Source organism: Myxine glutinosa, chromosome 2 (assembly GCF_964187855.1).
Source record: "Myxine glutinosa chromosome 2, kmMyxGlut1.1, whole genome shotgun sequence".
Classification (NCBI taxonomy): domain Eukaryota; kingdom Metazoa; phylum Chordata; class Myxini; order Myxiniformes; family Myxinidae; genus Myxine; species Myxine glutinosa.
Window position 1 is genome coordinate 242,187,150 of NC_136262.1, and position 144,179 is coordinate 242,331,328.

Here is a 144,179-nt window from a genome sequence, read left to right on the forward strand (position 1 = left end):
ACAGAAATTAATAATATTTTGCTCAAATGTATACCGATCAAGAGTTTGCATTTTGTCTTGAAAATCAGGGACCCATTTTAACAAAATTGTTATAACCATTTTGTTTTATTTTAGCATGGTACAAATGAAATGAAGAAGGCATTGGCTTATTTTATTTGAGGGGGTGGGATGTGCAGGCCGCTTCCTTTTTCAGCAAATTAATCCAGGCTGTGGCAATCAAGAATATAATAAAGCTGTTTCAGTCTTGACATAGTTTTTAATTCCATGTACATGTACAAAGTTGCACTGGTCTCTAGTATTTGAATATCATATCCATCAAAAATAATTTGGACCAATTTCGACTTTTTGTTTGAGAAACTTTTGCAGGCCAACAGCAAATGGAATTTCCTCATTGCTCAGGAACAAGCTGCTGAGTTCCAATGCTTGCCGTCCAAGCAGACAGGTGAAGGAAATTTTCCTGTTGCTAGGGATTTTTTTTAGCAAATTAATAAATTAAATTTGAATTCCTTCATCTGCATAATTGCAGTGTTAATCGTAAGGGCTGGCAGGATGGCCTAATGGGTTTGAATCCCGACCCAGCCATAAACTCTCATCCTGGTGTTTCACAGGCAGCGTAAGTCATTGGTGTGTGTGCCGTCCCTCAGATGGATGTTAAACTTGGCGTCTCATCTGCCGGCATTAGTTGGTGGACTTTAACATGCCATGGGGTCCTTTCCGAAGAGTAGGCGAGCGATCGCCGGCACCATTAACAGATTCCAAATTCTTGGCCTGACTTCTGGCGACCCGTCCAGGATTGTAACCCTAGCCAAGAAACTGCTCCAGCAGAACTGATGCTCTGCATAGAACATGATGATGACCCTTCATAAGGTTAAATGCAATGACGTGAAGTGAGGTTGTAATGGGGTTTAAACCAAATATTACAGATCCTTCTGCTTGCCACTCACTAGCAAGTATGGTAAGTTGAGCAAGCAGTGTCCCCTACGTTTCACCCTTGTATTGGAGTCTGTGGTAGGCATGCTGGCACGTGTGCATCACGGAGCACATAGAAGCCGAACGATTGAGCAGGAAGGGTGAGAAGAGAACCTTGTGGAAGCCTCCGAGGTAGCAATGGTGGCAGCTCTGTTTCACTCTTCATCTCCAGTTTCTTCCCATTGAGTAATACGGACCTGCCAGACGAAATGCACAGGTGGTGAGAAAAATGTTAATGCACTGCTCAAAACAAACGTTACGGATAATTCCTGCACAAGTTAAATAACTTTTGTTTGCCGAAACACTAATGTAATGTCACCTCTTTTTCGACATTCGTGGACAAGACACATTTCACGTTCCCATGCAAATATATTGCTCATGACACGAGGAACCCAAGTTCAAATGCCATAATCCGTATGTTACAATGTCTTTGTCTTGAATGGGATTTATGTACAAACTCCACCATAAGCCTTAAATAAATGTAAATAAACAAGATTATAAAATGGACTGCCTCTACAATACCTTACTAGTCCCACCAATGTCTGAGTTACAGACTTGGCATTTAATATGGAATATTTTTTTTGTGGGGGTGAACTTACTTTTCAAGATGTCTTAGAACCAAAAGTTCATTGGAATTATGTTGAAATTATTCTAGATTTTGTTAATGTGACCTTTAAAAGAAACAAAAACCACATTTGACATTTCGAAACAAATAAATTGATCCTTGAAAGTGATGTAAACTGATATCAAACTCAATTCATGGACAGTACTGTGTTAAACTTCTCGACGTTTTCCAGAAGTATCTCTTTATTTTGCACATTAGCCAAAAAATTTTTTAACAAAAACAAAAGTTAAATTACGACTGGGATTACGGACAGTAAAATTACAGTTCAGTACTTCGTGTAACCCCCACGGGCATTCAGGCGAGCACGTACACGTTGAGGTATGCTGTTCACGAGATTTGCCAAGGTTTGGACAGGAATCGCTTGCCATGCAGTGACAATAGCCTGCTGCAATTCACACACAGAGGTCGGCTGCTGGTCCAAGTGGTCGATTTGACGCGTTAATTCTGCCCACAAGTTCTCTATCGGATTCATATCCGGGGACATGGTGGGCCACTCCATATGCTCTACACCACGGTCAGCAAGAAAGTGTTGGATCATTCGAGCACGATGAGGCCGTGAATTGTCATCTTGGAAGACAAAGTTTCCTCGAAAGGCTGCACGAGCAAATGGAAGCAATGTTTCTTCCAGAATGGCCCTGTACTTGAACTGGTTCAGGTTTCCATTCAGAACAACCAGGTGAGTTTTGCCCCCTGCATGAAAAGCAGCCCAAACAGTCACCCCACCACCTCCAGCTTGGACTCTTCGCACTATACAATCTTTGTTGTAGGCTTCATGCACTTGTCTGCGCACTCGGACGCGGCCATCTTGACGATAGACCAGAAATCTAGACTCGTCACTGAAGATCACGTGATTCCAGTGTCCTGGCTGCCATTGTCGGTGCTCTCTGGCCCACTGCAATCGGCGCTGGCGGTGTTGTCTGGTCAGGCGTGGCTTTCTCAGGGGACGCCTGGCACGATAGCCTGCTTGAACCAGTCGTTGGTTGACTAGCCTTCTGGATACAGGCACATTTGTCAGTTGCTGCCACTCAGCCCTAAGCCGTTTAGCTGACTTGGTACGGCCATTGCGGACTAACTAGTGCAGCTGGCGATCATCCCTCCTTGTGGTTCTGCGGGGACGTCCTGGCCTCGGTCATGGAGTAGGGACACCCCTCTGAGCATTTCGTTTCAGGATTTTTGACACCTGACCTTGAGTGATGCCATACTGCCGAGCAATAGCACACTGTTTCATGCCGTAATTTCGTAAAGCCACCACTCCATGACAAACAGCATTGTGAGTTGACGGACCATCTCCAGAAGAAGCGGCAATAACTTCTGGAGACGTGCAGCAGTTGTTTTCCACTAATACAGAACGCAACAACCCTTGTATACCCGACTGTGAAGCCAATCATCAAATGCACCTGTCCGTACATTTAGCCACGCCACCTGTGATATAATCCTGTTGTTGACTTCTTGCTGCGACAGACAATCAGTGACATGGTTCTTTTAACAAATAAATCACCAAAGTGTAAAAGAAACTCACCAGATTGATATACTGAGTTAAGAAAGTAAATCCAAGTCAAGAAAAAAATAATATTCCATATTAAATGCCAAGTCTATAGTTAGGTGACAAGAACAAGCCGATTCCATTTTGGTTCAGGACCGCATACAGATCCGGCCTATCATTGGGATCCAAAACGTAAACTGTTTAGCCTGGCAGAGGTATGCGCTCCACTGAGCACCATTCTAGTTTTATCTGTACCCTTTATCTGTACCCTTTTTAAACATCTTGCAGATCCTATTGTAATCACCCTCTTTATAATGTTTGAGGTCTTGTCTTGTTCAGCTGCTCCTCGTAGTTGGTCTAGCTCGCTCCAGGATAAATCTAGTCACTCTACGTTGAATCTTCTCAATGGCATTTATGTCCTTCTTCAGATGTGTTTCTCAAAACTACACTATTCCAGATGAAGCCTCAGTAACTACCTGCATAGTATTAACACTACCTAATAGCACCATTAGCTGCCTGGCACGGTGCTCTCTGCTTATCCCAATATCTATTATCGCCCCCAAAATTACATCATCATCCATGTAATCTCTTTTCATTGTTATTACCCATCCCCAGCACTTTTATATTTCCTTGTGTTAAACTGCAATGCCAATCTATTAAAGTATCTAGATTTCCCAAATCTGATCAACTCCCTTTCTGCTATCTACCTTACCTACAAGCATTGTCCTCTGCAAATTTGGAAAGCCTACTCTTGACCAGACTGTCTGAATAGTTTTTGTAAATTATGAATAACAAGAAGAATAAGACATTAAATGTCATAGCCCCTGCCATGGTTTTAGTAATTTTGCTGTACGGAGTTAAAGGTCGTCAGTCAGCCATATTTGTTCGGATGACAAAACAAAATCTTCTGCATATTGTTACGGTTTTTAGAACCTTCACTAGTAAATTTTAGTAAATGTATCCCTTATAAATGTCCCCCTGTAGATATCCCCATCAATTGGCTGGTTAAAGATCGCACCCTAATTAGTCCATGAACAACACGTAGCGAACCATAGGCCCTCTTCGTAGTTATCTCATTATTATGTGTTTCAGTTAAGGACCTGTTCCCAGTAGTTGAATCTGTGTTGCATTAATCAAATAAGAGTAGGCCCAAACTTCCCTTCAAAAGCAGTGCAAGTGGTGTTCTAACTCCCCACCAGCTGCCATTGGCCATGCGGTCGGGCCGAGGAAGAAGGGGGAGGAGTCACCAGAACAAGGTGTGGCACGTCAGCTCGTCATCGAAGGTGGAGTCAGCAAGCCCTTACCGGCCAACCAGCACCGCGGTGAGCCAATCGGTAGGCGGGTCATCAGAGCTGGTGGCTTGATTTTGAAGACAGCAATAAAAGCGACTGCAAGGGACTGCTTGGCGAGTCGGTGAGAAGGTACGAGTTGGAAGAGAGTTGGACAAAGAAAGCAGAGAGAGACGAAGCTGCACGGAGCTGTGTGACAAGCTGCTTCAAAAGGCCCGACCGCGTGAAACAAATACGTGTACCTGTCGCTGGCTGCTCGGTTCCAGCCCGGAGCGTGGACCTGGAGCGGACCTCTTTGCTGTGCCCTGCCGAACCTTCCAGCCCTGTTGTCCCACCTGGACCTTCTTCTTCCAGTGAATCCTGCCTGCTAATCCCTTCTTGTCGTGTAAGTCTGTTGTCTGTCCTTTATGTTGTCTGGTGTACAATATAAGACTGTTTTAAGGCTTGCCCTGTGTCTTCTTCTTCTTCTTCTGTATATTGCTTTCGTTTCTCCTTTGGTTTCTTTGGTTTTGTAAATAATAAATGTCTGTTAATTCTTACTCTTTTGGTTTCATTCTTCCCCGATCGCTTTAGTCTTTTCCCGATTGAGTACCTGTGGCATGACTTGGCCAAACGCTTTATAATCGGACTAGCAGAAGTACCCGGCATTGCCGGGCGGGGGAGGGGAGGGGAGGGGGGGCGGGGAGGGGAGGGGAGGGGGGCGGGGGAGGGGAGGGGAGGGGAGGGGGAACGGGGAAGGGGAGGGGAACGGGAGGAGGGGGGGAGGGGAGAAGAGGGGGGGGGGAGAAGAGGGGGGGAGTGGAGAAGAGGAGGGAGGGGAGAAGAGGAGGGAGGGGAGAAGAGGAGGGAGGGGAGAAGAGGGGGGGGAGTGGAGAAGAGGAGGGAGGGGAGAAGAGGGGGGAGGGGAGGGTGATGGGGGAGGGGAGGGTGATGGGGGAGGGGAGGGTGATGGGGGAGGGGAGGGTGATGGGGGAGGGGAGAGGAGAAGAGGTAGGAGGGGAGAAGAGGGAGGAGGAGAGAAGAGGGGGATGGGAGGAGAAGGGGGGAGGGTGATGGGGGAGGGGGGAGGGTGATGGGGGAGGGTGATGGGGGAGGGGAGGGGGGAGGGTAATGGGGGAGGGGGGAGGGTAATGGGGGAGGGGGGAGGGTGATGGGGGGGGAGGGAGAGGAGGGGGAGGGATGGAGTGGGAGGGGGGAGGGGAGGAGAGGGGGGAGGGGGAGGGGGGAGGAGAGGGGGGAGGGGGAGGGGGGGAGGAGAGGGGGGAGGAGGGGGAGGGAGAGGGAGGGGGAGGGGGAGGGAGAGGGGGGAGGAGGGGAAGGGATGGAGTGGGAGGGGAGAAGAGGGGGGGAGGGGAGAAGAGGGGGGGAGGGGAGAAGAGGGGGGAGGAGAGAAGAGGGGGAGGAGAGAAGAGGGGGAGGAGAAGGGGGGAGGGGAGGAGAGAGGGGATGGTGATGGGAGGGGGGAGGGGAGGTGGGGGGAGGGGAGGTAGGTGGGGGGAGGGGAGGTAGGAGGGCGGGAGGTGAGGTAGGAGGGGGGGAGGGGGAGGGGAGAAGAGGGGGGGGGAAGTACCCGGCATTCCGTGTATAAACGTGAGGGGGAGGAGAGGGGAGGGGGAAGAGAGGGGGTGGGGGGAGGGGCGGAAGGGGAGGGGAGGGGGAAGAGGAGGGGAGGGGGAAGAGGAGGGGAGGGGGAAGAGGAGGGGAGGGGGAAGGGGAGGGGAGGGGGAAGAGGAGGGGAGGGGGAAGAGGAGGGGAGGGGGGAGGGGCGGAAGGGGAGGGGAGGGGGAAGAGGAGGGGAGGGGAGAGGGGGCGGGGAGAAGAGGGGGGGGGGAAGTACCCAGCATTGCCGGGCGGGGAAGAGGAGGGGAGGGGAACGGGGGGGGGGGGGAAGTACCCGGCATTCCGTGTATAAACGTGAGGGAGAAGAGGGGGGAGGGGGAGGAGAGGGGGGAGGGCGAGCGAATCGTCGAATCAGCGTGCTGCTCTGCCACCGATTCAGATTCCGTGTATAATATTCCTCGCTGAAGAAAAATATGGATCTAAAGATGAAAGAAAAAAAATCATCAAGGAACATCACGTGATCGCTCTGAGCGATCGATTGCAACTCTGCGTCGTGTCGTGGACGTGGCCAACGTGGCCTCATGCTCCCAGGTGATTGGCTAACTCGAGCTCGAGAGAGCCATCATGCGCTACGTTATGGCAAAAAATATGGATCTAAAGATGAAAGGGAAAAAACCTATGTGGTGTGAATGGCAATATTCCTCGCTGAAATGTGAAAAAACGGAATCGCTTTTCGCTCTGAAATACGTGCGAACGTGTAACTCAGTTAATGGCGGCAAGGAACATCACGTGATCGCTCTGAGCGAATCAGCGCGCTGCTCTGCCAATCCGGTCATAATATGCCTCGCCGAAATGCGCTCAGGTAAAAATATGGTTTAAAAATATTATGAAATAAATTTTTAGGTCACCCATGTTCTTCCCAGGCTCAATGGCCATGTTTGTGCCAAATATCAAGTACGTGAGCCTCTCCGTTTAGGAGTCTACCGGTAACATTACACACACACACACACACACACACACACACACACACACACACACACACAAACTGTGTTTTATATATATAGATTCGTCTTTTGTTAACGGCCTGAGTCGTGGCTCGCTTCGCTTGGCGTGTCCATTACAGTCGCGGCTCGGGCGGGGCTCATTTCCTCGCTTACCGGAAGGCGCTGGTACTTAGGTCATAGGAATAATTGGGCTACTACCCTATTCAGCGCTGACCGGAAGTGGCGAGATAGTTCCAGGACTCGGATGGCCAGCTTAAAAGACGAGGGGATTAAACCCCCCTCGGTAAGGGGAGTGCCGAAACCGAGATCCGTAACAATATGTATACTCATGTATTGTCTTTGTGCCAAGTTTGAACAAAATCGGACCATGCATGTCCGAGAAATGGTTGAGGACGTGTTCAACATCGGGCTTTATACAACTAAAATGGCCGCCAGTCGGCCATCATTGATCGCGAAAAAAATGATTTGCATATGTATACCGTCATGTATTGCCTTTTTTTTCCAAGTATGAACAAAATCGGTCCACACATCTCCGAGATATGGTTACGGACGCACGAACCGACAAGACCAAATCCATAAGCCCACGTTTCAGACCAAGTCCAACGGGGGCTAATAACGGTCTTAATATTGATCTTGGGAACTTTCAACATTCTAGAAATTGTTTTATACCCTTCCCCAGATGTCTGCCTCCTCACAATTCTATCTCGGAGTTCTACGGACAGTTCCTTGGACTTCATGGTAGAGTTTCTGCTCTGGCATGTACTGTCAACTGTTGGACCTTGTATAGAAAAGTGTTTCTTTCTAAATGTCAATCCATTGAATTGGCCAAAAGTGGACTCGGATCAGGTCGTCGAGACATCTCAAGGATGATCGAAGGAGATTGGATACACCTGAGCTCAATTGGGAGTGTCAAAGCAAAGGAGTTGTATACTTATTGACAAGACATTTCAGCTTTTCATTTTCAATTAATTTGTAAATATTTCTGAAAAAAAAATTCCGCTGCCTTTTCGGGTATTATGTGTAGATCAGTGACAAACATTCTCAGTTTAATCCATTTTAAATTAAATAGTGGACAAAAAAAGAAGAAGAAGATCTACTGTAATCTATATACCCCACAAGGGTTGGGTAAATAACATGACCCTTCCTGGCACTAAAGTGGCGTTTTTTGTAGTGGCCTTTTGAAACACACCAATTAAGGTTTTGTTTTGAAAACCACCAATGAAACCCACTTTTACTGCTGTTTATCATGAAACTGAAAGGGAGGAAGACCGGGGTGTGCTCATTTACCAAGCACTGGCACTTGCCAAGCCAGCCGTTCCTTAACGGTTTTGAATGGAGTGCTTGCTCGAATGATTAAACCACTTGGCGATCTCTCCACAAGAAACTTGGTAAATGAACACACACCCAATGTTCTTGAGACCCGACCATAAATCGATTGTAATCTATATACCCCAAAGAGGAATGACCCTTCCTGCTGCTCCCGTAGATAGTACAGCGGATAAGCTCTCATATTTTAACAAATTGTGCATTTTTTGAGAAAAGCATGAAATTTCTAGCATAGTTAGTATATACCATAAGGTTTATTTTCAGATGTGGAGGGAAGTCAGATTTGACCTCTGAGGACCGTGAGAGGTCAAATCCAAAATGGCCACCAGTCCACCGGGTCTAATGTTCAAACGCGCTTAATTTTGGAACCAAACAGTGTAGAAAAACATTATAGGTGTCATTTCCAACTACATTGGGGATGCCCATTCATTTGGTGATACTTTTGAGATAGCCAGAACTCAAGGACATGCATTTAGGTCAAGGTCAAATTACGTTAAATATCTATTTTTTATGACACTGCAGTTGGAACTGCTATTGGAAAAAGTTCATTTGAACTTTTAAAACTTTATTTTTTCATGTACAGGGATAGGTACAGAACATCCAAAGACCAGAAATGATGAAAAAAGTTTACACTGCAAGGAATGATGCAATAACCTCTGAAAAAATAACTGTAGTTCACCAAGTATGTCCACCAAAGCTTACATTAAATCAAGTGCAATGATGAAAATTGGTAATGATCTAAATCTAACAGTCTCCAGAACAGAAGCACAGTGCAGTGCAGTGCACTTGAGTGCAGCTTTGGCACACTTGCAGCATCCAGTGCACCCTTTCTTGCAGCCACAGTGGATCAATTCATGGCACGATTTTGATGCTTCAGGGAGAGTGGTCCAAAGAGGCTGCCACCCAGTTGTCTCCTTTGTCCAGCCCCAGTCAGATGGGTCTGGCATCTCTGGATCCATGACCAATGCCTGGTTCCAACAGTTGGCCTGGTAGCAAGTGCGCTTGATGTGCTGCTTGAGTGCTGCCTGGGTTGGAGGAATGTTCTCTAGAGTTCTTAACTTCTGTGTGAAGAGCTGTTTCCTGGTATCATTCACTTCCATGCTCTCACTGGTTCGGTCGTACATCAGCACCACAAATCGCTCTAGCAGTAACATTGATCCTTCACTGACCTCACTTGGCATGCCTCGGAGTTCATTGAAAGCATCATTCACCTCTAGGAAAGACTTCCAAGTTTCCCAGGCAGTCTTCTTTCCTCTGCCAGCGAATGCAGATGCAGTATCACACCCGGTGAAAGCGTGAAAGACTGGGAGAGTCAGACATTGTGTTGGATTCATTGTGGCAACCATTTCGTGAACAGCTATGTACCGAAAGCTTGACCCGACACCAAAGGCAATCCACAGCTCATCAGGAGCTGTCTTGCTGAATGACGCCACAGCCAGTAGCACCACATCAGTATCAACGGTACGTATGGTCACCTTCTTACACCCCTTTTGCACAGCATCTGTCATATGCAGAAGTAGACGAGTGTCAGCCTCCTCTTGCGAACATGGGGCAAGGTGGGCCAAGTATGACTCAGCAGGAGAGCAGAGGACTTCCCAATCCCCAATTTAGTTGGAAATGAAACCTATAATGTTTTTCTACACTACTTGGTTCCAAAATTAAGCGCGTTTGAACATTAGACTCGGTGGATTGGCGGCCATTTTGAATTTGACCTCTCACGGTCCTCAGAGGTCAAATCTGACCCCTCCACATCCGAAAATAAACCTTATGGTATGCACTGACTATGTTAGAAATTTCATGCTTTTCTCATAAAATGCACAATTGTTGTTGTTATCCGCTGTACTACGAGCAGGTGTACAAAATGAATGAATGAATGATCGTTTTAAGGCCATTTTTCCCCGCTAGAGCGGGGGTTAGCCTTGTGGGCCCCATGAGTGAGCAGGTGTACGAGTAAATTAAAATGTCGGTCGGTTCGGTTGAGTCAGCCGTCGTAATGACATCATAGACGTAATGACGTAGGGTGACGGCCGGACACAAAACTATCGCTACTTTAATATATAGAAGATGATATATTTTAACCTCCAGTAACTTTGCAGTCACTACGAAGGGATTAGTGTTACGATGATATTTACTATAATATTAACATTACGTTGTCATTATTATGAAAATGATATTACTATAAAAAAATCCGAGGCCAATTCCTAACTTCCGTGGTTATTTGTACCGTGCACCGCTTATCATTGATTCATGAACCATACACCGCTTCAATCTATTCACTTTGCAATAATGACAAAGGGATTGCAGCGTTACGATTATATTTACTATAATATTAACATTACGTTGTCATTATTATGAAAATGATATTACTATTAAAAAAACGAGGCCAATTCCTAACTTCCGTGGTTATTTGTACCGTGCACCGCTTATCATTGATTCATTAACCATACACCGCTTCATTCTATTAACTTTGCAATAATGACAAAGGGATTGCAGCGTTACGATTATATTTACTATAATATTAACATTACGTTGTCATTATTATGAAAATGATATTACTATTAAAAAAACGAGGCCAATTCCTAACTTCCGTGGTTATTTGTACCGTGCATCGCTTATCATTGATTCATGAACCATACACCGCTTCAATCTATTCACTTTGCAATAATGACAAAGGGATTGCAGCGTTACGATTATATTTACTATATTATTAGTATTAACGCTATTATTATTATTACGAAAACAACACGACTGTATTAAGAAACCTGGGCTAATTTGTCCGAAGCGGCCTGAAGGTGAGGCATGAAGGCATGAAGTCTAAGGCCTTTACGTACTGCGTAAAGTCAAGGCCTTTACAAGTCAAGTCAAGTCAAGGCCAAGTCTAAGGCCTTTACCTTTACGTTTACGTACTGCGTCGTTGGAAGATCCGTAACGTATATGCTTTTGATATTTGATGATCATTTTAACAGTCGGTTTGTTTGTGTTTCACAATGAATGAAAAAGGTAGAGCATGGCGATTGTGATATATGACAGGTTAGACGATATGTTCGGCCTGAACGACATTGGAATCAAAATGCTGGAGTGTGGAGTCAGCCGTTGTACGCCGTAATGACGGCAGACGTGTTCACATCACCCTGTCCTGTGACCAGATCCTCAGCTCTGATTGGTATACGTTTGAGGGGACATACATACATACATACATACATACATACATACGGGCGGACGGACAAACACTGTTCTAGACTATTTTGCGCTATGCCTATGGGCTACGCCGTAAAAACGCTCCTGTACACCGACCTTGAGGCTCGGTTTGCAAGCCACAGTCTATAATTCCAATGTAAGAGACATAATTACTCTTCTTTTGGGTCTTCAGAGTCTTTTGGGTCTTTAAGAGTCTTCGTGTCTTTTCAGTCTTTTGGCTCTTTAACGGTCTTTTGGGTCTTCTGTGTATTTTGGATGCTTGGGGTATTTTGGGTCCTCAGTGTCTTTTGGGTCTTCAGAGTCCTTGGGCTCTTCTGGGTCCTTATGGTCTTTTGGGTCCTCTGGGTAGTTTGGATCCTTGGGGTTGTTTGGGTCTTTTGGATCCTTGAGGTATTTTGGGTCCTCGGAATCTTTTAGGTCTTTTATCCGGTGGACAGTCTTGTTCAAAGATTTCCCATCAAAACCCCACTCAAATCCATCCTAAAGTGCTACTAAAAGACTTTAAAACCTACCCTTATTTACGGGGACAGACATCACACAAACACATTGTATTTTATGTGGTAGATTCATTACATGAGGCATATTGAAGTTGTATACATTTTGCTTACCTGGCTCGCAGGCCAGCCTTTGGGTCACCAGGTTCCAAAATGTATTCATCTGTAGTGCAGTCAGCAAGTGTGCCAGTCAACTGCATTGTAGCATTGTTCGGCTGTAGGTTCAGTGCAAACAGTGTGACGGCACCAGGAGAATTATCAGAACTACAGACAGAATGGAAAACAAGAGGGAGAATTGCTTTGCAATACATGTCCATTACCAGTCCCTATGAATGTTTTTGTTGTGTTTATTTTTATTTTTGTACACTCAGTCGAGGCTCGTGTAAGAGCTAACATTTAGAACATATAATAAAGGGAGCGGGAGGTGAGAGGGGGAAGCACAACAACAGTAGGGAACAGGGACATCAGGAGATCTGTGGAAGGGAGAGGGCTGGGGCGGGGTACACGGGATAAACAAGGACTTTCAGGAAAGAAAACGGAATTTGAAGGAGGTGGATTAACGGGGGTAGAAAAGATCAAGGTTTTGGGTGGGGGAAGGTATGAGATGGTGGTGAACAGCTGTTTTGAAGGCTGAGAGGACAACAACACAGGCAGGCTTTCTGTCTTCTACCGACTCCTCTCCGGCCTTGCACCCCCAGCTCTCTCTGTGCTCTGTCCCCCAAATATTCCTACAGGTCGCACAAGATCTGCCAGCAACCCTCTGATGGTTAAACTGCCGAAATCTCGGCTCTCCGCTCACCTTCACTCTTTCATTCCTCTTTTCTCCCGCCTCTGGAACAAACTCCCTCACTCCCTTCAATCCCACTCCTCCCTCCAGGTCTTTAAAACAGCTGTTCACCACCATCTCTTATCTTCCCCCATCCAAAACCTTGATCTTTTCTACCCCCGCTAATTCACCCCAGATCCACCTTGTTTGAAATTCCAACTTCTTTCCTGGAAGTCCTGGCAGTGTCCATATGTTTTATACCTCTCCCACTGCCCCCTTCCCACGCCCCCTCCCCCAAAGCCCTCGCCCTCTCTCAGATCTCTCGATGTCTCCATGTCTCTCGGTCCCTGCTCTCAAATGTTGTGTTTGTGTCCTTCCCCCTCTCTCCCCATCTTGTCTACCGCTCCCTATGTTATATGTTTTATGTGTCGGTTTGTCTTTCTGTGTGATTAATGTTCGCTCTTTCACGAGCCTCGATCTTGTATACAAAAAAAAAAAAAAAAAAAAAAAAAAAAAACAACAACAACATGCATTTTAAGGCCATTTTCCCTGCCAGAGCGGGGGTTAGCCTTGCGGTCCCCATGACAATCTTCTCCATTTTGCCCTATTTTCTGCATCTCTCCTTGTTAACCCCCTTGCCTGCATTTCTTCTTCCACCATCTTTAGCCAAGTCTTTCTCGGTCTTCCCCGTCCTCTAGTTCCTTCTACATTCATTTCCATCACTCTTCTCAACCAGTCACTTTCATCCTTCAACACATGACCAAACCATCTCAACCTGTTCCTCTTCACAGCATCAATCACAGGCTCTATTCCCATCATCTTTCGCAATTCATCATTTGTCTTCCTCTCTCTCAACGATACTCCGCACATCCACCGAACCATTCGCATTTCCACCCTTTCCAGCCTTCGTTGCTGCTCTATGTTCATTACCCATGTCTCACTCCCATAAATCATAACACTTCTCACACATGCAGCATACACCTTTCCCTTCAGCTTCAACGACACTCCCCTCCTCATCAGCACGCCACTCAGTTCCCGAAACTTCTTCCATGCACATCTCACTCTAGCAACCGTTGCCGAGTCTGATCCACCTTCGCCATTCAGCATGTCTCCGAGGTAGAAAAATGTTTTCACACCTTCCAGCTTCACGCCGTCTCCAAGATCCAACTCAACATTTCCTCCATCTGCAGCTCCCTCTGTGCACACCTTACATTTGAATGTAGCTGCCACACTGGTTAATGACCCTCTCAGACCACTACATTTTTGATGAACCCACTCGGCGCACATTGTACATTGAATGGAGTTCACTCCAACACCCTTCCTACACACAGCACACGGCCACTTCCCAGTTCTTTCCACCTCACCACATGCTTTACCACTTGTCATCACCTTCGTCTTTCCTATATTCACCTTCAGACCTTTTGATGCCATACATTCTTTGAAGGCCTAGAGGGAGAGTGGAATTGGAGAGTGTGGGAGTTTGTTCCAGAGGCGGGAGAAAAGAGGAATAAAAGAGTGAAGGTGAGCAGAGAGTCTTGATGTTGGCAGTTTCAAGCTTGTTCCAAGCAAAAAGGGCATAACTCCGAGAAAAATTGGTGAAACGTCCTGAAACTCAAACTTATCATAATAAAGCTATATACCAAGTTTCAGTTGAATATGTTAAAAGGGTATGGAAAAGGTGCAGAAAACCAGAGGTGAGATGGACAGACAGGCAGGCAGACAGACGTCGCAAACCTATAGTCCGCTCCAGGAAGAAGACTAATAATATCAGGATCAAAGTTGTTACCCAAGATAATAAAAAATAAATACTGCAATCAAGACCACCTGAAACTACAGTTCTCTCTTCATATCTCAGTGATCATCCATCACTGAAGGAGAAAAGAAACGAAATGAATAGGATACTCGCTTGTACCTTGTGCAGTGTGTATACAAGCGCAGCGTTCCTCCAAATCCTGGTTTCTGCACAATAAGCACAGAGCGGCCCACAAGTCGCTTGTACAGCAGAGACAACCAATAGTCCTGCAGGGCATTAAAAGGACATCCACTGAGCTGGAATATTGGATTATATCACATGCTGTTCGGGATTTCCTTGTGCTTGACTGTCAATGCTTCATATTAACCAGGTGGCCTCATTTCAGCCAGTCTGCTCTCTAATTTACAACATTCATTCTCAAATGTAGAGAATCGCATTTGAACTTGTTTGGTTTCCATTCTCGACCAGATCATAATCCGTTGAATTGGTGCTTCACTGCTCATCAAAAAGTGTGCCGACGATCATGTATATAGGAAACATCAAAAGTTAGGGACTCGACTGCTTGTATCGATTGCTGGAGTATGTTAAGCAAAGTGATCATTTTTTATTTTTTTTGAGAAAGAATCTGCAAGTTATTTGAGGTTTGAGTCCTTCACAGATACAAACCGTCATCCTGGTGTTTTGAGGGCAGGCTGATACATCAATGTGTATGCCATCCTGCGGATGGACATTAAACTGGGCCTCCTGTCTTGGCATTAGTTGGTGGACGCTAAAGATGCCAGTGTCCTTCATGAAGAGTAGGCGAGCTGTCACCTGCAAACTGACCAAGTTCCTAGGAATGTAAGAGCAAACCACCCAGCATAATCCACTACTTGGCCCAATCATCGAGTGGCTGACCAGGTATGAAACATTTGTGGCTGCATTTGCCAATGGCAGATGAGAAATGCAATACCATGCAATGTGATTATTTCAGCATGCACGCACGCACGCACGCACACTAATGCACAATAGACAACTCCAATACCACCAACCTCATCTCACCAATTTGGTTTCAGACCAAGTCACTCAACTTTGGACATGCTGCTTCTACTCACAGCAATGGATGGAGGCCCTCAATGTCAGGCATGAGATCAGAGCCATCTCTCTGGACATATCTCATGCTTTTGATACAATCATCCCACCTTACTCTGCAAACTCTCTGTTTATAGCATCCACGGCCGACTCCACACATAGCTTACTGACTTCCTCTACTCTCGTAGCCAACGTGTGGCGCTCAATGTAATCCTTTCATCTCCTCTCCCTGTCAAGGCTAGAGTGCCCCCAAGACAGCATTCTGGGCCCAATCGTATTCCTGATCTTCATCAATGACCTCTCTTACTCTCTGGAAAATCCTCTTTGGCCATTTGCTGATGACTCGCACCCATCCTTCAGACAGGCAGGGCTGGTCAAACACTTGAAATATGTCTCTCTCTCTGTCTCTTCGAAAGGACCGTTCTAGCACCCCACTCCCTCCCTCCCGCTCGATCTCCATCTACTTTCTTAACAATCCTCTTGAGGAAGTTCCATCATTCAAACACCTGGGTCTCACTATCGGCCATGATCTTTATTGGGCAAACCACATTTCAACGTTGACCTTCGAAGCCAACCACCGGCTGGGCATCCTCCGTCATCCACAGTCCTTCCTTGGCACACCTGAACACCTATCCACCTACAAGGCTTTCATCCGAAGCTTGGAGTGCTGCACTCCCCTCGGGCTGGCTCCCTTTCCTCACATCTTGGTCAGCTTGACGCTATGGATACCAAGGCCTTTAAAATTATTGGAATCTCTCTTGTGATGAAGTTGAGTCCAAGGGACTGTCACACCGCCATCGCGGACAGGTCGGTGGTCTCTCTCTTCTATCGCCTACTTTCTGGTCTTGCACCCTCTGCTCACTGTCCTCCTGCACCCTTCCCCTACACGCTCCCCCTCCCCCTCCCCAGGTTTTTGCAGAGCTCACATGGTCCACCATCGACCCCCTTCTGGTGAAACTACCTAAATCCAGGATCACTTCTAACATACACTTGTTTGTTCCTCTTTTCCGATTTGTGGAATTGACTCCCACATCCTCTTCAATCTCACTTTTCCCATCAGGTCTTCATGACAGATGTTCACCAACATCTCAGACCATTCCCAATCCTAAACCATGATCTTTTCTACACTCAACTGCACCCAAATCTCTCCTCCTCCCAATTTTCCAATTTTTCCCTCCTTGGAGTTTCCTTCTGTATCCATCTTGTCCACCCCATGCATTTTGTCCATCCCATGCATGCATGTTTTGCATCCTGTTTTTTGTCTGTTGCGTCCTGATCAGTTCAGTGTACTTGCTCTTCCATGAGTCTCGCTTATGTATACAAAAAAAAACATTGGCACATTAAAAAAAACATTTTTTACAATGTTGTTCTCCTCCTTTTCCCTTTATAATGGGCATGCCCGTACTATATATAAGCTAGGACGTGCCCGTACGTGGGTGCCCGTTCCTTGCCAAAAAAAAAAAAAAAAAAAAAATTTGTGTAGGGGTGTGTGTGTGTAAACATCCTAGGGCGTGCCCGTACGTGGGTGCAAAAAAACATGCGTGCAAACAACAACAACAAAAAAAAACTTTGAAACCACGTGGCAGTAACGACCACAGAACCCCCCCCCCCTCTATTTACATGAATGGTTTGGTCCATTCGCAACGACCACAGAACCCCCCCCCTCTATTTACATGAAATGGTTTGGTCCAAAGCGAACGGCTTGCGGTGTTTGGTAAAGAAATCGCCATAGCTCGGTAACTACTTGTCCGATTAATTTCAAACCTTGAAAAGGCACATCCTCGGGTCCCCAGCAATATACCTGGCAAGTTTCAAGTATATCGGACCGGTAGTTGTCGAGAAACAGCGGTCACAGACAAACATACACACATACAAACACACATACAAACACACATACAAACACACATACAAACACACATACACACAGAGATTAATGGAATTATAGATAGATAATGGGTGAGGTCCGATGGCACCAAACTCCTGCCCCGTCTTGACCATGATACCCCCCCCCCCCCCCCCCCCCCTCTGTCCTCAGCCAACTCTCCCCTCTGTACTCAGCCAACTCTCCCCACCTCCAACCACACCCACCTTACTTGTTACTCTTCACACAATCCTCCTCCAGCATGGTGTTGGCTTAACAGGCTTGGGATACTAGGATCCTGAGTTTGAATCCCGGTCGATCGTTGAATTAACGCCAGGGGGGTCGACTCGGCCTGGCATCCTTCCGAGATCGGCAAATTGAGCAACACCTCACTGGTAATTGGGGCACTGCATCAGCGGCACAAACACACTTCCAGAGAAATGATGCAACCAGCAGCCACAGGCTGCATACGAAACAGCAACACAATCCTCCCAACTCAAGCACGGTCTACCTCTTTTACTCCTACCTTGCTCCCACAACTTTTCCTCCCATCTTTCTCCCATTACCTTGCTCCTTCCCTCTATCTTTGCCATTCCTTCTTCCTCTGGTGAACCGTACCAGTGCTCTGCTATCTGAGTTTGATTACGGGGTTTGATTCCTGGGTTAGATTGGTCTGGGCGCATAATTTTTCCACACATATAATCGATCGATTTATTTACAATCCTGTTCATCTATCTATAATTCCAGTAATCTCTGTGTGTATGTATGTATGTATGTATGTATGTATGTATGTATGTATGTATGTATGTCTGTGACCGCTGTTTCTCGACAACCACGGGTCCGATATACTTTAAACTTGCCAGGTATATTGCTGGGGACCCGAGGATGTGCCTTTTCAAGGTTTCATATTAATCGGACAAGTAGTTAGCGAGCTATGTCCAAAAAACGATTCAACCAATCAGAGAGCAGCGAGCTATCACGTGTGCCGAACGTGGCGAACAGACTCTGCCTCGGACGGCACATTTGAGAGCGTATTCATTTATTTCACGTTGGCAAACTATGTTGGCGTTAAACTATGTTTTAAAACTAATTAAAACTACTTTGCGACTGTGCACGCTATGGCGATTTCTTTACCAAACTCCGCAAGCCGTTCGCTTTGGACCAAACCATTTCATGTAAATAGAGGGGGGGGATTGTCACCGTACTCGCAAGCCGTTCGCTTTGGACCAAACCATTTCATGTAAATAGAGGGGGGGGGATTGTCACCGTACTCGCAAGCCGTTCGCTTTGGACCAAACCATTTCATGTAAATAGAGGGGGGGGGATATAATTTTAGATATATATATAGTACGGGCATGCCCTAGTCTATCTATAATTCCAGTAATCTCTGTGTGTATGTTTGTATGTTTGTCTGTGACCGCTGTTTCTCGACAACCACGGGTCCGATATACTTGAAACTTGCCAGGTATATTGCTGGGGACCCGAGGATGTGCCTTTTCAAGGTTTCATATTAATCGGACAAGTAGTTACCGAGCTATGTCCAAAAAACGATTCAACCAATCAGAGAGCAGCGAGTTATCACGTGTGCCGAACGTGGCGAACAGACTCTGCCTCGGACGGCACATTTGAGAGCGTATTCATTTATTTCACGTTGGCAAACTATGTTGCCGCTATGTTGGCGTTAAACTATGTTTTAAAACTAATTAAAACTAATTTGCGATTCTTTCGCTTTCCTGCGCGTTTGTGCACGCGATGGCGATTTCTTTACCAAACTCCGCAAGCCGTTCGCTTTGGACCAAACCATTTCATGTAAATAGAGGGGGGGGGATTGTCACCGTACTCGCAAGCCGTTCGCTTTGGACCAAACCATTTCATGTAAATAGAGGGGGGGATTGTCACCGTACTCGCAAGCCGTTCGCTTTGGACCAAACCATTTCATGTAAATAGAGGGGGGGGATATAATTTTAGATATAGATATAGTACGGGCATGCCCTAGTTTATATAATTGTGTTACTACGCTCCCAGTGGTGTCTCTAATAGCGGACATGGATTTGTCCCCGCCATTGGGGGAAGACCCTCTCGTGTTCAGGCCGTTGGTGCTCCTGTGATTGACAGCGAGTGCCCCGCAAGCATTGAAGGAAAGAGAGTGGCAATCATATGTGTGGGAAAATTGCATGCTCAGTCAGGGTTCCCCAGATAGCTCAGATGGCAGAGCACTGGTACGGTTTTACCAAAAGAACTGGGTTCGATTCCTGGTCTGGGCATGTAATTTCCCCTACATATGTCCATTGATTTGCAATGCTGTGCATTTATATAGTTAGTTACAGTGATTAGAGCTCCATACTTTAATCTTACATATATGTGATTCCAGAAGGGAAAAAGAACAGAGTGCAGAGTTGGTCATACTGGCGCTGGAGAACAAATTCACACACCCCCCCCCACCCTCTCCCTGCCCCATACCCTGTAGACCTCCTCAGACCTCAATTTTTTTTGAATGCTGTGAACGAATGTTGGTACATCACGTGTGATGAACATTGTGGTCAAGTTTCATCAAACACGTGTGTAGTTTCAGAGAAGAAAGCAAATACCTATTTTGGGGTGGGTGGGGGGGGGGGGGGGGGGGAGGCGTCAAATCTGAATCTGGAACTACTTTGACCCCATTAGTTCCCGATTTTTTAAAACTCAACTGGACTATGTCCGGCTGAGTTTTTGTCGACACCCAGTGTCCGTCGTCCGTCTGTCTGTCTGTCATCTGTAAACAATTTGACGTCTACGCTCTAAAAGTCACAAATATTGACCAAATTTGATGAAACTTGTTATGCATCATCTTTAAGACATAAACTAGTTTGGGATTGCAGTTGGGCGTTGCACGCCCAAAATTGGGCGCGGCAGGGCGGCCATATTGAAAAATCAATTTTTGTCATATTTTTAGCACATATAAACTATATAGTTTGTGGTTCTATTATGCATATTCTAACCATATTGATATAGACCAGTTGAGTTCAGGTTCCCTGGAACCTCTAGTTTAATACCGTGAACATGAACATTTTTAAAATACCATATGAATCAATCATTTAAACACCTGGCAGTAATTCATTTTAGCTGTTGACCTCGTAAGCATACCGGAAGAGGTTCATTTTCTTTGTCCACCAATGTATAGTGCCCATGACCGACGAAGGCCTGCCGCATCACAACGTCTATCCCCAAACGTGCAGATAGCCCCAGCTTGTCCAACCACCTGATAAGACACAAATGGATAACAGCACAGGAACATCCTTCCATTACTTATGTTTCTACCACGTTTGTTACCATTAACCGGCATCAATCTGCCCATATTTCCATAACAACTGATATAAATGCTTGAATCAGCAACAATTTGCTTGCACTATTAAGCTTATTGCATTACAACAGGTATCGCTGAACATCTGATTCCCACATTACATGACCAATGTCCCAGGTAAAACAGTTGGTCTACGATAGTTTAATCCCGATTCACAATCCCAATCCATTCCCGTGCCCCCATTTTCTTACATGAATCCAGCCACGTACGCGTCGGACAAACCAGCAGCTCCACCACCCCAGGCTGAGCTCGTCTCACCAAGCCATACCTTGCTTCCTGGAGATACCTTTTGAACCACCTGCAGCCGGAACATTAGGCCATCAAGCACATTTTACAAAGCCTCATACTCGTGTATATTTATCGTCATTAATCATAGTTATACAGTAAAATCCCATGAAAACTAACATTAGTCGTTTGGTGGATAATTTAACTTGCAGGCCTGGTTTCTCCCCAAAAAGGACGTGCAAGACATTACAGAGGGATAAAACATTAATACGGTTCCAGGGGGAAGCGGTTTTCGACACAAATATGCAGGGTAGGGAGACAGCTGCTTCCTATATACAAATAACTACGCATTTCCTCATTTGGTCATTTTACCTCACGCTTGCGCTAAACACGCACTATGGAAATAACTATTGTTATAGTACACAATGTTAATCCCAATAAAGCATTTCAAAACGAATATCTGCAGTTTTGCATGAAAAAGGGCAACAGACAAAATATTGATATTTCATTCCTTAAAGTGTAAAATAAATTATTTTTTGTTTATTTAATAAAATATGGACATTATAACACATTTTATCCTACTTTTATAAAAGAAGGTAATTACCTCCGCCACCAAAGGTGGATGGAGATAATGTTTTCACCCCTGTTTGTCTGTGTTTGTTTGTTTGTTTGTGAACAAAACATCTCAAAAAGTTGTCCGGATTCGGAGGAAATTTGACAGAGGTAGTGTGTGTGACAAGGACGAAATGATTAGATTTTAGTGAAGATCCGGAGTCGGATCCGGCTAGTCGACAATTTCGAATCCGGCCAAAAGCAATACAAAGCAGGATATCTCAAAGACTTGTGGACAGATTTGGACGAAACTTGGTGGACCGGTTTGGTGTCTGACAAGGACGATTCGATTTTGGTGAATATCTGAATATGGATTCGGATATGAGAATTATTTAATTTTTAAAGTGATTCTTCACCATTGGGGGAAAGGGCCAAAAACAATACAATGCAGGATATCTTTAAGAGTTGTGGACGGATTTGGGTGAAACTTGGTGGACAGATTGGGTGTGTGACAAGGATGGATCGATTCGATTTTGGTGAAGACCTGAATATGGATTCAGATATAAGAATTATTTAAGTGATTCTTCACCATTGAGTGATATGGCCAACCAGGCGGAGGTATGCTCTCTACTGAGTGCTGTTCTAGTTCTATGTGTGCACATCTTATAACCATAGGAATGAAATGGCTGGGCTATGGCCCCGGGTCAGGTCATGGCAACAACATAACACTTGCGAGAAGGGGTAGAGGACTTACGATTGTTATCTGCACATGGAGGATAGTGCAAGTAGTTTAAACACTGACCAACCTGCCGGAAGGAACGCGTATTAAGAGTGGGGAAGCTATGCCAATTCGGAAAACAAATCCTCTCGCTCCCGAAGGGAGCAGTTATTACGTGTTTCACAAAATTTCGACTTCGACTTCCGCTTCCGGTCTTGCCGGCGAGGTTTCGTTTATTCGCAGCTGTCCACGCTCTCCATCGAAATCGAAGTTAAGTAATTGTTCCCATTTGTATTTTCGTTATAACTGTATTTATTTTATGGTGTGTGTACGTATAGTGTGTCCCGAGGAAGATTTTCGGTGCAAATCTTTCATACCTGTATAGAAAATCGTGTTAATTTGTGTTGTGTCTTTTGACTTGAGGCCTTGTACAGTAACAGTGTCCAACCTTGAGGCTTTGTTTTTCTCTCAGCGGTCCGTCGTTTGTGCTCCAATAACTTTCGTTCTCTGTTTTTCCCAGTCTTTTCACCCCATAGCCTACTTCCTTGTTTAAAATCTCAACTCAAAAAAAAAACAAAAAACATTTCCTTCTCTGTTCTTATTTGTTGTTCTCATTCGTTTATTCGTTCTTATTCGTTCGTTCGTTCTTCGACCACGTGTTTCTCCCCCATTTCCAAGAAGAGTTTTCACTGTTAAACTTTAAAATGTTTAAACTTTCCCCTCAACTTCTGTATTCCGTCGTATATTATAACACCTTTTTCTTCTTCTTCTTTAAAAGGTTGCTTTCGACTTGCTCACCAAATCTATTCATCCCAAAAAAAAATCCATCTCTTACAATGCCTCTTTTCTACATTCCCTAAACTCTCCTGCACTCCATCCTCCCTCCAGCGTCCCTAAACTCGAAGGTCACATTTTATTTATTTTTTGACTCGAAGTATTTTTGACTCGAAGGTCACAAGAAACTCATTTTGCAATAAATGTTCGTTTCCCATTAATCGTACACTTTCTAAAATCCAATCTCACCCCTCCCCTCCAAATCTTCCCCATAACCCCTCCCCTCCAAATCTTCCCCATCACCCCTCCCCTCCAAATCTTCCCCATCACCCATCCCTTTCAAATCTCCCCCCTTGCCCCTTCCCTCCTAAACTCCCCCCCACACCCCTCCCCTCCAAGACTCCCCCTCACCCCTCCCCTCCTAGACTCCCCCCTCACCCCTCCCCTCCAAATCTCCCCCATATCCCATCCCTTTCAAATCCCTCCCCTTGTCCCTTCCCTCCTAAACTCCCCCCTCGCCCCTCCCCTTCAAATCTCCCCACCCTCATTTCTTCTCAATTTCCCCCCTCTCACCCCTCCTCCTCAAAGCGTCCTCCCCGCTTCTTCCCCCTTCCAACTCTCACCTCCATCTCCCCCAACCTTCTGCCTCGCTCTTCCCCCTCCTCAAATAACACCTCATTGTGCCTCACCCAATCACCATCAAACCTTTTGTCCGCCCCATCCTTCCCTTTCTCCGAGCTATTCTGAAATCTCTGACACACCTTCAACAGCTCTCCCTACCTCTTCCACATCTTACCCTACCCCTCCTCCCCCCTGTTCTGTATCCGATGCTCCCCCTTCCTCTTCATTAACGGTATGGACCTCAAACATCCGGGGCCTTTGTTCAAACTTAACTGATCTCTCCATACAGGTTGCTTCTGAGAAACCAGACGTGTTCTGCTTAACAGAAACTTTCCTCCTTCATGTCGTCTCTGATTCCTTAGTATCTCTCCCGGGTTACTCCCTCCTCCGGTATGATAGACCTGAGCCTTGTCCTGGAGGTGGGGTTGCTATCTTTATCAAAAACTCTTCCTCACTCGCCCTGCACTGCACTCTCTCCACCTCACCCACAGGAATACCTCTGGCTACGGCTTCCCCTTCGCTCCCACCTCTTGTTCATATGTGTGTTGTACCGTCCACCAAACAGTGATGACTCCATCTACATCTCGCTGTCTGATAATATGGACCAACTTCTATCTACTCATCCCAACTCTCTCTTCCTCATATGTGGTGATTTCAATTGTCACCATGCCAGTTGGCTTGGTGTGGGTACCTCTCTCACCAGCCATGGCTCCTCAGCAAAGGACTTCTGCGACTCACTGGGACTGACACAATCTGTCAATTTCCCGACCCGGATCTCAGTCAATGGAGCATCTTCTCTTCTGGACTTGGTTATGACTAACTTCCCTGAAAATGTCTGCTGCTCTTCTTCTGCTCCAATCGGCTCATCTGATCATGTGCTTGTTAAAGTGAACATCTCTCTGACCATTCTCAGGGAGCCTGCTCAGCGTTGACGAGTCTGGCATTTCACTCAGGCCAACTGGCACGGTCTTCAAGCAGCCATCAATTATCTGGACTGGTCTCCCATCTCTACCACCTCTGACATCAACTCATCCTGGGAATTCTTCCAAAGTAAATTGCTCTCTCTCATGCACAGATTTATCCCATCTCGTCTTCAGTTGTCATACCCTTCCTCCCGTCCATGGTACACGGAATCTTGTGGTGAGGCTGTTGCCCACAAACAACTTGCCTTCGTCTCCTGGAAAGCAAATCCAACGGAAGGAAATCTCATTTCCTTTCACAAAGCCCGAAACAAGTGTGTGTCCACCCTCAGGAGAGCCAGGAAACAATATCTCTCCGTTCTCAAGACCGAACTCTCTTATCTGTCTCCCTCTTCCAAATCATGGTGGCGTCTGGTCAAATCTGTTTCTGGTGTTTGTTCCCCCTCCATCCCCTCCCTTACCTCAAATGGCTACACAGCTGACTCCGCACGTGAAAAAGCTGAATGCCTCAACTCTGTGTTTGCCTCTAAATCTTGTGTCCCAAACCCATCCCTCTCTGTACCCACCGTACCCAGTCGTACCCAGCTGCTCCTGAACTCCGTGTCCTTTTCTCCTGACAAGGTGGAAAAGTTTATGTCAACCCTCGACTCTGATTCTGCAACTGGACCTGACGGCATCAGCCCACGGGTCCTAAAATCCTGTTCCTCCGCTCTTTCACTCCCTCTCTCTGTTCTCTTCACCCTCTCTTTTGCTCAAGGTCAACTGCCATCTGCTTGGAAATCAGCCAACATCACCGCTTTACACAAAAAAGGTGCAAAAACAGATCCTAGCAACTACAGACGAATCAGCCTTCTCCCAATTATCAGCAAAGTCATGGAATCCATCATTGCTTCGGATATGAAATCTTTCCTCTTCTCCAATGGCTTGATCTCTGTTCGTCAATTTGGTTTCAGACCAGGTCACTCTACTCTGGACATGCTGCTTCTGCTGTCTCAACAATGGATGGAGGTCCTCAATGCCAAACAGGAAATTAGAGCTGTCTCCCTCAACATATCACGTGCCTTCGATACGGTCTGGCACCCCGCTCTGCTCACCAAACTCTCCTCCTTTGGTATCCATGGAAATCTCCACGCATGGCTGGCGGACTTCCTCTCTAGTCGTAGTCAACGTGTGGCCCTGAATGGGTTTCTCTCAACTCCTCTTCCTGTTCAGGCTGGAGTTCCCCAAGGCAGTGTTCTGGGCCCTGTGCTTTTTCTGGTCTTCATCAATGATCTCTCTGACTCTCTTGAAAATCCTCTCTATCTCTTTGCTGATGACTCCACTCTCTGCCGCTCCATTCCTCATCCCTCAGATCGGCAGTCTGCAGCCTACTCACTCTCTGCAGACCTGGACAAAATCACAGACTGGGCAAACAAGTGGAACATGTCTTTCAATCCTGACAAATCTCACACTCTTACGATGTCTCTCCGAAAAGACCGACTGGACAACCCTCCCATCTACTTTCTGAATAATCCTCTCCAAGAAGTTCTGTCACTCAAGCTTTTGGGTCTCACTATCTGCCATGATCTTTCCTGGGAAAACCACATTTCCAAGCTGGCCTCCAAAGCCAGTCGCCGACTGGGCATCCTCCGTCATGCGAAGTCCTTCCTTGGCACACCTGAGCTCCTCACCACATACAAGGCTTTCATCCGCAGCTCAATGGAGTACTGCTCTCCCCTCTGGGCTGGTGCTCCTGCCTCACACCGAGCTCGTCTTCACGCTGTTGAAACCAAAGCGTTCAGAATCATTGGAATCTCCCACGATGACGCTATCTCCGAGGGCCTTTCACTTACTCACCGCAGGCAGGTTGGTAGTCTTTCCGTCTTCTGCCGACTCCTCTCTGGCCTTGCTCTCTCTGGGCTCTGTCCCCCAAATATTCCTACAGGTCGCACCAGATCTGCCTGCAACCCTCTTATGGTTAAACTGCCAAAATCAAGACTCTCTGCTCACCTTCACTCCTTCATTCCTCTTTTCTCCCGCCTCTGGAACAAACTCCCTCACTCTCTTCAATCCCACTCCTCCCTCCAGGTCTTTAAAACGGCTGTTCACCACCATCTCTTATCTTCCCCAATCCAAAACCTTAATCTTTTCTACTCCCGCTAATTTCACCCCAAATCCACTTTTTTGAGGTGTTGACTTCTTTCCTGGAAGTTCTTGGTGTCCTTGCGTTTTATACCTATCCTGCCTCCCTCCAGGCCCTCTCCCTCCCACACATCTCCCGATGTCCCTGCTCTCAAATGTTGTGTTTGTGTGCTTCCTCCCCATCTTGTCGACCGCTCCCCTTTTTATATACTTTGTTTGCTTGTTTGTTTGATTTGTTTGTTTGATAAATGTTAGCTCTTTCACGAGCCTCGACTCTGTATACAAAAAAAAAAATAAAAAAAATAGGCGAATGTGACAATAAATGTTTATTTTAAGGTGGCCGAAGAATTTTGCAAAGTTCTGTATGTGTTTAGATACATGGTTTTGTACTCTGGTTTTGTATTCGTGTGAATAGGAATGGTCAGGGTCGATCGTGCATAAAGCGTTTCCCCCCCACCCCCCTCTTTGTCCTTCGTTTCTCCCATTTATGGAACTATCTTGTTGAGGCTTTTTAATCCCATTCTTCCCACCAATAATTCAGACAACCGGTGCATCACCATCTCCTATCACCCCCAACACCATACCTCCCTGTGATCTTTTCTAACCCATTTACCCTATTTACCACAAACCCTCTTACTCGCAGGTTGTATTTCCTCCCCTCTTCTCCCTCTTTGTTCATTATACGGCCTGTTGCATCTACCTGTGGCCTCACTGTCAGTTCATTGCCTTTTTACCTTCTGTCACCTCGCGCTTACACGATCCTCAATTTTGAACAGATAAAATCCTGTATGCATGTCCTTAACAGGAAATAATCAACATGGTAAGCAGCCAGGTTTGACATTTTGTTTGGTAGAGAGAGTTTAACAATTATTTGCCATTCACCCTCTGTCATCTCACTTTCCACCATCTTGCTTTTCAGCACGTGGAGGAAAAGTCACGTGATCGTGGGTAAGCAGTGCTACAAGGACAAATTACCCCAATTTATTAATCAAATATTACTTTGCCTTTATTAAACAGAAGTGCAGGTCACCCAACCTAAGGTAATTTACTACTCTTCTCTAAAAGAAAAAATAAATTCACAATGGAGATTCCTGAAGGAAATTCGTATTCACTTCCCTTTCAATTAGGAAGACAAGATGTCCTTGCACAGATGATGTATTATTTAAATATTAATCTCATCATCCCCCCAAACTAGATTATTGGATTACATAATAGGCCCTGGTGAATGCACAAGTTTACCTGTGCGACATCTTGAATCTCAGTTGCCAGGCTGTCCAGAATTTCAGGATCAAGGAAGTCGTGCAGCGTGGCAGTGCGTCCATTCACGTAATAGCTAACCATGGGTGACAAGCACAAGAAATGTCTGTTAAAATAAATGAAGTGTCCAACACTCCTTGGAAGTGCTCAAAAAGGTGAGATGAAAGATGGAGGTTTTGGATATTTGTCGACACATGGAGAGCACAGACAAGCTCAACAGTAGAAACTGCCTGTGATGATGCATCTCAGGATGACACTTACTGATGCCAAGTGACAGATTTGACGACACGAGCTGCAGTCTCCAAGAAACTGAAAATACACATGTTGCAGTTCAGAAACACTTTTTCCTATGAATCATTCAAGGAAGTTGTTAGGGTTAGGGTTAGCTTTTCACACAAGATGCCCATTCAAAGTGGCCCTGAGGGTATATGCACATTAACTTGACGTGGTCAGAGTAAAAGGATATACGAGTATTATGAAAACTGCATAAAATATGGCAGAGATCAAAGCATAGGCTGTCTAGATTAGTAACGTAGTTTCCAAAGGTCTGTTTATGGCTCAGTAAGCCGACAACTTACCATTCCCAGAGTGGGCATATTGCTGCTTACCCACCCCTCCCCCCTTTCCCTCCCATGGCAAAAGTAGAAACAAGTTTAACTTCAAAGCCAGCCTACCTAGTGCCACAGATATTCAGATTTGGTGCAAGGCCTATGTAGACTACAGGCAGGCAGATTATCCCTTAGTGAAGGCCATTAATGATTCAGGCAGTTTTTTTTCTTCTTTTTTTTCTTTTTGTAGGAACAATCAAAGTCACATAAGCCTGGTGTTGGCCTAATGGTTAGGGCGCTGGCTCGGGATTCTAGGGTCCTGAGTTTAAATCCTGGTCGGTCGTTTAATTAACACCAGGTGGGGTTGATTCAGCCTGTCATCCTTCCGAGGTCGGCGAAATGAGTACCAGCTTACCGAGATGAATGAGCCATTCGAGTGTCCTGTGTAGGAGTGATGACCCAACCAGGATTGTGCCCAATAGTCAAGAAACTGCTTCGGCAGCCATATGCATTTGAATCATCATCATCAAGTCACATGGTAATTTTCTTGACTTGTTCAATTCCTGGAAGCTTGGATTCTAATCTTTAATGCCACTGCTTTCAGCCAGATTTGAAGCCACAATTTCCGCAATGTAAATTAAACGTCCTCCCAACAAGGCCACTATCGTACTCATTTACTGCAAAAGCTTCGAGCCTGTTTGCACAACCAATAAGTGTTTAAACTATTGCAGAATGTCAGAGGTACAAGGTAGCGAACAACCCCACGAAAACCCTTAACTATCCCACAGACCTAAACAATTCAAAACACCAAAAAGACCCCAACGACTCTTACAGATCATGAGGACCCAGTGGACCCCAAATACCTAAATTAACGCTACTAGCAACGGTACCCGTCCTACAGGTGGGGCTTCAATTGGGAAGCCCAAATGAAAGGGCAAAATATCAGAAATTGAAGGCTTTTTTATTTTAAACGATTCATATAAACATCCGTTGAATCGTATCACACGCAAATCATCAAAATCTAAACAGTACATGGCGCCCATTTTGAAAAAAGATTGAATTCTGCAAAACGGAAGCGGCCGCGACACGTCTTTCTCAGTCGCACGTTTATGTGTGAAGAGTGCGCGCCGAATCTGTAACACGGAAGCGGCCGCTACACCTGTTTCTCAGTCGCTTTGCACACGCTGCCTTGTTGCTTCAGAGCCGCACGTTTATATCGGAAGAGTTTGTCAGAAGTCAATCTACTCTCTCCTGGTACGTAGAATTTCAACAAAAGCCACATCACTGTTCATATCGGTAAATATTATTCCATCGTGTTTGGAAAAACTGAAAAATTGGAAAACTTGGAAAAACAATATAGCCTATTTTACTCCAGGGGGTCCCAGGAATACCCACCCAAAATATCGTTGCGATTGGTTTAGCCGTTTTTGCAGTACCTTCTAACGGACAGACGGACGGACATTTGGTGAATTGTCGTAAGATGATCCAGAATCCTTAAATACCTTAAATACCCAGAATCCTTAAATACCCAAAGACCCTTAAATACCCCAACGACCCAGAGGACCAAAAATACCTGAGTATCCCAAAAGACTCAAATGACGCAGAGGTATAAACTGCACTGAACCTCTATTGGGAGCTTTCTACGAGAGGTCTTGACAGGCCATTACTATGGACCATTACCCAAAAGGGACAGTGTACAATAGTCACATGCTATATCACAGGTTTATGTTGATCCTAGTCTTGGACCACTTCCTACTTTAAAGCTTCACATACAGACTTGACCAAATTGCTACAATAGAAACAAGCAAAATAAGTTGACATATAAACGTTGTTCGGATATTGTACAATCCGATAACAATCGAGGGATCCAATGTTGATATGCGATGTCGTGCTTCACAAGAGATTAGACTGATGAGAAAGCGATTTTTAAAATAAATACACAAACCACCACAAAAGCTTAGAAAGGGACATTGTGAACCAGCATCCTGGAAATTCCTGAACACAAAAGTTTTCTTGTAGTCGTGCAACGATATTAAACGATGCAAGACCAAAGAGCAGCGATTACTTGGTTTATGAGCAGAACGGTGTTCGATTTGTTTTTCACATGGAGAACAGAAACTCAATTTTGGTGCAGGTATTAGGAATGGATGCAAGAGGAGGTGTGGAGCGAAATTGAGAAAAGGAAGGGTAGGATAAATAGAGAGAAAGTGGGAAGAGACGGACATTTTATCATCAATGGAAGGGTAAAGGTTTCCACCTTTTTAATGTACGTAAATGTCCCATTACGCAAGTAAAATCTTGTCCAGTCCGCAAGTTGAACCAAATGAAAGCCCTTTGTGGACGTTTTCACAGATTAACGCAGAATTGCACTGGAATTTACAAAGTCATTTTAGACCTACTGAGGACCATAAAGCTGACACGACCTCGCAACAGCTTTTACTCAACCCCCGGTGCCCATGCCCCTTACTGCTGCAGCAAGCGTAGGCAGCTGCGCCGTGGACGTGTCACGTCGGGGCCGTACACTGAAGCACTACGCAGTCCCTGTGATTCGAGCAGCCGAGCGAGGGCCATGAAATCGTGTCCCAGCTGCGTTCCGCTCACGTTTCGGCCTGTCCTGTGGGGATAGCTGTTTGGTTCTGTCAGAACACACACAGTCATTTGCATGTATAAATAAAATACCAACAATAAATACAATAATTATGATCAGTTTAAATGGGAGCAAGGAAGTAGCATCAATAAGCATCCCAGTTTCATGTTGCATACATGGGTTACAATGACTCGGTGGTGTTCCAATGACCCTTGGATGTTCCAGTTGGCTACAGGCCTGCCCACCACTCTTTCTACAGTTTCATCCTGATGCATTCTGTGTTGTAGCTCCTCTACAAGCCTCGACACTGCATACAAATTTCAGCTTTCTCCAGCTTTGCATTCCTGAGATATGGACAGATGACAATTTGGAATATCATGTTTGTCTCATCTACATACAGTCACGTGAAAAAGTAAGTACACCCCATGTAAAGTTTTGACTTTTTCAACATATTTCAACATACAGCTATTTGATCTTCATTTCAACAATATTGATAAGTAAAGGTGATATAATACAACAAATATCATGAAACATTTACATTCTGTGGTCCATTGTATAATTTTAATAAACATAAATGCAAATTTTGCATGTGGAAAAAGTAAGTACACCCTTGGCTCTAATAGGTGGTATTGCCCCCTTTGGCAGAAACGACCTCAAGTAGGCGTTTCTTATAACTGTCTACCAGTCTCTGACATCGACTGGGAGAAATTTTTGCCCACTCCTCCTTTCAGAATTCTTTCAGCTGTGCGATGTTTGAGGGGTTTCTTGCATGCACAGCTTGTTTCAAATCCACCCACAACATCTCGATGGGATTTAGATCCGGGCTTTGACTTGGCCATTCCAGAACCCTCCATTTCTTTATTTTCAGCCATTCCTTGGTGGATTTACTGGTATGTTTAGGGTCATTGTCATGTTGCAAGGTCCACCTTCGGTTGAGCTTCAACTTTCCGACAGATGGCCTCACATTATCCTCAAGCACCCTCTGGTACAAAGAAGAATTCATAGTGGATTCTATGATGGTGAGCTGCCCAGGCCCTGATGCAGCAAAGCTGCCCCAAACCATAATATTTCCACCACCATGCTTTACAGTTGGTATCAGGTTCTTGTGGTCAAATGCTGTCTTTGATTTTCGCCAAACATGTCTTCTGGTACTGTGGCCAAATAGCTCTACCTTTGACTCATCTGTCAAGAGCACATTGTTCCAGAAGTGGTGGTCTTTATCTAGGTGTTCATTGGCAAACTTTAGTCTTGCCCTGATGTTCTTTCTGGACAGCAAAGGTTTCCTCCTGGCACACCTCCCATGTAGATCAAATTTGTGCAGCCTCTTTCTAATGGTAGACTCGTGCACTTTGACATCAACAGTGGCAAGAGCTACCTGTAGGTCCCGTGATGACATTCTGGGGTTCTTAGAGACTTCTTTCAGCATCTTGCGGTCTGCTCTCGGGCTGAACTTGCTGGGGCGGCCTGGCCTGAACAAGTTGGCAGTTGTTTGGAATCTTCTCCACTTGTAGATTATCTTCCTGACAGTCGAATGATTGATTTCAAATTGTTTGGAGATATTTTTTAAATCCCTTCCCAGACTCGTCGGCATCTATAACCTTCTTTCTGAAGGCCTCAGAGAGCTCTTTTGATCTAGGCATGGTGACGCCGCACACTTCAACAACAAAGAGCAAACCAAACGAAATGTCTGAGGTTTAAATAAGACAGGTTCCTCCAAGATCCTCTCTAATGATGTTCTCATCATTTGCACCTGAGTTGGTGCACCTGATTCTAATTTTAGGTATTTGAAGTAGTGATAAATGTAGGGGTGTACTTGCTTTTTCCACATAAGAAATTTGCATTTATGTTTATTTAAATTATGCAATGGACTACAAAATGTAAATGTTTCATGGTATTTGTTATATTATATCACCTTCATCTATCAATATTGTTGAAATGAAGATCAAATAGCTGTATGTTGAAATATGTTGAAAAAGTCAAAACTTTACATGGGGTGTATTTACTTTTTCACGTGACTGTATATGTGACGTTGCTGTGGAAGAATACCATATTGGCTACGGTATTTCAAACACGTCACACTTGAGTTCTGGAGGAAATTTCACGTTTATACAATATACCATCCTGAATTCGGACAGGATGGAGCAGAGGTCTGGATGCAGAGGAGCTGGATGGACCAGGAGTGTATTTACCGTCAAGTTATCCAGCTTGAGTTCCATTCCCAATCCAACGATGATCTGCCAGATTGGTGCATCGCAGGCAGGGCATTGCATCAATGAGTTTCCCGTCTCTCGGGTGGACCTTAAGCTGGGTGTCCCATCTGCTAACAGCTGGCAGACATTATATCCCACGGTGTCTATTGTCAAAGAGTCGGGGAGTTGTCACGGGCATCCTGACAAACTCCAAATTTCTGTCCTACTTTGTGGAGGCCTGCATCAGTGGCACAGCAATGCCTCAGTATTGATACAAACAGACCAGATTTGTATTAGAACCCCAGCCCAATATGCATTCACTAACGATGATTGGGGAGATATACTCAGAAAGCTGAAACCTCGGTACAAGTTTTTTTTGATATTTTGCAATTCACTGGACAATTATTAACACACCATATGTTGCTTCCCGAGGAAGCAGATATTACTAGAGGTGCTCCTAATTCTTCCGCAGCAAGTGCTCAATATGTCCTCTTTCGACAACCTATATCCAGCCCAAAAGGGCAATTTGGGATATTACTTCACTGATGACAATTTGTTTTTGACCGCTGAAAATGTAATCACCGTGGTGTCAAAAGTGCATAAAAAATGATTTTTTTTTTCTTCACCCCAACTATTTTGTGGTCAAACGAAAGAGCAAATAGAAACAACTGAGCAACAGTGAGACTGTTGGAAAAGCCTAAAAACAAAGCATGAAAGGGCAACCTTTGGAAACGTATCACGATAAAGATTAATGAGAGAGAAAACGTTCAGTTAGGTATTTGTACTTGGGAAGGAAATCGCCATAAAGATGGATGGAGGGTTCATTTGTACCTTTTTTATAGTGAGGTTTGTTACCAGTGGGAATTTGTGCACGTACCATTCCCAAGTTCCCAAGAGAAGTTGTAGCCCTTCGAGGCGGTGTAATGCAGCAGGAGAGCGGCATTGGAGCTGTTCCAGTCTGAGCCTGGGCCGCGGAGGAGGGCATTTAGCCCATAGATTAGATGAAGGCCAGAGCAGGATGCGAAACCATTTAAACTGTCAAGCATGTCAGCTGTAGAGAGAGAGAGAGATAGATATTCAGCAGAGTATGTGGGTTCATTTCCAGCAATAGATAAATACATACAGTATGATGCATACCACCAATACGATGACTAGGGCAGCAAAAAACATTCCTCCAGTCAGTATGCTTTGCTCACGGGTAATTGTGGCATTCTTTACGGTGTGGGTCCTTCTCCTCTTGTACAACACTGGTTCCATCATCTCCTCTTTTTCACGCTGCTTCTGCAACAACCACGTTGGGTAGTGGGGCAGCGTGCACCGTTTCTCATCTGCAAAGAATCAACTTTCACTACGTCTCGTTTGCAGCACACACACAGTCATAATAATAATAACTAGAAAGCATATGAAAATGCAAAGCCCATTTGCGTCTGTTTGTATTCAGACGTCTTCTTCTTCTTCCGTATGCCTCAAATAATGAAAAGTTTTTTTTTAAAAAATTGTAAAATGAAAATAGATGATGCAGCTTTGACCTTTGAGCTCATTTGGCATGCAAATTCGCAAATTTAACCGCATCGACCACCACTTATCACTATCAACCTCCCAATCATTTCCGCACCACCATACCACAGCTGCCTTCCTCTGCAAGAAACAACCCACCTCACACCTTTATTAACCACCACGCTCAACCATCCCTGCATCACACAACCACAGCAAATGGACACGACCCTGCCTCTACCTTTAAAACTGTCGATAACGGCCACGTGGTGTGATGGTGGTGCTGGAGCTGACACCACTTTGTACCACCATCTTCAAACGCCACTAACGAGAAGTATAAAGGTGCGCTAACTTCCCTGTAACTTTGTAAAGACAGCCACGACCCTCTGCTTGCCTTCAATACCCTGTGGGTTCCTAGCGCACGTTTGCGCCACAAACGCGCAGCAAAATATGTCTGCCCCATGTTAAGTAAGGAGCTCTGTGCCGTGGCGAAGCCCAAAAACCACTGAAGACAATATGAGCGCGGAAAACTGGGGGTGAGGACGACGTCAGCAAGAGGCCCGTCTGGGCCAATGAGCGCGCCGCAACAGAGCGGCACATGAACCTTGCCCCCGGCTGCCACGCCTGAAAGTTGCCTTAGTTCTTCATCGCTGATGTTTGTGCCCTTTATGACATCGTTAGAAACATTAACTTACCTGTTTGGAATGATTTTCAATTTTGTTCGACTGCCAGGCGAGTAAAAATATTATTTCACTCCTCTCTGCACATGTTGGGTTGGGAGGAAGTGAGAGCCAAAGTACGGTGAAACGAGAAACTAGTCTTCATATTCATGTTCAAAATACAACATTTGATTTAAATTTGAAGCTCAATGGAATACTGTTCCCCCCTATGGGCCGGTGCTCCTGCCTCACACCGAGCTCGTCTTCACGCTGTTGAAAGCAAAGCTTTCAGAATCATTGGAATCTCCTGCGATGAAGTTAACTCCGAGGGCCTTACACTCACTCACCGCAGGCAGGTTGGTGGTCTTTCTGTCTTCTACCGACTCCTCTCCGGCCTTGCTCCCCCCAGCTCTCTCTCTGTGCTCTGTCCCCCCAATATTCCTTCAGGTCGCACAAGATCTGCCAGCAACCCTCTTATGGTGAAACTGCCAAAGTCTAGGTTCTCTGCTCACCTTCACTCTTTCATTCCCCTTTTCTCCCGCCTCTGGAACAAACTCCCCCACTCCCTTCAATCCCACTCCTCCCTCCAGGTCTTTAAAACAGCTGTTCACCACCATCTCTTATCTTCCCTCATCCAAAACCTTGATCTTTTCTACCCCCGCTAATTCACCCCAGATACACTTTTTTTTTTTTTTTTGAAATTCCAACTTCTTTCCTGGAAGTCCTTGCAGTGTTCATATGTTTTATACCTCTCCCACCTCCCCCCAAGCCCTCCCCCTCCCACATTTCTCCCGATGTCCCTGCTCTCAAATGTTGTGTTTGTGTCCTTCCACCTCTCTCCCCATCTTGTCTACCGCTCCCCTTATTTTTTGTGTTTTATGTGTCGGTTTGACTTTTTGTGTGATTAATGTTAGCTCTTTCACGAGCCTCGATATTGTATACAAAAAACAAACAAAAAAAAAAAACCAGACGAACAGACGGATGGACAATAACCAATTGCGTAACGCCACTTTTCACTTCGCATGTGCGGGGACAAGGAAATTAAATGCAGGAGGCCATTAAGCTGTTCACGCTTGCAGCGGTGTAGTGCATAATTTTGAGATACTGGAGCCCTGAAAAAAGTGTTGGCCATGACGTCATCACCAGATCTTATCTACCATCACATCAAGTTTTAACATGACACTATACTAACCATTGGAGTCCACAGAATGAGTGATAAATGAAATACGCACATTTTACCATCTGAAATAATAAAAGACAAACACACAACACATTCAAGCATTCAATGAACTTGTCTAAGGGGATCAGGAAATGGATGACTGTCTCACAGAAGGTAATCACCTTTCCTCTTCCCAAAATCTGAAGAAACCCAACGACCTCACAAATACCAGCCAATAACCTGTCTACCAACAACATATAAACGTTTAACAGGCGTCATCACAGAAATGATGTACCACCACCTAACACAACAAGGAGGCCTAGAGGCAGAACAGAGGGGATGCAAGAGAGGATGTTACGGAACAATAGAACACTTATTACTAAACAAGGCCATACACGAAAATTCCAACACAAGAACCAAATTATCCACATCATGGATAGACTATTAAAAAAGCTTTTGACAGTGTCCCACATTCATGGATGATAAAGTGCATGCTAATGTACAAGATAAATCCCCAAATAATCAAGCTGATTGAGAAAGCCATGGATCTATACAATACTACACTAATCCTGCAGCAATCAGACGGAAAGATTGAAATACCAGGAGTGAAGATATGACTCGGGATCTTCCAAGGAGACAGCCTTTCTCCTCTCCTGTTTTGCCTGGCCCTGGATCCACTAAGTAACCTCATTAATGAGCAAGCACATGGATACACCCGAACATCCAATAAAATAACCCCCAAAGAAACAAGAAAGGTGACAAATTAACTGTATATGGATGATTTAAAAGTCTTTGCATCGAGCGACGAAAAATTGGCAGAACAACTGAAATTAGTGAAATCGTTCTCCGACGACATCCAAATGGAATTTGGTCTTAAAGTGTGCCAAGTGCACATTCGCGCAAGGTAGACCAACAAAAACGAACAACATAAAAACCGACCTAGATACAACAATACAGAAGCTAGACAACGAAGCATCTTACAAATACCTTGGAGTAGAAGAGGGTTACAAAATTTGTCATATAAATTGTGCAAAACAATTACCAAAGAATACCTGCATAGAACGAGGCTGATCCTGAAAACATATCTCACCCCAAGAAACAAAATCAAAGCCACAAACCAACTAGCAGTATCAATGTTCCAGTGCAGCTGCGGAATAGTAAACTGGCCACAAACGGATATCAAAAAACTAGATATCAAAATAAGGAAATTCACTATCCACAAAATGTTATATAAAAATCAGTGCATCCCAAGAATGTACCTGCCGAGGAAAGAAGGAGGTGGTGCATGATGGAACTCAATCAAGTGCACAGAGCGACGAATGTAGGATTAGCAGATTACGTGAAAAGCTCAACAGACTACTGAATACCACTTGTGTACAAGCATGAACACAGCAAAGCAGAAAAGGTATCAATCACCTTGAATTTTTTTTTCAAAAACAGGTGGGAATAGAAGATGTCAGTCACGCACCAAACATAAACGGCAACAAATACAACCCCAATGATTACAAAACATGACGAAAGAAAAAATACATGATGAAATATCAATATATATGTAGCGATGCTAAGAAGGTCAGCTCGCAGCATTATGACAGGAAATAGTAATCAGGAACAAAAAGGAAAAGCCAGTATAGCTGATTGAGATATTGGTCTAAATAATGCAGAAATCAAGAAAATAACCAAATATCAAGATCTCAAAAATGAAGTGAAAAGATCTTGGAAGCTGAAGAGTGCCGAAACTGTACCAGTAATAATTGGAACTAGCCGAAACCCATGGAACATCCACGGAAGGGAGGATGTGGTGTATGGATAGAGTGTACCATTATGGATGGCATAGGGGAGCGCTCATGGGATCTTCTTCTTCCGTTAAGCTCCAATTTTTTCTCTTTAAGTTAAGTCCAATCAGTCCTCTCTGCTCGAAGTGCTCAGGCCATGCCTTCCCGCTCTCATACTTTTATTTCCGTTCGGTGTAGAAAGAGATTGTCATATCGTTCGTCTGTTTTCAGCTCGTTATCTTTAAGCTTCCTTACGTCTCGCCACCTGCTACACCTCTCTGAGTTACGAGGATTTATGCAACGCACCCCGAGTATCGCAACGTCACTCCATTTAACTTTATTAAAATGACGATAAAGACGTTTCCTTATATATCCTAATTTAAAATGTTCAAGGGAATAAAAAGACCATTTGGTTCACACCACCCATGTTCACACCACTCGACTGTCCAATCAGCGGACGGCTCGCTTCGCCTTCACCCAGCAGACGCCAATACGATGGCGTCGTAAGATGGCGTCGTATCGGCAGTTAATCGGATGCTTTTGGGCCCCAAGTTCGGCTAATTCAGATTTTTCGAGTATGGCTGTACGTGATAAACAGAGTGCGGTTCGTAGATCGTAAATCCATTAGTGCCGTGGGCATCGGGTCACTGGGTGCGGCGTAAAAGGGATAACAAAGTAGAGTCCTTACGCTATTATTATATAGACTATCCGAAACCCGTGGAACATCCACGGAAGGGAGGATGTGGTGTATGGATAGAGTGTACCATTATGGATGGCATAGGGGATTTGCTTGTCCGAGTAAGAGTTAGGAAGAAAGATGAGAATGAAGAGTGCGTATATGAACAACGATCGCCGACACCGGCACAAATGCATGCTCTGGATTGTCCACTCAGTGGACGGCTTGCTTTCGCCTTCGCCTGTCCAATCAGCGGACGTCTTGTTTCGCCTTCGCCCAGCAGACGCCAATACGATGGCGTCGTAAGATGGCGTCATAAGATGGCGTCGTATCGGCAGTTAATCGGATGCTTTTGGGCCCCAACGTCGGCTAATTCAGATTTTTCGAGTATGGCTGTACGTGATAAACAGAGCGCGGTTCGTAGATCGTAAATCCATTAGTGCCATGGGCATCGGGTCACTGGGTGCGGCATAAAAGGGATAACAAAGTCGAGTCCTTACGCTATTATTATATAGATGATAAAGAAGAACCTCACAAATATCCTACAAACTATCCCTGGGAACATAACCACAAACGAACAACAGTTGGAGGCTATACGGGGCTCAGTGACGATCCTCAAAAGATCCTTGGAACAAAACTCTGAGAACAACAAAACTTCACAACTTGGCCCATGGATCACAATCCTTCACCGAAGCAGGGGTGGATACTTCGAGTCCTGGGAGGACTTTGCTACACCTTCTAAAACCTGAATATAGAGATAACAAACAACAACACACACATCTCGTTTTTTCATTTCTGTTCCTTACAATTCTGTCTCTCTTACACACACACACACACACACACACACACACACACACACACACACACACACACACACACACACACACACACACACACACACACACACACACACACACACACACACACCTATCTATGTATTTTAAAAGATAAAGACAACTTATTTTATTTTCTTTACTTTGCACCATGTGGTAAGGGCTGGCAGGATGGCCTAAAAGTACGCACACTCGTTTCGAAGTTGTCTAGTCTGGGCCCACGGATGGACATTGAGCTGGGTATCCAGTCTGCTAGCATTATTTGTTTAGTTGGTTTCTCGGGGTTGATGAAACTTTGGGCCCGGATAAACATCCAAGAGTATTGAAGGAGATGTCAGAGCAGATAAGCATGATGTTAATATACAGTAGATCACATGATGCTCGTCTACTCTGCCAACACAAGTCTGTGTCATTGCTGTATTACCTTTCCTCACATCACGTGTTTGCCATTCTTCACAAAACAGCCACGTCACTGATCCAGCGAGACGTCAATAGGCATCCATAGTTTTCCATGCCTTCATGTCTTTCAGGGTGTAAATACTTTTTTTGTAAACACAACATAATTCACAAAATCTGGATATAAAATGGTTGTAAAGTTCATTTCGCTTCTGGACCTTGTAGTCAGCAAGTCATCCAGGTCTGTGTTTACCTATATTAACTGTATTGTTATAATATCGCTCCCGAGACAAAGTGTCCACCGTGTCGACATATCCAAGCTTTGATCCCTATTATTTGGCCATGAAAGCACACAAAGCACAATAACTCAACTGATCATGAGCATGGGTGTTTATTATTATTTATTTATTTTAACTTGCGGAGGTGAGCCCCGCCCCTGATGAATTGATGTGCTGGAGTGTCTCTCCGGTGCGCTCCGGCTGTACTACGCCCCCTGGCGCTATGGTTGTTTGTCCATGCTCTATCCTTTTTTCAGTGCCGAGAGTCAAGCAAGGAACCATTTTAAAAGCTTTGGTACGACTCAGTTTGGGTTCAAACCACTGACCTCCCCGACTCAGAGTAGTGGTTTAATGATTAAGATTTAGGAACTGTAAATGGTTGAAAATGTGCTTTGAGCTCACCGATAGCAATGCATTTACAAAGAGTAAGAATACGATCGATAGACAACGAAAAAGAGCAAAGGTTCGATAATAAAAGACATCCAAGGCACTGACCATTCGCATGGCGACGTGACGCTGCCTGCCAGACATCCTTGCTGGCAGAAGACTCAAAGATAAGGAAGTCCTGCTCTGTGCCTCCAAATCGCAAGAAGGCCGGAGCCAAGCCACGAGCAAGTGCCACGAGGCGCGGAGTCCTGCACCCAAGAGCCACCAAAATGTCACTGTGAACAGGTGGAGAATCCTGTGCAAGTATTGCAATCGATTAAAGCTGCACATCCCCAGAATAAATAAATAAAGCACAGATACATTCAAAGTATACCACCCCCATGCCAAATAAATAAATAACCCTCCAGCATGGCAAGAGACGGTATTGGAAGGGAGAGGTGTGCAATAATTGATTGATTAATTGCATAATTAAAATCAATAAATAATCATTAAAAAATTTCTTAATCTAATAGCATACCTCAATAATTTCCGATAGCATACCTCAACCACCAGTGCTGTAACTTTTCGGAAATTAATTAAATAAGTCATTAATCGAAGAAAAAAAATAAATCTATTGACTAGTTGACTAATCGATTAATTGATCAATCAATAAATCAAATATATCCTTTACAGCCAAATCACTTGGTCATTGTCGTGTCCGAATATCAGCTTCCTAGCTCAAAAGGTGCCCGAGATAATGCCCAGAGGAGAAAGGAAATAAATAAATACTTAATTAATCGACAATAATTAAGTAATTATTTAATAAATTGATTAAACAAAAAATACTGTTTTTTCCCCCCAAAGCACTTGCTCACTATTGTGCTGAAATTTCAACTTCCTAGCTCAAAGGATGGCTGAGATATATCCCGGACAAACAAACAACCTGAGTGAAAACTGATTACTCCCTTTCAGCGTGCGTCACTGCCGAGCCCCCTTCGGTGCCCAGCGATGACGTCATGCAGCGCCTGTAGATGGAATAGGAAAGGAGCGGTGTACAATACGCACCTTGGCAGTTATTGAAACACGACGGATCTTCCCAACGGTTGGCGCCGCCACTTGTAACAAATATTGCATGCATGCCATCTCATAATTTACTGACGTGACGGGTAAATATCAAGTTTCTCGCACCACTTGCTTTGTTGCAGGGCCTGGACTTGGGGCCTGGAGGTGCAATACACTCATGGCGTGTTCGATAATATCCTGTCGTGATCTTTTCCGAGGAGGAAATGATCAGCATGTACTGCTTTGCTAAATATAAATTAAGGGGCAGGTTGCTGAGAGCCATGACATCGTTGACGTGGTATGAATTACCACGTTGACGTGGTATGAATGACTGCAGTTTGAGATGCTCCCTAAAAATGAACGCAAAATGTGGAGGAAGGGTATTTGAGGAGGGGAAGGAGAGGAAGAGGAGGGGAAGGAGAGGGAGGGGAAGGAGAGGGAGAGGAGGGGAAGGAGAGGGAGAGGCGGGGAAGGAGAGGAGGGGAAGGAGAGGGAGAGGAGGGGAAGGAAAGGGAGAGGAGGGGAAGGAAAGGGAGAGGAGGGGAAGGAGAGGGAGAGGAGGGGAAGGAGAGGGAGAGGAGGGGAAGGAGAGGGAGAGGAGGGGAAGGAGATGAGAGAGAGAGGTGGGGAAGGTGAGGGAGAGGATGGTGAGGGGCGGTGGATATAGTCAGGTTACTTGCATTTTCAAAGTTTGCTTTTATTATTATTTATTTTTTTGTATACAAGATCGAGGCGCGTGAAAGAGCTAACATCAATCACAAAAAAAGACAAACCGACACATAAAACACAAAATAAGGGGAGCATTAGACAAGATGGGGAGAGAGGGGGAAGGAACAAACACAACATTTGAGAGCAGGGACATTGAGAGATCTGTGGGAGGGAGAGGGCTTGGGGGGAGGTGGGAGAGGTATAAAACATATGGACACTACAAGGACTTCCAGGAAAGAAGTTGGAATTTAAAAAAAGTGGATCTGGGGTGAATTAGCGGGGGTAGAAAAGATCAAGGTTTTGGATGGGGGAAGATAAGAGATGGTGGTGAACAGCTGTTTTAAAGACCTGGAGGCAGGAGTGGGATTGAAGGGAGTAGGGGAGTTTGTTCCAGAGGCGGGAGAAAAGAGGAATGAAGGAGTGAAGGTGAGCAGAGAGTCTTGATTTTGGCAGTTTAACCATAAGAGGGTTGCTGGCAGATCTTGTGCGACCTGGAGGAATATTTGGGGGACAGAGCACAGAGAGAGCTGGGGGAGCAAGGCCGGAGAGGAGTCGGTAGAAGACAGAAAGACCACCAACCTGCCTGCGGTGAGTGAGTGAGGGGCCCTTGGAGTTAGCTTCATCACAGGTGATTCCAATGATTCTGAAAGCTTTGGTTTCAACAGCGTGAAGACGAGCTAGATGTGAGGCAGGATCACCAGCCCAGAGGGGAGAGCAGTATTCCCTTGAGCTGCGGATGAAAGCCTTGTATGTGGTGAGGAGCTCAGGTGTGCCAAGGAAGAACTTCGCACGACGGAGGATGCCCAGTCTGCGACTGGCTTTGGAGGCCAGCTTGGAAATGTAGTTTTCCCAAGAAAGATCATGGCAGATAGTGAGACCCAAAGCTTGAGCGACAGAACTTCTTGGAGAGGATTGTTGAGAAAGTAGATGGAAGGGTTGTCCAGTCGGTCTTTTCGGAGAGACATAGTAAGAGTGTGAGATTTGTCAGGATTGAAAGACATGTTTCACTTGTTTGCCCAGTCTGTGATTTTGTCCAGGTCTGCAGAGAGTGAGGAGGCTGCAGACTGCCGATCTGAGGGATGAGGAATGGAGCGGCAGATAGTGGAGTCATCAGCAAAGAGATAGAGAGGATTTTCCAGAGAGTCGGAGAGATCATTGATGAAGACCAGAAATAGCACAGGGCCCAGAACACTGCCTTGGGGAACTCCAGCGAGAACAGGAAGAGGAGATGAGAGAAACCCATTCAGGGCCACACGTTGACTACGACGAGAGAGGAAGTCCGCCAGCCATGCGTGGAGATTTCCATGGATACCATCGGAGGAGAGTTTGGTGACATGTCACCTTTGATGTTACAATGTCAGATGTCACGTTCTGGCCACATCACAACTATGCAATTGCTCACAAACTTCTATTAACTCAGCACAAAGTTAACCGCAACCGCAACCGCAACAACCACAAAAAAAAAATCAAACTTTTTGGAATAAACCGGCCAACCCACGATAAGTTTCGACATCCAGGTACAGCAATTATACAGGTTGTTCTGAAAAGGTATAGGTCAGGTTAGTTCAGGATGCTGATCAGCACATATCGCTGTGTCGGTGGAAATCAGGTACGAACGTAAGAGGTAAGAATTACCGCAGGTACGCGATACCTCCACTGATCGCCAGGGACGAGTCGATGGCCAGTGATAGAAAAGCCGGGTTCACGACTCCCACCGCCTTGTCCGTCTGGATGGACACCTCCACCGGTACTTGGGGCGCACCGTTCAGCGGGTTCAGGGAGACCGCAAACACCAAGGAGAAGATGAGCCACGGCACCGCTGACTCGAGACGTCTTGATTGACAGATTCGTATTGAATAAGACATATTACGGGAAACACGTCCGCCGTGAATTCCGTCGCAGAGAATCCAAGCAGCCGCACACGGAACTAGTAATGGGGAAGGAGCTTTCGCATTGGTTGGGCGGGGTCGTGGCTTTTAAGAAATGGGTCAAAAATGCTGAGGGCGGAGTTTTGGTCCTTCTTGGGTGGAGCCTAATCTTCTTTAGGGCGGAGCTTTGTTCCTTGTTGGGTGGAGCCTAATCATTTTTACAGCAGAGTTTTGGTCCTTGTTGGGTGGGGCCTAATCATTTTTACAGCAGAGTTTTGGTCCTTGTTGGGTGGGGCCTAATCATTTTTACAGTAGAGTTTTGTTCCTTGTTGGGTGGAGCATAATCTTTTTTACAGCAGAGTTTTGGTCCTTGTTGGGTGGGGCCTAATCATTTTTACAGCAGAGTTTTGGTCCTTGTTGGGTGGGGCCTAATCATTTTTACAGCAGAGTTTTGGTCCTTGTTGGGTGGAGCCTAATCATTTTTACAGCAGAGTTTTTGTCCTTGTTGGGTGGAGCCTAATCATTTTTACAGCAGAGTTTTGGTCCTTGTTGGGTGGAACCTAATCATTTTTACAGCAGAGTTTTTGTCCTTGTTGGGTGGAACCTAATCATTTTTACAGCAGAGTTTTGGTCCTTGTTGGGTGGAACCTAATCATTTTTACAGCAGAGTTTTGGTCCTTGTTGGGTGGAGCCTAATCATTTTTACAGCAGAGTTTTGGCCCTTGTTGGGTGGAGACTAATCATTTTTACAGCAGAGTTTTGGTCCTTGTTGGTTGGGTGGAGCATAATCTTTTTTACAGCAGAGTTTTTGTCCTTGTTGGGTGGAACCTAATCATTTTTACAGCAGAGTTTTGGTCCTTGTTGGGTGGAACCTAATCATTTTTACAGCAGAGTTTTTGTCCTTGTTGGGTGGAACCTAATCATTTTTACAGCAGAGTTTTTGTCCTTGTTGGGTGGAACCTAATCATTTTTACAGCAGAGTTTTGGTCCTTGTTGGGTGGAGCCTAATCATTTTTACAGCAGAGTTTTGGTCCTTGTTGGGTGGAGCCTAATCATTTTTACAGCAGAGTTTTGGTCCTTGTTGGGTGGAGCCTAATCATTTTTACAGCAGAGTTTTTGTCCTTGTTGGGTGGAACCTAATCATTTTTACAGCAGAGTTTTGGTCCTTGTTGGGTGGAGCCTAATCATTTTTACAGCAGAGTTTTGGTCCTTGTTGGGTGGAGCCTAATCATTTTTACAGCAGAGTTTTGGTCCTTGTTGGGTGGAGACTAATCATTTTTACAGCAGAGTTTTGGTCCTTGTTGGGTGGAGCCTAATCATTTTTACAGCAGAGTTTTGGTCCTTGTTGGGTGGAGACTAATCATTTTTACAGCAGAGTTTTTGTCCTTGTTGGGTGGAGCCTAATCATTTTTACAGCAGAGTTTTGGTCCTTGTTGGGTGGAGACTAATCATTTTTACAGCAGAGTTTTGGTCCTTGTTGGTTGGGTGGAGCATAATCATTTTTACAGCAGAGTTTTGTTCCTTGTTGGGTGGAGCATAATCATTTTTACAGCAGAGTTTTGTTCCTTGTTGGGTGGAGCCTAATCATTTTTACAGCAGAGTTTTGGTCCTTGTTGGGTGGAGCCTAATCATTTTTACAGCAGAGTTTTGTTCCTTGTTGGGTGGAGCCTAATCATTTTTACAGCAGAGTTTTGGCCCTTGTTGGGTGGAGCCTAATCATTTTTACAGCAGAGTTTTGTTCCTTGTTGGGTGGAGCCTAATCATTTTTACAGCAGAGTTTTGGCCCTTGTTGGGTGGAGCCTAATCATTTTTACAGCAGAGTTTTGTTCCTTGTTGGGTGGAGCCTAATCATTTTTACAGCAGAGTTTTGGTCCTTGTTGGGTGGAGCCTAATCATTTTTACAGCAGAGTTTTGGCCCTTGTTGGGTGGAGCCTAATCATTTTTACAGCAGAGTTTTGGTCCTTGTTGGGTGGAGCCTAATCATTTTTACAGCAGAGTTTTGGCCCTTGTTGGGTGGAACCTAATCATTTTTACAGCAGAGTTTTGGTCCTTGTTGGGTGGAGCCTAATCATTTTTACAGCAGAGTTTTGGTCCTTGTTGGGTGGAGCCTAATCATTTTTACAGCAGAGTTTTTGTCCTTGTTGGGTGGAGCCTAATCATTTTTACAGCAGAGTTTTGGCCCTTGTTGGGTGGAGCATAATCATTTTTACAGCAGAGTTTTGGCCCTTGTTGGGTGGAGCCTAATCATTTTTACAGCAGAGTTTTGGCCCTTGTTGGGTGGAGCATAATCATTTTTACAGCAGAGTTTTTGTCCTTGTTGGGTGGAGCCTAATCATTTTTACAGCAGAGTTTTGGTCCTTGTTGGGTGGAGCCTAATCATTTTTACAGCAGAGTTTTGGTCCTTGTTGGGTGGAGCCTAATCATTTTTACAGCAGAGTTTTGGTCCTTGTTGGGTGGAGCCTAATCATTTTTACAGCAGAGTTTTGGTCCTTGTTGGTTGGGTGGAGCATAATCATTTTTACAGCAGAGTTTTGTTCCTTGTTGGGTGGAGCATAATCATTTTTACAGCAGAGTTTTGTTCCTTGTTGGGTGGAGCCTAATCATTTTTACAGCAGAGTTTTGGTCCTTGTTGGGTGGAGCCTAATCATTTTTACAGCAGAGTTTTGTTCCTTGTTGGGTGGAGCCTAATCATTTTTACAGCAGAGTTTTGGCCCTTGTTGGGTGGAGCCTAATCATTTTTACAGCAGAGTTTTGTTCCTTGTTGGGTGGAGCCTAATCATTTTTACAGCAGAGTTTTGGTCCTTGTTGGGTGGAGCCTAATCATTTTTACAGCAGAGTTTTGTTCCTTGTTGGGTGGAGCCTAATCATTTTTACAGCAGAGTTTTGGCCCTTGTTGGGTGGAGCCTAATCATTTTTACAGCAGAGTTTTGTTCCTTGTTGGGTGGAGCCTAATCATTTTTACAGCAGAGTTTTGGTCCTTGTTGGGTGGAGCCTAATCATTTTTACAGCAGAGTTTTGGTCCTTGTTGGGTGGAACCTAATCATTTTTACAGCAGAGTTTTGGTCCTTGTTGGGTGGAGCCTAATCATTTTTACAGCAGAGTTTTGGTCCTTGTTGGGTGGAGCCTAATCATTTTTACAGCAGAGTTTTTGTCCTTGTTGGGTGGAGCCTAATCATTTTTACAGCAGAGTTTTGGCCCTTGTTGGGTGGAGCATAATCATTTTTACAGCAGAGTTTTGGCCCTTGTTGGGTGGAGCCTAATCATTTTTACAGCAGAGTTTTGGCCCTTGTTGGGTGGAGCATAATCATTTTTACAGCAGAGTTTTTGTCCTTGTTGGGTGGAGCCTAATCATTTTTACAGCAGAGTTTTTGTCCTTGTTGGGTGGAGCCTAATCATTTTTACAGCAGAGTTTTGGCCCTTGTTGGGTGGAACCTAATCATTTTTACAGCAGAGTTTTGGTCCTTGTTGGGTGGAGCCTAATCATTTTTACAGCAGAGTTTTGGTCCTTGTTGGGTGGAGCCTAATCATTTTTACAGCAGAGTTTTGGTCCTTGTTGGGTGGAGCCTAATCATTTTTACAGCAGAGTTTTGGTCCTTGTTGGTTGGGTGGAGCATAATCATTTTTACAGCAGAGTTTTGTTCCTTGTTGGGTGGAGCATAATCATTTTTACAGCAGAGCTTTTGTCCTTGTTGGGTGGAGCCTAATCATTTTTACAGCAGAGTTTTGGCCCTTGTTGGGTGGAGCCTAATCATTTTTACAGCAGAGTTTTGGCCCTTGTTGGGTGGAGCCTAATCATTTTTACAGCAGAGTTTTGGTCCTTGTTGGGTGGAGCCTAATCATTTTTACAGCAGAGTTTTGGCCCTTGTTGGGTGGAGCCTAATCATTTTTACAGCAGAGTTTTGTTCCTTGTTGGGTGGAGCCTAATCATTTTTACAGCAGAGTTTTGGTCCTTGTTGGGTGGAGCATAATCATTTTTACAGCAGAGTTTTGGTCCTTGTTGGGTGGAGCATAATCATTTTTACAGCAGAGTTTTGTTCCTTGTTGGGTGGAGCCTAATCATTTTTACAGCAGAGTTTTGGTCCTTGTTGGGTGGGGCCTAATCATTTTTACAGCAGAGTTTTGTTCCTTGTTGGGTGGAGCCTAATCATTTTTACAGCAGAGTTTTGGTCCTTGTTGGGTGGAGCCTAATCATTTTTACAGCAGAGTTTTGGTCCTTGTTGGGTGGAGCCTAATCATTTTTACAGCAGACTTTTGGTCCTTATTGGGTGGGGCCTAATCATTTTTACAGCAGAGTTTTGGTCCTTGTTGGGTGGAGCCTAATCATTTTTACAGCAGACTTTTGGTCCTTATTGGGTGGGGCCTAATCATTTTTACAGCAGAGTTTTGGTCCTTATTGGGTGGGGCCTAATCATTTTTACAGCAGAGTTTTGGTCCTTGTTGGGTGGAGCATAATCATTTTTACAGCAGAGTTTTGGTCCTTGTTGGGTGGAGCCTAATCATTTTTACAGCAGAGCTTTTGTCCTTGTTGGGTGGAGCCTAATCATTTTTACAGCAGAGTTTTGGCCCTTGTTGGGTGGAGCCTAATCATTTTTACAGCAGAGTTTTGGTCCTTGTTGGGTGGAGCCTAATCATTTTTACAGCAGAGTTTTGGTCCTTGTTGGGTGGAGCCTAATCATTTTTACAGCAGAGCTTTTGTCCTTGTTGGGTGGAGCCTAATCATTTTTACAGCAGAGTTTTGGCCCTTGTTGGGTGGAGCCTAATCATTTTTACAGCAGAGTTTTGGTCCTTGTTGGGTGGAGCCTAATCATTTTTACAGCAGAGTTTTGGTCCTTGTTGGGTGGAGCCTTATCATTTTTACAGCAGAGTTTTGGCCCTTGTTGGGTGGAGCCTAATCATTTTTACAGCAGAGTTTTGGTCCTTGTTGGGTGGAGCCTTATCATTTTTACAGCAGAGTTTTGTTCCTTGTTGGGTGGAGCCTAATCATTTTTACAGCAGAGTTTTGGTCCTTGTTGGGTGGAGCCTAATCATTTTTACAGCAGAGTTTTGGTCCTTGTTGGGTGGAACCTAATCATTTTTACAGCAGAGTTTTGTTCCTTGTTGGGTGGAGCCTAATCATTTTTACAGCAGAGTTTTGGTCCTTGTTGGGTGGAGCCTAATCATTTTTACAGCAGAGTTTTGTTCCTTGTTGGGTGGAGCCTAATCATTTTTACAGCAGAGTTTTGGTCCTTGTTGGGTGGAGCCTAATCATTTTTACAGCAGAGCTTTTGTCCTTGTTGGGTGGAGCCTAATCATTTTTACAGCAGAGTTTTGGCCCTTGTTGGGTGGAGCCTAATCATTTTTACAGCAGAGTTTTGGCCCTTGTTGGGTGGAGCCTAATCATTTTTACAGCAGAGTTTTGGCCCTTGTTGGGTGGAGCCTAATCATTTTTACAGCAGAGCTTTTGTCCTTGTTGGGTGGAGCCTAATCATTTTTACAGCAGAGTTTTGGCCCTTGTTGGGTGGAGCCTTATCATTTTTACAGCAGAGTTTTGGCCCTTGTTGGGTGGAGCCTAATCATTTTTACAGCAGAGTTTTGGCCCTTGTTGGGTGGAGCCTAATCATTTTTACAGCAGAGTTTTGGCCCTTGTTGGGTGGAGCCTTATCATTTTTACAGCAGAGCTTTTGTCCTTGTTGGGTGGAGCCTAATCATTTTTACAGCAGAGTTTTGGCCCTTGTTGGGTGGAGCCTAATCATTTTTACAGCAGAGTTTTGGTCCTTGTTGGGTGGAGCCTAATCATTTTTACAGCAGAGTTTTGGTCCTTGTTGGGTGGAGCCTTATCATTTTTACAGCAGAGTTTTGGCCCTTGTTGGGTGGAGCCTAATCATTTTTACAGCAGAGTTTTTGCCCTTGTTGGGTGGAGCCTAATCATTTTTACAGCAGAGTTTTGGTCCTTGTTGGGTGGAACCTAATCATTTTTACAGCAGAGTTTTGGTCCTTGTTGGGTGGAGCCTAATCATTTTTACAGCAGAGTTTTTGTCCTTGTTGGGTGGAGCCTATCATTTTTACAGCAGAGTTTTGGTCCTTGTTGGGTGGAGCCTTATCATTTTTACAGCAGAGTTTTGGCCCTTGTTGGGTGGAGCCTAATCATTTTTACAGCAGAGTTTTTGTCCTTGTTGGGTGGAGCCTATCATTTTTACAGCAGAGTTTTGGTCCTTGTTGGGTGGAGCCTTATCATTTTTACAGCAGAGTTTTGGCCCTTGTTGGGTGGAGCCTTATCATTTTTACAGCAGAGTTTTGGCCCTTATTGGGTGGGGCCTAATCATTTTTACAGCAGAGTTTTTGTCCTTGTTGGGTGGAGCCTAATCATTTTTACAGCAGAGTTTTGGTCCTTGTTGGGTGGAGCCTAATCATTTTTACAGCAGAGTTTTGGTCCTTGTTGGGTGGAACCTAATCATTTTTACAGCAGAGTTTTGGTCCTTGTTGGTTGGGTGGAGCCTAATCATTTTTACAGCAGAGTTTTGGTCCTTGTTGGGTGGAGCCTAATCATTTTTACAGCAGAGTTTTGGTCCTTGTTGGGTGGAACCTAATCATTTTTACAGCAGAGTTTTGGTCCTTGTTGGTTGGGTGGAGCCTAATCATTTTTACAGCAGAGTTTTGGTCCTTGTTGGGTGGAGCCTAATCATTTTTACAGCAGAGTTTTGGTCCTTGTTGGGTGGAGCCTAATCATTTTTACAGCAGAGTTTTGGTCCTTGTTGGGTGGAGCCTAATCATTTTTACAGCAGAGTTTTGGTCCTTGTTGGGTGGAACCTAATCATTTTTACAGCAGAGTTTTGTTCCTTGTTGGGTGGAACCTAATCATTTTTACAGCAGAGTTTTGGTCCTTGTTGGGTGGAGCCTAATCATTTTTACAGCAGAGTTTTGGTCCTTGTTGGGTGGAGCCTAATCATTTTTACAGCAGAGTTTTGGTCCTTGTTGGGTGGAGCCTAATCATTTTTACAGCAGAGTTTTGGTCCTTGTTGGGTGGAACCTAATCATTTTTACAGCAGAGTTTTGGTCCTTGTTGGGTGGAGCCTAATCATTTTTACAGCAGAGTTTTGGTCCTTGTTGGGTGGAGCCTAATCATTTTTACAGCAGAGTTTTGGTCCTTGTTGGTTGGAGCCTAATCATTTTTACAGCAGAGTTTTGGTCCTTGTTGGGTGGAGCCTAATCATTTTTACAGCAGAGTTTTGGTCCTTGTTGGGTGGGGCCTAATCATTTTTACAGCAGAGTTTTGGTCCTTGTTGGGTGGAGCCTAATCATTTTTACAGCAGAGTTTTGGTCCTTGTTGGGTGGAGCCTAATCATTTTTACAGCAGAGTTTTGGTCCTTGTTGGGTGGAACCTAATCATTTTTACAGCAGAGTTTTGGTCCTTGTTGGGTGGAACCTAATCTTTTTTACAGCAGAGTTTTGGCCCTTGTTGGGTGGAGACTAATCATTTTTACAGCAGAGTTTTGGTCCTTGTTGGGTGGAGCCTAATCATTTTTACAGCAGAGTTTTGGCCCTTGTTGGGTGGAGACTAATCTTTTTTACAGCAGAGTTTTGGCCCTTGTTGGGTGGAGACTAATCATTTTTACAGCAGAGTTTTGGTCCTTGTTGGGTGGAACCTAATCATTTTTACAGCAGAGTTTTGGTCCTTGTTGGGTGGAACCTAATCTTTTTTACAGCAGAGTTTTGGCCCTTGTTGGGTGGAGACTAATCATTTTTCAGCAGAGTTTTGGTCCTTGTTGGGTGGAGCCTAATCATTTTTACAGCAGAGTTTTGGTCCTTGTTGGGTGGAGCCTAATCTTTTTACAGCAGAGTTTTGGCCCTTGTTGGATGGAGCCTAATCATTTTTACAGCAGAGTTTTGGTCCTTGTTGGGTGGAGCCTAATCATTTTTACAGCAGAGTTTTGGTCCTTGTTGGATGGAGCCTAATCATTTTTACAGCAGAGTTTTGGTCCTTGTTGGGTGGAGCCTAATCATTTTTACAGCAGAGTTTTGGTCCTTGTTGGGTGGAGCCTAATCATTTTTACAGCAGAGTTTTGGCCCTTGTTGGGTGGAGCCTAATCATTTTTACAGCAGAGTTTTGGTCCTTGTTGGGTGGAGCCTAATCATTTTTACAGCAGAGTTTTGGCCCTTGTTGGGTGGAACCTAATCATTTTTACAGCAGAGTTTTTGTCCTTGTTGGGTGGAGCCTAATCATTTTTACAGCAGAGTTTTGGTCCTTGTTGGGTGGAGCCTAATCATTTTTACAGCAGAGTTTTGGCCCTTGTTGGGTGGAACCTAATCATTTTTACAGCAGAGTTTTGTTCCTTGTTGGGTGGAGCCTAATCATTTTTACAGCAGAGTTTTGGTCCTTGTTGGGTGGAGCCTAATCATTTTTACAGCAGAGTTTTGGTCCTTGTTGGGTGGGGCCTAATCATTTTTACAGCAGAGTTTTGTTCCTTGTTGGGTGGGGCCTAATCATTTTTACAGCAGAGTTTTGTTCCTTGTTGGGTGGAGCCTAATCATTTTTACAGCAGAGTTTTGGTCCTTGTTGGGTGGAGCCTAATCATTTTTACAGCAGAGTTTTGGTCCTTGTTGGGTGGAGCCTAATCATTTTTACAGCAGAGTTTTGGTCCTTGTTGGGTGGAGCCTAATCATTTTTACAGCAGACTTTTGGTCCTTATTGGGTGGGGCCTAATCATTTTTACAGCAGAGTTTTGGTCCTTGTTGGGTGGAGCCTAATCATTTTTACAGCAGACTTTTGGTCCTTATTGGGTGGGGCCTAATCATTTTTACAGCAGAGTTTTGGTCCTTATTGGGTGGGGCCTAATCATTTTTACAGCAGAGTTTTGGTCCTTGTTGGGTGGAGCCTAATCATTTTTACAGCAGAGTTTTGGTCCTTATTGGGTGGGGCCTAATCATTTTTACAGCAGAGTTTTGGTCCTTATTGGGTGGAGCCTAATCATTTTTACAGCAGAGTTTTGTTCCTTGTTGGGTGGAGCATAATCATTTTTACAGCAGAGTTTTGGTCCTTGTTGGGTGGAGCCTAATCATTTTTACAGCAGAGCTTTTGTCCTTGTTGGGTGGAGCCTAATCATTTTTACAGCAGAGTTTTGGTCCTTGTTGGGTGGAGCCTAATCATTTTTACAGCAGAGCTTTTGTCCTTGTTGGGTGGAGCCTAATCATTTTTACAGCAGAGTTTTGGCCCTTGTTGGGTGGAGCCTAATCATTTTTACAGCAGAGTTTTGGTCCTTGTTGGGTGGAGCCTAATCATTTTTACAGCAGAGTTTTGGTCCTTGTTGGGTGGAGCCTTATCATTTTTACAGCAGAGCTTTTGTCCTTGTTGGGTGGAGCCTAATCATTTTTACAGCAGAGTTTTGGCCCTTGTTGGGTGGAGCCTAATCATTTTTACAGCAGAGTTTTGGTCCTTGTTGGGTGGAGCCTAATCATTTTTACAGCAGAGTTTTGGTGCTTGTTGGGTGGAGCCTTATCATTTTTACAGCAGAGTTTTGGCCCTTGTTGGGTGGAGCCTAATCATTTTTACAGCAGAGTTTTTGCCCTTGTTGGGTGGAGCCTAATCATTTTTACAGCAGAGTTTTGGTCCTTGTTGGGTGGAGCCTAATCATTTTTACAGCAGAGTTTTGGTCCTTGTTGGGTGGAGCCTTATCATTTTTACAGCAGAGTTTTGGCCCTTGTTGGGTGGAGCCTAATCATTTTTACAGCAGAGTTTTGGTCCTTGTTGGGTGGAGCCTAATCATTTTTACAGCAGAGTTTTGGTCCTTGTTGGGTGGAACCTAATCATTTTTACAGCAGAGTTTTGGTCCTTGTTGGGTGGAGCCTAATCATTTTTACAGCAGAGTTTTGGTCCTTGTTGGGTGGAGCCTAATCATTTTTACAGCAGAGTTTTGGCCCTTGTTGGGTGGAGCATAATCATTTTTACAGCAGAGTTTTGGTCCTTGTTGGGTGGAGCCTAATCATTTTTACAGCAGAGTTTTGGCCCTTGTTGGGTGGAGCCTAATCATTTTTACAGCAGAGTTTTGTTCCTTGTTGGGTGGAACCTAATCATTTTTACAGCAGAGTTTTGGTCCTTGTTGGATGGAGCCTAATCATTTTTACAGCAGAGTTTTGGTCCTTGTTGGGTGGAGCCTAATCATTTTTACAGCAGAGTTTTGGTCCTTGTTGGGTGGAGCCTAATCATTTTTACAGCAGAGTTTTGGTCCTTGTTGGGTGGAGCCTAATCATTTTTACAGCAGAGTTTTGGTCCTTGTTGGGTGGAGACTAATCATTTTTACAGCAGAGTTTTGGTCCTTGTTGGGTGGAACCTAATCATTTTTACAGCAGAGTTTTGGCCCTTGTTGGGTGGAGCCTAATCATTTTTACAGCAGAGTTTTGGTCCTTGTTGGGTGGAGCCTAATCATTTTTACAGCAGAGTTTTGGTCCTTGTTGTGTGGAGCCTAATCATTTTTACAGCAGAGTTTTGGTCCTTGTTGGGTGGAGCCTAATCTTTTTACAGCAGAGTTTTGGTCCTTGTTGGGTGGAGCCTAATCATTTTTACAGCAGAGTTTTGGTCCTTGTTGGGTGGAGCCTAATCATTTTTACAGCAGAGTTTTGGTCCTTGTTGGGTGGAGCCTAATCTTTTTACAGCAGAGTTTTTGTCCTTGTTGGGTGGAGCCTAATCATTTTTACAGCAGAGTTTTGGTCCTTGTTGGATGGAGCCTAATCATTTTTACAGCAGAGTTTTGGTCCTTGTTGGGTGGAGCCTAATCATTTTTACAGCAGAGTTTTGGTCCTTGTTGGGTGGAGCCTAATCATTTTTACAGCAGAGTTTTGGTCCTTGTTGGGTGGAGCCTAATCATTTTTACAGCAGAGTTTTGGTCCTTGTTGGGTGGAGCCTAATCATTTTTACAGCAGAGTTTTGGTCCTTGTTGGGTGGAGCCTAATCATTTTTACAGCAGAGTTTTGGTCCTTGTTGGGTGGAGCCTAATCATTTTTACAGCAGAGTTTTGGTCCTTGTTGGGTGGAGCCTAATCATTTTTACAGCAGAGTTTTGGTCCTTGTTGGGTGGAGCCTAATCATTTTTACAGCAGAGTTTTGGCCCTTGTTGGGTGGAGCCTAATCATTTTTACAGCAGAGTTTTGGCCCTTGTTGGGTGGAGCCTAATCATTTTTACAGCAGAGTTTTGGTCCTTGTTGGGTGGAGCCTAATCATTTTTACAGCAGAGTTTTGGTCCTTGTTGGGTGGAACCTAATCATTTTTACAGCAGAGTTTTGGTCCTTGTTGGGTGGAGCCTAATCATTTTTACAGCAGAGTTTTGGTCCTTGTTGGGTGGGGCCTAATCATTTTTACAGCAGAGTTTTTGTCCTTGTTGGATGGAGCCTAATCATTTTTACAGCAGAGTTTTGGTCCTTGTTGGGTGGAGCCTTATCATTTTTACAGCAGAGTTTTGGTCCTTGTTGGGTGGAGCCTTATCATTTTTACAGCAGAGTTTTGGTCCTTGTTGGGTGGAACCTAATCATTTTTACAGCAGAGTTTTGGTCCTTGTTGGGTGGAGCCTAATCATTTTTACAGCAGAGTTTTGGTCCTTGTTGGGTGGAGCCTTATCATTTTTACAGCAGAGTTTTGGTCCTTGTTGGGTGGAGCCTTATCATTTTTACAGCAGAGTTTTGGTCCTTGTTGGGTGGAACCTAATCATTTTTACAGCAGAGTTTTGGTCCTTGTTGGGTGGAGCCTTATCATTTTTACAGCAGAGTTTTGGTCCTTGTTGGGTGGAGCCTAATCATTTTTACAGCAGAGTTTTGGTCCTTGTTGGGTGGAGCCTTATCATTTTTACAGCAGAGTTTTGGTCCTTGTTGGGTGGAGCCTAATCATTTTTACAGCAGAGTTTTGGTCCTTGTTGGGTGGAACCTAATCATTTTTACAGCAGAGTTTTGGTCCTTGTTGGGTGGAACCTAATCATTTTTACAGCAGAGTTTTGTTCCTTGTTGGGTGGAACCTTATCATTTTTACAGCAGAGTTTTGGTCCTTGTTGGGTGGAACCTAATCATTTTTACAGCAGAGTTTTGTTCCTTGTTGGGTGGAGCCTAATCATTTTTACAGCAGAGTTTTGGTCCTTGTTGGGTGGAGCCTAATCATTTTTACAGCAGAGTTTTGGTCCTTGTTGGGTGGAACCTAATCATTTTTACAGCAGAGTTTTGGTCCTTGTTGGGTGGAACCTAATCATTTTTACAGCAGAGTTTTGTTCCTTGTTGGGTGGAGCCTAATCATTTTTACAGCAGAGTTTTGGTCCTTGTTGGGTGGAGCCTAATCATTTTTACAGCAGAGTTTTGGTCCTTGTTGGGTGGAGCCTTATCATTTTTACAGCAGAGTTTTGGTCCTTGTTGGGTGGAACCTTATCATTTTTACAGCAGAGTTTTGTTCCTTGTTGGGTGGAGCCTAATCATTTTTACAGCAGAGTTTTGGCCCTTGTTGGGTGGAGCCTAATCATTTTTACAGCAGAGTTTTGGTCCTTGTTGGGTGGAACCTAATCATTTTTACAGCAGAGTTTTGTTCCTTGTTGGGTGGAGCCTAATCATTTTTACAGCAGAGTTTTGTTCCTTGTTGGGTGGAGCCTAATCATTTTTACAGCAGAGTTTTGGTCCTTGTTGGGTGGAGCCTAATCATTTTTACAGCAGAGTTTTGTTCCTTGTTGGGTGGAGCCTAATCATTTTTACAGCAGAGTTTTGTTCCTTGTTGGGTGGAGCCTAATCATTTTTACAGCAGAGTTTTGGTCCTTGTTGGGTGGAGCCTAATCATTTTTACAGCAGAGTTTTGTTCCTTGTTGGGTGGAACCTAATCATTTTTACAGCAGAGTTTTGGTCCTTGTTGGGTGGAGCCTAATCATTTTTACAGCAGAGTTTTGGTCCTTGTTGGGTGGAGCCTAATCATTTTTACAGCAGAGTTTTGGTCCTTGTTGGGTGGAGCCTTATCATTTTTACAGCAGAGTTTTGGTCCTTGTTGGGTGGAGCCTAATCATTTTTACAGCAGAGTTTTGGTCCTTGTTGGGTGGAGCCTAATCATTTTTACAGCAGAGTTTTGGTCCTTGTTGGGTGGAGCCTTATCATTTTTACAGCAGAGTTTTGGCCCTTGTTGGGTGGAGCCTAATCATTTTTACAGCAGAGTTTTGGTCCTTGTTGGGTGGAGCCTAATCATTTTTACAGCAGAGTTTTGGTCCTTGTTGGGTGGAGCCTTATCATTTTTACAGCAGAGTTTTGGTCCTTGTTGGGTGGAGCCTAATCATTTTTACAGCAGAGTTTTGGTCCTTGTTGGGTGGAACCTAATCATTTTTACAGCAGAGTTTTGGTCCTTGTTGGGTGGAGCCTAATCATTTTTACAGCAGAGTTTTGGTCCTTGTTGGGTGGAGCCTAATCATTTTTACAGCAGAGTTTTGGTCCTTGTTGGGTGGAGCCTAATCATTTTTACAGCAGAGTTTTGTTCCTTGTTGGGTGGAGCCTAATCATTTTTACAGCAGAGTTTTGGTCCTTGTTGGGTGGAGCCTAATCATTTTTACAGCAGAGTTTTGTTCCTTGTTGGGTGGAGCATAATCATTTTTACAGCAGAGTTTTGGTCCTTGTTGGGTGGAGCCTAATCATTTTTACAGCAGAGTTTTGTTCCTTGTTGGGTGGAGCCTAATCATTTTTACAGCAGAGTTTTGGTCCTTGTTGGGTGGAGCCTAATCATTTTTACAGCAGAGTTTTGGTCCTTGTTGGGTGGAACCTAATCATTTTTACAGCAGAGTTTTGGTCCTTGTTGGTTGGGTGGAGCCTAATCATTTTTACAGCAGAGTTTTGTTCCTTGTTGGGTGGAACCTAATCATTTTTACAGCAGAGTTTTGTTCCTTGTTGGGTGGAACCTAATCATTTTTACAGCAGAGTTTTGTTCCTTGTTGGGTGGAACCTAATCATTTTTACAGCAGAGTTTTGGCCCTTGTTGGGTGGAGCCTAATCATTTTTACAGCAGAGTTTTGTTCCTTGTTGGGTGGAGCCTAATCATTTTTACAGCAGAGTTTTGGTCCTTGTTGGGTGGAGCCTAATCATTTTTACAGCAGAGTTTTGGCCCTTGTTGGGTGGAGCCTAATCATTTTTACAGCAGAGTTTTGGCCCTTGTTGGGTGGAGCCTAATCATTTTTACAGCAGAGTTTTGGTCCTTGTTGGGTGGAGCCTAATCATTTTTACAGCAGAGTTTTGGTCCTTGTTGGGTGGAACCTAATCATTTTTACAGCAGAGTTTTGGTCCTTGTTGGTTGGGTGGAGCCTAATCATTTTTACAGCAGAGTTTTGGTCCTTGTTGGGTGGAACCTAATCATTTTTACAGCAGAGTTTTGGTCCTTGTTGGGTGGAGCCTTATCATTTTTACAGCAGAGTTTTGGTCCTTGTTGGGTGGAGCCTAATCATTTTTACAGCAGAGTTTTGGTCCTTGTTGGGTGGAGCCTTATCATTTTTACAGCAGAGTTTTGGTCCTTGTTGGGTGGAGCCTAATCATTTTTACAGCAGAGTTTTGGTCCTTGTTGGGTGGAACCTAATCATTTTTACAGCAGAGTTTTGGTCCTTGTTGGGTGGAGCCTAATCATTTTTACAGCAGAGTTTTGTTCCTTGTTGGGTGGAGCCTAATCATTTTTACAGCAGAGTTTTGGTCCTTGTTGGGTGGAGCCTAATCATTTTTACAGCAGAGTTTTGGTCCTTGTTGGGTGGAGCATAATCATTTTTACAGCAGAGTTTTGTTCCTTGTTGGGTGGAGCCTAATCATTTTTACAGCAGAGTTTTGGCCCTTGTTGGGTGGAGCCTAATCATTTTTACAGCAGAGTTTTGTTCCTTGTTGGGTGGAACCTAATCATTTTTACAGCAGAGTTTTGGCCCTTGTTGGGTGGAGCCTTATCATTTTTACAGCAGAGTTTTGGCCCTTGTTGGGTGGAGCCTAATCATTTTTACAGCAGAGTTTTGTTCCTTGTTGGGTGGAGCCTAATCATTTTTACAGCAGAGTTTTGTTCCTTGTTGGGTGGGGCCTAATCATTTTTACAGCAGAGTTTTGTTCCTTGTTGGGTGGAGCCTAATCATTTTTACAGCAGAGTTTTGGTCCTTGTTGGGTGGAGCCTAATCATTTTTACAGCAGACTTTTGGTCCTTATTGGGTGGGGCCTAATCATTTTTACAGCAGAGTTTTGGTCCTTGTTGGGTGGAGCCTAATCATTTTTACAGCAGACTTTTGGTCCTTATTGGGTGGGGCCTAATCATTTTTACAGCAGAGTTTTGGTCCTTATTGGGTGGGGCCTAATCATTTTTACAGCAGAGTTTTGGTCCTTGTTGGGTGGAGCCTAATCATTTTTACAGCAGAGTTTTGGTCCTTATTGGGTGGGGCCTAATCATTTTTACAGCAGAGTTTTGGTCCTTATTGGGGGGAGCCTAATCATTTTTACAGCAGAGTTTTGTTCCTTGTTGGGTGGAGCCTAATCATTTTTACAGCAGAGTTTTGGTCCTTGTTGGGTGGAGCCTAATCATTTTTACAGCAGAGCTTTTGTCCTTGTTGGGTGGAGCCTAATCATTTTTACAGCAGAGTTTTGGCCCTTGTTGGGTGGAGCCAAATCATTTTTACAGCAGAGTTTTGGTCCTTGTTGGGTGGAGCCTAATCATTTTTACAGCAGAGCTTTTGTCCTTGTTGGGTGGAGCCTAATCATTTTTACAGCAGAGTTTTGGCCCTTGTTGGGTGGAGCCTAATCATTTTTACAGCAGAGTTTTGGTCCTTGTTGGGTGGAGCCTAATCATTTTTACAGCAGAGTTTTGGTCCTTGTTGGGTGGAGCCTTATCATTTTTACAGCAGAGTTTTGGTCCTTGTTGGGTGGAGCCTAATCATTTTTACAGCAGAGTTTTTGCCCTTGTTGGGTGGAGCCTAATCATTTTTACAGCAGAGTTTTGGTCCTTGTTGGGTGGAGCCTAATCATTTTTACAGCAGAGTTTTGGTCCTTGTTGGATGGAGCCTAATCATTTTTACAGCAGAGTTTTGGTCCTTGTTGGGTGGAGCCTAATCATTTTTACAGCAGAGCTTTTGTCCTTGTTGGGTGGAGCCTAATCATTTTTACAGCAGAGTTTTGGCCCTTGTTGGGTGGAGCCTAATCATTTTTACAGCAGAGTTTTGGTCCTTGTTGGGTGGAGCCTAATCATTTTTACAGCAGAGTTTTGGTCCTTGTTGGGTGGAGCCTTATCATTTTTACAGCAGAGCTTTTGTCCTTGTTGGGTGGAGCCTTATCATTTTTACAGCAGAGCTTTTGTCCTTGTTGGGTGGAGCCTAATCATTTTTACAGCAGAGTTTTGGCCCTTGTTGGGTGGAGCCTAATCATTTTTACAGCAGAGTTTTGGTCCTTGTTGGGTGGAGCCTAATCATTTTTACAGCAGAGTTTTGGTCCTTGTTGGGTGGAGCCTTATCATTTTTACAGCAGAGTTTTGGCCCTTGTTGGGTGGAGCCTAATCATTTTTACAGCAGAGTTTTTGCCCTTGTTGGGTGGAGCCTAATCATTTTTACAGCAGAGTTTTGGTCCTTGTTGGGTGGAGCCTAATCATTTTTACAGCAGAGTTTTGGTCCTTGTTGGGTGGAGCCTAATCATTTTTACAGCAGAGTTTTGGTCCTTGTTGGGTGGAGCCTAATCATTTTTACAGCAGAGTTTTGGTCCTTGTTTGGTGGAGCCTTATCATTTTTACAGCAGAGTTTTGGCCCTTGTTGGGTGGAGCCTAATCATTTTTACAGCAGAGTTTTGGTCCTTGTTGGGTGGAACCTAATCATTTTTACAGCAGAGTTTTGGTCCTTGTTGGTTGGGTGGAGCCTAATCATTTTTACAGCAGAGTTTTGGTCCTTGTTGGGTGGAACCTAATCATTTTTACAGCAGAGTTTTGGTCCTTGTTGGGTGGAGACTAATCATTTTTACAGCAGAGTTTTGGTCCTTGTTGGGTGGAGCCTAATCATTTTTACAGCAGAGTTTTTGTCCTTGTTGGGTGGGGCCTAATCATTTTTACAGCAGAGTTTTGGTCCTTGTTGGGTGGAACCTAATCATTTTTACAGCAGAGTTTTGGTCCTTGTTGGGTGGAGACTAATCATTTTTACAGCAGAGTTTTGGTCCTTGTTGGGTGGAGCCTAATCATTTTTACAGCAGAGTTTTGGTCCTTGTTGGGTGGAGCCTAATCATTTTTACAGCAGAGTTTTGGTCCTTGTTGGGTGGAGCCTAATCATTTTTACAGCAGAGTTTTGTTCCTTGTTGGGTGGAACCTAATCTTTTTTACAGCAGAGTTTTGGCCCTTGTTGGGTGGAGACTAATCATTTTTACAGCAGAGTTTTGGTCCTTGTTGGGTGGAACCTAATCATTTTTACAGCAGAGTTTTGGTCCTTGTTGGGTGGAACCTAATCATTTTTACAGCAGAGTTTTGGTCCTTGTTGGGTGGAACCTAATCATTTTTACAGCAGAGTTTTGGTCCTTGTTGGGTGGAACCTAATCATTTTTACAGCAGAGTTTTGGCCCTTGTTGGGTGGAACCTAATCATTTTTACAGCAGAGTTTTGGTCCTTGTTGGGTGGAACCTAATCATTTTTACAGCAGAGTTTTGGTCCTTGTTGGGTGGAACCTAATCATTTTTACAGCAGAGTTTTGTTCCTTGTTGGGTGGAACCTAATCATTTTTACAGCAGAGTTTTTGTCCTTGTTGGGTGGAGCCTAATCATTTTTACAGCAGAGTTTTGTTCCTTGTTGGGTGGAACCTAATCATTTTTACAGCAGAGTTTTGGTCCTTGTTGGGTGGAACCTAATCATTTTTACAGCAGAGTTTTGGTCCTTGTTGGGTGGAACCTAATCTTTTTACAGCAGAGTTTTGGCCCTTGTTGGGTGGAGCCTAATCATTTTTACAGCAGAGTTTTGGCCCTTGTTGGGTGGAACCTAATCATTTTTACAGCAGAGTTTTGGTCCTTGTTGGGTGGAACCTAATCATTTTTACAGCAGAGTTTTGGTCCTTGTTGGATGGAGCCTAATCATTTTTACAGCAGAGTTTTGGTCCTTGTTGGGTGGAGCCTAATCATTTTTACAGCAGAGTTTTGGTCCTTGTTGGGTGGAACCTAATCATTTTTACAGCAGAGTTTTGGTCCTTGTTGGATGGAGCCTAATCATTTTTACAGCAGAGTTTTGGTCCTTGTTGGATGGAGCCTAATCATTTTTACAGCAGAGTTTTGGTCCTTGTTGGATGGAGCCTAATCATTTTTACAGCAGAGTTTTGGCCCTTGTTGGATGGAGCCTAATCATTTTTACAGCAGAGTTTTGGTCCTTGTTGGGTGGAGACTAATCATTTTTACAGCAGAGTTTTGGCCCTTGTTGGGTGGAGCCTAATCATTTTTACAGCAGAGTTTTGTTCCTTGTTGGGTGGAGCCTAATCATTTTTACAGCAGAGTTTTGGTCCTTGTTGGATGGAGCCTAATCATTTTTACAGCAGAGTTTTGGTCCTTGTTGGATGGAGCCTAATCATTTTTACAGCAGAGTTTTGGTCCTTGTTGGGTGGAGACTAATCATTTTTACAGCAGAGTTTTGGTCCTTGTTGGGTGGAGACTAATCATTTTTACAGCAGAGTTTTGGCCCTTGTTGGGTGGAGCCTAATCATTTTTACAGCAGAGTTTTGTTCCTTGTTGGGTGGAGCCTAATCATTTTTACAGCAGAGTTTTGGTCCTTGTTGGATGGAGCCTAATCATTTTTACAGCAGAGTTTTGGTCCTTGTTGGATGGAGCCTAATCATTTTTACAGCAGAGTTTTGGTCCTTGTTGGATGGAGCCTAATCATTTTTACAGCAGAGTTTTGGTCCTTGTTGGATGGAGCCTAATCATTTTTACAGCAGAGTTTTGGTCCTTGTTGGATGGAGCCTAATCATTTTTACAGCAGAGTTTTGGTCCTTGTTGGATGGAGCCTAATCATTTTTACAGCAGAGTTTTGGCCCTTGTTGGATGGAGCCTAATCATTTTTACAGCAGAGTTTTGGTCCTTGTTGGATGGAGCCTAATCATTTTTACAGCAGAGTTTTGGCCCTTGTTGGATGGAGCCTAATCATTTTTACAGCAGAGTTTTGGTCCTTGTTGGGTGGAGACTAATCATTTTTACAGCAGAGTTTTGGCCCTTGTTGGGTGGAGCCTAATCATTTTTACAGCAGAGTTTTGTTCCTTGTTGGGTGGAGCCTAATCATTTTTACAGCAGAGTTTTGGTCCTTGTTGGTTGGAGCCTAATCATTTTTACAGCAGAGTTTTGGTCCTTGTTGGGTGGAGCCTAATCATTTTTACAGCAGAGTTTTGGTCCTTGTTGGGTGGAGCCTAATCATTTTTACAGCAGAGTTTTGGTCCTTGTTGGGTGGAGCATAATCATTTTTACAGCAGAGTTTTGTTCCTTGTTGGGTGGAGCCTAATCATTTTTACAGCAGAGTTTTGGTCCTTGTTGGGTGGGGCCTAATCATTTTTACAGCACAGTTTTGTTCCTTGTTGGGTGGAGCCTAATCATTTTTACAGCAGAGTTTTGGTCCTTGTTGGGTGGAGCCTAATCATTTTTACAGCAGAGTTTTGTTCCTTGTTGGGTGGAGCCTAATCATTTTTACAGCAGAGTTTTGGTCCTTGTTGGGTGGAGCCTAATCATTTTTACAGCAGACTTTTGGTCCTTATTGGGTGGGGCCTAATCATTTTTACAGCAGAGTTTTGGTCCTTGTTGGGTGGAGCCTAATCATTTTTACAGCAGACTTTTGGTCCTTATTGGGTGGGGCCTAATCATTTTTACAGCAGAGTTTTGGTCCTTATTGGGTGGGGCCTAATCATTTTTACAGCAGAGTTTTGGTCCTTGTTGGGTGGAGCCTAATCATTTTTACAGCAGAGTTTTGGTCCTTGTTGGGTGGAGCCTAATCATTTTTACAGCAGAGCTTTTGTCCTTGTTGGGTGGAGCCTAATCATTTTTACAGCAGAGTTTTGGCCCTTGTTGGGTGGAGCCTAATCATTTTTACAGCAGAGTTTTGGTCCTTGTTGGGTGGAGCCTAATCATTTTTACAGCAGAGTTTTGGTCCTTGTTGGGTGGAGCCTAATCATTTTTACAGCAGAGCTTTTGTCCTTGTTGGGTGGAGCCTAATCATTTTTACAGCAGAGTTTTGGCCCTTGTTGGGTGGAGCCTAATCATTTTTACAGCAGAGTTTTGGCCCTTGTTGGGTGGAGCCTAATCATTTTTACAGCAGAGTTTTGGCCCTTGTTGGGTGGAGCCTAATCATTTTTACAGCAGAGCTTTTGTCCTTGTTGGGTGGAGCCTAATCATTTTTACAGCAGAGTTTTGGCCCTTGTTGGGTGGAGCCTTATCATTTTTACAGCAGAGTTTTGGCCCTTGTTGGGTGGAGCCTAATCATTTTTACAGCAGAGTTTTGGCCCTTGTTGGGTGGAGCCTAATCATTTTTACAGCAGAGTTTTGGCCCTTGTTGGGTGGAGCCTTATCATTTTTACAGCAGAGCTTTTGTCCTTGTTGGGTGGAGCCTAATCATTTTTACAGCAGAGTTTTGGCCCTTGTTGGGTGGAGCCTAATCATTTTTACAGCAGAGTTTTGGTCCTTGTTGGGTGGAGCCTAATCATTTTTACAGCAGAGTTTTGGTCCTTGTTGGGTGGAGCCTTATCATTTTTACAGCAGAGTTTTGGCCCTTGTTGGGTGGAGCCTAATCATTTTTACAGCAGAGTTTTTGCCCTTGTTGGGTGGAGCCTAATCATTTTTACAGCAGAGTTTTGGTCCTTGTTGGGTGGAACCTAATCATTTTTACAGCAGAGTTTTGGTCCTTGTTGGGTGGAGCCTAATCATTTTTACAGCAGAGTTTTTGTCCTTGTTGGGTGGAGCCTATCATTTTTACAGCAGAGTTTTGGTCCTTGTTGGGTGGAGCCTTATCATTTTTACAGCAGAGTTTTGGCCCTTGTTGGGTGGAGCCTAATCATTTTTACAGCAGAGTTTTTGTCCTTGTTGGGTGGAGCCTATCATTTTTACAGCAGAGTTTTGGTCCTTGTTGGGTGGAGCCTTATCATTTTTACAGCAGAGTTTTGGCCCTTGTTGGGTGGAGCCTTATCATTTTTACAGCAGAGTTTTGGCCCTTATTGGGTGGGGCCTAATCATTTTTACAGCAGAGTTTTTGTCCTTGTTGGGTGGAGCCTAATCATTTTTACAGCAGAGTTTTGGTCCTTGTTGGGTGGAGCCTAATCATTTTTACAGCAGAGTTTTGGTCCTTGTTGGGTGGAACCTAATCATTTTTACAGCAGAGTTTTGGTCCTTGTTGGTTGGGTGGAGCCTAATCATTTTTACAGCAGAGTTTTGGTCCTTGTTGGGTGGAGCCTAATCATTTTTACAGCAGAGTTTTGGTCCTTGTTGGGTGGAACCTAATCATTTTTACAGCAGAGTTTTGGTCCTTGTTGGTTGGGTGGAGCCTAATCATTTTTACAGCAGAGTTTTGGTCCTTGTTGGGTGGAGCCTAATCATTTTTACAGCAGAGTTTTGGTCCTTGTTGGGTGGAGCCTAATCATTTTTACAGCAGAGTTTTGGTCCTTGTTGGGTGGAGCCTAATCATTTTTACAGCAGAGTTTTGGTCCTTGTTGGGTGGAACCTAATCATTTTTACAGCAGAGTTTTGTTCCTTGTTGGGTGGAACCTAATCATTTTTACAGCAGAGTTTTGGTCCTTGTTGGGTGGAGCCTAATCATTTTTACAGCAGAGTTTTGGTCCTTGTTGGGTGGAACCTAATCATTTTTACAGCAGAGTTTTGGTCCTTGTTGGGTGGAGCCTAATCATTTTTACAGCAGAGTTTTGGTCCTTGTTGGTTGGGTGGAGCCTAATCATTTTTACAGCAGAGTTTTGGTCCTTGTTGGGTGGAGCCTAATCATTTTTACAGCAGAGTTTTGGTCCTTGTTGGGTGGAGCCTAATCATTTTTACAGCAGAGTTTTGGTCCTTGTTGGGTGGGGCCTAATCATTTTTACAGCAGAGTTTTGTTCCTTGTTGGGTGGAGCCTAATCATTTTTACAGCAGAGTTTTGGTCCTTGTTGGGTGGAGCCTAATCATTTTTACAGCAGAGTTTTGGTCCTTGTTGGGTGGGGCCTAATCATTTTTACAGCAGAGTTTTGGTCCTTGTTGGGTGGAGCCTAATCATTTTTACAGCAGAGTTTTGGTCCTTGTTGGGTGGAGCCTAATCATTTTTACAGCAGAGTTTTGGTCCTTGTTGGGTGGAACCTAATCATTTTTACAGCAGAGTTTTGGTCCTTGTTGGGTGGAACCTAATCTTTTTTACAGCAGAGTTTTGGCCCTTGTTGGGTGGAGACTAATCATTTTTACAGCAGAGTTTTGGTCCTTGTTGGGTGGAGCCTAATCATTTTTACAGCAGAGTTTTGGCCCTTGTTGGGTGGAGACTAATCTTTTTTACAGCAGAGTTTTGGCCCTTGTTGGGTGGAGACCAATCATTTTTACAGCAGAGTTTTGGTCCTTGTTGGGTGGAACCTAATCATTTTTACAGCAGAGTTTTGGTCCTTGTTGGGTGGAACCTAATCTTTTTTACAGCAGAGTTTTGGCCCTTGTTGGGTGGAGACTAATCATTTTTCAGCAGAGTTTTGGTCCTTGTTGGGTGGAGCCTAATCATTTTTACAGCAGAGTTTTGGTCCTTGTTGGGTGGAGCCTAATCTTTTTACAGCAGAGTTTTGGCCCTTGTTGGATGGAGCCTAATCATTTTTACAGCAGAGTTTTGGTCCTTGTTGGGTGGAGCCTAATCATTTTTACAGCAGAGTTTTGGTCCTTGTGGGATGGAGCCTAATCATTTTTACAGCAGAGTTTTGGTCCTTGTTGGGTGGAGCCTAATCATTTTTACAGCAGAGTTTTGGTCCTTGTTGGGTGGAGCCTAATCATTTTTACAGCAGAGTTTTGGCCCTTGTTGGGTGGAGCCTAATCATTTTTACAGCAGAGTTTTGGTCCTTGTTGGGTGGAGCCTAATCATTTTTACAGCAGAGTTTTGGCCCTTGTTGGGTGGAGCCTAATCATTTTTACAGCAGAGTTTTGGTCCTTGTTGGGTGGAGCCTAATCATTTTTACAGCAGAGTTTTGGCCCTTGTTGGGTGGAGCCTAATCATTTTTACAGCAGAGTTTTGGTCCTTGTTGGGTGGAGCCTAATCATTTTTACAGCAGAGTTTTGGTCCTTGTTGGGTGGAGCCTAATCATTTTTACAGCAGAGTTTTGGTCCTTGTTGGGTGGAACCTAATCATTTTTACAGCAGAGTTTTTGTCCTTGTTGGGTGGAGCCTAATCATTTTTACAGCAGAGTTTTGGTCCTTGTTGGGTGGAGCCTAATCATTTTTACAGCAGAGTTTTGGCCCTTGTTGGGTGGAACCTAATCATTTTTACAGCAGAGTTTTGTTCCTTGTTGGGTGGAGCCTAATCATTTTTACAGCAGAGTTTTGGTCCTTGTTGGGTGGAGCCTAATCATTTTTACAGCAGAGTTTTGGTCCTTGTTGGGTGGAGCCTAATCATTTTTACAGCAGAGTTTTGGTCCTTGTTGGGTGGAGCCTAATCATTTTTACAGCAGAGTTTTGGTCCTTGTTGGGTGGAGCCTAATCATTTTTACAGCAGACTTTTGGTCCTTATTGGGTGGGGCCTAATCATTTTTACAGCAGAGTTTTGGTCCTTGTTGGGTGGAGCCTAATCATTTTTACAGCAGACTTTTGGTCCTTATTGGGTGGGGCCTAATCATTTTTACAGCAGAGTTTTGGTCCTTATTGGGTGGGGCCTAATCATTTTTACAGCAGAGTTTTGGTCCTTGTTGGGTGGAGCCTAATCATTTTTACAGCAGAGTTTTGGTCCTTATTGGGTGGGGCCTAATCATTTTTACAGCAGAGTTTTGGTCCTTATTGGGTGGAGCCTAATCATTTTTACAGCAGAGTTTTGTTCCTTGTTGGGTGGAGCATAATCATTTTTACAGCAGAGTTTTGGTCCTTGTTGGGTGGAGCCTAATCATTTTTACAGCAGAGCTTTTGTCCTTGTTGGGTGGAGCCTAATCATTTTTACAGCAGAGTTTTGGTCCTTGTTGGGTGGAGCCTAATCATTTTTACAGCAGAGCTTTTGTCCTTGTTGGGTGGAGCCTAATCATTTTTACAGCAGAGTTTTGGCCCTTGTTGGGTGGAGCCTAATCATTTTTACAGCAGAGTTTTGGTCCTTGTTGGGTGGAGCCTAATCATTTTTACAGCAGAGTTTTGGTCCTTGTTGGGTGGAGCCTAATCATTTTTACAGCAGAGTTTTGGTCCTTGTTGGGTGGAGCCTAATCATTTTTACAGCAGACTTTTGGTCCTTATTGGGTGGGGCCTAATCATTTTTACAGCAGAGTTTTGGTCCTTGTTGGGTGGAGCCTAATCATTTTTACAGCAGAGCTTTTGTCCTTGTTGGGTGGAGCCTAATCATTTTTACAGCAGAGTTTTGGCCCTTGTTGGGTGGAGCCTAATCATTTTTACAGCAGAGTTTTGGTCCTTGTTGGGTGGAGCCTAATCATTTTTACAGCAGAGTTTTGGTGCTTGTTGGGTGGAGCCTAATCATTTTTACAGCAGAGTTTTGGTCCTTGTTGGGTGGAGCCTTATCATTTTTACAGCAGAGTTTTGGCCCTTGTTGGGTGGAGCCTAATCATTTTTACAGCAGAGTTTTTGCCCTTGTTGGGTGGAGCCTAATCATTTTTACAGCAGAGTTTTGGTCCTTGTTGGGTGGAGCCTAATCATTTTTACAGCAGAGTTTTGGTCCTTGTTGGGTGGAGCCTTATCATTTTTACAGCAGAGTTTTGGCCCTTGTTGGGTGGAGCCTAATCATTTTTACAGCAGAGTTTTGGTCCTTGTTGGGTGGAGCCTAATCATTTTTACAGCAGAGTTTTGGTCCTTGTTGGGTGGAACCTAATCATTTTTACAGCAGAGTTTTGGTCCTTGTTGGGTGGAGCCTAATCATTTTTACAGCAGAGTTTTGGTCCTTGTTGGGTGGAGCCTAATCATTTTTACAGCAGAGTTTTGGTCCTTGTTGGTTGGGTGGAGCCTAATCATTTTTACAGCAGAGTTTTGGTCCTTGTTGGGTGGAACCTAATCATTTTTACAGCAGAGTTTTGGTCCTTGTTGGGTGGAGACTAATCATTTTTACAGCAGAGTTTTGGTCCTTGTTGGGTGGAGCCTAATCATTTTTACAGCAGAGTTTTTGTCCTTGTTGGGTGGGGCCTAATCATTTTTACAGCAGAGTTTTGGTCCTTGTTGGGTGGAACCTAATCATTTTTACAGCAGAGTTTTGGTCCTTGTTGGGTGGAGACTAATCATTTTTACAGCAGAGTTTTGGTCCTTGTTGGGTGGAGCCTAATCATTTTTACAGCAGAGTTTTGGTCCTTGTTGGGTGGAGCCTAATCATTTTTACAGCAGAATTTTGGTCCTTGTTGGGTGGAGCCTAATCATTTTTACAGCAGAGTTTTGGTCCTTGTTGGGTGGAGCCTAATCATTTTTACAGCAGAGTTTTGGTCCTTGTTGGGTGGAGCCTAATCATTTTTACAGCAGAGTTTTGGTCCTTGTTGGGTGGAGCCTTATCATTTTTACAGCAGAGTTTTGGTCCTTATTGGGTGGGGCCTAATCATTTTTACAGCAGAGTTTTGTTCCTTGTTGGGTGGAACCTAATCATTTTTACAGCAGAGTTTTGGTCCTTGTTGGGTGGGGCCTAATCATTTTTACAGCAGAGTTTTTGCCCTTGTTGGGTGGAACCTAATCATTTTTACAGCAGAGTTTTGGTCCTTGTTGGGTGGAACCTAATCTTTTTTACAGCAGAGTTTTGGCCCTTGTTGGGTGGAGACTAATCATTTTTACAGCAGAGTTTTGGTCCTTGTTGGGTGGAACCTAATCATTTTTACAGCAGAGTTTTGGTCCTTGTTGGGTGGAACCTAATCATTTTTACAGCAGAGTTTTTGTCCTTGTTGGGTGGAACCTAATCATTTTTACAGCAGAGTTTTGGTCCTTGTTGGGTGGAGCCTAATCATTTTTACAGCAGAGTTTTTGTCCTTGTTGGGTGGAGCCTAATCATTTTTACAGCAGAGTTTTGGTCCTTGTTGGGTGGAGCCTAATCATTTTTACAGCAGAGTTTTGGCCCTTGTTGGGTGGAGACTAATCATTTTTCAGCAGAGTTTTGGTCCTTGTTGGGTGGAGCCTAATCATTTTTACAGCAGAGTTTTGGTCCTTGTTGGGTGGAGCCTAATCTTTTTACAGCAGAGTTTTGTTCCTTGTTGGGTGGAGCCTAATCATTTTTACAGCAGAGTTTTGGTCCTTGTTGGGTGGAGCCTAATCATTTTTACAGCAGAGTTTTGGTCCTTGTTGGGTGGAGCCTAATCATTTTTACAGCAGAGTTTTGGCCCTTGTTGGGTGGGGCCTAATCATTTTTACAGCAGAGTTTTGTTCCTTGTTGGGTGGAACCTAATCATTTTTACAGCAGAGTTTTGGTCCTTGTTGGATGGAGCCTAATCATTTTTACAGCAGAGTTTTGGTCCTTGTTGGGTGGAGCCTAATCATTTTTACAGCAGAGTTTTGGTCCTTGTTGGGTGGAGCCTAATCATTTTTACAGCAGAGTTTTGGTCCTTGTTGGGTGGAGCCTAATCATTTTTACAGCAGAGTTTTGGTCCTTGTTGGGTGGAGACTAATCATTTTTACAGCAGAGTTTTGGTCCTTGTTGGGTGGAACCTAATCATTTTTACAGCAGAGTTTTGGCCCTTGTTGGGTGGAGCCTAATCATTTTTACAGCAGAGTTTTGGTCCTTGTTGGGTGGAGCCTAATCATTTTTACAGCAGAGTTTTGGTCCTTGTTGTGTGGAGCCTAATCATTTTTACAGCAGAGTTTTGGTCCTTGTTGGGTGGAGCCTAATCATTTTTACAGCAGAGTTTTGGTCCTTGTTGGGTGGAGCCTAATCATTTTTACAGCAGAGTTTTGGCCCTTGTTGGGTGGAGCCTTATCATTTTTACAGCAGAGTTTTGGTCCTTGTTGGGTGGAGCCTAATCTTTTTACAGCAGAGTTTTGGTCCTTGTTGGGTGGAGCCTAATCATTTTTACAGCAGAGTTTTGGTCCTTGTTGGGTGGAGCCTAATCATTTTTACAGCAGAGTTTTGGTCCTTGTTGGGTGGAGCCTAATCTTTTTACAGCAGAGTTTTTGTCCTTGTTGGGTGGAGCCTAATCATTTTTACAGCAGAGTTTTGGTCCTTGTTGGATGGAGCCTAATCATTTTTACAGCAGAGTTTTGGTCCTTGTTGGGTGGAGCCTAATCATTTTTACAGCAGAGTTTTGGTCCTTGTTGGGTGGAGCCTAATCATTTTTACAGCAGAGTTTTGGTCCTTGTTGGGTGGAGCCTAATCATTTTTACAGCAGAGTTTTGGTCCTTGTTGGGTGGAGCCTAATCATTTTTACAGCAGAGTTTTGGTCCTTGTTGGGTGGAGCCTAATCATTTTTACAGCAGAGTTTTGGCCCTTGTTGGGTGGAGCCTAATCATTTTTACAGCAGAGTTTTGGTCCTTGTTGGGTGGAGCCTAATCATTTTTACAGCAGAGTTTTGGTCCTTGTTGGGTGGAACCTAATCATTTTTACAGCAGAGTTTTGGTCCTTGTTGGGTGGAGCCTAATCATTTTTACAGCAGAGTTTTGGTCCTTGTTGGGTGGGGCCTAATCATTTTTACAGCAGAGTTTTTGTCCTTGTTGGATGGAGCCTAATCATTTTTACAGCAGAGTTTTGGTCCTTGTTGGGTGGAGCCTTATCATTTTTACAGCAGAGTTTTGGTCCTTGTTGGGTGGAACCTAATCATTTTTACAGCAGAGTTTTGGTCCTTGTTGGGTGGAGCCTAATCATTTTTACAGCAGAGTTTTGGTCCTTGTTGGGTGGAGCCTTATCATTTTTACAGCAGAGTTTTGGTCCTTGTTGGGTGGAGCCTTATCATTTTTACAGCAGAGTTTTGGTCCTTGTTGGGTGGAACCTAATCATTTTTACAGCAGAGTTTTGGTCCTTGTTGGGTGGAGCCTAATCATTTTTACAGCAGAGTTTTGGTCCTTGTTGGGTGGAGCCTTATCATTTTTACAGCAGAGTTTTGGTCCTTGTTGGGTGGAGCCTAATCATTTTTACAGCAGAGTTTTTGTCCTTGTTGGGTGGAACCTAATCATTTTTACAGCAGAGTTTTTGTCCTTGTTGGGTGGAACCTAATCATTTTTACAGCAGAGTTTTGGTCCTTGTTGGGTGGAGCCTAATCATTTTTACAGCAGAGTTTTGGTCCTTGTTGGGTGGAGCCTTATCATTTTTACAGCAGAGTTTTGGTCCTTGTTGGGTGGAGCCTAATCATTTTTACAGCAGAGTTTTGGTCCTTGTTGGGTGGAACCTAATCATTTTTACAGCAGAGTTTTGGTCCTTGTTGGGTGGAGCCTAATCATTTTTACAGCAGAGTTTTGGCCCTTGTTGGGTGGAGCCTTATCATTTTTACAGCAGAGTTTTGGTCCTTGTTGGGTGGAGCCTAATCATTTTTACAGCAGAGTTTTGGTCCTTGTTGGGTGGAGCCTTATCATTTTTACAGCAGAGTTTTGGTCCTTGTTGGGTGGAGCCTAATCATTTTTACAGCAGAGTTTTGGTCCTTGTTGGGTGGAACCTAATCATTTTTACAGCAGAGTTTTGGTCCTTGTTGGGTGGAACCTAATCATTTTTACAGCAGAGTTTTGGTCCTTGTTGGGTGGAACCTAATCATTTTTACAGCAGAGTTTTGTTCCTTGTTGGGTGGAGCCTAATCATTTTTACAGCAGAGTTTTGTTCCTTGTTGGGTGGAGCCTAATCATTTTTACAGCAGAGTTTTGGTCCTTGTTGGGTGGAGCCTAATCATTTTTACAGCAGAGTTTTGTTCCTTGTTGGGTGGAACCTAATCATTTTTACAGCAGAGTTTTGGTCCTTGTTGGGTGGAGCCTAATCATTTTTACAGCAGAGTTTTGGTCCTTGTTGGGTGGAGCCTAATCATTTTTACAGCAGAGTTTTGTTCCTTGTTGGGTGGAACCTAATCATTTTTACAGCAGAGTTTTGGTCCTTGTTGGGTGGAGCCTAATCATTTTTACAGCAGAGTTTTGTTCCTTGTTGGGTGGAGCCTAATCATTTTTACAGCAGAGTTTTGGCCCTTGTTGGGTGGAACCTAATCATTTTTACAGCAGAGTTTTGGTCCTTGTTGGGTGGAGCCTAATCATTTTTACAGCAGAGTTTTGGTCCTTGTTGGGTGGAGCCTAATCATTTTTACAGCAGAGTTTTGTTCCTTGTTGGGTGGAACCTAATCATTTTTACAGCAGAGTTTTGGCCCTTGTTGGGTGGAGCCTAATCATTTTTACAGCAGAGTTTTGGTCCTTGTTGGGTGGAGCCTTATCATTTTTACAGCAGAGTTTTGGTCCTTGTTGGGTGGAGCCTAATCATTTTTACAGCAGAGTTTTGGTCCTTGTTGGGTGGAGCCTAATCATTTTTACAGCAGAGTTTTGGCCCTTGTTGGGTGGAGCCTAATCATTTTTACAGCAGAGTTTTGGTCCTTGTTGGGTGGAGCCTAATCATTTTTACAGCAGAGTTTTGGTCCTTGTTGGGTGGAGCCTAATCATTTTTACAGCAGAGTTTTGGCCCTTGTTGGGTGGAACCTAATCATTTTTACAGCAGAGTTTTGGTCCTTGTTGGGTGGAGCCTTATCATTTTTACAGCAGAGTTTTGGTCCTTGTTGGGTGGAGCCTAATCATTTTTACAGCAGAGTTTTGGTCCTTGTTGGGTGGAGCCTAATCATTTTTACAGCAGAGTTTTGGTCCTTGTTGGGTGGAGCCTAATCATTTTTACAGCAGAGTTTTGGTCCTTGTTGGGTGGAGCCTAATCATTTTTACAGCAGAGTTTTGTTCCTTGTTGGGTGGAGCCTAATCATTTTTACAGCAGAGTTTTGGTCCTTGTTGGGTGGAGCCTAATCATTTTTACAGCAGAGTTTTGTTCCTTGTTGGGTGGAGCCTAATCATTTTTACAGCAGAGTTTTGGTCCTTGTTGGGTGGAGCCTAATCATTTTTACAGCAGAGTTTTGGTCCTTGTTGGGTGGAGCCTAATCATTTTTACAGCAGAGTTTTGGTCCTTGTTGGGTGGAGCCTAATCATTTTTACAGCAGAGTTTTGGTCCTTGTTGGGTGGAGCCTAATCATTTTTACAGCAGAGTTTTGGTCCTTGTTGGGTGGAGCCTAATCATTTTTACAGCAGAGTTTTGTTCCTTGTTGGGTGGAGCCTTATCATTTTTACAGCAGAGTTTTGGTCCTTGTTGGGTGGAACCTAATCATTTTTACAGCAGAGTTTTGGTCCTTGTTGGTTGGGTGGAGCCTAATCATTTTTACAGCAGAGTTTTGTTCCTTGTTGGGTGGAACCTAATCATTTTTACAGCAGAGTTTTGTTCCTTGTTGGGTGGAACCTAATCATTTTTACAGCAGAGTTTTGGTCCTTGTTGGTTGGGTGGAACCTAATCATTTTTACAGCAGAGTTTTGGTCCTTGTTGGTTGGGTGGAGCCTAATCATTTTTACAGCAGAGTTTTGGTCCTTGTTGGGTGGAACCTAATCATTTTTACAGCAGAGTTTTGGCCCTTGTTGGGTGGAACCTAATCATTTTTACAGCAGAGTTTTGGTCCTTGTTGGGTGGAGCCTTATCATTTTTACAGCAGAGTTTTGGTCCTTGTTGGGTGGAGCCTAATCATTTTTACAGCAGAGTTTTGGTCCTTGTTGGGTGGAGCCTTATCATTTTTACAGCAGAGTTTTGGCCCTTGTTGGGTGGAGCCTAATCATTTTTACAGCAGAGTTTTGTTCCTTGTTGGGTGGAGCCTAATCATTTTTACAGCAGAGTTTTGGTCCTTGTTGGGTGGAGCCTAATCATTTTTACAGCAGAGTTTTGGTCCTTGTTGGGTGGAGCCTAATCATTTTTACAGCAGAGTTTTGGTCCTTGTTGGGTGGAGCATAATCATTTTTACAGCAGAGTTTTGTTCCTTGTTGGGTGGAGCCTAATCATTTTTACAGCAGAGTTTTGGCCCTTGTTGGGTGGAGCCTAATCATTTTTACAGCAGAGTTTTGTTCCTTGTTGGGTGGAACCTAATCATTTTTACAGCAGAGTTTTGGCCCTTGTTGGGTGGAGCCTTATCATTTTTACAGCAGAGTTTTGGCCCTTGTTGGGTGGAGCCTAATCATTTTTACAGCAGAGTTTTGTTCCTTGTTGGGTGGAGCCTAATCATTTTTACAGCAGAGTTTTGTTCCTTGTTGGGTGGGGCCTAATCATTTTTACAGCAGAGTTTTGTTCCTTGTTGGGTGGAGCCTAATCATTTTTACAGCAGAGTTTTGGTCCTTGTTGGGTGGAGCCTAATCATTTTTACAGCAGAGTTTTGGTCCTTGTTGGGTGGAGCCTAATCATTTTTACAGCAGAGTTTTGGTCCTTGTTGGGTGGAGCCTAATCATTTTTACAGCAGACTTTTGGTCCTTATTGGGTGGGGCCTAATCATTTTTACAGCAGAGTTTTGGTCCTTGTTGGGTGGAGCCTAATCATTTTAACAGCAGACTTTTGGTCCTTATTGGGTGGGGCCTAATCATTTTTACAGCAGAGTTTTGGTCCTTATTGGGTGGGGCCTAATCATTTTTACAGCAGAGTTTTGGTCCTTGTTGGGTGGAGCCTAATCATTTTTACAGCAGAGTTTTGGTCCTTATTGGGTGGGGCCTAATCATTTTTACAGCAGAGTTTTGGTCCTTATTGGGGGGAGCCTAATCATTTTTACAGCAGAGTTTTGTTCCTTGTTGGGTGGAGCCTAATCATTTTTACAGCAGAGTTTTGGTCCTTGTTGGGTGGAGCCTAATCATTTTTACAGCAGAGCTTTTGTCCTTGTTGGGTGGAGCCTAATCATTTTTACAGCAGAGTTTTGGTCCTTGTTGGGTGGAGCCTAATCATTTTTACAGCAGAGCTTTTGTCCTTGTTGGGTGGAGCCTAATCATTTTTACAGCAGAGTTTTGGCCCTTGTTGGGTGGAGCCAAATCATTTTTACAGCAGAGTTTTGGTCCTTGTTGGGTGGAGCCTAATCATTTTTACAGCAGAGTTTTTGCCCTTGTTGGGTGGAGCCTAATCATTTTTACAGCAGAGTTTTGGTCCTTGTTGGGTGGAGCCTAATCATTTTTACAGCAGAGTTTTGGTCCTTGTTGGATGGAGCCTAATCATTTTTACAGCAGAGTTTTGGTCCTTGTTGGGTGGAGCCTAATCATTTTTACAGCAGAGCTTTTGTCCTTGTTGGGTGGAGCCTAATCATTTTTACAGCAGAGTTTTGGCCCTTGTTGGGTGGAGCCTAATCATTTTTACAGCAGAGTTTTGGTCCTTGTTGGGTGGAGCCTAATCATTTTTACAGCAGAGTTTTGGTCCTTGTTGGGTGGAGCCTTATCATTTTTACAGCAGAGCTTTTGTCCTTGTTGGGTGGAGCCTAATCATTTTTACAGCAGAGTTTTGGCCCTTGTTGGGTGGAGCCTAATCATTTTTACAGCAGAGTTTTGGTCCTTGTTGGGTGGAGCCTAATCATTTTTACAGCAGAGTTTTGGTCCTTGTTGGGTGGAGCCTTATCATTTTTACAGCAGAGTTTTGGCCCTTGTTGGGTGGAGCCTAATCATTTTTACAGCAGAGTTTTTGCCCTTGTTGGGTGGAGCCTAATCATTTTTACAGCAGAGTTTTGGTCCTTGTTGGGTGGAGCCTAATCATTTTTACAGCAGAGTTTTGGTCCTTGTTGGGTGGAGCCTAATCATTTTTACAGCAGAGTTTTGGTCCTTGTTGGGTGGAGCCTAATCATTTTTACAGCAGAGTTTTGGCCCTTGTTGGGTGGAGCCTAATCATTTTTACAGCAGAGTTTTGGTCCTTGTTGGGTGGAACCTAATCATTTTTACAGCAGAGTTTTGGTCCTTGTTGGTTGGGTGGAGCCTAATCATTTTTACAGCAGAGTTTTGGTCCTTGTTGGGTGGAACCTAATCATTTTTACAGCAGAGTTTTGGTCCTTGTTGGGTGGAGACTAATCATTTTTACAGCAGAGTTTTGGTCCTTGTTGGGTGGAGCCTAATCATTTTTACAGCAGAGTTTTTGTCCTTGTTGGGTGGGGCCTAATCATTTTTACAGCAGAGTTTTGGTCCTTGTTGGGTGGAGACTAATCATTTTTACAGCAGAGTTTTGGTCCTTGTTGGGTGGAGCCTAATCATTTTTACAGCAGAGTTTTGGTCCTTGTTGGGTGGAGCCTAATCATTTTTACAGCAGAGTTTTGGTCCTTGTTGGGTGGGGCCTAATCATTTTTACAGCAGAGTTTTGGTCCTTGTTGGGTGGAGCCTAATCATTTTTACAGCAGAGTTTTGGTCCTTGTTGGGTGGGGCCTAATCATTTTTACAGCAGAGTTTTGTTCCTTGTTGGGTGGAGCCTAATCATTTTTACAGCAGAGTTTTTGCCCTTGTTGGGTGGAGCCTAATCATTTTTACAGCAGAGTTTTGGTCCTTGTTGGGTGGAGACTAATCATTTTTACAGCAGAGTTTTGGTCCTTGTTGGGTGGAACCTAATCATTTTTACAGCAGAGTTTTGGTCCTTGTTGGGTGGAACCTAATCATTTTTACAGCAGAGTTTTGGTCCTTGTTGGGTGGAACCTAATCATTTTTACAGCAGAGTTTTGGTCCTTGTTGGGTGGAACCTAATCATTTTTACAGCAGAGTTTTGGCCCTTGTTGGGTGGAGACTAATCATTTTTACAGCAGAGTTTTGGTCCTTGTTGGGTGGAACCTAATCATTTTTACAGCAGAGTTTTGTTCCTTGTTGGGTGGAACCTAATCATTTTTACAGCAGAGTTTTTGTCCTTGTTGGGTGGAACCTAATCATTTTTACAGCAGAGTTTTGGTCCTTGTTGGGTGGAACCTAATCATTTTTACAGCAGAGTTTTGGTCCTTGTTGGGTGGAACCTAATCTTTTTACAGCAGAGTTTTGGCCCTTGTTGGGTGGAGCCTAATCATTTTTACAGCAGAGTTTTGGTCCTTGTTGGATGGAGCCTAATCATTTTTACAGCAGAGTTTTGGCCCTTGTTGGATGGAGCCTAATCATTTTTACAGCAGAGTTTTGGTCCTTGTTGGGTGGAGACTAATCATTTTTACAGCAGAGTTTTGGCCCTTATTGGGTGGGGCCTAATCATTTTTACAGCAGAGTTTTGGTCCTTGTTGGATGGAGCCTAATCATTTTTACAGCAGAGTTTTGGTCCTTGTTGGGTGGAGCCTAATCATTTTTACAGCAGAGTTTTGGTCCTTGTTGGGTGGAACCTAATCATTTTTACAGCAGAGTTTTGGTCCTTGTTGGGTGGAGCCTAATCATTTTTACAGCAGAGTTTTGGTCCTTGTTGGATGGAGCCTAATCATTTTTACAGCAGAGTTTTGGTCCTTGTTGGGTGGAGCCTAATCATTTTTACAGCAGAGTTTTGGTCCTTGTTGGGTGGAACCTAATCATTTTTACAGCAGAGTTTTGGCCCTTGTTGGGTGGAGCCTAATCATTTTTACAGCAGAGTTTTGGTCCTTGTTGGGTGGAGCCTAATCATTTTTACAGCAGAGTTTTGGTCCTTGTTGGGTGGAGCCTAATCATTTTTACAGCAGAGTTTTGGTCCTTGTTGGGTGGAGCCTAATCTTTTTACAGCAGAGTTTTTGTCCTTGTTGGGTGGAGCCTAATCATTTTTACAGCAGAGTTTTGGTCCTTGTTGGATGGAGCCTAATCATTTTTACAGCAGAGTTTTGGTCCTTGTTGGGTGGAGCCTAATCATTTTTACAGCAGAGTTTTGGTCCTTGTTGGGTGGAGCCTAATCATTTTTACAGCAGAGTTTTGGTCCTTGTTGGGTGGAGCCTAATCATTTTTACAGCAGAGTTTTGGTCCTTGTTGGGTGGAACCTAATCATTTTTACAGCAGAGTTTTGGTCCTTGTTGGGTGGAGCCTTATCATTTTTACAGCAGAGTTTTGGTCCTTATTGGGTGGAGCCTAATCATTTTTACAGCAGAGTTTTGTTCCTTGTTGGGTGGAGCATAATCATTTTTACAGCAGAGTTTTTGTCCTTGTTGGGTGGAGCCTAATCATTTTTACAGCAGAGTTTTGGTCCTTGTTGGGTGGAACCTAATCATTTTTACAGCAGAGTTTTGGTCCTTGTTGGGTGGAGCCTTATCATTTTTACAGCAGAGTTTTGGTCCTTGTTGGGTGGAGCCTAATCATTTTTACAGCAGAGTTTTGGTCCTTGTTGGGTGGAGCCTAATCATTTTTACAGCAGAGTTTTTGTCCTTGTTGGGTGGAGCCTAATCATTTTTACAGCAGAGTTTTGGTCCTTGTTGGGTGGAGCCTTATCATTTTTACAGCAGAGTTTTGGTCCTTGTTGGGTGGAACCTAATCATTTTTACAGCAGAGTTTTGGTCCTTGTTGGGTGGAGCCTTATCATTTTTACAGCAGAGTTTTGGTCCTTGTTGGGTGGGGCCTAATCATTTTTACAGCAGAGTTTTTGTCCTTGTTGGGTGGAGCCTAATCATTTTTACAGCAGAGTTTTGGCCCTTGTTGGGTGGAGCATAATCATTTTTACAGCAGAGTTTTGGTCCTTGTTGGGTGGAGCCTAATCATTTTTACAGCAGAGTTTTGGTCCTTGTTGGGTGGAGCCTAATCATTTTTACAGCAGAGTTTTGGTCCTTGTTGGGTGGAGCCTAATCATTTTTACAGCAGAGTTTTGGTCCTTGTTGGGTGGAACCTAATCATTTTTACAGCAGAGTTTTGGTCCTTGTTGGGTGGAGCCTAATCATTTTTACAGCAGAGTTTTGGTCCTTGTTGGGTGGAGCCTAATCATTTTTACAGCAGAGTTTTGGTCCTTGTTGGGTGGAGCCTAATCATTTTTACAGCAGAGTTTTGGCCCTTGTTGGGTGGAGCCTAATCATTTTTACAGCAGAGTTTTGTCCTTGTTGGGTGGAGACTAATCATTTTTACAGCAGAGTTTTGGCCCTTGTTGGGTGGAGCCTAATCATTTTTACAGCAGAGTTTTGGTCCTTGTTGGGTGGAGCCTAATCATTTTTACAGCAGAGTTTTGGTCCTTGTTGGGTGGAGCCTAATCATTTTTACAGCAGAGTTTTGGTCCTTGTTGGGTGGAGCCTAATCATTTTTACAGCAGAGTTTTGGTCCTTGTTGGGTGGAGCCTAATCATTTTTACAGCAGAGTTTTGGTCCTTGTTGGGTGGAGCCTAATCATTTTTACAGCAGAGTTTTGGCCCTTGTTGGGTGGAGCCTAATCATTTTTACAGCAGAGTTTTGTCCTTGTTGGGTGGAGACTAATCATTTTTACAGCAGAGTTTTGGCCCTTGTTGGGTGGAGCCTAATCATTTTTACAGCAGAGTTTTGGTCCTTGTTGGGTGGAGCCTAATCATTTTTACAGCAGAGTTTTGGTCCTTGTTGGGTGGAGCCTAATCATTTTTACAGCAGAGTTTTGGTCCTTATTGGGTGGGGCCTAATCATTTTTACAGCAGAGTTTTGGTCCTTGTTGGGTGGAGCCTAATCATTTTTACAGCAGAGTTTTGGTCCTTGTTGGGTGGAGCCTAATCATTTTTACAGCAGAGTTTTGGCCCTTGTTGGGTGGAGCCTAATCATTTTTACAGCAGAGTTTTGGTCCTTGTTGGGTGGAGCCTAATCATTTTTACAGCAGAGTTTTGGTCCTTGTTGGGTGGAGCCTTATCATTTTTACAGCAGAGTTTTGGTCCTTGTTGGGTGGAGCCTAATCATTTTTACAGCAGAGTTTTTGCCCTTGTTGGGTGGAGCCTAATCATTTTTACAGCAGAGTTTTGGTCCTTGTTGGGTGGAGCCTAATCATTTTTACAGCAGAGTTTTGGTCCTTGTTGGATGGAGCCTAATCATTTTTACAGCAGAGTTTTGGTCCTTGTTGGGTGGAGCCTAATCATTTTTACAGCAGAGCTTTTGTCCTTGTTGGGTGGAGCCTAATCATTTTTACAGCAGAGTTTTGTTCCTTGTTGGGTGGAGCCTAATCATTTTTACAGCAGAGTTTTGGCCCTTGTTGGGTGGAGCCTAATCATTTTTACAGCAGAGTTTTGGTCCTTGTTGGGTGGAGCCTAATCATTTTTACAGCAGAGTTTTGGTCCTTGTTGGGTGGAGCCTTATCATTTTTACAGCAGAGCTTTTGTCCTTGTTGGGTGGAGCCTAATCATTTTTACAGCAGAGTTTTGGCCCTTGTTGGGTGGAGCCTAATCATTTTTACAGCAGAGTTTTGGTCCTTGTTGGGTGGAGCCTAATCATTTTTACAGCAGAGTTTTGGTCCTTGTTGGGTGGAGCCTTATCATTTTTACAGCAGAGTTTTGGCCCTTGTTGGGTGGAGCCTAATCATTTTTACAGCAGAGTTTTGGTCCTTGTTGGGTGGAGCCTAATCATTTTTACAGCAGAGTTTTGGTCCTTGTTGGGTGGAACCTAATCATTTTTACAGCAGAGTTTTGGTCCTTGTTGGTTGGGTGGAGCCTAATCATTTTTACAGCAGAGTTTTGGTCCTTGTTGGGTGGAGCCTAATCATTTTTACAGCAGAGTTTTGGTCCTTGTTGGTTGGGTGGAGCCTAATCATTTTTACAGCAGAGTTTTGGTCCTTGTTGGGTGGAACCTAATCATTTTTACAGCAGAGTTTTGGTCCTTGTTGGGTGGAGACTAATCATTTTTACAGCAGAGTTTTGGTCCTTGTTGGGTGGAGCCTAATCATTTTTACAGCAGAGTTTTTGTCCTTGTTGGGTGGGGCCTAATCATTTTTACAGCAGAGTTTTGGTCCTTGTTGGGTGGAGACTAATCATTTTTACAGCAGAGTTTTGGTCCTTGTTGGGTGGAGCCTAATCATTTTTACAGCAGAGTTTTGGTCCTTGTTGGGTGGGGCCTAATCATTTTTACAGCAGAGTTTTGTTCCTTGTTGGGTGGAGCCTAATCATTTTTACAGCAGAGTTTTTGCCCTTGTTGGGTGGAGCCTAATCATTTTTACAGCAGAGTTTTGGTCCTTGTTGGGTGGAGCCTAATCATTTTTACAGCAGAGTTTTGGTCCTTGTTGGGTGGAGCCTAATCATTTTTACAGCAGAGTTTTGGTCCTTGTTGGGTGGAGCCTAATCATTTTTACAGCAGAGTTTTGGTCCTTGTTGGGTGGAGCCTAATCATTTTTACAGCAGAGTTTTGGTCCTTGTTGGGTGGAGCCTAATCATTTTTACAGCAGAGTTTTGGTCCTTGTTGGGTGGAGCCTTATCATTTTTACAGCAGAGTTTTGGTCCTTGTTGGGTGGAGCCTAATCATTTTTACAGCAGAGTTTTTGCCCTTGTTGGGTGGAGCCTAATCATTTTTACAGCAGAGTTTTGGTCCTTGTTGGGTGGAGCCTAATCATTTTTACAGCAGAGTTTTGGTCCTTGTTGGATGGAGCCTAATCATTTTTACAGCAGAGTTTTGGTCCTTGTTGGGTGGAGCCTAATCATTTTTACAGCAGAGCTTTTGTCCTTGTTGGGTGGAGCCTAATCATTTTTACAGCAGAGTTTTGTTCCTTGTTGGGTGGAGCCTAATCATTTTTACAGCAGAGTTTTGGCCCTTGTTGGGTGGAGCCTAATCATTTTTACAGCAGAGTTTTGGTCCTTGTTGGGTGGAGCCTAATCATTTTTACAGCAGAGTTTTGGTCCTTGTTGGGTGGAGCCTTATCATTTTTACAGCAGAGCTTTTGTCCTTGTTGGGTGGAGCCTAATCATTTTTACAGCAGAGTTTTGGCCCTTGTTGGGTGGAGCCTAATCATTTTTACAGCAGAGTTTTGGTCCTTGTTGGGTGGAGCCTAATCATTTTTACAGCAGAGTTTTGGTCCTTGTTGGGTGGAGCCTTATCATTTTTACAGCAGAGTTTTGGCCCTTGTTGGGTGGAGCCTAATCATTTTTACAGCAGAGTTTTGGTCCTTGTTGGGTGGAGCCTAATCATTTTTACAGCAGAGTTTTGGTCCTTGTTGGGTGGAACCTAATCATTTTTACAGCAGAGTTTTGGTCCTTGTTGGTTGGGTGGAGCCTAATCATTTTTACAGCAGAGTTTTGGTCCTTGTTGGGTGGAACCTAATCTTTTTTACAGCAGAGTTTTGGCCCTTGTTGGGTGGAGACTAATCATTTTTACAGCAGAGTTTTGGTCCTTGTTGGGTGGAACCTAATCATTTTTACAGCAGAGTTTTGGTCCTTGTTGGGTGGAACCTAATCATTTTTACAGCAGAGTTTTGGTCCTTGTTGGGTGGAACCTAATCATTTTTACAGCAGAGTTTTGGTCCTTGTTGGGTGGAACCTAATCATTTTTACAGCAGAGTTTTGGCCCTTGTTGGGTGGAGACTAATCATTTTTACAGCAGAGTTTTGGTCCTTGTTGGGTGGAACCTAATCATTTTTACAGCAGAGTTTTGTTCCTTGTTGGGTGGAGCCTAATCATTTTTACAGCAGAGTTTTGGTCCTTGTTGGGTGGAGCCTAATCATTTTTACAGCAGAGTTTTGTTCCTTGTTGGGTGGAGCCTAATCATTTTTACAGCAGAGTTTTTGTCCTTGTTGGGTGGAGCCTAATCTTTTTACAGCAGAGTTTTTGTCCTTGTTGGATGGAACCTAATCATTTTTACAGCAGAGTTTTGGTCCTTGTTGGGTGGAACCTAATCTTTTTACAGCAGAGTTTTGGCCCTTGTTGGGTGGAGCCTAATCATTTTTACAGCAGAGTTTTGGTCCTTGTTGGATGGAGCCTAATCATTTTTACAGCAGAGTTTTGGTCCTTGTTGGATGGAGCCTAATCATTTTTACAGCAGAGTTTTGGCCCTTGTTGGATGGAGCCTAATCATTTTTACAGCAGAGTTTTGGTCCTTGTTGGGTGGAGCCTAATCATTTTTACAGCAGAGTTTTGGCCCTTGTTGGATGGAGCCTAATCATTTTTACAGCAGAGTTTTGGCCCTTGTTGGGTGGAGACTAATCATTTTTACAGCAGAGTTTTGGCCCTTATTGGGTGGGGCCTAATCATTTTTACAGCAGAGTTTTGGTCCTTGTTGGATGGAGCCTAATCATTTTTACAGCAGAGTTTTGGTCCTTGTTGGGTGGAGCCTAATCATTTTTACAGCAGAGTTTTGGTCCTTGTTGGGTGGAACCTAATCATTTTTACAGCAGAGTTTTGGTCCTTGTTGGGTGGAGCCTAATCATTTTTACAGCAGAGTTTTGGTCCTTGTTGGATGGAGCCTAATCATTTTTACAGCAGAGTTTTGGTCCTTGTTGGGTGGAGCCTAATCATTTTTACAGCAGAGTTTTGGTCCTTGTTGGGTGGAACCTAATCATTTTTACAGCAGAGTTTTGGCCCTTGTTGGGTGGAGCCTAATCATTTTTACAGCAGAGTTTTGGTCCTTGTTGGGTGGAGCCTAATCATTTTTACAGCAGAGTTTTGGTCCTTGTTGGGTGGAGCCTAATCATTTTTACAGCAGAGTTTTGGTCCTTGTTGGGTGGAGCCTAATCTTTTTACAGCAGAGTTTTTGTCCTTGTTGGGTGGAGCCTAATCATTTTTACAGCAGAGTTTTGGTCCTTGTTGGATGGAGCCTAATCATTTTTACAGCAGAGTTTTGGTCCTTGTTGGGTGGAGCCTAATCATTTTTACAGCAGAGTTTTGGTCCTTGTTGGGTGGAGCCTAATCATTTTTACAGCAGAGTTTTGGTCCTTGTTGGGTGGAGCCTAATCATTTTTACAGCAGAGTTTTGGTCCTTGTTGGGTGGAACCTAATCATTTTTACAGCAGAGTTTTGGTCCTTGTTGGGTGGAGCCTAATCATTTTTACAGCAGAGTTTTGGTCCTTGTTGGGTGGGGCCTAATCATTTTTACAGCAGAGTTTTTGTCCTTGTTGGATGGAGCCTAATCATTTTTACAGCAGAGTTTTGGTCCTTGTTGGGTGGAACCTAATCATTTTTACAGCAGAGTTTTGGTCCTTGTTGGGTGGAGCCTTATCATTTTTACAGCAGAGTTTTGGTCCTTGTTGGGTGGAGCCTAATCATTTTTACAGCAGAGTTTTGGTCCTTGTTGGGTGGAGCCTAATCATTTTTACAGCAGAGTTTTGGTCCTTGTTGGGTGGAACCTAATCATTTTTACAGCAGAGTTTTGGTCCTTGTTGGGTGGAGCCTAATCATTTTTACAGCAGAGTTTTGGTCCTTGTTGGGTGGAGCCTAATCATTTTTACAGCAGAGTTTTGGTCCTTGTTGGGTGGAGCCTAATCATTTTTACAGCAGAGTTTTGGCCCTTGTTGGGTGGAGCCTAATCATTTTTACAGCAGAGTTTTGTCCTTGTTGGGTGGAGACTAATCATTTTTACAGCAGAGTTTTGGCCCTTGTTGGGTGGAGCCTAATCATTTTTACAGCAGAGTTTTGGTCCTTGTTGGGTGGAGCCTAATCATTTTTACAGCAGAGTTTTGGTCCTTGTTGGGTGGAGCCTAATCATTTTTACAGCAGAGTTTTGGTCCTTGTTGGGTGGAGCCTAATCATTTTTACAGCAGAGTTTTGGTCCTTGTTGGGTGGAGCCTAATCATTTTTACAGCAGAGTTTTGTTCCTTGTTGGGTGGAGCCTAATCATTTTTACAGCAGAGTTTTGGTCCTTGTTGGGTGGAGCCTAATCATTTTTACAGCAGAGTTTTGGTCCTTGTTGGGTGGAGCCTAATCATTTTTACAGCAGAGTTTTGGTCCTTGTTGGGTGGAGCCTAATCATTTTTACAGCAGAGTTTTGTTCCTTGTTGGGTGGAGCCTAATCATTTTTACAGCAGAGTTTTGGTCCTTGTTGGGTGGAACCTAATCTTTTTTACAGCAGAGTTTTGGCCCTTGTTGGGTGGAGCCTAATCATTTTTACAGCAGAGTTTTGGTCCTTGTTGGGTGGAACCTAATCATTTTTACAGCAGAGTTTTGGTCCTTGTTGGGTGGAGCCTAATCATTTTTACAGCAGAGTTTTGGTCCTTGTTGGGTGGGGCCTAATCATTTTTACAGCAGAGTTTTTGTCCTTGTTGGATGGAGCCTAATCATTTTTACAGCAGAGTTTTGGTCCTTGTTGGGTGGAGCCTAATCATTTTTACAGCAGAGTTTTGGTCCTTGTTGGGTGGAGACTAATCATTTTTACAGCAGAGTTTTGGCCCTTGTTGGGTGGAGCCTAATCATTTTTACAGCAGAGTTTTGGTCCTTGTTGGGTGGAGCCTAATCATTTTTACAGCAGAGTTTTGGCCCTTGTTGGGTGGAGCCTAATCATTTTTACAGCAGAGTTTTGGCCCTTGTTGGGTGGAGCCTAATCATTTTTACAGCAGAGTTTTGGCCCTTGTTGGGTGGAGCCTAATCATTTTTACAGCAGAGTTTTGGTCCTTGTTGGGTGGAACCTAATCATTTTTACAGCAGAGTTTTGGTCCTTGTTGGGTGGAGCCTTATCATTTTTACAGCAGAGTTTTGGTCCTTGTTGGGTGGGGCCTAATCATTTTTACAGCAGAGTTTTGGTCCTTGTTGGGTGGGGCCTAATCATTTTTACAGCAGAGTTTTGGTCCTTGTTGGGTGGAGCCTAATATTTTTACAGCAGAGTTTTGGTCCTTGTTGGGTGGAGCCTAATCATTTTTACAGCAGAGTTTTTGTCCTTGTTGGGTGGAGCCTAATCATTTTTCAGCAGAGTTTTGGTCCTTGTTGGGTGGAGCCTAATCTTTTTACAGCAGAGTTTTGGTCCTTGTTGGGTGGAGCCTAATCATTTTTACAGCAGAGTTTTTGTCCTTGTTGGGTGGAGACTAATCATTTTTACAGCAGAGTTTTGGTCCTTGTTGGGTGGAGACTAATCATTTTTACAGCAGAGTTTTGTTCCTTGTTGGGTGGGGCCTGATCTTTTTTAGGGCGGGGTTTTGGTCCCAGTTGGGTGGAGCCCAATCATTTTTACAGCAGAGTTTTGTTCCTTGTTGGGTGGGGCCTGATCTTTTTTAGGGCGGGGTTTTGGTCCCAGTTGGGTGGGGTCTTTGCGAAGTTGATTTCGTCCTATTTACCTTTTGTATCCCATGTTGTGAAAAATTGTATAAACCTTTCTTATAGCTCAAACATTTCTCTTCCACGAACCTTGCTCCTATTAAACAAGTCTCAAACGTTGGGAAGAAATCTCCACCATCTGGGGTGTGTTCTGTTCGTTAGCAGCTCGCTATCGCTTTGCAAGCCAGTCGTTCCGTATCGACCGCTTTGCAAGCCGCTCGCTTTGCCGTTCAGTTGCACGACGTAATTATTACCTTCGCAAAAGCGGAAGGTTATGTTTTGATCGCTGTGTATTTATTTGTATGTCTGTGTGTGTGTATGTTAATCGCATAACTCAAAAAGTATTCAACCGAATTGCATGAAATTTGGTGGGATGATTGGTTATTATACGGGACACATTTGATTAGATTTTGGGAAACAGATTTGCTCAAATTCTGACTATTTTTAACTCGATCGTATTTCACTCAAAGTTATGAGCGACTGAGGAAGAAGATGTCCATCCAGGACGTCATCACTATAACGCGATCTCCCGCGATCATTTCAACCTCAAAAAAAATTATAATTGCAGATTTGACAATAGATGAGGCATATTAACAAACGAATGAAACAGATTTGCTCAAATTCTGACTATTTTTAACTCGATCGTATTTCACTCAAAGTTATGCGCGACTGAAGAAGAAGATGTCCATCCAGGACGTCATCACTATAACGCAATCTCCCGCGATCATTTCAACCTCAAAAAAAATTATAATTGCAGATTTGTCAAGAGATGAGGCATATTAACAAACGAATGAAACAGATTTGCTCAAATTCTGACTATTTTTAACTCGATCGTATTTCACTCAAAGTTATGAGCGACTGAAGAAGAGGATGTCCATCCAAGACGTCATCACTATAACGCGATCTCCCGCAATCATTTCAACCTCAAATGAAATTCAAATTGCAGATTTGTCAATCGGGGAGGCATATTAACAGACGAATGAAACAGATTTGCTCAAATTCTGATTTTTAAAAATCGATCGCATTTCACATAAAGTTTCACATCGCATACACTCCCATGCCAAGTACAGAACAGTAGCTGCGGCGAAGGTATGCGCTCTACCGAGTGCCCGGATTCTAGTTATTTATGTCTTAATTACCTCCGTGCACCTTCGGTGGCACTCACTGACGGAGGTTATGTTTTCACTGTCTGTCGCTCGCTTACAGGTAACAATTCTAAACTGATCATGAAACTTTACCAAGTTGGAGAGATCGTCACGACTGAGAAGCCTATTGATTTTGAGGTCAAAAGGTCAACATAGGCCAAAGGACAACTTTGTCGAATTTCTAAAATAATCAATTTTCATCCAATTGAGTTGGAATTTTAAGAGGATTTGCACATCAGGTCTGTAAATTTAACCACCAATTATTTTTGAGGTCAATTTAGGCCAAAAGATAAACATAGGCCAAAGGTCAACAACTTAGGTGTAATTTGTGAAATCCTCAATTTTCATCTGATTGACCTGAAATTAGAACAGGATTTGCGTATCTGGTCACTCAATTCAACCACCAATTATTTTATAGGTCTTAAGGTCAAAAGGTCAGCATAGACTAAATTTCTCCAAATTGTCAAATTTCATTTGAATGATTTGAAATTTGAAGAGGATTTGCATGTCAGGTCACTGAATTCAACCACCAATTATTGTTGAGGCCAACATAGACCAAAAGGTCAACATAGGCCAAATGTCAACAACCTATTTTAAGGATTTCGCAAGTATCGTGCTATGCACAACATATTTCTAGTTTATTTGTCTGTGAGTTGGGAATTAAGAATCAACTTCCACATTTTCTTTAATCTCATTCTTCACTCCAGGGCTTCATGACAGCTGTTCATCACCATCTCAGATCACCCCAATCCAAAGCCATGATCTTTTCTATTCTCGTTAACACCACCTAAATTCCTTCTCCTTCAAAATTTCCTGTTTCCCCTCTGAAGAGTTTCCTTCTCTTCCATCTTGCCCCCTCCCCCATTCCTCCCCACACCCAATGTCCAATTATTCTACCTCTATCTTTTGTTTCAACTCTGATGTTTGTGTTTTCCCACTCTCTCTACTGTTCATTTTGTCCTGTTGCGTCCTGATCCGTTTGGTGTACTAGTAGCCGGCGAAGCCGGTGTTGTGAATGAACGCGTACGTATTATGTTGAAAAGCCAGATTTTGCTGAATCCTTTGAGAATTTCGAAGCTTTGACGCACCAAATCGCTCCATGGAGGCCGCCATCTTGCGGATGCGGAAATATGCATAAAAAATTGCGAAAAAGTTCAATAGGAATTTGTTTCACCCGTCTTTTTTTGATTCACAATCTTATGCACCTCTAATTTGTAATTAAAATACTTTAAGACCAACCTCGTTCCCCGGGCCCACACGGGCCTGGTTATCTTCAAGGAAAATCGTCACCAAACACCGGAACCAATGAGATTCGAGCATTTGTAAAAATATTTCAAAAAAGCCATCTCGTACCCGACTGCAAAGCCGCAATGAGCCGGCGAAGCCAAAGCCTCTTGCCACTATTTTACCCATCACTCTGGCATCAGTAGGTTAGGTAGTTGGTAGTAGGTAGGGGTAGTGGGTACCGTACCTAGTTCAAAATGACACCATTTGCATTCTGGATGAGATTAAAATTGATAAAATTTCCTTCTTGATTAATTCGGTGAATTCCGTCTCAACTTCGGATATTTCCGGCCGTGAAAAACTATCCCCGACGGCCGCAAGATTTCTAAAAAATAATTCTTCGTCAATTTTAGAATATTTGACGCCGTTTTCAGCCTCCGAAAAGTGGTAAAAAGCTTTTTTGAAGTATTTTTTCAAATGCTCGAATCTCATTGGTTCCGGTGTTTGGTGACGATTTTCGTTGAAGATAACCAGGGCCCGTGTGGGCCCGGGGAACGAGGTTGTTCTTAAAGTATTATAATTACAAATTAGAGGTGCATTAGATTGTGAATCAAACAAAGACATGTGGTGAAACAAACTCCTATTGAACTTTTTCGCAATTTTTTATGCATACTTCCGCATCCGCAAGATGGCGGCCTCCATGGAGCGATTTGGTGCATCAAAGCTTGGAATTCTCAAAGGATCCAGCAAAATCTGGTTTTTCAACATCATACGCACGCGTTCATTCACATAGTAAGGGAAACATATGAAAATCTGTTAACTAAATTGTTACCAAAAAATTTCTTCACCAATATGTTTGTAAAGGTGTGTAATAACATGTGTTAAAATGTTGAAGGTCAACTCCCGTGGGAAACCCAGAAAAAAAGCTGTTGAATTCGGGTACCGAAAAATTATTTTCGAGAATTTTTATTTTTTTTAATCGGCCCTTAAGTAACTTATGAGGGGTCAAATAAGGGTTTTTCATGATTCTGAGTTGATTGTTAACATTTATATTTCACCACAGACACTCCTTTGTGGAAAAATAATTTCTAAATATATCTCATTTTCTACTTTGCAGGACATGGAGTCTAGCAATATGGATGAAGACGTTACTCCACCTGTGCTCAATTGCTTCATCTGTGCACGCTCGGATACACCAGCTGAAAGGCTCATACAGGCAACTCCAAAGGGATACTCAACTTTATTGAAACAAGCAGAAACTGTCGAAAATGTTACTGTTGTGGAACGTATGAAGGAGGCTCAAAAGGAAGGAAAACTGAGGTACCACCAGAAGTGTAAAAATGATCTGTACAACAACTTTGTTGCAACCACCAAGAAGTCAGCTCAAGCATCAAAGGCAGAGAAAGAGTCATCAAAGTTGAAGAGAAGACGCACTACTTGTGAGTTCAGTTCATCAACTGGCTGCAGTTCTAGAAGATCAGTCAGTTGACCTCCTGTATAAGGATGTATGCATTCTTTGCAACCAACCAGCCCAGCTCTACAAAAATAATCCAGCACAAGCTAGAAAGAAATACAGAGTGCCAGATAATTTGACTGCAGATACACTGAAGGCAAGCTTGCTGAAGACAGCACGGAGTCGCGGGGATGACTGGGGCACTGAAGTCACTGGACGCCTGGAAGGGATCAACGACTTGGTAGCAGAAGAAACACTGTACCATTTGCGATGCAAACTTATGTTTGCGAGAGGTGACAGTTTGTCCAAGACTGATGAGGAAGGAAAAAGGAAGAGAGGACAGAGGAGTATTGATGAGGAGCGAGAGGCAGTTTTTATTGAATTCTGCGAATGGTTAGACTCAGAATTAGAGCATGGGGTAATGAACATGGACCAAGTCCATGAAAAGCTGCAGGAGTTTGATCAGTCACCAGAGAAGAGCCTTTCTTATTCAAAGCATTGGCTAAAGATAAAACTTCTAGAGAAATACGAAGACACCTTGTATTTCACAACACAGGAAAGAAGGGCAGATGTACTCTGTCTCAAAGATGGCACCGACAATATTATGCGAGGGCATCATGCTAATCTTGACCATGGAGATGAGAAGACTCAGATCATAAAGACGGCACTCAAGTTCATATCCAATGATATTGCCTTGATTGATTTAGGTCCAAAGTCATACCCCACCACACACAGTATGACTGACATCGATAGTCAGCTGACACTTGTTCCTGCAAGCCTTCAGATGTTCTTGAGACCGATTGTCAAGACAGACGAAAGAGTTGCCGTTTGGGGGCAGAATTTTATTAAGGCCTGTCGACCTCGGTCTGGAGTATTGCCACACCAAATGGGGCTTGCCATACAACTTGATCATAGATTTGGGTCAAAATGGATGCTCAACAAGTTCCACCGGCTGGGATACACTGAGTCTTACACGGAGACACAAAACTACAAATACTGCTTCCTTAATAGTAGGAGTGGAGATGATGTTCCAGATACTTCTGGCACTCTTGACACCATTGTGGAGGAAACCGATGAACAGATCAATGATGAGGTTGCGGTTGATGCTGCGCTTGAGGATCAATCAGTGATGACAGCCAAAGTGCCAGCCAGTGAAAGTGAATTGTCAAGTAATGATCAGGTGGTCTTTATGGAGGTTGGGGAAACAAACAATGCAGTCACTCAGTTTGTTGGAGACAATATAGATTTAAACATTGTCTCTATTCACGGAAACACTCCCTTTCACTCAATGGGTTGGATCGAAGTCACCTCTCCGGCACCACCTTTGCCAGATCCACAGACAACAGCAGCTTTCCCCCGGGTGAAGTTGAAGGCACTCGACAAAGCTAAGATCCTGAGAGGAACTGAAGTAAAGATTATTCCATTTACGAACAGGAAACAGATAGGAACGAACGCGATCATGTTTCTCCCCCTCGCTGAGCTTTCCTCCTCCCTGGCTCATGATCAGCCACTCCTCACTCCAGGTGATACACTCTGGGCAGCGGGGTGGGTGATCAAAGCCAACGATCCTGAGTTCCCACACTCCAACTGGAATGGCTGGATGAAGAGAATCCATGCTAATGATGCAAAGCAGAGCACACAGATCGAGTTCCTCCCAGGAGAAGGAGATTGAAGGAATTGAAGAAGGGTGAAATTCGGTACAACATGTTCTCAAGGAAGGCAGCGGCAGGAGTGATCAAACCAGAGACTCTACCTCCAACAGAGGGTGCAGCTGCACAACATTCACTCCGTGCCTACCTGCAGACCCGGGACTGGATCCTTCTACAGAGCATGTCTCTGAACCCCAGTGACTATGGATGGACAATAGGTGTGCATGGGTATGAGCCGGTTCCAACACTGGACCCCACGGCTCCTGAGGAGCTATTGCAGTTCACGAGCTGTAATTGTCATGGAGATTGCAGCAACCGGCGATGCAGCTGCAAGAAGAATGGGGTCACGTGCATCTCGGCCTGTGGAGTCTGTAATGGCATTACATGCAGAAACTGCAGTCATGATGTTGTTGAGTCTGAAGAAGACATAGACAATGACTGTTGAAACTTCTGACATTGTGAATGAGAAATAACTCTTGAGTATTATATATGTATGTGAAATAAAAGCTACTTTGTGTGTAAATGTAAAAGTGAAAATATAAATGTTAACAATCAACTCAGAATCATGAAAAACCCTTATTTGACCCCTCATAAGTTACTTAAGGGCCGATTAAAAAAAATAAAAATTCTCGAAAATAATTTTTCGGTACCCGAATTCAACAGCTTTTTTCCTGGGTTTCCCACGGGAGTTGAACTTCAACATTTTAACACATGTTATTACACACCTTTACAAACATATTGGTGAAGAAATTTTTTGGTAACAATTTAGTTAACAGATTTGTGAAATATCTCATAAAATGCCCTAACTAACAACACCGGCTTTGCCGGCTATTACCGCGTTTCGGAGGCTGAAAACGGCGTCAAATATTCTAAAATTGACGAAGAATTATTTTTTAGAAATCTCGCGGCCGTCGGGGATAGTTTTTCACGGCCGGAAATCTCCGAAGTTGAGACGGAATTCACCGAATTAATCAAGAAGGAAATTTTATCAATTTTAATCTCATCCAGAATGCAAATGGTGTCATTTTGAACTAGGTACGGTACCCACTACACCTACCGACTACCAACTACCTAACCTACTGATGCCATAATGATGGGTAAAATAGTGGCAAGGGGCTTTGGCTTCGCCGGCTCATTGCGGCTTTGCAGTCGGGTACTAGTACCGGTACTGGCTCCTCCACGAGCATCAACCATTCAACTGTATACAAGACTGGCAAGATTGCGAGCGGTGCGAATTTGTCGCCACCAAGCACAGTCGCCATCTTAGGAGGTCCACTCGTAGTCGCTATCTTGGGAGGTCCTCTGTCAGTCGCCATCTTAGGAGGTCCACTCGTAGTCGCTATCTTGGGAGGTCCCCTGTCAGTCGCCATCTTGGGAGGTACACTGTCAGTCGCCATCTTGGGAGGTCCACTGTCAGTCGCCATCTTGGGAGGTCTACTCCCCTGTCGCCATCTTGAGAGGCCAACTTTTAGTCGCCATATTGAGAGGCCCACTTGTAGCTTGTAGTCATCATCTTGGGAGGCCCACTTGTGGCTTGTAGTCGCCATCTTGGGAGGCCCACTCGTAGTTGCCATCTTTGAAGTCCACTAGCAGTCGCCATCTTGGGAGGCCCACTTGTAGCTTGTAGTCGCCATCTTCAGAGGCCCACTTGTAGTCGCCATCTTGGGAGGCCCATTCGTAGTCGCCATCTTTGGAGGCCCACTCGCAGCAGATATATATATATATACAGTATTCGACTCGTGTGCTGCACTTACCTCGACTTTGATTAATTGGAACCTCTCATTTTACTGCTCTATGATTGCAAAATGCCCAACTTTGTCACCATAAAAATGTAGGCCTACCAATTGTCCGAGTAAAGGATGTGGAAAGACATTTCACAAGTAAGTTATGACGTTCATTCAGGATTTTCGCGAAATTAACCTGTGAAGAAGATGAAGTTTAGTTTTCTGTTCGGGTTCCCGCTTAGTCCCATATGTGACAAACGTGCAAAATCCCCTCCCCAAAAATCCCAAAATGCGGAGTGGTAACTGGTAGGGTCCATAGATAAGCTTGGCAGGGAGTTCCTCCTTCTGACTCTCCATTTATTTTTCTTTCTTTCCCTGTTCCTCGTACTCTGCAGCCGCTGCTAACACAATGTCTTCGTTTGCGGTAGTTGTTGTTACAAGAGGACCAAGTAAAACTGAAAACAGCATTTGCTTAAGTCCGACGACATCATCGTTTCCATGTAGACCGCCATGTTGTTAAGCGGTGCCGAGCGCTCCGTTCCGTGAAAGTGCGTTAAAGTTTCCGATTTGAATCGAGGAAACGGATTGGTGAACGGTAAGCAAGCTGTTTGCTAACGGAACACACCCACCTGGCCAATACATAAGCATCAATATTTAGTTCTTGGATTTTAGGAAATGTTATTTAACCAAAAATTTCCAGTATTTAAAAAAACCTATCAGTGATCGAGTGGTTCCGGATCTAAACCTTTTATTTTTATTATGTTTGTGGCTCCATGTCGTCTGCTAGAATGTAGTATCTTTAAATACCAACAACAACAACAACAATGATCAGGATAAGAATAAGAACTTCCGCTTCGAGGTTCGTGGTGAAGCGAGTTTTTTGTGGGTCGCAAGTATCGGAGCGACTACACGGGCTTTCCACGTCTATGGCCCAGACCATCGTCACCTGCGTGGTGTTGGTGTCGACCCTGCTGAGGTCCGTCCATGGCGACCAGTTACGAGACCCTGGCGTCCCCGGACAGTACATGAAGCGAGAGTTTAGTCTCGTTAAACCGTACCAAGGTAGAAGCATGGAGTGGAATGGCTGCTTAAACCCCCTTGCCCCTCGCGAAAGCCTCCACCATCCAAGACCTCCGCTCCCACCGACCATGTTCTCTAAGTTCGGTGTTTGTGTTACTTGATGCCGGACGTGATTGCCGCCTATTTGCGACTTTACGGAGACCGGAAGCTGCCTCGTGTTAAAACCGTCACTCGAAATTGATGTCAAATCTCAACTTTTCATTCTCCAGAGTTCAAGCTGATCTGGCACATGTGTAGCTACGATACCGTACCACTACTGTACCATGTTAACCACAGATTCGGCATGTACTGATACCGTACCACTACTGTACCATGTTAACCACAGATTCAGCATGTACTGATACCATACCACTACTGTACCATGTTAACCACAGATTCAGCATGTACTGATACCGTACCACTACTGTACCATGTTAACCACAGATTCAGCATGTACTGATACCATACCACTACTGTACCATGTTAACCACAGATTCGGCATGTACTGATACCATACCACTACTGTACCATGTTAACCACAGATTCGGCATGTACTGATACCGTACCACTACTGTACCATGTTAACCACAGATTCAGCATGTACTGATACCGTACCACTACTGTACCATGTTAACCACAGATTCAGCATGTACTGATACCGTACCACTACTGTACCATGTTAACCACAGATTCGGCATGTACTGATACCGTACCACTACTGTACCATGTTAACCACAGATTCGGCATGTACTGATACCGTACCACTACTGTACCATGTTAACCACAGATTCAGCATGTACTGATACCGTACCACTACTGTACCATGTTAACCACAGATTCGGCATGTACTGATACCATACCACTACTGTACCATGTTAACCACAGATTCAGCATGTACTGATACCGTACCACTACTGTACCATGTTAACCACAGATTCAGCATGTACTGATACCATACCACTACTGTACCATGTTAACCACAGATTCGGCATGTACTGATACCATACCACTACTGTACCATGTTAACCACAGATTCAGCATGTACTGATACCATACCACTACTGTACCATGTTAACCACAGATTCAGCATGTACTGATACCATACCACTACTGTACCATGTTAACCACAGATTCGGCATGTACTGCTACCGTACCACTACTGTACCATGTTAACCACAGATTCAGCATGTACTGATACCGTACCACTACTGTACCATGTTAACCACAGATTCAGCATGTACTGATACCGTACCACTACTGTACCATGTTAACCACAGATTCAGCATGTACTGATACCGCACCACTACTGTACCATGTTAACCACAGATTCAGCATGTACTGATACCATACCACTACTGTACCATGTTAACCACAGATTCAGCATGTACTGATAGTGATACCGTACCACTACTGTACCATGTTAACCACAGATTCAGCATGTACTGATACCGTACCACTACTGTACCATGTTAACCACAGATTCGGCATGTACTGATACCGTACAACTACTGTACCATGTTAACCACAGATTCGGCATGTACTGATACCGTACCACTACTGTACCATGTTAACCACAGATTCAGCATGTACTCATTCCGTACCACTACTGTACCATGTTAACCACAGATTCAGCATGTACTGATACCGTACCACTACTGTACCATGTTAACCACAGATTCAGCATGTACTGATACCGTACCACTACTGTACCATGTTAACCACAGATTCAGCATGTACTGATACCGTACCACTACTGTACCATGTTAACCACAGATTCAGCATGTACTGATACCGTACCACTACTGTACCATGTTAACCACAGATTCGGCATGTACTGATACCGTACCACTACTGTACCATGTTAACCACAGATTCGGCATGTACTGATACCATACCACTACTGTACCATGTTAACCACAGATTCAGCATGTACTGATACCGTACCACTACTGTACCATGTTAACCACAGATTCAGCATGTACTGATACCGTACCACTACTGTACCATGTTAACCACAGATTCGGCACGTACTGATACCGTACCACTACTGTACCATGTTAACCACAGATTCAGCATGTACTGATACCGTACCACTACTGTACCATGTTAACCACAGATTCGGCATGTACTGATACCGTACCACTACTGTACCATGTTAACCACAGATTCAGCATGTACTGATACCGTACCACTACTGTACCATGTTAACCACAGATTCGGCATGTACTGATACCGTACCACTACTGTACCATGTTAACCACAGATTCAGCATGTACTGATACCGTACCACTACTGTACCATGTTAACCACAGATTCGGCATGTACTGATACCGTACCACTACTGTACCATGTTAACCACAGATTCAGCATGTACTGATACCGTACCACTACTGTACCATGTTAACCACAGATTCGGCATGTACTGATACCGTACCACTACTGTACCATGTTAACCACAGATTCGGCATGTACTGATACCGTACCACTACTGTACCATGTTAACCACAGATTCAGCATGTACTGATACCGTACCACTACTGTACCATGTTAACCACAGATTCAGCATGTACTGATACCGTACCACTACTGTACCATGTTAACCACAGATTCGGCACGTACTGATACCGTACCACTACTGTACCATGTTAACCACAGATTCAGCATGTACTGATACCGTACCACTACTGTACCATGTTAACCACAGATTCAGCACGTACTGATACCGTACCACTACTGTACCATGTTAACCACAGATTCAGCATGTACTGATACCGTACCACTACTGTACCATGTTAACCACAGATTCGGCATGTACTGATACCGTACCACTACTGTACCATGTTAACCACAGATTCGGCATGTACTGATACCGTACCACGACTGTACCATGTTAACCACAGATTCGGCATGTACTGATACCGTACCACTACTGTACCATGTTAACCACAGATTCAGCATGTACTGATACCGTACCACTACTGTACCATGTTAACCACAGATTCAGCATGTACTGATACCGTACCACTACTGTACCATGTTAACCACAGATTCGGCATGTACTGATACCGTACCACTACTGTACCATGTTAACCACAGATTCGGCATGTACTGATACCGTACCACTACTGTACCATGTTAACCACAGATTCAGCATGTACTGATACCGTACCACTACTGTACCATGTTAACCACAGATTCAGCATGTACTGATACCGTACCACTACTGTACCATGTTAACCACAGATTCGGCACGTACTGATACCGTACCACTACTGTACCATGTTAACCACAGATTCAGCATGTACTGATACCGTACCACTACTGTACCATGTTAACCACAGATTCGGCATGTACTGATACCGTACCACTACTGTACCATGTTAACCACAGATTCAGCATGTACTGATACCGTACCACTACTGTACCATGTTAACCACAGATTCGGCATGTACTGATACCGTACCACTACTGTACCATGTTAACCACAGATTCAGCATGTACTGATACCGTACCACTACTGTACCATGTTAACCACAGATTCGGCATGTACTGATACCGTACCACTACTGTACCATGTTAACCACAGATTCGGCATGTACTGATACCGTACCACTACTGTACCATGTTAACCACAGATTCAGCACGTACTGATACCGTACCACTACTGTACCATGTTAACCACAGATTCAGCATGTACTGATACCGTACCACTACTGTACCATGTTAACCACAGATTCGGCACGTACTGATACCGTACCACTACTGTACCATGTTAACCACAGATTCAGCATGTACTGATACCGTACCACTACTGTACCATGTTAACCACAGATTCAGCACGTACTGATACCGTACCACTACTGTACCATGTTAACCACAGATTCAGCATGTACTGATACCGTACCACTACTGTACCATGTTAACCACAGATTCGGCATGTACTGATACCGTACCACTACTGTACCATGTTAACCACAGATTCGGCATGTACTGATACCGTACCACTACTGTACCATGTTAACCACAGATTCGGCATGTACTGATACAGTACCACTACTGTACCATGTTAACCACAGATTCGGCATGTACTGATACCGTACCACTACTGTACCATGTTAACCACAGATTCTGCACGTACTGATACCGTACCACTACTGTACCATGTTAACCACAGATTCGGCATGTACTGCTACCGTACCATTACTGTACCATGTTAACCACAGATTCAGCATGTACTGATACCGTACCATTACTGTACCATGTTAACCACAGATTCAGCATGTACTCCTACAGAGCCACTACTGTACCATGTTAACCACAGATTCAGCATGTACTCCTGCAGTGCCACTACTGTACCATGTTAACCACAGATTCGGCACGTACTGATACCGTACCATTACTGTACCATGTTAACCACAGATTCAGCATGTACTGATACCGTACCATTACTGTACCATGTTAACCACAGATTCAGCATGTACTCCTACAGTGCCACTACTGTACCATGTTAACCACAGATTCAGCATGTACTCCTGCAGTGCCACTACTGTACCATGTTAACCATAGATTCGGCATTTACTGCTACTACTGTACCATGTTATATTTGCATGTACTGCTACAGTTCCACTACCGAGGTCAACAAAACGAGTACCTGATGACTGATATCGAGAGGCATTGCATCAACGGCAGCCACCCCTAGACCAGCAGCCACAGGCAGCACACGAAGCACCACGTCTCCTGGATCATTGCTGTAGTGATGCTTGTGTATCAGGCTGGCAGGATGACCGAGAGGTACACACACTCGCATCTAAGCTCTCCAGCCTGGGCTCGAATCCTGACAGCTGAAAACTGTCATCCCGGGGTTTCACAGTCCACGTGATTCATCCATGTGAGTGCCGTCCCTCGGATCTACGTTAAATGGGCGTCCCTTCTACCAGCACTTGTTTGTGGATGTTAAAGATCCCACGTTGGCCTTCGCGAAGAGTAGGCGAGCTATCGCTGGCACCCTGAACAAATGACAAATTCTTGCTCTAACCTACAGAGGGCACTGCATCAGTGGCACAGACATGCCGCTTCCACAAGAAGAAGAAGCCTGTGTATCAAAATCCAGTAAACCATTGGAGTATCCATGTTGGATTCCAAATGTCTGCTTTGGAAGTGTCTTTGCTCTCGATCTCTTGCCAAAGGAGTCATTGTATCACCAAAAGGGATGAAAGGGACCAGAAGGGCTTGACCGAAGGGTCGATTTGGTACAAACTCTCCAATGAAAGTAGCAAACGAGCCCGACTACGCCGTTGTTAAACTATCGGTCTTGTCGGACTTAACCCCTGATTCATTCCCCATGGGTCGGGGACTTGGGGTCACAGGGGATGAAACGGGGGGGGGGAGGGAGAAATTTATCTCAAAACTTGATGTTGGGTCATTCTTGGTGGAACGTTTTGCCATCTGTCAAATTTGCTTTTGATGGGAAGCGTGGGCATTTGCGATGGCGCGCCATTGACTTCCCCTTTTTAACTCACCTGGAACGAAGTTCAGGTGAGCTTATGCGATGGCGCGTCGTCCGTCCGTCAGTCCGTAAACACTTGCAACTTCTTCTCCGAAACCGCTGAAGGGATTGTGACCAAATGATATTTGTTGTGTTGTGACTAAAGTTTGTTCACGGCATAAAAAAAAAAAATCCGGGTCTAAGGGGGTTTACCGGGGTCAAAGTGGGTCCAGGTTTGACCCCCAAAATAGGTATTTGCTTTCTTCTCTGAAACTACACACACTATTTCGATGAAACTTGACCACAACCTTCATCACCCGTGATGAACCCGGAGTTTGTTCACGGCATTAAAAAAATCTGCCCCTTTGGGGATCTACGGGGGGTTGCCCCCCAAAATAGGTACTTTTTTGTTTGTTTAAAGTCTTATGATTATGTTAGTATGATTCTACATGCTGCCCTGTCTTCTAGCAACCATTGGCTTAAAACACCTTTAGTCAGTGCAGTGTACTGTTTATTGTACCAGGTGAGCGCCAGGGGTATCGCCCCCGTTTTACATTTGCTTTGAGCAATCTGTGTATCACCATCTCGTGGTATTTCCCATCTCGGGCCGCGATCTTTTCTGTCCCCACGAACCCTCTTCCGTGTAGTTTAACGTGCTTCCACACCCCCCCCCCCCCCCCCCCCCCACTCCCGGTCCTCTCTGTATTTTGCTGTTCCTTGTTATGCTGACGCACTGTGTGCTTTTATTTAAAAATGAGAGATTTTATTTCAATAATTTTGTTTATAAATACTGCTGCTTTTCTCCCCCCTCATCTGGTAGGTGTAGGTGCTGCGTCATCACTATGGGACATCGCTGGCTCCGTAATCGTCACCAGCAACCATTTGCGGCTGACGTCAGACCATCAGAGTCAACAAGGCGCCGTGTGGAACACCATGGCACGTGACGCCTCACGCATGACGCACCGTTACGCAGTATGATGTGACGTATGAGTCTTTGAGTTGAAACCGACCACTTAAAGTTACATAATCGGTTACCTGGACTCTGGAGGTGTTGATGAAACAGTTGTGGGTTTGTAACTCATGATTCGGTTGCGGACCTGTGCTTGCATCACCAGAGGTAGAGGGCCAGCTGTGTCGTTTTCCTTTGTTTAAAACCATAGAAAAACTTACGATGATTGCCCAAGAAGGATGGAAATTGGAATCCATTGATGTTTAAACCTGAAACGTAAAGGTGTTCTACAATGTGATTTTGAAACTCACGACAAACATTTTTATGCCTCCGCCGACAAGGTCGCCGGAGGCATTACGTTTTCGGGTTGTCCGTCCGTACGTCCATCCGTCCTTAGGGGCTAAACGACGTTTTTCTCAGCAACCACATGTCGGATTGAGACGAAACTTTCATGGTAGGAGTGACACCCATGCAGAATGTTTTTGTGATAATTGTGATGTCATAGGTCACGTGGTATGGCAGCCATCTTTGATTAAAAGCAAATAATTAAAAAATTATTTCTCGGAAACCGCTGAATGGAAAAATTTGAAACTTGGCACATTGTCAAGTACTCCCAATGGGGAACAAAAGCATGATAATGATGACATCATAGGTGAAGTATACCAGCCAAAAATGTTTTAATCAAATTCCTTATCCTAAAAATCAGAAATTGCATGCACATGATCTATGACGCATTTCTATTGAAATATTAAATTTATGACATCATAGGTCACATGGATTGGCAGGCATATTGGATTGAAGGAAAATATTAAATAATTATATCTCTGAAACGGCTCACCCTATCGATGCGAAATTTTACAAATATCATCTAACAGCACTGTTGCATATAGTTTGAAAATGATTATGTCATAGGTCACGTGCTATGGCAGCCATTTTGGATAGAAAAACGAACCTTATCCGATAAACACAAAACTTCACAAACGTGATCCCCTACCCATACATATGCAGAGTGATGGCACCTTCCCCGTTGTGGGACTATCTGGAGGCATATTGGTGACACAGTCACAATGTTCTAGTTATTTCTGCTTTACTTGTTTATTCAGCATTTAAACATGGAGAATGCATTTTTTTTTATATACAGAGTCTAGGCTCGTGGAAGAGCTAGAACACAGAACGTATCAGGACGCAACATTAAAAAAGGAACTGTAGAGAGAGGGAGAGAGAGAGAGAAACAGAAAGATGCGAGCATCGATGAGGAGTAGGGGAGAATGCAAGGGATACATAAACAAACAAGATAGATACATAGACACAAACATTTTCGATGAGGGTGGTGCTCGACTCGGGTGTAGAGAAGATCATGGTTTTGGATTGGTGATGATCTGAAATGGTGTTGAACAGCTGTCTTGAATACCTGGAAGGAAGAATGAGAATGAAAAGAATGTGGAAGTTGGTTTCACAGGCAGGAAAAAAGAGGAACGAATAAGTGGAGGTGAACAGTGTTATTGGGATGCTCACCTGTCCATCAAAAAGGGAGCCATGTTAAAGGGAACCATGAACTCGACAAACCACATCTCTTTCCCCTGTTTGGAGGTAGTGCAGCGTTGCCGCATTTTCACCGCTGTCGTCCGTTTTCTCATCCAAGACGAGTAGCGGAGGCTACGAGCCATTCATTGTGATATTGTTGCATGGCAATCGTCAGGCTGAATGTTGACTGCCCTGCATTTGACTTTTGACATCTGACCTGCCATTTTGCAGCAAACATGATCTTCAAGAGACATTTGTTGTGGAAAAGGTCAAATTTTTCTCCACTGAAGAGCAGGTTTAGTACGTTTGAAATGTTTAGTAAGTAAGTCTCCACCATCTGAAATGATTCAAATTGGGTCTTGGCACCTCGTCACAACCTCAACATAGAATTATTTCAGGCTCTTTTAAAGAGCACGTACCTCACATGAAGGACAAATACACTGGAAGACATCATTGTACTTTTGCACGAATTACAAGGACTTTTTATTGAATGATCTCAGGCTCGTAGGGGAGCTCATACACCCAGATAAACACACACACGCACACACACACATATGTACAGTGCCTTCAGAACGTATTCACACCCGTTGACTTTTCACATTTTGTTGTGTTAAAACCTGACTTTAAAATGGGTCTAATTGAGTTTTTTTTTGTCACTGATCTACACATAATTCCCCATAATGTCGAAGTGGAATTTTTTTTTGGGAAATATTTCTGAAATAATTAAAAATGAAAAGCTGAAATGTATTGAGTCAATAAGTAGTCAACCCCTTTGCTATGACACTCCTAATTGTGCTCAGGTGCATCCAATTTATTCTGATAATCTTTGAGATGTCTCTGCAACTTAATTGGAGTCCACATGGGGCCAATTCAATTCATTGGACATGATTTAGAAACACCGAGTGTTTCTGACTCAGTCAGACTCAGAAACACTGACTGAGTGTTCAGATATAAGGTCCCACAGTTGACAGCGCATGTCAGAAAACAAACTCTACCATGAAGTCCAAGGAACTGTCCATAGAACTCTGAGATAGAATTGTGAGGAGGCGTAGGTTTGGAGAAAGGTATAAAGCAATTTCTAGTGTTGAAAGTTCCCAAGAGCACAATGAGCTCCATCATTAGGAAATGGAAAGAATATGGAACTACCCAGACTCTTCCTATATCTGGCTGTCCGACCAAACTGAGAAACTGGGAAAAGACGTTTGTCTAAGGGAGGTGACTAAGAACCCAATGACCACTCTGACAGAACTACAGAGTTCCTTGGCTGAGATGGGAGAACCTGCTGGAAGGACTACAGTTTCTGCAGCATTTCACAAATCAAGATTTATGGGAGAGGAGGCCAGATGGAAGCCACTCCTGAGAAAAAGGCGCATGACTATATGCCCAGAGTTTGAAAAAAGGCACGCGAAAGACTCTGAGAGCACGCGGCAAAATATTCTGTGGTCTGATGAAACGAAAATTTAACTCTTTGGCCTGAATGCAAAGCGCTATGTCTGGCAGACACTGACCTCATCACCCAAATAACACCATCCCCTCTGGGAAACATGGTCGTGGCAGCATCATGCTATGGGGATGCTTTTCAGTGGCAGGGACTGGAAGATTTGTAAGGATAGAGGGTAAATGAATGGAGCCAAATACAGGCAAATCCTTTAGGAAGACCTGCTTCAGAGTGCAAAAGACCGTGGACTGTGGCGCAGATTTCGTTTCAACAGGACAATGACCCCAATCATACAGCCAAAGCAACACTGGAATGGCTTCAGAACAATAATGTGAAAGTCCATGAGTGGCCCAGCCAAAGCCCAGACTTTAATTCCATTGAGAATCTGTGGAAAGACTTCACGATTTCTGTTCACTGGTTCTCTCCATCCAACTTGACAGAGCTTGAGCAAATCTGCAAGGAAGAATAGGAGAAACTCCCCAAAATCAGATGTGCAAAGCTGATACAGACATACCCGAGAAGACTGGAAGCTCTAATCGCGGCCTATGAATTCACTCAAAAGGTTGAATACTTATGTAAATTAGATATTTCTGTATTTCATTTTTAATAATTTTGTAAAAATTTCTTTTAAAAAACGATACTTTGACATTATGGGATATTATGTGTAGATCAGTGACAAAAAAAAATCTCAATTTAATCCATTTTATATGTATACACACAGTGAGACTGACAAATACAGCCACTGAGCTGGGGTAGGTACTGTCGCTTCCCGGGATATTCTTGGTACCATCGATGTCACAACAACGGCGCCGCTTTTCTCACCACACTCATTGGGGCATTTCCTTAGGAGGAATTTCCTCTTCCCCATGTATGCCAACCCATAGGGATTGTCCATACTCTTAACCATTTAAATGCTGGACGTCAAGCAAGGAAGCAGCACAGCACGTACCATTTTAAAGTCTTTGGGCTGACTCGGCCGGGGTTCGAACCACCAACCTTCCCGACTCGGAGCAGATGGTCTAACCATGACACCACTGAGTCTGGTCATTGGTAGAAAATGGACAATCTGACATATTATATATGGGATGTGAACATAGGTTTTCAGCATCATGCTGCGAGTAATTGTATGGGAATTACAAACAGGCTAACCCAATTTTTTATTTTCTGTTGACTTCCACCCACAATCTCCTACTCGCTTCCTTCAGCCAAGTTATGTCACCGACTGGGAGCTCCAGGTTCACTTTAAGTTGCATGGCTCTGGGAAGAAGGGCCTACACGGAGATGGGTTTGCCATCTGGTACGCCAAGGAAAAACTGCATCTGGGTAAGTGTGCCGCCTTTCGTGTGAAGTGCTATTCTTGACTAAATCAGTGAAGCTTCTGTCCTCGTCTGACAGATGCATTAGGCCTAAACTAGTCCGAGCCAAGACTGCTGTTTCATTTGATAATTTGCATGTGATCATTGCAGTCAGTTTTGGTGTTGTGATACTTGCCCCCACCCTCCCCCTCTACCCCTTTCTCACCCCCATCTTGGTTTAAAAGGTACTGTTTTTGGAAGCGTTGACATGTTCTCCGGACTTGGAGTTTTGGTGGACACCTACAAGAATGATTTTGATAACCAGGAAGTAAGTTGATGCTGAATCGGGAATAGTTTTTTGTTGTTTCTTTTAAACACTACCGATGATGTACTTGCATATGGATTTGGAATTTCTAAAATGGCAGGAATTTAAAAGTCGATGAATTGATGCTACAAATGGATTGCTTGTGTGAACAGAGAATCTCTTTTTAAGTTCTTGTTGATGTGTGAATAAATACGCCTACCCCACCCATAAGGGCCTTTGTGGGGAAATTGCCTTCAACTGGTTATGGAGTTCAATCCCTTTTAACCTTTCACCTCTCGTGGTTTTGGGCATCTCCGTTTACATGTCATAAAGCAGTGTTTGTTAAATTACATACATATATCTTGTATGTTAAAAACGTAATGAAGCTGCGTGCGTATGAAGTCTTTAAACCCATTGGCTGGAGAACTGGCTTGATTCCACTCAACTGTCAAGAAGAAAAATCGTGCGTCCATAATGCTGGCTTTCTGATAAGCCGAAGATGACTTTGGAAATCTCATATTCACAACTTGAATTATCAGAGCTATGTAACCACCAACAACACAACAACAACAATCATTTTAAGGCCATTTTCCCTGCTAGAGTGAGGGTTAGCTTTGTGGGCCCCATGACAACCTTCTCCATTTTTCCCGATTTTCTACATCTCCCCTTGTTAACCCCCTTGCCCGCATTTCTTCTTCCACCAACTTTAGCCAAGTCTTTCTCGGTCTTGCCCGTCCTCTATTTCCTTCTACATTCATTTCACTCTTCTCAACCAATCACTTTCATCCTTCCTCAACACATGACCAAACCATCTCAACCTGTTCCTCTTCACAGCAATCACAGGCTCTATTCCCATCATCTTTCGCAATTCATCATTTGTCTTCCGCTCTCTCAACGATACTCCACACATCCACCGAACCATTCGCATTTACACCCTTTCCAGCCTTCGTTGATGCTCTCTACGTTCATTACCCATGTCTCGCTCCCATAAATCATAACACCTCTCACACATGCAGCATACACCTTTCCCTTCAGCTTCAACGACACTCCCCTCCTCATCAGCACGCCACTCAGTTCCCGAAACTTATTCCATGCACATCTCACTCTAGCAACCGTTGCCGAGTCGGATCCACCTTCTCCATTCAGCATGTCTCCGAAGTAGCAAAATGTTTTCACACCTTCCAGCTTCACACCATCTCCAAGATCCAACTCAACATTTCCTCCACCTGCAGCTCCCTCTGTGCACACCTTACACTTGAATGTAGCTGCCACACTGGTTAATGACCCTCTCAGACCATGACATTTTTGATGAACCCACTCAGTGCACATTGTACATTGAATGGAGTTCACTCCAACGCCCTTCCTGCACACAGCACATGGCCACTTCCCAGTTCTTTCCACCTCACCACATGCTTTACCACTTGCCATCACCTTCGTCTTTCCGATATTCACCTTCAGACCGTTGCCTCCATACATTCCTTCCACTTGTTCATCTTCTCCTTCAGTCCATCCATACTTTCCGCAATCAACACCAGATCATCTGCATACAACTCCCATGGTAAACCCCCTTTACGTTCTGAGCCAGCACCTCCATCACAGCTACAAATAGTAGTGGACTTAGTACCGACCCCTGATGCACTCCCACCTTCACTTCAAACTCACCACTGTTCCCGTCCTTCGTCCTTACAGCTGTGCGCGCGCTCTCGTACATTGCCATCACTACTCTGATCAACCATTCCTCCACTCCTAACTTCCTCAATGCCCATGTCACTACTTCACGTGGAACCCTATCGAATGCTTTCTCCAGATCAACAAACCCAAGAAACAACTTCTTCCTCTTCTCCATGTACTTCTCCTGCAACTGCCTGACAATAAAAAGCGTGTCTGTCGTTCCTCTTCCTGGCATAAATCCAAACTGCATTTCGTCGATCTTCAGAGCTATGTAACCACCATGTGTCATATATGCACATAAGCAGTACACATGTTTTTTATTCATGTATGCGAGCCAAGTTTTTTAGCCCCCGTTGGACTTAGTCCAAAACGGGGGCTTATGGATTTGGTCTTGTTTGTCCATGCGTCCGCAACCATATCTCGGAGATGTATGGACCAATTTTGTTGATACATGGGACAAGAACAATACATGATGGTATACATATGCAAATAATTTTGTTTTGCGATGCGATAAAAAAATGGCCGGCTGGCGGCCATTTTAGTTCGAACCCCCCCCCCCCCCCCCCGAAGCCCGACGTCCTCGACCATTTCTCGATCATGCATTTGCCGATGTTGTTCAATATTTGCACACAGATAATGAATGACGTTACATATGCACGTCATTTTTAAAAATATCAGATCCAATTTGGCCGACTGGTGGCCATTTTGTTACTTAAACGTGCCCCCATCCATTTCTCGACATGCATGGACCGATTTTCTTCAAACTTGGCATAAAGACAATACATGAGTATACATGTGCAGATTTTGTTTTGCCATCCGACCAAAGATGGCTGACTGACAGCCTTTAACTCCGTACAGCAAAATTACTTGAACTACGGCAGGGCTGTGACATTTTATGTCTCATTCTTCTTGTTTTTTTCTGGAGCGATCGAGGCAGCGATCTGACCAATACACTGTCCAAATAAAGGTATGAGTAATTTTTGTAGTAAATGAAGGTTTTTGTACGTAATTAGCCAGAGTTCTCAAGGCTGAATAGTTTGAGTGTACCGTGTAGTGCTATTCCTGTTGGTAGTGGTGATTACAAATCATAATGTAATACAATATGTTGATTCTCTGCATGAAAACCATAGACATTGGAAACGAAGATGATCACTCGAGGTGCTTGTTTGTTTATTTGACTTTTATGCACTCCTGCAACGCTGAACCAAATTAGCTTCAAACTGCAACTTGTGCTATGCGGTAAAAGGGTATAAAAGTTCGTGAGACAAGGGATATACATGGGAGTGGATGAAGGGATTGGGGGAAATGTGTGAAGGGGTAGAGGGGAATGCGACAAGGTGTTGCCGAGTCGATAAATTAAAAGGAGTAGGGTTTGCAGGTGTTAACTGCAGTGTGTGTGTGTGTGTGTGTGTGTGTGTGTGTGTGTGTGTGTGTGTGTGTGTGTGTGTGTGTGTGTGTGTGTGTGTGTGTGTGTGTGTGTGTGTGTGTGTGTTTGTTTGTTTAGCAACTCTTGTGAATATGCTGTCAGTTCACAAAATTGCCAAAATGCATGGCAAATGGCGACGCAAAATCATTTGGTGTCATTATTTGTACCCTTCTGCCCAGCGTTCCTTTCCTTACATCTCGATCATGGTAAACAATGGCTCGTTGAAATACGACCATGGCAAAGATGGCAAGACAACAGAGATTGCTGGATGTTATGCTGATGTCCGAAACAAGAACTTCGACACTTTCCTGTCCATACGCTTTTCCAAGCGTCGCCTCACGGTGAGGATCACTTCCAGATAGAAAGGAGAGTGCAAGTATATCTTTTTTAAGTCTGATTGGTTCTTAAATAGTTTTTAAGTTCTGTTCAAAGTCATGTAATGAGGAATGCAAAAAAGTAAGTTGGAGTGATGTACTCTGGGGTGGGCAAACTTCTGTTAGGCCATAAAAACAGTCCCAAAGTGATACTCTGCGAGTGACTAAAGTGAGTTGAACCCGAGGATAATAGCTGCAGTTACAAACCTGTCTTTATAGCATCAGAAAGATGAGATGTGTGAAAGAGGGAGCACAAAAAAAAGAAAAGAAATACCACTCTGTGCATGATGATCGCACAATCCGAAAACGTTCAGAGCTGTTGCCTTTGCACGGAGTCCGACTGTGACGCATGTACGCATGTATGCATGTACTCAGCAGGGACCTGCTTCCCAAAGTGCATTTCACTCGTCTCTTACAATGTGTCGTACCTCTCGTCTCACAATGATTCGCTTACAATTTGTGCCTCTCTGTGATGTACTCAGGTGATGTTGAATGCAGATAATCATGGCGAATGGAAAGAGTGTGCCGACATTATGGGTGTACATCTACCAACTGGTTATTACTTTGGTGCATCAGCCACCACAGGTGATCTCTCAGGTGTGTTTCATTGTCCTCTCCTTTGCTGTTCCTTACCTACTCATTTGAGGGGCACCCCTCCACCACCATCCTCTATGTCACTTTAATATAAAAAGGTTTTCTTTCTGACTGTTTGGTCTACAGACAACCATGACATAATCTTCCTGAAGCTATTCGAGTTGACAGTCCCACCTGACTCAGAGCCAGTGGATTACAGTAAAGTGGTTCCTTCTGTAGATTCCATGCAACACTTCCATGGTGAGCCCCCTTGCCCTCCTCTCCCCTCTTATTTTTTACACACATACATGTTTGTTACATGGTGGAATACACACATACATCAAAAAGATGGTGGAAGAAGAAATGCGGGCAAGGGGGTTAACAAGGAGAGATGCAGAAAATAGGGCAAAATGGAGAAGATTGTCATGGGGACCGCAAGGCTAACCCCCGCTCTAGCAGGGAAAATGGCCTTAAAATGCATGTTGTTGTTGTTTGTTGTATACATGTTTGTTACATGATGGAGTTTAATGTTTGATCTCAGAACCTTGAAGGCTTGCCGATCAAGCCTTGGTTGCTTGGGCATGCCAGACTTTGTGAGCGGAGACCCTATGGCACCCTGCACGTTCCCAGCATGACTTGCTCTTACAGTGGAGTCTCGTTGAAACAAAATCTGAGATAAATTGATCTCCAATAGCAAATTGTAGATATATTTGTCTAAGACTCTTCATCTTGGAGATGGCAGTAGATGAGAGCTGGTGTCATTATTTCTTTACTTTTGAGCAAACACAAATCTGGGATCTAAGATGTAGACAATTTGCTTGTTCGCACAGATGCTGACAGTGGTGGGGCGTATCGGGGCGGACCCATGACTGGCTGGAACGTTTTTCTGCTGCTGCTCTGTTCTCTGCTGGGAATCGTCGTGTGTGCCATTGTCGGTGTTGTGGTCTTCCAGAAACACCAGGAGCAGAGTCGCAAGCGCTTTTACTGACATCGCCATTCCTTGGCAAAAACCACCTGTGAAGTCCACTTCCCCAACCCGTTATAAAAAGAACTTTCTCTGGCTTCCTCGATTATACTGGTTCTAACTGTTTTCACAAGCTTTTTGACGACTGTCTTTGTAAAGACACCCCCGTCAACAATGCACCACCTTGAAGCCCTCTTCTATGACCTCATCTCACTTTTTTTTTTCTTTCTTTTTTCTTTTTGTACACAAGATCGAGGCTCGTGTAAGAGCTAACATTAATCACAAAAAGACAAACTGACACATTTGACACAAAGACAAAAACTTGACAAAAAGACAAACTTGCCCTCGTTAATCTAATTTTTCTCTCTCGTCACCAGTTGTACGACCATCCACTAATTTTTCACCATCTTTGAACAAAACAAGATTGAAACTCAATGCTTGCTCACTGGAGTGCAGCTGAAGGGTAAAGAAGAAAAAAAGATAAAGTTTTCATCACTGGCAGAAATGATGTCGGAGATGAAACGGCCCCACCCACCTTTGCCGTGAGTTTATAGTTCGGAAGTATGCACGCCAGGTATGCACGCTGCCATCGGTGCGCACGCGAGGTATATCTGTAATTAATTATTTTGGGAGACACAGGCTTTGCTGCTGCTCATGTTCACTACACCACGGTGGTTCTTTGGCATTCCCGGGCGGGCAATGCGAATTTCCCTCGTGACCCACTCGGTGCTGGCGTGTTCCTGGCTCCAGGCACGGGCGCCAGGATGAATGTGGCGAACCATCTTTGACACGTCAGGTCTCGTGTGGTTTCATCTCGTTAGCGTCGGACGATTCGAGTTCTCAACTCGACCTACGATGCAACACAAGTCGGTGTTTTTTTCCTTCACTTAAATGTTTTCATAAGTACCTCTGATGATAAGTGATGCGATCTGATGTGCAGTCTGCAAATTGGGTCATGCGATCATCTTATTGGCTAATTTTACTGAAGCTGAAGCCTTTAAAATCAGATCACCTGAAATAAGTTTGTGCCAAGTATTTTTCATATTCATCTTTTGTAGTTCATGTAGGTTTGAGTACATGTGGCAGCCCCCTCGTTTAGCATGGTCCCCCTATCATTTACATTTCTGGCTGAAACGATCTCTTTCAGCTACTTACTCTTTAGATATATTTTTGAACACACCTGTTCTGTTTGTTTGTTGTTGTTGGTGTATTGGTTTGGTTGAAGTGGTTTTGGGAGTTTTTTTCAAAGATGTTGATGCAAACCGAGATTGTGTTTTTTGGCCGTTGCTGTTCAATGCTTTTTGGTGGCCATGTTTGCGCATTGGAAATTTGAATCGCGCATCCACATCCACAAGCACAGACACTGTTTGCCTCCTCCCTACGTGATGTTACATTTAGCACAGCAGGGGAACGTCGTCCTCGTCATTTTATGCCAATATGGATGTCGACCTGGAAAGCAGGATATCCAGACCGATTGGCATTGGTATGCTGTGCGGTTTCATTCCTGCATTGATAAATTCGACGCCGGGGGAAATTTGATTATTCTCAGGTAAATTGAACACAATAATTTGATCTTTCTGTACTGGCTGAATAAATGTGAGGTACAGCTTTACGTAAGTGTTGTATCATTAAGATTGTAGAAATTGATGCTTGAGAAAACGAAAGTAGGAAAATGTCTCGATTTCAACTAATTTCCAATGTTGGTTTGTACTGAAAAGGAAAAATAAAGTCGAGTCATTGAGCTTTGTACAAGTGTATTTTTATTTTCCCTCATAAATTGTGTGGTTTCTTAAATGGGCAATCGGTTGTCTTCAACTGGTGGTGAGGGGGCGGACGTGGGTTGGATGGAAATAGATTGTGTTTTAAAGTTTTTACGTCTTAGCTGCCCTATGGGGCAATGCCTTCCAGAACAGCGTTTGTCTGTCTATACATCCACCAATCAGAGTTGAGGATCTGGTCATATGACAGGGGGATGCATTGAGTAACCATTACAGTTGCATATTTTATTAAATGGAAATATAATAACCTTCTGTGGAACGTTTTGGGGTAACGGGGTGTCGTAAGGTAAGTAAGGACGTTTCAGATATTTCTCAATACAATTACGATTTTGAAATGTGATCGACACGGACCTTGCTCCCAAATCCGGAAGTGAAGAGATGACGGTTCGCTGATTTGATAATATCTGAATACAATTGTGATTTAACATATTTTGATATACTAACAACGGTACCCACCCTATGGGCGGGGCTTCAATTGGGAGGCCCAAATGAAAAGCAAAATATCAGAAATTGAAGGCTTTTTAAAATTTTTTTTAACGATTTATATAAACATCCGTTGAATCATATCACACGCAAATAATCAAAATCTAAATAGTACATGGTGCCCATTTTGAAAAAAACATTGAATTCTGAAAAACGGAAGCGGCCGCTACACGTCTTTCTCAGTCGCACGTTTATGTGTGAAGAGTGCACGCCGAATCTAACACGGAAGCGGCCGCTACACCTGTTTCTCAGTCGCTTTGCGCACGCGCCACGCTGCCATGTTACTTCGGGGCCGCACGTTTATATAGGAAGAGTTTGTCAGGAGTCGATCTACTCTCTCCTGGTACGTAGAATAAACAGTATTTGTAGAATTTCAACAAAAGCCACATCACTGTTCATATCGGTAAATATGATTCCATCATGTTTGGAAAAATTGGAAAAACAATATAGCCTATGTTACTCCCAGGGGTCCCAGGAATACCCACCCAAAATATCGTTGGGATCGGTTGAGCCGTTTTTGCGGTACCTTCGAACAGACGGACAGACATTTGGTGAATTATAGTAAGATTAATACGACAGTATTAATTTGTGATTGGAATGATGAATGAAGTTTGGAATGAAAATATAGTGATATTGAGTTTAAAGCAGAATGAGGAAATGACGTAAGGGTTTCCATCCGTGACATTCACGGATTTCCCATGTGCAGTTTCGCCATTGATTGGATATAGCAGCATTCAGACTGGGTACGTTTTTCGTCCAAGTCATTCACGAACCGGCTGTCCATGCATGGTCAAAAAAAAAAATGTAACACTTCCATTATTTAACTGCTAACTGGTATCCCCACCCAGGTCATACTGTCCTCTTCAACTGCCAAAAACAACCGGTCTTCACAAATGGTGAGGTATGTTAATGTTAATAAAATCGAAAATATGCATTTACCTGTTTTCCAATGCGATTGTGGTGTAAATAAAAATTAATCAATTAATGAACATTTCATCGGTCACTGGAAATTTATTGGCATTACAAAAAAGCAAAGAATGCCAACAAGGAGCTGATACTCTGTTCCCCACCTTTTGGGTGGTATGAGGAATAGATCTGTGTAATATGAAAACTAAATATTTAATGGTCTTTGCAATATAGCGTACGCAAACCAAGTTGGCGAGATGGTTGCTATAGCAACACAATTCAACCAAACACCGCCATGATCTAATCATGTTGAGATAATGTCATGAGGAATAGATATCTGCAATATGAAAGCTGAATGGTCATCGTTTTTTGAAATATCACCAACACGAAAGTACATAGACGGATGATCGGTCGGACGGACAGAGCTCATTTTAATGTCTCTCGTCTCCGACCTTGTCAGTGGGGTGGTGGACAACAAAACATTTGGATAGGATGAGATAAATTTTAAGTGACATATGGCAGAACACATGCTGTTGGTAATGCAATAACACTTTCAGACTGGTCCACCAACCCACATCACCGGATGGTCCTGACAATTACTTTCAAATAGCTCATAATGGTTCCAGTTTCTCGATGTAACACATGGCAATGTTTGTAACGTCTCGATGTCGCAATCCAAATGGATATTGATGTATAAATAGAATTTGAGATGTACTCTGATTTTTTTTTTTTTGTAAACAAGATCAAACTCCTGGAAGAGCGAGGTGATGGAGGGCAACAAGACTGCAAAGGCAGCGTGTGTGTGTCCATCTCATCCATAACTCCAAAACCATGACACCTGGCGGCCCCGGCCTTTGCAGCATGCATACTTCTCGAACTTCAAGGGGGTGCATGAATGAACAAGTAAACAAAAAAAACATGTTTTAGGGCTACACACTTTTTTAAAGTTTCAAACCTTCGTTTAAAAAAAAAAAAAAAAAAAATGTTACATTTTAAAATTAAAATTTGGTAGATGAAAATGTACCAGAAAAGACTGTGGGCCAAATTTCAGCTCTCTAGGACGTATGGAACCTACAAAATGAACGGCTCAAAGATTTGAAATGGGAAAAAAACAAAGTTCAGATGAAGTTAAATAAAAGTGTGTAAAAATGGGTGTTTGTATGTGTTTAAGCACCCCTTTTGAAGATTAACCCTTGAGTACGGGAATTTTTTTTGATAAAAAATACCCCCGGTACGGGATTAATTTGGCATTTTGGTACAGGAATGCAACCACGTACTGACGATCTATTTATAGGTATAGTCGATGACGTGTAGTAACGTCATCCGTACACAAAACTTTTTCGCGGGTTGCGGCACTGGACGTCATCCGTACTCAAAGGGTTAATGGGGTTTTCATAAGAAAAAAATAGAACAAAATAAACCTTACCAGTCGGCCATCTGTCATGTCACATCGCTGGGTTCTTATGCCGCCATTTTGTATTTTGTTTCGGACTATTGAAACGTCTTGGCTTGGAAACACGATCTCCTCTCACAGCTGAATTAAAGTATATAAATCAAAATCTGGATTCAAATTTGATTATCGGTCCCATGCACTAAAGAAGTATCAAAATCTGGAGTGAAATCTGAAAAATTTTATGCATTAGCGATTCTTATAACCAAGTGTATATCGTATAACAGCTTTTAGCAAGGCTGTCCTACCTCCTTCTCCACATTGCCAAACCATTAAACTTAACTTTTTCTACGGTTCCAACAATTATATTGAGTGAAGAAAAGATTAAGGAATGTGCCCAAAAGTACTCCCCCCACCCCCCAAACCCTAGCCGTCTCTCCCCACCCTTTTCTCCTCCCTTCACACTGCCTTCCCTTCTCCTCTCCTCATGCTACCTTCCCCTCTCCTCCCCTCACGCTGTCTTCCAATACCCTCTCCACCACGATTACCCTGCCTTCCATTACCCTCCACGCTGTCTTCCTACATTGGGGGGTATTCTCTCTACCAAGTGACGTTCTAGTTCAATTTTTCAATGAGTGTCAAACAACAGACGCAATTGTTCAAAATAAATAAATAAAACGGCATATCGAGTCTCAAAAAGGCTCGTGACAAGGTGGGATCTGATGTTCACTGCAGTGATGTATTCTATAACCTTGAGAGAAATTAAAGGATACTGATGGGATGATGGGAGATACCTCATGGTGCGAACGGCTGAGGAAGCTCCCAGGGAGGTCTTGAGTGGCAAAGCCACCTGCTTGAAGCTCGACAGGGCAGGTTTGTTGGAGAGCATTAAAAAAAAACAACTCCCAAAGAAATAAAGCGAGCAAGAGTGGGACTTTTGTGGTGGAGATACCTCATGGTGCGAACCAGACTGCGAACCTCATGGTGCGAACCAGACACAAAGTGTCACAGGCCCCTAACAGAGAAAGCTCTGTGAAGTCTGTGCGGCCACACCAGACAGTCTGCTAAGATAGACGGCGACACATTGCCCAAAAAGAGACATAGCCCTGCATCAGAAAACAAAGATAGGATGACGTTGCCTGTCTCAAAGGAAAGCCTGAAGCAGGACAGCAGTCAAACAATAATGAAAGCTGGAATGTTGAGAGGAAGGAGGACTTCCTCCCTCGTAGAACGTGCTCTGCATTGGAAGCATGGAGGATGGACAGTGGAGGAGACCGATTCATGGACCCCGTGATTTTGGTGTAAATAATGCAGAAATCAAGAAAATGAACACATTTCAAGACCTCAATAATGAAGTGAAAAGATCCTGGAAGCTGAGGAGAGTCGAAATTGTACCAGTGACGATTGGAGCAATGGGAATGATAAAGAAGAACCTCACAGAGATCTTTTAAAAATATCCCTGGGAAAATTACCACAAACAAAATACAGTTGGAGGATGTATGGGGCTCAGTGACGATCCTGAAAAGAGCCCTTGGAACAAAACTCTGAGAACAACAGAACTTCACAACTTGGTCAACGAATCATGATCCATTACTGAAATGGAGGTGAATACTTTGGATCCTGGGAGGACTCCGCTCTCCCTCCTGAAACCCGCATGGAGATAACAACCAACGACACCCACGCCAGTTGATGTCATCACAGCATCAATTTGAAATCATCATCACAGCAAACGCGACTAATTTGGATGCAGAGAAAGAACATGAGTAGAAGTCAGGTACGGACATACAGTCACGTGAAAAAGTAAGTACACCCCATGTAAAGTTATGACTTTTTCAACATATTTCAACATGCAGCTATTTGATCTTCATTTCAACAATATTGATAGGTAAAGGTGATATAATATAACAAATATCATGAAACATTTACATTCTGTGGTCCATTGTATAATTTAAATAAACATAAATGCAAATTTTGCATGTGGAAAAAGTAAGTACACCCTTGGCTCTAATAGGTGGTATTGCCCCCTTTGGCAGAAACGACCTCAAGTAGGCGTTTCTTATAACTGTCTACCAGTCTCTGACATCGACTGGGAGAAATTTTTGCCCACTCTCCATGCAGAATTCTTTCAGCTTTGTGATGTTTGAGGGGTTTCTTGCATGCACAGCTCGTTTCAAATCCCCCCACAACATCTCGACGCGATGGGATTTAGATCTTGACTTGGCCATTCCAGAACCCTCCATTTCTTTCTTTTCAGCCATTCCTTGGTGGATTTTTTTTTTGTATACTGAATCGAGGCTCATGAAAGAGCTGACATTTACTTCACAAACAAATCAACCAGACAAACAAAATATATAAAAAGAGGGAGCGGAAGACAAGAGAATGGGAAGCACACAAACACTTGAGAGCACACAACATTTAAGAGCAGGGAGATGTGTGGGAGGGAGAGGGCTTGGGGGGAGGAGGCGTGGGAAGGAGGGGGGGGGGGTGGGGTGGGGTGGGAGAGTATAAAACACAAGGACACCAAGGACTTCCAGGACAGAAGTTGGTATTTCAAAAAGTGGAATTGGGGTGAAATTATCGGGGATAGAAAAGATCAAGGTTTTGGATGGGGGAAGATAAGAGGTATGTTTAGGAAGAGGTAAGAGGAAGATAAGAGGTATTTACTGGTATGTTTAGGGTCATTGTCATGTTGCAAGGTCCACCTTAGGTTGAGCTTCAACTTTCCGACAGATGGCCTCACATTATCCTCAAGCACCCTCTGGTACAATGAAGAATTAATAGTGAGTTCTATGATGGTGAGCTGCCCAGGCCCTGATGCAGCAAAGCTGCCCCAAACCATAATATTTCCACCACCATGCTTTACAGTTGATATCAGGTTCTTGTGGTCAAATGCTGTCTTTGGTTTTCGCCAAACATGTCTTCTGGTACTGTGGCCAAATAGCTCGACCTTTCACTCATCTGTCCAGAGCACATTGTTCCAGAAGTGCTGGTCTTTGCCTCGGTGTTCATGGGCAAACTTTAGTCTTGACCTGATGCTCTTTCTGGACAGCAAAGGTTTCCTCCTGGCACACCTCCCATGTAGATCAAATTTGTGCAGCCTCTTTCTAATGGTAGACTCGTGCACTTTGACATCAACAGTGGCAAGAGCTAACTGTCGGTCCCGTGATGACATTCTGGGGTTCTTAGAGACTTCTTTCATCATCTTGCGGTCTGCTCTTTGGCTGAACTTGCTGGGGCGGCCTGGCCTGAACAAGTTGGCAGTTGTTTGGAATCTTCTCCACTTGTAGATGATCTTCCGGACAGTCGAATGATTGATTTCAAATTGTTTGGAGATCTTTTTAAATCCCTTCCCAGACTCGTAGGCATCTATAACCTTCTTTCTTAAGGCCTCAGAGAGCTCTTTTGATCTAGGCATGGTGACGCCGCACACTTCAACAACAAAGAGCAAACCACACTAAATGTCTGAGGTTTAAATAAGACAGGTTCCTCCAAGATCCTCTCTAACGATGTTCTAATCATTTGCACCTGAGCCCGATTCTAATTTTAGGTGTTTGAAGTAGTGATAAATGTCGGGGTGTACTTACTTTTTCCACATGCGAAATTTGCATTTATGCTTCTTTAAATTATACAATGGACTACAAAATGTAAATGTTTCATGATATTTGTTATATTTTATCACCTTTATCTATCAATATTGTTAAAATGAAGATCAAATAGCTGTATGTTGAAATATGTTGAAAAAGTCAAAACTTTACATGGGGTGTACTTACTTTTTCACGTGACTGTAGGTCGCAACTCAAGTACCAAATCACTCAAAAGTTGCTAACTCCATCACACCACGTTCTCTCACACTCGTGTTGCAACCTTTTCTTTATTGAATAATCTGCAACCAGTACAATTTAGTGATTAAACTTGTTTTTTTTTGTCTTTCACCAAATGTAAAAATTTGGCAAATAATGTAAAAATCGAAGCATATAAAGTGCAGTTTTGAGGAAAAGAAAAGAGAGAAAAAAACAAAAATTTAAAATATAATTGCATGCATTCGTTAAAACTTAGGAATACACAGCATTTATTGTTATAAAGCGTTGAGCCATAAAGGCCCTGCAATTCACAGACTTGAAACTTGGGAAAGAAAAAACAAAAAACAAAAACAAACATCCCACTATCCAAATTTGATATTTATCAAAATCAAACACATCCTTACCCACATGTCAAAGGGGGAAACCGCCTCCATCTGAATGAGTCTTCATGGGGATCACGCTGCAGTTTTAAGAGGGTACGCTACAGTTGTTTTATGAGTAATGGCGTACATCTGAACTGCAAGTGGAAAGAATGAGGACATGCCATCTCCGCCAAGTCTGCTCCATTCATACACCCCTTCTCTCCTCCCATTCCCTCCCACCGCCCCCCTACAATAATGTTGCAGTACTAGCTATAACTGGCAAGTCTTGCTCGTCTGGATCAATATACACCTCTCACACCACACCTCAAACTGTACCTGCCCTGCGAGGCATGCCCCAACCAGTATTGCCCATGTAACATTACAATTCAACAAGCACAGCCTCCAATTCAGTATCCTCCTCAGAATAGCTTAGACATCATCACGAGGAAAGCATCTCAGAAGTTCAGATAGAAAGCTTCAACGAAATGGCATGTCAACAGGTGCCACACTCCAAATAATCCCAAATCGACATCCCATCTAGTATGTATTCGGTTGACATGAACCTTTCTTATAAGACCCTTTCTCCTTCCCGTCACCCCCAAAAAATAACGCTGTTGTTCATCGATCGCTAAGTGAGCGAAATATAATTACAAAGGTCTTGTGCTTCCCACCTAAAATCCCCCAAACCAATCCTTCTTGCCCATATGAGCAACTCATGGTAGGTTGGATAAGTGACTCAAACCTTTAATGAAGGGAAGCACCTACATGGAGCAATGCTCGGTGGTCTCAACGGTAGCTCACCTTGAGCATAGCCCCTCTGAATAGCCCCGACCTGGCTGTAAGTATACAATGACAAGGAGAATCCACTGCCTGGCAAAGAAAATTGTTGATGGCAGGAAGAATATCATGGTTCAGAGAAAATGGAGACAGATGAATGCAGAGCTTTCATTCTGTAGATCAGGTGCAGTCCAGGCCTGTACCGTCATGTTTCAGACTGCTTTATGCCCACCGAACGGACAGACTACGGCTCGGGGAATGGTTCGCAATATGCAACCGTTTCCAGCTACAGAGGGGAACACGCAGCACTGTGAGCGTAGAGAGGCAATTGGTCATACCGATTGCACCATGTGGAGGTCCCAGCAAGGTCCCAGCTCCATGTGGAGTAAAACCGGCGTGACCTTCAGAGAAAATTTGCTTTTTCTTTTCTAATTCACCAACATAAATAAGGCCTGTGGCATTAACACCCTTCCAAATCATGTATATTTACCTTTCTATAATACTCCCAAAACCGTTCAAACACACTAATACAAAAAGTTTTTAAAAATAATAAAAGAGCATTCCAAAACTTGACAGTATTGAGGACACGCGGTTCCGTATGCCGGTTGCCCATCCAGAGGCTTTATCCACCGATCACAACTTGGAAGTTCATTATCCTATCGCACGTCACCACTCATTCTGATACAATCAAAATAAATGCCTTGGATAAAGACAGATATAACACCACAAACAAGCTCGAACGTGTGAAATGTGCACAAGATTTTCAGTGTAAGCATATAAACGCATCCCACATGTCCAAGAGATTCTTTCAGAATATATACGTGCTGGCTTTATGGACTAGACAGTGAGCCAGGCAATGCGAGAAGTGGGGCATTATCTTTTCCTTTATGCACCGTTTCACCTCCTTCCAAGTCGCAATTTTGATGTCTACAGAGAATGGCCAACAACTTGACTGAGACAGGGTCACAGGCTTCTAGGCCCGACGAACAGCCGTTCGACTTGGGGCATAGTTCTGGTATAATGGTGTTCTCTACACATGGCCCAAGGCTCTCGGCCTTCGCTACCTGGCAGCCATTTATTCTCACCCTCTTGTCATCTCCTCTCTCTGCTTTAACCCCAGGCTAGGTCTCAGCACTGGACTCTGAGTGGCCATGTAAGCGGCCATCGCGCTGCAAGCTACACATGCAAACGTCTATTCCAGAGTCACGTGTAAATAGCCTTTGTCTAAAACTTCCCCCTTCTCCATCCTCACCATCACTATGTGAGCAGGCCGACAGAGCCTCAAACGTCTTTGCAGCCTCTGCTGCTTCATTTACCTCCCCACACAATGATGCTAGAGATGATTTTTCCCCATTACTGCTCGGCCTAAGTTCTCCATTCCTCTCATCCTGGAATATGTTAGCTTGGGGTAAGCAATCGGCCGTCCCTCCTCCATTTTCAAACTCTGTCGGTGTTCCAACAGACACCACAATGCTTTGATTTTCTTCCGACGGCGATGAGTGAATGTTGTGGCTGTCCGTGGAGCCCCTGGTCTCAAGGAAAGCAGGGGAGGGTGTGCACACCTCTACTGGGCATTGTGATGCTGCCTGGAGATCTTGCGTCGCTCCATCGCGCAGACTCTGTGCAGAAGATGATGAACATGTTGTCGCAGATAGCGATGAGGAATGTGTGCATGCAGCAAGGGAAGTTGGTACAAGACCGTCGGAAAGAGCAGCACGACCCTGGAGCACATGTTGGTGGAGGCTGCTGTATGGTGGTGGCGGCGTGTTGCGTGGACGCATCAGGAGCACTTCCTCATAAGCTGGGAGCTTACATGTGGCCATTAGGCCTGCAGGGGATGGGAAAGAGGGAGGGGAGGAGGGAGACGGTGGGAGGGCTTGCATTAAATGCTCTCTGAAGATGTAGTACTTTCGACGGCAGTTGTTGCTGGTAGAACTTTGCAGAGGTAAAATAAATGGTCAGCAGGAATATCCGGAAAGGGTAAACTTGCTCTGGTGTTTCAGCTGTCCTTAAATAAATTATGTGCCAAATAGAGCTTTTACATTTCCAGGAAAACTGGATTACATTGCTGCTCATTCTGTTCAAAGCTCCAAGCTGTGCAATTGAGAACTTTGCATGGCAACCCAGGAGACCTTTACAGGTGAGCAACTGCCGATCACAGCTTAAGATGACAGAGCACATGTTGATGTGAGCGCGACATTTCCATTTTCCTTCTGTCCTGCCTGGAAACTTCACATTTTATCAAAGATAATCTACGAATGGCTACCGCAAGGTTTTAAAAATAATTGATATCCGAAAGTCCAAATTTAAAAAATAGAACAAACTATGCAGTGATCCTACATAAGAAAACACCGAGCAACGTTACACAAATAATCCAGCAATTGCGCCGAACCAACTCTCTGGACTTGCGCAATTGTGGATATTTCCATTTTGCGGCAGAGTGGAAAAAAAAAATACATGGCAAGCAAAAGGGCAGATGCTCGAGAGACTTTGCAAGCCTCCAAGTACAGAAACCCACGTATGTCGAGCGGAGGACCGGGGTAGTTACACGCCCCCTCATAGGCGAGCAGGTTGATTTCGCGTTGCCGTTGCTGTTGCTGGCTGCGGAGTTTGACCCTTCGGTGGTAATATGCACAGCAGCAGCTGAGCAGAATGATGAGGGACCAGACGAGCCAAAACCCTGCAAAAGACATTGGAGAAACAAGTGGATAGAAAGAAAAAGTTATCAAATGAACTTTCAAAAGCAGAGCTCACATTTTCTAACTTTAAACCAAATAGTTAACAACCCATCACTAAATTGAGTTTTCAATAACTAGTCATGCTACATATATATATGAGTGCGTCTCCAATACTGCTACTAAAAACCTGACAATGGGTTCAAAATTTCAAATTGAGGTTCACTCATAACTTTTATCTTTATTAGAATCTTCAAACACTGCCAAAATTCACAAAACATTGCAAAAGATAAAATCACAATGCCAAGTTCATGAAAATTGCTTGGATACATAACCCTATGCTCAGAGTAACATTCATCACTTGGTGTCCTCTGTGACACCATACTTCATGAAGTGGAAAGATAAATTGGTTGTAGCAGCAGCAACAGTAAGGCTTGAAGGTTCATCATCTGATGTCATACCCTTTCTATTTGAAAAAAAAAAAAATTCTCATTTGGTCAGCAGAAACTTGTGAGCATTTAAAAACATTTCCCCCCCCCCCCCACCCCCCTATTTTAAGCATCAGAATTTGCAGCTTGTAATCTTATCATTCCATTAACCTGTTTTTACATTCAAAGTGTACTATTCGCTATTGGACGGATTGTAAGATTTTTTTTCTCTTTTTTGTAAGGAAGGGGGGTGGGGGGGGGGGGGGAGGGGTGGAGGAGAAAGAAAGGAGAAAACGTCTTAAGATTAATTTTGGTACCCCCCAAAAAAATTACCTTTTGCGCTGATCTGTTATTTAACTCCATTCCCATTTGCCTGTGATTGGGATTGTGATCCCACATTGGGACATGATCCAACTTGGCATTCAACAATTACATCTAACTGTTAATAATTTGCACTGCTAAAGCTGCAGCAATTACTGCTTACAATGGCTTAACGACACCAAAACTCGACCCATATGACGACCATTTTGTTTTCGACATCAATTAAATACATGAATAATTCCAGCTCAAAAGTTCCCCTTTCCTTTTGGTAAAAGTGATTATGCCGACATTTATGGGTTGAAATCGCCCGATGTGGTAGAATTCGTGATAAACGACACGAAGATTTCGGTGTCCTCACAAAGATCGTTTCTGGCATGCATGTTCACAAGGAAACATCGGAAATTAACTTTTCATTTGAAAAGATTATTAAATCAGTAAAACCTGTGGCTAATAACTCATAATATCTCCGTATTCTCAAACAGCAGTGGACGGCTCCAGTAAAATAAATAAATAGAATGCGATCTTCAAGATGACGATCGTGAAGGAAGACAAAACAAGTAAGCGACACCTTATGATCAGAACGGAAAAGAAAACATCTCATAAAACTTATAAGCGCACATATGAGTCATCAAAACATCAACAAAATCCTTCAAAATTATTACCTTTTGAAATCGAGAAAGATGATTGTCAGAGGCCTCAATGAAAGAGCAAAATTTTAGCGATGTTAATCACAGAAGTAACGATCGTCGCTGATGGATGATGCGGAAAAATGGAGGACACGGCAGACTTTGGAGCTGAATCTAGCCGACTCGCAAGCTATACTGACTTACTATAGCGTTGCAAATTTACAGGGTATAAAGTTATCTAATATAACTATTTTATTAAAATTAAGTAGCGCAATGAACCAAAAAAAAAAAATCTGTTTTATTTTTGAATAACAATCGTGACGATGAGGACACCACCATATTTTTTAAACATCAAATCAAAATTACTAATAACTAATTTCAGTCAGCTGCATTAAACCGGCCCTACAACTGCCGGCTATGTTTAGGTGTTCCTGCAGGTAATACCGTTAGTGTGCAAACACGAAGCTGGAATGAGCTACCAATGCAATAACGGTCGTCATGAAGAGAGACACGACAGGTAACGATCGTTATTCGATTTTCGCAAGTTGTTGACTCGTTATTCAAATCTTTACATCACAATTTTCATGTCTAATTTGCAACAACACTCGTCTAAATTATGGTTTTGGGAAGCATCATACAACAACCAATGTTTGTATCCAAAGTATAATCATTCAATTATAACCCGGGTTTCCTATGTCACGTTTTGGTGTCCATTTTCTTATAGAGAGTGACCGCTAAGGCATCAATCACGAAAAAACAGAATAAGTGAATGGCGCCATGTTATTTTCCTCATATCTTTCTTACATAATGAGGCAATTCTTGGGTTCTTTATTTAAATACAGGTGTACATTTTTTAATCACTGGCAATTATATATGTAGTGTCAAAAACTCAGCAGTATTGGAGACGCACTCATATACAGTCACGTAAAAAAGTAAGTACACCCCATGTAAAGTTTTGACTTTTTCAACATATTTCAACATACAGCTATTTGATCTTCATTTCAACAATATTGATAGATAAAGGTGATATAATATAACAAATATCATGAAACATTTACATTTTGTAGTCCATTGTATAATTTAAATAAACTTAAATGCAAATTTTGCATGTGGAAAAAGTAAGTACACCCCGACATTTATCACTACTTCAAATACCTAAAATTAGAATTAGGTGCACCAGCTCAGGTGGAAATGATTAGAACATCGTCAGAGAGGATCTTGGAGGAACCTGTCTTACTTAAACCTCAGACATTTAGTTTGGTTTGCTCTTTCTTGTTGAAGTGTGCGGCGTCACCATGCCTATATCAAAAGAGCTCTCTGAGGCCTTCAGAAAGAAGGTTATAGATGCCTACGAGTCTGGGAAGGGATTTAAAAAGATCTCCAAACAATTTGAAATCAATCATTCGACTGTCCGGAAGATCATCTACAAGTGGAGAAGATTCCAAACAACTGCCAACTTGTTCAGGCCAGGCCACCACAGCAAGTTCAGCCTGAGAGCAGACCGCAAGATGCTGAAAGAAGTCTCCAAGAACCCCACAATGTCATCACGGGACCTACAGGTAGCTCTTGCCACTGTTGATGTTAAAGTGCACGAGTCTACCATTAGAAAGAGGCTGCACAAATTTGATCTACATGGGAGGTGTGCCAAGAGGAAACCTTTGCTGTCCAGAAAGAACATCAGGGCAAGACTAAAGTTTGCCAATGAACACCTAGGCAAAGACCAGCACTTCTGGAACAATGTGCTCTGGACAGATGAGTCAAAGGTAGAGCTATTTGGCCACAGTACCAGAAGACATGTTGGGCAAAATCCAAAGACAGAATTTGACCACAAGAACCTGATACCAACTGTAAAGCATGGTGGTGGAGATATTATGGTTTGGGGCAGCTTTGCTGCATCAGGGCCTGGGCAGCTCACCATCAGAGAATCCACTATGAATTCTTCATTGTACCAGAGGGTGCTTGAGGATAATGTGAGGCCATCTGTCGGAAAGTTGAAGCTCAACCGAAGGTTGACCTTGCAACATGACAATGACCCTAAGCATACCAGTAAATCCACCAAGGAATGGCTGAAAAGAAAGAAATGGAGGGTTCTGGAATGGCCAAGTCAAAGCCCGGATCTAAATCCCATCGAGATGTTGTGGGGGGATTTGAAACGAGCTGTGCATGCAAGAAACCCCTCAAACATCGCACAGCTGAAAGAATTCTGCATGGAGGAGTGGGCAAAAATTTCTCCCAGTCGATGTCAAAGACTGGTAGACAGTTATAAGAAACGCCTACTTGAGGTTGTTTCTGCCAAAGGGGGCAATACCACCTATTAGAGCCAAGGGTGTACTTAATTTTTCCACATGCGAAATTTGCATTTATGTTTATTTAAATTATACAATGGACTACAAAATGTAAATGTTTCATGATATTTGTTATATTATATCACCTTTATCTATCAATATTGTTGAAATGAAGATCAAATAGCTGTATGTTGAAATATGTTTAAAAAGTCAAAACTTTACATGGGGTGTACTTACTTTTTCACGTGACTGTATATAATCGGGAGATTGAATAAGACGCGGACGTAGCTTCAGGGCGGTCGATCTTTAATTCTCGACAAGCTTTCGACCAACAAAGGTCTTCTTCTTAGTCTACAGAAACAACAGGCATGTATATCAGACAAGTATGCATAGTGATAGTCCCTGGTGTTGGGCTAGCGGCTAGGGTGCCGGCTTAGGATCCTAGGATCCTGGGTTCGAATCCCGGTCGATCGCTGAATTAACGCCAGGGGGGTTGACTCAGCCTGTCATCCTTCCGAGGTCGGCAAATTGAGTACCAGTTCACTGGTAATTCCCTGCTTGTCGTTAAAGGCGGCAAAAAGGGTTGGCGTCAGGAAGGGCATCCGGCCGTAAAACATTGCTTCAAAAAGGGGACCGAAAAACAACAACAACCACAGTTCCCGGAAAAGGCCAACCCCCGCTTGCGGGGAAAAATGGCCTCTAAAGGTGGTTTTTTATTATTATTTATTTATGCTTAGTGATATGTGTGCAAGATGTGTGATATGTGTAGAAGATGCATACAAAAAGAAGAGCCACGCTAAAGCTCACTCACCGTGCCCAAGTGCAGCGCAGGTGAAGCGCAGCTTGCAGTTATCGTTCACGTTACAGTTTGTGCACGTGCATATACAAATATATATATATACAGACTTGGCATTTAATATGGAATATTTTTTTGGGGGGGTGAACTTACTTTTCAAGATGACTTAGAATCAAAAGTTCATTGGAATTATGTTGAAATTATTCTAAATTTTGTTAATGTGACCTTTAAAAGAAACAAAAACCACATTTGACATTTCAAAACAAATAAATTGATCCTTGAAAGTGATGTAAACTGATATCGAACTCAATTCACAGACAGTACTGTGTTAAACTTCTGTGCGTTTTCCAGAAGTATCTCTTTATTTTGCACATTAGCCAAAATTTTTAAAAATAAAAACAAAAGTTAAATTACGACTGGGATTACGGACAGTAAAATTACAGTTCAGTACTTCGTGTAACCCCCACGAGCATTCAGGAGAGCACGTACACGTTGAGGCATGCTGTTCACGAGATTTGCCAAGGTTTGGACAGGAATCGCTTGCCATGCAGTGACAAAAAAAAAAAAAATCCCCCACCTTTAGAGGCCATTTTCCCCCGCAAGCGGGGGTTGGCCTTTTTCGGGGACCGTGGTTGTTGTTGTTTTTTGGTCCCCTTTTTGAAGCAATGTTTTAGCCTGCTGTGCATGCAGTGACAATAGCCTGCTGCAATTCACGCACAGAGGTCGGCTGCTGGTCCAAGTGGTCGATTTGACGCGTTAATTCTGCCCACAGATTCTCTATCGGATTCATATCCAGGGACATGGCAGGCCACTCCATATGCTCTACACCACGGTCAGCAAGAAAGTGTTGGATCATGCGAGCACGATGAGGCCGTGCATTGTCATCTTGGAAGACAAAGTTTCCTCAAAAGGCTGCATGAGCAAATGGAAGCAATGTTTCTTCCAGAATGGCCCTGTACTTGAACTGGTTCAGGTTTCCATTCAGAACAACCAGGTCAGTTTTGCCCCCTGCATGAAAAGCAGCCCAAACGGTCACCCCACCACCTCCAGCTTGGACTCTTGGCACTATACAATCTTTGTGGTAGGCTTCATGCACTTGTCTGCGCACTCGGACACGGCCATCTTGACGATAGACCAGAAATCTAGATTCGTCACTGAAGATCACGTGATTCCAGTGTCCTGGCTGCCATTGACGGTGCTCTCTGGCCCACTGCAATCGGCGCTGGCGGTGTTGTCTGGTCAGGCGGGGCTTTCTCAGGGGATGCCTGGCACGATAGCCTGCTTGAACCAGTCGTTGGTTGACTAGCCTTCTGAATACAGGCACATTTGTCAGTTGCTGCCACTCAGCCCTAAGCCGATTAGCCGACTTGGTACGGCCATTGCGGACTAACCGGTGCAGCTGGCGATCATCCCTCCTTGTGGTTCTGCGGGGACATCCTGGCCTTGGTATTGGAGTAGGGACACCCCGCTGAGCATTTTGTTTTAGGATCTTTGACACCTGACCTTGAGTGATGCCATACTGCCGAGCAATAACATGCTGTTTCATGCCGTAATTTTGTAAAGCCACCACTACATGACAAACAGCATTGTCGAGTTGACGGACCATCTCCAGAGGAAGCGGCAATAACCTTTGGAGACGTGCAGCAGTTGTTTTCCACTAATACAGAAAGCAACAACCCTTGTATACCCGACTGTGAAGCCAATCATCAAATGCACCTGTCCGTACATTTTGCCACGCCACCTGTGATATAATCCTGTTGTTGACTTCTTGCTGCGACAGACAATCAGTGACATGGTTCTTTTAAGAAATAAATCACCGAAGTGTAAAAGAAACTCACCAGATTGATATACTGAGTTAAGAAAGTAAACCCAAGTCAAGAAAAAAAACAATATTCCATATTAAATGCCAAGTCTGTACATACATAAACACACAAGCATATATTCATATACCATTTATATTCATATAATATATTTATATATTTATTTATATATTTATATAAATGACATATAAAGGTAGAATGAATGAATGAGTGAATGAGTGAATGAATGGGTTACGGTTAATGATTTGATTGGGTTGATGTTGAAACATTCTTTAATCATCAAAATTTATGCCATGAGGGATTTTTGTCCGAAGTTTATGTGTCCAAAAGGACTCGCGTTTCAGAATCGTGGTGTGTAATCGATTTGTAATTGATTCAATGGCAGAGATTTGAAAATGGCAGAGTTCTGACCACTTCTCCAACCACTTCCAACCACTTCTTCACCACTCCAACCACTCCAACTCCAACCACTCCAACCACCCCAACCACCCCAACCACTTCCAACCACTTCTGACCAACTTAAGCAGAAACACAAAAATCGACATTATCGTAAAAAACAATACACAAACCGCAGACATCATTACATACAGAACTGTTCCTCCATGGAAATAAACACAGCTGAGGTTGAAAATAGTCAAACCAACAACAATAGAACTTCTACTACAACCAAACTTGTGGATCTACCTAAACTCGGGATCATCAATCTTTCCAATCATTCCCTCAGTGAGGCGGAAATAAACCAGCTCTCTAAGGGTTTAAAATTTTGCCCAATCGCTCCACAAATAGACCAATTACAATTGAAAGAGGATTTAAAAGATTTCTGTAGGCAAATTACATTAAAGGCACACTTTGCGAAAATTCACCCAGCACCATCAGCACCACAACAGACAACACCAACAAACACGCATACAATCACATACACCGATACGAATACACAACTCACTTTACCCAAACCAAAAAGCACCTGGACACCACGTGTTGACAATCCATATCTACATGTCTATATGGAACAAGTGAGCAATGAAATTGAAAAGCCGGCACAAAAATATAATGTTTCCAGACATAAGGACAATCTTACAAAGGCAGAGCGACAAGCACTTCACAATCTCCAAAATAATGAAAAGATAGTCATAAAGCCAGCAGATAAAGGTACTGCCATTGTCATTATGTCGACAACCGATTACGTTGCAGAAGGTAATCGTCAACTACATTGTGATACTTACAAAGAGCTCCCATCAGACCCTACCCTTTTACATCTTGAAGAGGTTAAAAGGGTAATAGATTCTATTTGGGTGGATAAAACCATCAAATCTCGCTTGGTTCCTAAAGATCCTCATTGCCCTCACCTTTATTTTCTTCCTAAAATACACAAGGTAAACAATCCAGTTAGACCAATCGTATCTGGCTGCACATGTCCAACTGTTCTAATAGAAAAATTTGTTGACTGTCATTTACGTCCTCTCGTGATGAATCTCTCCTCATACCTTAAGGACACAACCAGTTTTCTGACCCACATCCAAGGATTGAACAGAATATACTCGCCTTTAAACTCCCAAACCATTTTAGTCACAGCAGATGTTACATCCCTCTACACTAATATTCCACATTCAGAAGGTCTGTCTGCATGCCGCAAAGCACTAGATACACGACAAGTCCCAATACCACCTCCTCAAGACCTTATGCGCCTATTAGAACTGACACTCAAACTGAATCATTTCAAATTCAACGGACGACATTAAGTTCAAACTCAAGGTACCGCTTATGGGTACCCCTGTTGCACCATCGTACGCCAACATCTTCATGGGAATGATAGAGGACAAGATCTATGCACAACCTCATCACGGCATCTTGGAAAAATCCTAGGTACGTTATATTGATGACATCCAGTTCATCTGGTCAAAATCCCCCCGTATACGGGATCGAGAGAAAATCGGATGAAGAAGAGGAGGAAGAAGCAGCGGAGCGAGTGAGATCGAGAAGAAGCCGAGCTGCTTTGAGGTCTTGAGCAAGCGCTGGCGAACGGGGGTCACGAGCGAACTTTGGGTTTCCTGGGAAAGGGATTCCTGTGACAGAGTGATTATCGCTGTGACAGATAAACCTGCGCGTTGGGTTTTGCGGTCGATTCCGAAGAGAATCGTTGGAGTGCAGGTACGCCTCCATTATGGGCCCGTCGGCCATTTTGCCTCGCTCCCGATTTTGCATCGCTCCAGGCTTTTCACCTCGCTCCAACCATTTCACCGCATCCAGCCGTTAAGCTGGTTTGCGTGTGTAACGTGGAGTTCGATTGGGAATTTGTGGTTCGCCGTTTGGGAGCCGTTGAACGTTCATATCCGAAGGTGTGATTTCCCAGTCGCCTCTTGAGGGCACCTTTGCGCATCTTTGGCAGCGTGACTGTCAGCCGAACTGGATTCTGGTCTCGATACGACATCGTTCTTACGATCACCGGAGCGTGGATCGACTTTGGCTTGATGCCGGGACAGAGACTTTGGGAATGTTCTTTTCGCTCACTTGGAGCACAGTGAGTTATATTGTACGAAACTGATGGTACCATCATAGGAATGACATATTTGTTGTACAATTGATTAATATTGTTGTTGTACTATTATTCTTGTGTGACCTTAATACAATACTTGTTTGTTGGTAACAATTGGTGTGGTTTCACCATTGGTCTTTGACACACAGAATAACACGTCTTTCTGCCGTGACTCCTTTCGGGGCTCGGAGGTACACCATGACCGGGGTTTGGGGAGGAGCACGTAACACAATTCAAACAGACAAACAAACAAAGTATATAAAAAGGGGTGCGGTAGACAAGATGGGGAGAGAAGGGGAAGCACATAAACACAACATTTGCGAGCAGGGACATCGGGAAATGTGTGGGCTTGGGGGGAGGCGGCGTGGGAAGGGGGAGGGGAGGGGGTGGGAGAAGTATAAACACAAGGACGCCAAGGACTTCCAGGAAAGAAGTTGGTATTTCAAAAAAGTGGATTTGGGATGAAATTAGCGGGGGTAGAAAAGATCAAGGTTGAGGATGGGGGAAGATAAGAGATGGTGGTGAACAGCTGTTTTAAAGGCCTGGAGGGAGGAGTGGGATTGATGAGAGTGAGGGAGTTTGTTCCAGAGGCGGGAGAAAAGACACACACACACACACACACACACACACACACACACACACACACACACACACACACACACACACACACACACACACACACACACACACACACACACACACACACACACACACACACACACACACACACACACACACACACACACACACACACACACACACACACACACACACACACACACACACACACACACACACACACACACACACACACACACACACACACACACACACACACACACACACACACACACACACACACACACACACACACACACACACACACACACACACACACACACACACACACACACACACACACACACACACACACACACACACACACACACACACACACACACACACACACACACACACACACACACACACACACACACACACACACACACACACACACACACACACACACACACACACACACACACACACACACACACACACACACACACACACACACACACACACACACACACACACACACACACACACACACACACACACACACACACACACACACACACACACACACACACACACACACACACACACACACACACACACACACACACACACACACACACACACACACACACACACACACACACACACACACACACACACACACACACACACACACACACACACACTTCATAATCGTAGCTTTTTATTTATGCCTTCCTTCCTCGGATGCCATTAAGCAATAAATCACTATTTAGCCAGAAACAACGCTGTTTTAAACCAACATAGACACTAGTGCTAGGTCCCCCTTCCACGACACAAAACCAGTTCAGATTACATCGTCAGACTTGTTCTTTCCATGTCAGGGTGTTGCATCAGGGAGTAAGCTGCCCTTTGAAAAGAATGTTGAGCCAATTGTCCAATGTGTTTGCACTTGTTTCCAAAAAAAGAGAAAAATACTCAGGGATTATGAAAAGAAGGTTCAGCTTCTGAGCCTTCGGTGTGAATTATCCATGTCAAATGAGAGCATCGCCGAATTTCGCCATTAAATTGTGAATTTTTAATCCTTATATCTTCATGATTTTCCTCAATTTCTTTCATAGTACATTATGAGTGGCCAGATGACATGAAATGACATGACATGCATGTCACCAGATGACATGCACATCACCCCCTCAAAAAAACTCCTTTTCTGTTGTTGCTTAGGTTGAAGTGATCATACTCACCGAGTTATTCTAGTGCTCACCATGAATTAAAGCAAGTTCCTTTTCCATTTATACGAGTACAGCATTTATTTTTGCGTGGTATGCTTCCGCAGAAATAATTTCTTTTTTTCCTACTCTCTCATCACTGTCTTGGTACAGGTTTTAATGAAGGTGTATGAGGTTAAAGGCTGTTAGTCAACACACCACTTCCTGAATTGTGCAAAGTACCATAATTGTTAGTCTTTCACTTCGTGAATTTTACTTGCATTTAGTCTTTTTTCTTTTAGTCTTTCACTTTCATTAACCACAAGCTGGGCAGTACAGGACCAAGTCTTTCACAGTTTTTCACTCTCTTTCTATGAGAGTCTAGTGGCGCAGAAGACATCATTAAGATCTAAACATAAACAAAAAGCTAAATAAAATACTTGCTGATAATTGAGATTCATACACAAAAAACCCTTACAAAGGCCATCCGGATGTGCAAATGCCATATGTACCCGTATACAACCCCTTACTGATGCGCACGTGCATATGTACTGTGTAGTCTACTAACATCTTCCCTTTTGCGTGTGGTCTATTAGTAAGCAAAACGAATGGGAAAGTAGTTTCCACGTTCGAACCTGCGGTTATAAATGAATAAATGTTTTTTTTAACTTCAATTAACATGCATTGACTGACACACGGAGAATCACGAGTCATTTATTTATCAGATGATTATGTTTTTAGCCACAATGCAGTCTCAAGAAGGTTTTGAGATATTACAGCGAAGAAGAAGCCTGTTATGAGTTATTTTTTTACTAGCCCACCCCTCGCGCAGTGAGAGACGGGGATATGCAATCACTTCTGTGTGTCTGTGTCTGTCCGGGCCATAATTTATTTTACCATTTCAGTTTGTTTTTCATCAAATTTTCAACAAAGCTTGATTATGAGAATAGGGAGAAGCCAAATTAATAATTTGGTAAAAAGGTCAAAGTTTCATAAAGTCGTCCATTTTCATCCGATTCACATGAATTTGAGCAGGGTGTGCAAATTGGGTCACTGAAGCCAATATCTTTGAGGTCAAAAGGTCAAGGTCACTTTAAATCATCAATTGTTTTGTATTTTTTTTTTTTTTAGCTGCTATTGTCATGTTTAGCACACAAAAGAAGAATAAGTCTGAATACAAAGTGGATGTGGATGGGCTTTCCAGTTACCCTCGCAGGAGGAGAGGGTATTGCATTTGGGTCCGGTTGTCTTTGTTTGTTTGTCTGTCTGTCTGTTTGTCCGCACAGAATAAATATGATTTTCTCGGCAACCGTTGGTCCGATTGACAGGAAATTTCCACCATAGGTGCAACTCCACCTGTATAATTTTTGAATGATAATTATGACGTCATAGGTCATGTGGTATTGGCGCCATCTTGGAAAAACCGAAAAACTTTGCACCTCTATATCTCGGAAAGAGCCGCATAGAAAAAATTGAGACATGGCTCGTTGTAAAGAACTCTCCATGGGGAATAAAATATGTTATTGATGACGTCATAGAATATGGAGAAGATAAGAAGATAAGAAGTTCAAGGAGTGGCAGAAGGCGAAGGGTATGGGGGCAGAAAAGGCAGAGCATGAAAGTTATAAGGCAGCCAAGAAGGCTGCAAAGAAAGATGTAGCAAACGCACAGGAGGCATGTAGGAAAATGTTCGGAGAGCACTTGGATTCGGAAGAGGGTCAGAAAGCAGTATTCAGGATTGCAAATCAGATAGCGAAAGAGAGGTGTGATGTGATGGGGGTGAGTTGCTTGAAGGATGAAGTGGGACAAATCGTTGTGGACCCAGATGGAATTAAAGGAAGATGGAAGAGATATATGGAAATACTGTTGAATGCAGAGAATGAATGGGATGGCAACATAGAGAGTAACCCATTTTTGGGACCGGCAGAGAAGATAACCGAGAAGGAAGTTGAGGAAGCGATAAAAGCAATGAAGAGTAGAAAAGCGGGAGGGCCGACTGGAGTTGTGGGAGATATGTTGAAGGCAGCGGGAAATTGGGGTGTGAAGAGAATGACAGAGATCTGCAATCTGGTGGTGAAAGAATGCCGCATTCCAGTGGATTGGGAACTGAGTACCCTCGTCCCTCTATACAAGGGGAAAGGTGACCCGCTGGACTGTGGCTCGTATCGAGCGATAAAGTTATTGGAGCATGGAATGAAGGTATTGGAAAGGGTGTTGGAGAGGAGGATAAGGAAGAAAGTGAAGATTGACGAAATGCAGTTTGGATTTATGCCAGGAAGAGGAACGACAGACGCGCTTTTTATTGTGAGGCAGTTGCAGGAGAAGAATATGGAGAAGAGGAAGAAGTTGTTTCTTGGGTTTGTAGATCTGGAGAAAGCATTCGATAGGGTTCCACGTGAAGTAGTGACATGGGCATTGAGGAAGTTAGGAGTGGAGGAATGGTTGATCAGAGTCGTGATGGCAATGTACAAAAGAGCGCGCACAGCTGTAAGGACGAAGGACGGGAACAGTGGTGAGTTTGAGATGAAGGTGGGAGTGCATCAAGGGTCGGTACTAAGTCCACTACTATTTGTAGCTGTGATGGAGGTGCTGGCTCAGAACATAAAGGAGGGTCTACCGTGGGAGTTGTTGTATGCAGATGATCTGGTGTTGATTGCAGAAAGTATGGATGGACTGAAGGAGAAGATGAACAAGTGGAAGGAATGTATGGAGACAAAAGGTCTGAAGGTGAATATCGGAAAAACGAAGGTGATGGCAAGTGGTAAAGCATGTGGTGAGGTGTAAAGAACTGGGAAGTGGCCGTGTCCTGTGTGCAGGAAGGGTGTCGGAGTGAATTCCATTCAATGTACAATGTGCGCTGAGTGGGTTCATCAAAAATGTAGTGGTTTGAGAGGGTCATTAACCAGTGTGGCAGCTACATTCAAGTGTAAGGTGTGCACAGAGGGAGCTGCAGATGGAGGAAATGTTGAGTTGGATCTTGGAGATGGCGTGAAGCTGGAAGGTGTGAAAACATTTTGTTACCTTGGAGACGTGCTGAATGGAGAAGGTGGATCAGACTCGGCAACGGTTGCTCGAGTGAGTTGTGCATGGAAGAAGTTTCGGGAACTGAGTGGCGTGCTGACGAGGAGGGGAGTGTCATTGAAGCTGAAGGGAAAGGTGTATGCTGCATGTGTGAGAAGTGTTATGATTTATGGGAGTGAGACATGGGTAATGAACATAGAGCAGCAACGAAGGCTGGAAAGGGTGGAAATGCGAATGGTTCGCTGGATGTGTGAAGTATCGTTGAGAGAGAGGAAGACAAATGATGAATTGCGAAAGATGATGGGAATAGAGCCTGTGATGGATGCTGTGAAGACAAACAGGTTGAGATGGTTTGGTCATGTGTTGAGGAAGGATGAAAGTGACTGGTTGAAAAGAGTGATGGGAATGAATGTAGAAGGAAGTAGAGGACGGGGAAGACCGAGAAAGACTTGGCTAAAGATGGTCGAAGAAGAAATGCGGGCAAGGGGGTTAACAAGGGGAGATGCAGAAAATAGGGCAAAATGGAGAACATTGTCATGGGGACCGCAAGGCTAACCCCCGCACTTGCAGGGAAAATGGCCTTAAAATGCCTGTTGTATTGATGATGTCATAGGTGCCTCCATTATGACGTCATAATTAGACAAGTACAAAACTTCATCGGATCAAGATGAAATTTCTTGAGCTTCATCTGCGGATAAATTAGTGGAGAATTTTTTTTAATGACGTCATAAGTCACGTGTTTCGGCCGCCATATTTGTTTTTAACACAAAAGCCTTAAAAACCACTGAAAATACATCCTGGAGAGGGTCTGCAATCTCTGCTCTTTCTTGTTATTATTGAAATCTTTATTTTTAAAGGTCAAATAAAATAATTTGCATATCTGAACATAAAAACGAACCACACTGATGACTACTGCACCCTCTTAATCTCCTCAGCGAGTTGATGACCCCACCCCGTACATGTCCCTCAAGGGAATTAAATATTTGGTCAACAAATTAAATTCCGTGACCGACAAGAGCCTGAGATATAAACTACAAGAACAAGAACACAAGAAGATATGTAAGGCCCAGTTTCCACCTTCTTCGGATCTCATGGGGTATAAGACTTTGGACATCCGATTATCCTAATTACAGCGTCAACAGGATGGGGCTGTGGGCTCCACATAGTACCAGACAATGTCTCCAAGGAAGTTAAACCATCCAGTCATTCATATTTTATACAATCTCGTGCGGAGCTGCGGCAACAGGATAGCGATACCTAATGCATCCTTAAAACTATTAAATGGATGTCCAAAGGGTGCAATGGCAATGGAATATGCTCAAAGCTCCCAATTCACTCAGGACAAATCACAAGAATCCATAGGAAAGGGATCAAATGATCCGTAAAGCGTTTTTCATCAGACGTTCTTTCCTCGTCCAATATATCCTCGCCTTTAAAGGAAATACAGCTAAAACTGATGCGGGGAATGAGTTGAGCTCAACTGAATGATCATAGCCAATGTTTATACTATGTTGCCAGGAATAATGCAAGAGCCAAAAGCAGTTTGTGGAAGCAGACCGGAAAAGTCCCTGAAAAACAAAAATCTGGCATTTAGAGCGACGTTACAAAGTTGCTGCAATTTCTGCAAAGGAACTTTGGGTCGCATTTCTAGCCAGACGCTCATGGCTGATTGATATGCAGGAAGTAGCTATATGTGTATGTATATATGTATAACAATATAAACTATATATATATATATATATATATATATATATATATATATATATATATATATATATATATAGAGTTACATTTGTGGGGGGGTAGTGATACTGTAGACCAGGTAGAATGCATAGATTAGTGTGCTCCGACTGTCGTGACGAAGAAGAAACCTCGATGTACCATAAGTAGGGAATTTGTGTAGACTGGATATCGGGTGAACTTGCATCTTCGTCCCCATCAGAGGGGTGGGGCTTGTTAATTAGCGAGGGAGTATGGGTAAATTAATTCCCTGTGTGTAGTTGCCTCTGTAATTTATTCCTTGGTTCCTTTTGACACCACGCTAGACACCTAGCCAGGAATCACGCATTTAATGGCACTAATTAAAAACTTACGGCATGAAGCATTGTCATGGATAACACCAACTTGGTGAGTGCACACGACAGGCAGCTCCATGGAGATACGCCCAAAGAGCGGTGATTTGGCGGGGATTTGATTGGCACAAGCACTGGTAAGATGGAACTCGTCGATAGGGTCGGACACGGCGACGTGTTGAGATGACGTCAGAGCCTGGACGATAAAAGAACGCTCTGGCCGACATTCCTTTTCTTGCCCATTGTCATTCTGGATGCCATAGCGAACGGTCGTTATTGTCTTCCTGCGCCTGCTCGTTTTGGACTTGGTTAGTGAACGGTCGCATTTTGGTCTCTCCCAGCATTGACATTTTGTCTTTCGGCATCGACATCTTCTCGCCCATTCTTTTGTTGGACACCATCGCGAGCGGTCATGTGCCGACACCTTGCTAGTGGTCGTGAAGAGGAAGAGCCACAGACTGAGAACCGTGGGTTTCAAAGCAGGAACGACGAGTGGACAGACGTGGCCGTTCGGCTCGTGCGCGAGGCCCAGAGTGAAACGAGGGCGCACTGAGGCCGTCTTCCCACCAAGGCCGGAGCCGCGTCCGGATTGTGTGCACGCGGACCTTAGACAATTCCTGACAAGATTCAGGAGCCGCTCACAGACAAGTGCCAAACACACCTTTTATTTTTTTTGCGATCATTATTTTTCCATTTCGTCTGTTTACTGAGTCTGTGGGGACGTCCCAATTTAGGATTTTAGTTTATCATACATTATTTTGTTACCGGCATTTCTTTGAATAAAACCAGTATTTTTGTTTGTACAGTTTACTTTCACGTTTGAGTTAATTTACCCAGGTGTGAAGACTACCGGTGGGATCTGTGAAGGTAAGCACTCCCGGCTTCTCCCCCCACATATGCTCCACTATATTTTGACTGAATGCCTCGGAGTTAAAGCCCGTTCGGAAATCCGTTTCCTTGGTAGATTTTAATCACCAGGAACACAACAATATATTATGAGAAATCTCTGAGGATATCCCGAAGACTCAATAGCTCAATGGACTGTCACCACGTAAGTAATGAGGTCCGTGGGTTCAAGTCCTGGTTGAGTCAGAATTTTTTCACACCAGCCCCACGCAGGAATTTAATTCCTGTTGATTAAATTGCAAGATAGGTTCATCTTCAATGCACTTTCACACACTTACATACACATACACATACTCATATCCAGGGTTTGCCTAGCAGGCACGTAAGACATCGGCCATTAAAAGCTCGCAGTGTTAGTGTGGGAAATCTCTGAGGATATCCCGGAGACTCAATAGCTCAGTGGGCTGTCACCGCGTAAGTGATGAGGTCCGTGGGTTCAAGTCCTGGTTGAGTAAGAATTTTTTCACACCAGCCCCACGCAGGAATTTAATTCCTGTTGATTAAATTGCTAGATGAGTTCATCTTCAATGCACTTTCACACCCTTACATACACATACACATACTCATATCCAGGGTTTGCCGAGCAGGCACGTAAGACATCGGCCATTAAAAGCTCGCAGTGTTCGTGTGAGAAATCTCTGAGGATATCCCGGAGACTCAATAGCTCAGTGGGCTGTCACCGCGTAAGTGATGAGGTCCGTGGGTTCAAGTCCCGGGCTGAGTCAGAATTTTTTCACACGAGCCCCACAAAGGAATTTACTTCCTGTTTATTTAAAAAAAATAAAAAAAATAAAAAATATATATATGTACACAAGTGTGACCGTGAGAAGGCATGGTTTAGTCTATCTAATTCTCACCATTAACCACAAGCATGCAAAAACTTTTGAGTGCTTTTCGATGCTTCACTAATATGGCATTCATCCAATTGGTCCTGGGCAGTACACGGCATTAAAACAAGAATTTAGTTACACCTTGAATGACACTGTTCAGCTTAATTATCAGTGAACGTGCTCTGGAATGGTTTGAATAAATTACGTGCAGTGTAGATTTCTGGTAAAGCTTCCTTGAAGAACTTGCTTGTGGATCAATGATGTCAGATCACCATATAATACAGGCATATGAAGTTCCTGTAATTTGCACATTTGTAGTCGCTTTGGCACTTGGGTATTTCAGAATCAGATCAGTGGTATGAAATTGCATTAGAAATGTTCTGAGATATTAGAAACACCAATTTCACTATCCCCTCCGCCACCCCATTTGCGCGAGTTAGTTTTGTTAATGCAAACTACAGTGATCATTAAAAGTTCCACGGAAAGTGAAATGGTGGCACAAAGCAGGGTGACATGTCTTGCAAAAGAAGACCGCAGGTGGGAAAACTGAGAAAGAAGAAGAAATCATGCAAATATAAGAATCAGAATAACCTCTTGCGACTGATGGGTCAAAGGAGACAGTATGCATAGAAAGCAGAATCCCAGTAATGTAAAACCAGTAGTCTGTTACTACATAAAGCAAAGAGGAGTAGAAAATAGTAACAGCACATCACTTACACCACAGCTCATAGTAGTAGGTACAGCAACCTGCTTCTCCACAGCAGTGCCCTGTATCGCACCAATATTGCTTGCTGTCAGCTCCTGAGCACAGCTTCCGTGCCTGTGGTACACAATGGGCATCGCATGAGTGAAGGGTTTTCCAAGCACTACTTCATTCTCCAAGACAATCGACAGCACAGTACAGTTAACGGTTTTAACAGCATTGCATCGACAATATACCGTGCTTGAATGTTTCATAAACTTAACAATTTAAGACCAATGGACCAGGTCTCAACTTCATGATCCTTACCTATTATGGAGAAAAAGAATAGTAGGCACTACTTTTCAACAGGTCGTTGTACATATTATATCAACAAAATTGGCAAAATATTAACTCCTTCTCAGCTTGTTCTTGTCACTTACCCAACTCATCCACCAAGTTTTGTCATAATCCACCCACAACCTTTTGAAAATATCATCCTCCATATCGTTTTGCCCCAAACTCTCAATGGTGAAGAATCACATAATAAATTAAATTAAAAAAAACAGGGGCAATACTCCTGGCGCTCGCCTGGTAGAATAAACAGTATACTGCACCGACTAAGGTGCAGGTTCTCAACAACTAAGGTTCTCAACAATCCTCTCCAAGAAGTTCTGTCGCTCAAGATTTTGGGTCTCACTATCTGCCATGATCTTTCTTGGGAAAACCACATTTCCAAGCTGGCCTCCAAAGCCAGTCGCCGACTGGGCATCCTCCGTCGTGCGAAGTCCTTCCTCGGCACACCTGAGCTCCTCACCACATACAAGGCTTTCATCCGCAGCTCAATGGAATACTGTTCTCCCCTATGGGCCGGTGCTCCTGCCTCACACCTAGCTTGGCTTCACGCTGTTGAAACCAAAGCTTTCAGAATTATTGGAATCTCCCGCGATGAAGCTATCTCTGAGGGCCTTTCACTCACTCACCGCAGGCAGGTAGGTGGTCTTTCTGTCTTCTACCGACTCCTCTCCGGCCTTGCACCCCCAGCTCTCTCTGTGCTCTGTCCCCCAAATATTCCTACAGGTCGCACAAGATCTGCCAGCAACCCTCTGATGGTTAAACTGCCGAAATCTCGGCTCTCCGCTCACCTTCACTCTTTCATTCCTCTTTTCTCCCGCCTCTGGAACAAACTCCCTCACTCCCTTCAATCCCACTCCTCCCTCCAGGTCTTTAAAACAGCTGTTCACCACCATCTCTTATCTTCCCCCATCCAAAACCTTGATCTTTTCTACCCCCGCTAATTCACCCCAGATCCACCTTGTTTGAAATTCCAACTCCTTTCCTGGAAGTCCTGGCAGTGTCCATATGTTTTATACCTCTCCCACTGCCCCCTTCCCACGCCCCCCCCCCCCCCCCCCAAAGCCCTCGCCCTCTCTCAGATCTCTCGATGTCTCCATGTCTCTCGGTCCCTGCTCTCAAATGTTGTGTTTGTGTCCTTCCCCCTCTCTCCCCATCTTGTCTACCGCTCCCTATGTTATATGTTTTATGTGTCGGTTTGTCTTTCTGTGTGATTAATGTTCGCTCTCTCACGAGCCTCGATATTGTATACAAAAAAAAAAAAAAAAAAAAAAAAAAAAAAAAAAAAAAAAAAGGGTATTTTAAACCAATTTCAATGGTTGCTAGAAGACAGGGCAGCATGTAGAATCATACTAACATAATCATAAGACTTTAAACAAACAAGGAAAAACATACCTCTTTTAGGGGGCAACCCCCCCCCCCTCCCGCACCCCATATACCTCCTAAGACCCCAATTTTTTAATGCCGTGAACATACTTTGGTACATTACGGGTGGTGAAGGTTGTGGTCACGTTTCATCAAAATTGTGTGTGTAGTTTCAGAGAAGAAAGCAAATACCAATTTTGGGGAGGGGGGGGGGGGGTCAAACTTAGACCCACTTTGACCCCAGAAGACCCTCTTAGACTTTGATTTTCTTAGTGCTGTTAACAAACTCCGGGTACATCATGGGTGATGAAGGTTATGGTCAAGTTTCATCGAAATAGGGT

At 43.7% G+C, this 144,179-nt stretch overlaps 3 protein-coding genes across 5 annotated transcripts in view; 1 reads left to right on the forward strand and 2 right to left on the reverse strand.

Annotated features, from left to right (window-relative positions):
* Positions 1–236: 236 nt before the first annotated feature.
* On the reverse strand, positions 237–58,453 carry HPSE (heparanase). Of its 3 annotated transcripts, none has more exons than XR_013622500.1 (13): positions 58,349–58,424; positions 44,290–44,686; positions 41,014–41,153; positions 34,448–34,579; positions 34,129–34,302; positions 30,943–31,111; positions 28,189–28,236; positions 27,910–28,003; positions 20,931–21,037; positions 20,523–20,637; positions 14,627–14,733; positions 12,063–12,163; positions 237–1,166 (listed from the first exon to the last, which is right to left on the reverse strand). XR_013622500.1 is itself a non-coding variant. In XM_078772392.1 (13 exons), the coding sequence occupies exons 2-13, from the start codon at positions 44,517–44,519 to the stop codon at positions 986–988; spliced, it is 1,647 nt and encodes a 548-aa protein (XP_078628518.1). In that variant the 5' UTR covers positions 44,520–44,686; positions 58,349–58,453; the 3' UTR covers positions 237–985. The 3 variants fall into 3 exon arrangements, 2 of the variants coding, with proteins under 2 accessions (XP_078628518.1, XP_078628517.1); XM_078772392.1 differs by having other exon boundaries at positions 12,063–12,212; positions 58,349–58,453; XM_078772391.1 differs by lacking the exon at positions 58,349–58,424 and adding an exon at positions 57,025–57,129 and having other exon boundaries at positions 12,063–12,212.
* Positions 58,454–95,614: 37,161 nt separating this feature from the next.
* LOC137420708 (vesicular integral-membrane protein VIP36) lies at positions 95,615–113,603 on the forward strand. Its single transcript, XM_068105995.2, has 8 exons — positions 95,615–95,862; positions 102,165–102,280; positions 106,461–106,578; positions 106,796–106,878; positions 110,131–110,292; positions 110,808–110,922; positions 111,046–111,159; positions 111,729–113,603. The coding sequence occupies exons 1-8, from the start codon at positions 95,625–95,627 to the stop codon at positions 111,884–111,886; spliced, it is 1,104 nt and encodes a 367-aa protein (XP_067962096.2). The 5' UTR covers positions 95,615–95,624; the 3' UTR covers positions 111,887–113,603.
* A 6,668-nt stretch (positions 113,604–120,271) lies between these two features.
* LOC137420707 (uncharacterized) overlaps positions 120,272–144,179 on the reverse strand; it is a 64,092-nt gene continuing 40,184 nt past the window's right edge. Inside the window, exons 2-4 of the mRNA XM_068105993.2 lie at positions 142,158–142,260; positions 123,877–124,038; positions 120,272–123,186 (exon numbers count right to left, since the gene is read on the reverse strand). Of these exons, the coding sequence (XP_067962094.2) occupies positions 122,480–123,186; positions 123,877–124,038; positions 142,158–142,260 (972 nt within the window). The 3' untranslated portion in view covers positions 120,272–122,479. The remainder of the gene's footprint in view (positions 123,187–123,876; positions 124,039–142,157; positions 142,261–144,179) is intronic.

Excerpts from the sequence above, each read along its gene's own strand:
- HPSE (XM_078772392.1), bottom strand. The coding sequence starts at position 44,519 with ATGTCTTATTCAATACGAATCTGTCAATCAAGACGTCTCGAGTCAGCG. Across the intron at positions 14,734-20,522 it reads AAGAAAATGAACCTCTTCCG|GACTATTGGTTGTCTCTGCT; the intron begins GTATGCTTACGA and ends AATGCCCTGCAG. Across the intron at positions 12,213-14,626 it reads TTGTATACACACTGCACAAG|TTCTGATAATTCTCCTGGTG; the intron begins GTACAAGCGAGT and ends TTCTGTCTGTAG.
- LOC137420708 (XM_068105995.2), top strand. The coding sequence starts at position 95,625 with ATGATCAGGATAAGAATAAGAACTTCCGCTTCGAGGTTCGTGGTGAAG. Across the intron at positions 106,879-110,130 it reads ATGATTTTGATAACCAGGAA|CGTTCCTTTCCTTACATCTC; the intron begins GTAAGTTGATGC and ends CCTTCTGCCCAG. Across the intron at positions 110,923-111,045 it reads CACCACAGGTGATCTCTCAG|ACAACCATGACATAATCTTC; the intron begins GTGTGTTTCATT and ends TTTGGTCTACAG.